This window comes from Gobio gobio, assembly GCF_949357685.1.
Source record: "Gobio gobio genome assembly, chromosome: 7".
NCBI lineage: Eukaryota > Metazoa > Chordata > Actinopteri > Cypriniformes > Gobionidae > Gobio > Gobio gobio.
Window position 1 is genome coordinate 47,659,833 of NC_137103.1, and position 106,683 is coordinate 47,766,515.

The 106,683-nt window shown below is 37.0% G+C and overlaps 3 protein-coding genes across 10 annotated transcripts; 2 read left to right on the forward strand and 1 right to left on the reverse strand.

The window, feature by feature from the left end:
- Window positions 1–11,152: 11,152 nt before the first annotated feature.
- dusp19a (dual specificity phosphatase 19a) lies at window positions 11,153–15,994 on the reverse strand. The gene is made up of 4 exons (XM_079821357.1): window positions 15,584–15,994; window positions 15,205–15,251; window positions 14,963–15,115; window positions 11,153–14,224 (listed from the first exon to the last, which is right to left on the reverse strand). Exons 1-4 carry the CDS (start codon window positions 15,804–15,806, stop codon window positions 14,006–14,008), a joined length of 642 nt encoding a protein of 213 aa, XP_079677483.1. The 5' UTR covers window positions 15,807–15,994; the 3' UTR covers window positions 11,153–14,005.
- Window positions 15,995–17,368: 1,374 nt separating this feature from the next.
- Window positions 17,369–79,158, forward strand: nckap1 (NCK-associated protein 1). 8 transcript variants are annotated; one of them, XM_079822231.1, is made up of 30 exons: window positions 17,369–17,694; window positions 31,044–31,154; window positions 37,998–38,084; window positions 38,671–38,727; window positions 38,836–38,978; window positions 39,216–39,306; window positions 39,420–39,557; window positions 41,853–41,901; window positions 42,474–42,630; window positions 42,801–42,857; window positions 42,958–43,161; window positions 44,341–44,473; window positions 45,903–45,984; window positions 46,977–47,035; window positions 52,895–53,040; window positions 53,652–53,784; window positions 58,152–58,271; window positions 59,763–59,902; window positions 60,344–60,475; window positions 61,905–62,123; window positions 63,820–63,950; window positions 64,101–64,198; window positions 66,549–66,642; window positions 67,340–67,422; window positions 68,453–68,533; window positions 68,606–68,699; window positions 74,103–74,219; window positions 74,372–74,481; window positions 74,678–74,767; window positions 78,044–79,158. In XM_079822231.1, the coding sequence occupies exons 1-30, from the start codon at window positions 17,587–17,589 to the stop codon at window positions 78,158–78,160; spliced, it is 3,381 nt and encodes a 1,126-aa protein (XP_079678357.1). In that variant the 5' UTR covers window positions 17,369–17,586; the 3' UTR covers window positions 78,161–79,158. The 8 variants fall into 8 exon arrangements, with proteins under 8 accessions (XP_079678357.1, XP_079678354.1, XP_079678351.1 ...); XM_079822228.1 differs by having other exon boundaries at window positions 17,373–17,694; window positions 37,992–38,084; window positions 52,895–53,064; XM_079822225.1 differs by having other exon boundaries at window positions 17,373–17,694; window positions 52,895–53,064; window positions 53,652–53,856.
- A 1,060-nt stretch (window positions 79,159–80,218) lies between these two features.
- On the forward strand, window positions 80,219–86,758 carry frzb (frizzled related protein). Its single transcript, XM_079821794.1, has 7 exons — window positions 80,219–81,421; window positions 82,270–82,308; window positions 82,459–82,515; window positions 82,680–82,745; window positions 82,890–83,094; window positions 83,175–83,238; window positions 85,819–86,758. Exons 1-7 carry the CDS (start codon window positions 80,965–80,967, stop codon window positions 85,891–85,893), a joined length of 963 nt encoding a protein of 320 aa, XP_079677920.1. The 5' UTR covers window positions 80,219–80,964; the 3' UTR covers window positions 85,894–86,758.
- Window positions 86,759–106,683: the final 19,925 nt, after the last annotated feature.

Genomic DNA, 106,683 nt, shown 5'->3' on the forward strand with positions numbered 1-106,683 from the left:
GAAGCTGTTATAGCTGCAAAGGGTGGGCCAACTCCATATTAAACCCTACGGATTAAGAATGGGATGTCATTAAAGTTCATGTGCATGTAAAGGCAGGCGTTCCAAAACTTTTGGCAATATAGTGTATTTCAGTGACAGCTGTCAGGTTGTATGGATATTTTATGCATGCTTTAAAGTGTTCCATTTTGCTATTTTAAAGGTTCTTAATTCAGTTTTTTGGAGGTCTACTATGTAAGATTACAAATGTATACATTGTTATATCGAGGTTCCAATGTAATAGAATATAACTGAAAACATTATCTATATTTGTGTTTTACATTTTGAAGTAAACTTGAGGAAATTCTAAGGAGATTACGTCAGGCCGTGTAAGTGTTTGAGACATTAAGTATTTTGTCTTTATGCACTTCCTGACTGTTTACCATGACAAGTTTAGAGCAATACTGCCTGAGTGATTGTATTAGCATCTATGCATTTGAATGCAGTGATGCCAGTAACGCGTTACTTAGTAACAGTAACGAGTAATCTAACGCGTTACTATTTCCAAACCAGTAATCAGATTAAAGTAACTTATCCAAGTCACTGTGAGTTACTATTTTTGTCATTTTCCTTAGTAAAAATATATATATTTTTTGCTTTCTTGTTTAGTCTCAGCAGGGGTTTTCCGGCATAGAGAATTATGAGGCGGTCGCCTCCGTCTGTCGACAAAACTCAAGACAGACAGACACTTGCTCAGATTAGGCATGTCGTGATAATTAAATAATCATCAGAATTTCAGAAATATATATTGTCACATTATCCTTCAGCAATCATTATTAGTATATTATGATTTGCTAGTAGCCTACAAAGTAATCTAAAGCCATTCCATAGCTGAATGTCTTTCCTCCGCTGTAGCTGTCATTCTCCGTTCAGCATTCAAACTGCGCGTCGCTCTCGGTTCCAGTCAGCAGCACGGTAAAGCTCACTCCAATATGATATATTACCGTTATAATACTTGATATGTAGATAAAATAATTGATCTTCCTGGAGTTTATCTAGCGGTTTCTGAAAGATGTTGTGCTCGCTACCCAGGGGACAACACAAGGACTATTAATTAGCATCACACGCACAATAACCGGAATTTAAAACTGTGAAGAAACAAATAATCAGTGAATATTTGGACCGATATAGGCTACATAGTAGACTAGGATTTGTGGGCTCAACGCTCATCTTCTCTTTATGCCGTGAACTTTTCAATGTGCACTCGCGCTGCACTGCACACACTGATTCCATGTTGCTTTAAGCGCATCATTCTGCACCCGGGATGCGCATAAGCGCTTTGTTGCCGCTCTGTTTTGAAGCGTTTCATATATTTTCATAGTTTTGTGCACTTAAAGATTATTAAAAAATATATTGTTCTCACGTATCGATCATATATTTGTTGTCCCTTTACAGAGCTGCACATTACGTTTACAATAAAATATAAATCTTGTAATTTTATATTATTTGTGTAGGCCCATATAATTATTTACATTCATATATAAATATAAATTAAAAATTAAATATAAATTGTTTTTCATAAATGTATTTAATAAGAACACAAAGTAATTTGTACCTTTTCATTAACATGTTTAGATTTTATAAAATTAGTCAAAAGATTTTTTTTGGAGATACAGTTTCAGGAGATACATTGTTGACGTTACTGTTAAAAATGCACTTTCCAATAAAGTGTTGGCAAAAACGGTTGTCATTTTTATGTTGAGGCTGCAGAGGTGTTGTCGGCAACTGATGAATGTAACTAATAAAGTAACTTGTAATCTAACTTAGTTACTTTTAAAATCAAGTAATCTGTAAAGTAACTTAGTTACTTTTAAAAGCAAGTAATCTGTAAAGTAACTAAGTTACTTTTTCAAAGTAACTGTGGCAACACTGTTTGAATGACACTGTTATGCTGATTGAATTAGGACAGGTCACACCGTTATGTCTAAGGTGTGTCCTTTACCTACACAACATATGCATTCCTTTGTTTGAATGTCTCCTCCCCTGCTGTATAATCCCTCCCCATGAAATGTAGATAAATTGCATTATTTTGTACTGTTAAATCAGACTGTTTTCGGACGACATGCAGCACAGAGAGTTCTCATTAAAAGAATAACTTCTGTTTGATCCCGAAATCTCCTGGTCTTTCTGAGTTTCCTACACTTTAGAAGATAAAAGTTCACAAGAACTACGACAAGTTTACATCCATCCAAGCTAAAAAAAAAATATTTTCTCTCCTATATATTGCAGCCTCACCTCTTTTCTCAGAGGCTGAAACTGTTCGATAAAGGATTCGCTCCATCTAAACCCCTCTAAACCTACTCTTCTCTGATTGGTCAGATGGCCCTGTCTGTTGTGATTGGTCTACCGCCTACAGCGTACGTCAGAAACTAAACGCCCATTATCATATCTGAATTTCAGCTTCCACTAAATCAGCACTCCTATTCTTCCAGGAAGACAGTGCAGGCACATCACAGGAAGAGTTTCTTCGGCTGGTCCCACGACAGAGTAATAAATCTAGAACTGATATGCAACAGCAAGCCTGGGTCTCAAATGGACAGAAGGCATTTGGAAACCTTCTTCATTACACAGGATCACTCGTCTGCAGACACCTTTGTCAAGGCAAGGACGAGTCATTATTGCGGGAACTCAAAGACTTAATTATGGGCTTTAAAATATAGATCACTACACCAATTAACACAACCCGTGGCGTAACTCAACCTCAGTACTTCCTACGCAGTTGCGGAGGGAAAACTTGTTTTGGCTGGTGGCGCCATATGACCTGAGAAAAAATGCTCAGCAGTGCAGATCATAAATTAAAGATATAGGTTAAAGGGGCTATATGTAAGAATTTTCATGTATTAATTTGCTTTTAAGGAAACATGACCTTCCCTGACTTCCTAGGTTGTCTAAACCTAAAAAATGGTACAAAACTGTCACTAGGGCGGTACCTTTTCAAAAGGTACACCTTTGTACCTAAAGAGTGCATATTAGTCCCTCAAAGGAACATATTGATTCCAAAAGTGTACATATTAGTACCTAAATGGTACATATTAGAACCTTTTAATGGGTCTTCTTGTGGTTTTTTGACCTGCCGATACTATTTTTTGACTATTCTAGCTCTAGCGTAAGTGTTACGTCACTTATTACAATCAGACCTAACCAATCATGTCCTAATACTCGGAGTATAAAAGATTGTACTTACACATGTCTGAGTTCGCAGATGCTGATGCCAACATTTACCTCCATCCTCCCCACCACCACCAGGATGGTCCCTGCCTATACCTCCCAGGGGGTCGGCTGCGCCCCAGCCTTCATCTCCAGGCAGGAAATGCAGAGTCCGTTACCCCCGAGACGGGAGCAACGGATGGGGCCTATGCCAAAGAAACTCTAAATATAATACTTGCTGGTCTGTTAATAAATTTGTTACTTCATTGTACTTCATCTGGCCTCCGGAGTCTTTCTGATAGAACAATAATTGACAGAATACATAAACAAAAATCTTTTCTTCAATGCAAATTAGAGCTGCATGATATATCGTTTTAGCTTCAATATCGCAATGTGTACATCCGCGATAGTCACATTGATTGTAACTTAGTTGATCCGTGATCTGTACAGGCCAGCTGCACCCCAGTTCAGAACGCATGTGATTTGCGGATTAATTGCAAAGTTTAACCATCATAGAGTGAAAGTTTGTCATTTGCATGCGTGTTTAAATTGAGTCAGAAATAGGAACTTTTGGCCTGTTTTCTGCGCGCACACAGCACGTTAGTGTTGTCAAAAATATCGATATTTCGATATGTATCGAAACTGAAATATCTGAAATGATACGATATTCCTTTTCTACAGTATCGATGCCAGCCGCGCTCTCCTCTCCGACCGACAGCGAGTTGACACGCACCCACCTCCTCTCATTCACTCCGGTTAACCCTCTAAACACGGCGAACGCGTGTTCTGCTGGATTTTTCCTTATGACTGCGTGTTATTGTTGGTGTGACGGGTCTGAATTTCGTGAAGGATTGCACATAACGTTAATTCTACTCATTCCCGCAGATTTCGCGTTCGCATCTGAAGCGCACACACACATACTGTAATAAAGCCTCCTCTGACATACAAGGGCAAAAATGAGCTCCTTTTCCCAGCTTATTAATGGTCAAATACACTCAAAAAAATTCTCAATGTCCATCTTGGTGAGTTTTAACGTAAACACAGTCGTAAACAGTTCAGGAAGAATGTGTAACAGGAGTGTTTGGGATCCATGCGTGCGTCAGGTCTTAAAGGGACAGCAGTTATTTATTATTCAAACTACAAAAAGACAAACGATCAATTACTGCTCTTGACTGATTAACTTGTGAAACTCTAATGGATTCATCTGTATTTAATTTTTTATGATGAAGATTATCCAATGTTATTTTAAATTTGATTACTTAGTTTTTTTTATTCAGTTTCTTATCTGAATACTGAATAAAGCAAAAATAAAGCAGTCTATTTAATTTGTTTCTTTATTCTATTGTATTTATTTGTGCTATTGGTAGTCAGTTGTTTATTTGTTCTTATTTTATTACTGTTTACTCGTCTTTTTAAATTCAATTTGAAATCAAGCTTCCTTGTGCTGTAGCTATTGCAACACAATTAGTTAGCAAATATTTGTAAGATAATTGTATTGGTAATTGATCAACATTTATATATGAGAAAAACCTTAAAAGCTTTATCATATAAAGTGATCTCTTTAGAATACATTTTTAATCGCCTAGACTTTCAATAGACGGACAAAAAAATTAATTATATTAAAAATATCTATTTGACAGACAGTATATGCAGCATTTTTCCCCGTGGTAACGAAAATGGTATCGAATATCGATAGTTTTTTAGGAATCGTATCGAAGTTAGAAATTCCAGTATTGTGACAACACTACAGCACGTGAACACCGGATCCAGGATTTTTTCTCTTTCTTTTAAGCTTAAACAGACACGTGCATGCAAAATGAAGTCAAAATGCCCATCTCGTCAAAAATCCTCGTAAACAGTGTTGTATACAACTGAGAAAGAAAACGGAGGTGGTGTCAATTATATTAGGTCCGTGCATTCGTCTCAAAGGGACAGCAACCTAATGTACCTTTAGCTTTAACAAAGATAAATTGTATTCATTAATGAATTAGTTAGATTTCATTTATACAGTGAAGACTATTATTTTACATTTGATTATTTAATTTATGTACCTGAATACTGTAGATTTACCTGAAAAACATAACTGCTTATTTCAATTGTATTTCTTCTATTGTATTTATCTATGCTTGTAATTTGTTTATTATTTTCTAAGCAGATTCACTCCCCTACAAAATCAGCGCAAGAATGATTAATTATTTTCAAATAGAGCTATTTAAATAATCTGGTAAAATAGTTTTTAAGAAACAAAAAAACTGAAGAAAAACCGTTTTTTCCAATATCATGCAGCCCTAATGCAAATTTTTACTTTCATAAAAAACACAACAAGTCAGTAATAAAATAAGAAAACAAATAAACAAATTGCAAACAACAGCACAAATAAATGCAATATAATAAAGAGAGATATGAAATAAACACAGCTTTTTCAGGTGGGTCTAACAGTAGGTTAGTATTCAGAAAATAGAAATACTACAGAAATTATAGTAATCAAATGCAAAATAACACTGGATAGTCTTGTAAATCTGTGAAAATACAGATTCATTCTTACAATTAAAGTTACAAAAGTTTAGATTTTTCTTTTTTCCGTCTTTTGTTCTGTGATTAACATGACTGTTACACAACATGCGTTTTCTTTCTCAACTATTTACGTTCCAAAACTTACATAGTACAAACGTACATACAACTTACGAAAAAAGCCTGACTGACGAGACGCATGACGTCAGATGTAGCATAAGCGTTTTGAACTGCGAAACAAGCTGTTTGAGAGGCAGCTTGTGCGCGCCACTTATATAGATCAGTGGAATCGGAAAGATGTCTTGACCGGCCGGTCTATAATCAGAAGCGTTCTTAACTGCTGCACGCAGCACATATTTACATATTCATCTGGCTTTCAGCAGCGTGGATGGCGTCTAGATGTTCGTTAATAGTATATCGCTGCAAAGGTATTTCCAACAATTTTCTAACTTCATAACTTCATGAGTATATCACGGCATTGAATCACATTCAGTCTCTTGTGCGTTACGTGTGCGAGCACAAGCAATAAGTTGATGGCTGCAGTTCAGTTAACCAGCCACCGGTGTCACTAACCTCATACTCTTGACCGGAAGAGCGGAAATGGTGACTGTGGCATAATAAAAGTCCCGCCGGCGACTATGCCACAAAAAAGGTCCTGCTGCTTGCGAGGCTTGTGTTGCGCTCTTCTTATTAACAATGCTTCTGCTTCATACTACAACGTAACGTTAATAATCACATCCATGAACATGATTTCTGCCCGAGTCCTATCCCGATTATTTTCCACAGGCTATGAGGTGAAGAACACAGTCATGTCCCAAGATTCTGCGCTCAAACTTGCCATCATCCAACTACGCCTTTGTTTTGAATAGGCGACCTCTAGTGGACGGAAAAGTTACATAGTGCAGCTTTAAAGTCCTCATGAAATCAAAATGGACCCTATTTACTTTGTTAGCACACATTACAGGTCCTAGGGTGAACAATTAATCAGTGCAAGTTAATACACAGAAAACAATAGTTTGTCGCGGTAATCTTTAATCAAAATCTGAAAAGTTACTTCCGGTCTGGAATGGCATTCCTTCTCGGATGACATCAGTTTGACGGCTTGGGTTTGAATATCCTTAACCACCCTCCAACCGTTAGTCTGCTATGAACGAGAGATGGAGAGGAGGAGCGTTGAAGTAAAACCCGGCCCTCTATTCAATATTCCGTTTCCCTTGGAAATACAACACACAGCACTGAAGAAAACCCAGTTGCTACTTCCGGTTCACTGGGACTTGAACAAAATGTGCGATATTGAATTTGAAGATACTTTTTTGGAGCTGCGCTACTATAGCTAACAGTAGATTTGTGTGTAAGTTACTAGGGGTCAAAGGCTGGAAAAACACTGAGAAACAAAGAACGCTGCCAGCACTTATGCTAATCTAACCACCAACAGCTCTTCAGTGTGATTGTGAAATAAAGAGGCTGAATTCATTCCTCTTAATTGCTCTTCATTTGGCTATAAGACAAAATCTTTAATTGCTTTCCCCGCAGCCATCCAGCACGGTTGGCAACCAAAACAACAGGGAGCAAATTAGCCAGAATCTGCAGCATCCCAATCGACAACGCAGAGAGGCCTCGTAATGAATTCCACCGGCTTTGTTCTGCCCACTCAACCCCTTTACGTCCAAGGGGCTTGAAATAAAATAGTAAGATTCAAATCATTATAATGCATTCTCTAAAGAAACAAGACCTACGATGACACTCTATTTAATACTGTACACGGGTTGCCATGACAAAGACAGCAGCGAAATACTGGCCATGTCATGTCATTCTTGGAAGTGCATTAATATTCATATTGCTCACCTAGTGTTTTGCATGAGTGGCCCATGTGGCCACATGTACTGTAAGCCTATATGAAATCTGTTCAACATGAAGTTTGAGTACATTTATGGATGTAACCTATTACAAATAAAATGTACTGGTTGAACAAGACCAATAAGAACACTTCAGTTCAGAGTGAGAACACTTATATCACTTAGAAATCTTATATCAACCATTTTTACATTTCTAAGCTTTATGTCTCATTCAGTTTGATTTGACCAATTATTTTCCTGAAAAAAAGCCAATTAATTTTTTGGGTGTGACCACTAATAATTAATTAACCAAATGTACCTTTTGAAGGCTATTGGAAACTGAACTAATATTGGTTCCCAACCCAACAGTTCATTTTGAGGATGCATGTAAATCTAAGACAAATTTTGTCCATAAATTTCCACCTAAACAATTGTCTCTGTATTTTTTCAAATTTTACTATTTTGGTCTACAAATGTGCTTGGAATGGATCACATTGTAAGGTCACACTTAAGATTAGGGTCCTGTTTTTACTATTAACTATGACTTTTGCCTCAATAAACTCCTAATTACTGCTTATTAATAATTAGTAAGGTAGTTAAGTTTAGGTATTGGGTAGGATTAATGGATGTAGAACAAGGTCATTCAGAATAAGGCATTAATATGCTTTATAAGTACTAATAAGCAGCCAATATCCTAGTAGGCCTAATGTGCATGCTAATAAGCAACTAGTTAATAGTGAGAATTGGACCCTAAACTAAATGAACATTACCCATTATAAATATTGAGTTTAGCGTTTGCTGATTAAATCCCTGGTGAATAGATGAGGTCTAAAAAAAAGACCTCATATCTGGCAAAATCTTAAGTATGATGCTTATTCAATGCTTATTCAGGGTTTCAGAGGGGTCAACTTTTTAACGAATTCCAGAAAGTAATTTGCCTGTCATAAAAATAGTGCAGCCAAAGTTCTCTTTTGTGGAAACTAGTACGGTTAGCTAACCCAGATTGACGTTTTAAAGTCGGCATGAAACAGAAGTTGTGGTAGCGTTTTCTTCCCTGTTGTGATGTATATCTGAGTGAAACAACTTATCGAACAAGATAAAATAAAGGGCGGGACTTGACATCGTCCATAGGGAAATGATTGAATCGTTGGATGGTTGTGGTTTGCTATTGGTTGATTTCATGTAAGTGACAGGTTGTCCCGCCCTCACGCAAGTCATTAAAGAGCTGGGAAAGTATTTTAATAAAAGATTATGAGGGCACATGAATTAAAAAGTAATAATACTGTGCATGGATAAATAATTTATAATAAATACTGCAATATTCCAAACAAAAATAAGAATAGTCAAATTTGACTTCATGGTGACTTTAAGTATATGATCCTTATTCAATGAGTTTCAGAAGAGTCAACTAAAACGAATGATTTCTGGATAAAACTTTATTTTACAGTCCAGTTTCACGTGTAGGCCTACATACTAGCCTACTTACTGTAGTAATGACACTAACTGGGTAATAACTAGTAATAACCTTGAACCTACTCCTAAACCTAACCTTAAGGTACCACTACTTGTAAGTACACTACACGTACTGTAAAATAAAGTGCAACCGATTTCTATTATAGTTTTGTGTTGTGTACATCTATAATAAGAATATAAATTATGAGTATGACTAGACCTACTTGTAAAATTATGAATACTTATATTTTGTCGATGTTTTGTTGCCACTAATGTGCCTAATAGCCTAATATGGCACTAATGTTTCACAGCAATTAAATATGAATGAATTATTCTCTGATATAAAACAAAGCTTTGATAACTGTCACTAAAAGTTAAGCTGTAATGCCTGACATTATTTTATCCGCCTTGAAAGTTAACAAACAAAACCGTCATTGGACCATGCCAAACTTTTCCTCAGCACGGACAGTGTTGGAAACAGCAATGAAACTCTCATCACTTGCCTCCCTCAGTGATGACAGACTCCCTCTGAACTTCCCGGCTGACCTTCTGAACTGAATTTTTAATAACCCGAGTCTGGCTCTCGATCGGGTCCCGGTTCGCTCTGCCGTCATCGGACTCTTGGGGCTTCACGGTCACAATGTTTCTCCTGGAGAGCTTGGATGAGAAAGTGCCCATGTGGAAAAGCAAATCCCCGAGTTTATCAACAACATGGGAGATAGAGTTGAAGTGACGACAATTGCCCATAGAGTCTCCCAATGTTTTTGAGATAAGTCATCTCAGTTGACTCATTATATCCTCATGTAGGCAGAAGTCCAGTTAAAAGCGTATTCGGCTGACGTGCACGCCCTGCCAATGTGTATTATAAATCACTAACACAGAGGGCGCTACAACCCCGCCTATTCTGACCAGTGGAGACGTTTAATAAATAATACCAGGGCTCTCAAGTTTTGAACTGAGTTCAGAGTGAGATTTTGGCGACGGCAGCAGGGGTTTGGGTGGGGGTTCTGATCTGAAAAATGACACTAATTTGTATAAATAAATAAATAAATAATAATATTTGTATTTAATTTAATTTAACATTTCTGTGTGTGTGTGTGTGTGTGTGTGTGTGTGTGTGTGTGTGTGTGTGCGTGCGTATAGTATTAGTTCTTGCATTTCTCTATTTCAAAGAAAGATGTCAGGGAAGAGGTAAATTAATAATCCATAATAATTTGGAATATTTTTTTGCAGAATTTACTGTGTTGTAAATATAATTTATTCTGAAGCAATAGTCTCACCAGTGTTCAATCAGATTTGAGATATTTAAATCTGCATATCTTTTTGATATTTTTACCTTTTATGAAGGGCATTTTCCCATAATCTTATTAAATATAGGCTATGCTTCAGTTTTCATTTTATATACTTAAATTTGATCTATTAATAAGACACTGTAGGGCTGTTGTCAATCAAATTAAATAATTTACACTGAAAAATTCTATGAGATTGTTTTAAATATTTTTGAATATAAAATTAAGAATATTTTTGAATATACAATTAAGAAATGTTGGAAAGAAAACACTAAACTAAACCACCAGTAGGTGGCAGAATGTAAACTTTGTTGTTGCGGGAATATCTAAATCTTACCCGGATACAGCAATGCTATTTTCTGATTGGCTGTTCGGAAGCTGTATTTTTTATTTGATTGGCTGGTGCGTGGCAGGGCCTTCTGAGCTCTATATGTGGAAGTCACTTGATTCCTCTAATAGCAGCGCAATTTGGTGGACATTATCCTGGAAATTTCTCTGCGTGAGAAATACAAGGTGTGGCGTGTGAGCGTGTGAACGGGTTGAAATGCGTGTGTCTCACGCCCAATGCGTGAGACTTGAGAGCCCTGTAATACACTTCCATACAATATGCAAGTTAGTCTATTTTAAACATTTTAAATATATTTTTTTTTTCTGGTAAAATTGTATGCAATAATCTAAATAACACTTACCTTTGAAAGGTTAATAAGCAATTCCAAACATTTTTCCATTCAATGTGTTAACTAAAATTCTCTCGGTAAACTATATTTATGGGGCAAGTGTAGTTTAAAGACTGAATACATTTAATTAGACTGAAAGTTTAGTTAAAGGCACAGTCAAAAACACAGTTTATAAAATAAATATACAGACATGCAAAGTATCTTTATATATACACATTTTATTCAATATAATACATTCCACACATTCATGCTTTAACATCAAAAACAGGCTCGGTCTACACCACAAAATCCAAGTTAATAAAAAAAAAGTCACAATTTGATGACAAATTACTACCTTCAGAAAATCACAACAGTGACATTTAAAAAACACTGTATTACTATGGAATCTATGGACAAAAACATCAAAATATATAATGAAAGTTACAAAATTACTAAAGAAAATAAACTACGATTTGATGTGATGGGAATACTTCAACTAGTCCCTCTCTTTTGGTTGATATTTAAGTTACTTTATTGCACAAAGATAGCTTAACATCCCAGATGCTAACCAAGGAAGTTAAATTTGGGTAAAATGACCTAGGGCTACTATCAAAGACAGTGTTACTGAATATAATAAACTGGTTTAAGGACAGAATGAAAAAAAAAACTAAAAACGGACATGGATCAAATCCTTTTACCAAACAGATGAAAAGGCTAAATGTGAGCTGTGACCACAAGATGTCACTATCAGGAAAGAAGATTCTAAACGCCTGACGATAAGATATGAATTTATGATATGGATGATTACTCACTGCATTTTAAAGGATACATTCTGTTATGCTTATGTATTATGATAAGAAATGTATACCCCTTAGAATGGCCTTTGAATGTGAATTCTTGAAATTGAACTGTAAATGAATTTACGAAATTACAAATATTATGGTATATTGGGGATGGGAACTAATGCAATCTCTTCTGTGATTGTAGTGAATTTCTTTGTACTGCAATTCAGTGAATTCGTCTTTCTGTCATTATGTTTCAAATTCCAATTCAATTCCAAATCTGTGGAGCTAATTTTATTCAAATTCCAACTTACAAACTAAGCCAGTTTTGCCCAGTGCTGCACTCTAAAAATGTCCGTAAACATAGGACCAAATGTACTGTATTAATATGAAGGAATTTTCCGTATAGATTTTTTTATAGGTGTTTTAAAATTATAGGTGTTTAGAAAATTACCAGGACAAATTGTGCTGTGCTCACGTCACTTTTTTGTCATATTCCCAGCTAACAATAATTATGCTAATGTTCCATGAACAATGTATAGATAATGTTTTTGTGCTAACATTTTGAGAACAGATGACTTTGAACGCATGTTCTGTTAATGTTACTGGAAGAACGTTTGTTCATAGCTTTAAGAGAACTTTGCCAGAACATTAGGGAAGTTCTGAGAATGTTCCCTTTTAGCTTTATAGCACCTGTAAAACAATGCAAAAGTGTGAGATCAAAGCCACATATGAGACTGCAATGGAAGCACTGGTGGCTTTAAACCACCCTCATATCATATATTTATTTTTTGTGAACGAATGTTCAAGACCCAAAAGACAAAAAAAAAAAAAAACTCCATAAAAGTATATTCTATATTCTAAGCGTTGGGTGAGGAGCAGACTATATGAGACTGCAATGGAAGCACTGGTGGCTTTAAAAGAGCAGTACACCAACAAAAAAAAAAATATTCTGTCAACATTTACTCACCCTTATATCATATATTTATTTTTTTGTGAAAGAATATTCAAAACCAAAAAGACAACAACAAACAGTCTTCATAAAAGTAGTGCATATTCTATATTCTAAGCCTTGGGTGAGGAACAGACTGAAATGAAGGTTATTTACCAAAATGCCTTGAAAATCTTACTTAATAGCCATGGTCTCTATTCACTTTAAGGTAAAGAGCAGGTTAGACATTCTCTAAGTATCACCATTTGTGTTCAACAGAAGAAAGAAAGTTGTCACACTTAATATTAGGTGTTTTTAACTACCATGTACTTACATCACCAAATAAGTCCAATGTACTTATTGTGTTCATGTTGTATTGCCAAACACTTTTGCTGCTACTGAGATGGGATACGGGTAAGGTTAGGGACAGGTTTGGTGATGGGTAGGTTTAAGGGTGGGTTAAGAGGTTGCGAAAGGGTCAACAGCGTAATAATAGATGTAATTGCAGATGTAATGACATGCAGGTATTTTTAAAATACATGTAAAAACATTTATGTACTCAATAAGTGCATTGTATCAATTATTAATTTTAAAGTCAAATCAATTGTATTTATATAGCGCTTTTTACAATGCAGATTGTTTCAAAGCAGCTTCACAGTGTTAAACAGGAAAATAATGCAACAGAATTTAAAAGGCATGAATGCAATGCAATGATACATGCGATGTCCTACCTGCCTGTCAACGTATGTATTTTCATACCTCACATCACGTCATCAAATGTTTCATGATACGAGTTAGACAGACATCAGTCACCGAGCACCGCAACCGAAACAGCAGCCATAGTTCCTCCTGAACCAAAACAAAGAGCTTATGCTGCGTTCACGCCATGACTACTGTAATTTGGAAGAGATGGAAACCTGTGATGTTACACTCTGAGCAGTTTGTGAATCGAGGGTTTCAATGGCAACACTATCAACGCCTAAATGAATCTGCAGCAGTCAGGGGGTCCAGGTCAATTTGTTCATTATTATTGTAATGTTGTGTGCTTTGAGACATGAGGTAGTTTGACGCCGTCTCTCGTCTCGTGACGCTTTGCAAACTCTGCTGTGTGTGTTCATGTGTTTTGAAGAAGGCGTGGCTTTGGAGACGCTCTGAAGGGAGGGTGGGATCTCATGTAATTGCTTGCAGCGCCGAAAATGTCCTTTAAATGTTAGTACATAGTAGTTAAAAACACCTCATATAAAGTGGGACCAAGAAAGTCGTAAAGTTCTAAAAAGATGTGAGGATGAGAAAATGAAGACAGAATATTAATGACGTGGTGAATTATCCCCTTGAACATTGAGCGGACGCAGCCATAGAATAATGTTCAATCATAACCCAAACCGTTTGCTTGTGTAGCATCTTGTGGTCTGAAGTTTTTCAGCTGTTCCATGAAACCTGGATTTGGACAAGAGGCCGGTCGAGCGGATTTCACCAGTGCAAGCGTGTCACCAAACGCCTGATTTTCCTTTAACATCAGATATCCAATGACAACTGAGACAGAACGCGAAACTCCGGAATTGCAGTGGACAAGTACAACTCCTTTCTGAAGAGAAAAAAGCAATTGTTCAGTCAGACAGCAGGGAAATAAACTGTTTCCAGAAGCTACTAGAATCCCTCTATGGAGGCATTTAATTTCACATCATTACATACTCCATTAAAAAGCATGTAATTAATCCTATGCTAATTGCAAGGAATCACAAAATTGCAAGTTACGGGTGAGAGAACCACTTTCCGCCGAGTTGAATAGAACATTATTTGATTAACTGAGCTGTTGTTTCCCTTTGCATCAGACAACATAGTAAATTAGGTGACGGAAGGTGCTACGCTCGTTTTACAAAGGGATGGAAACTTATTTCCAGCAGCCATTGTAATCATAAACCTTAGAGAATTTGAATCATGAGGCAGTGTCAGGTTAAGGGTGACTGGCGACACTATTTAGTAAAGAGGTTGTATGACAAACAATGGCCCGTTAGTGATATGATCTTTCTACAACTTGCTGAATAATGCATTGTGAAAACTCAGCATCCATTATTCAGCACGCCGCACGGTTACCTAGAATAAGAGGGTTAGCCATTGGATGACCGTGCCGTATATCACATAGGCCAGGCGCTAAAGCCCAACACTCAGGAAATTATATACTGAGAAAATGAAATATCCCTCTTTAAATTCCTGCCGGACCTCCATACATTGGTGTTGCATCATGCAAAAACAAATGAATTTGTGCAAAATCACATGATATTAACAATGTAATTATGACTAAGAAACAAAAGGCAAATGTTACCTCATCTTTAGCCTGGTCTATAAACTGTGCACACTCCTTGATATATGAAATGATATCTGTGTCAGGTAGATCCAGTATGCTCAGAGTCTTATAGATGAACAAGTCAGGAAAGGCATTTTCCACACCATACGCAACATTTAATATATGTGTGACCTGAAATCAATGCAAACACATTATAAGTCATCGTCATATACATTATAACAAAATACTACAATAATAATAAATTCAAGAAAGCACATTACCTTGTATTTCCTCAAAGTACCAAAGTCATGAGCGGCATCTTGTGACCCTGAAATAAACATAATAAATTAAAAATCACTACTTATATAGAATATATAAAATTCTATACATAATATATTGCACTATTAGAATGAATATTTTATCATTTTACTTTAGATAGCTATAACCTGAAATTAAATGTTCATTTAATGCATTCATTATGTACACAATACTGTATATACAACATTAAAATTAGGCCTGTACAATAACATAATTCTATACATAACATTTTATACAGATTAAAATGCTTATTCCAAATAAGCAAACAGGCCACATTGAGAGGTTTTACATATTGTTGCTAGGCTACTTTACTAGTGTCAATTGAGAAGGTCAACTACTCACCAAGCAACAGATATGGTTTAACATATCCAACCTGAAGATCCCAGTTATTATCCTGAACATATCCACATGCAGTTTCAGGCTGTACTGTTTCCTCGACCATCTGTACAGTGGAACCTCTCCATGTCTCAATAATCCGCCTGCCGCTCAAAGTCGTTACTCTGGTGCATTGTTTCCGCAATTTAGTTTTGGAGAAGGATTTTATTTCTTGGGCAAGCGACTGCATCACATTTGCGGCGGGGATGTCCCAAGCAGAAATGTCAAGGCTCCGAATCTTAGTTTGTGCTGTGAGACTGTTCTTCACTCCCTCCCTAGTAATAAATGAATGCCCGTCTAAAATTCGGTGACCTTGATACCACCTGAAAACTGAGAAGATTCATTAGCGCGCCACAGCATAATTACCTGCGGAAGATCAAAACAACAGTGACACCCAAAGGAGAGAAATATAAGTGCGTTTGTTTACCTGCATCAGTGAACCTGTTTAAAAAGAGTATTTCCAACGTATAACATAACTTATGTCAGTGATTTTAATTTTGAAAACGCTGTTGATAGCTAGTTACAGGCTAAAGTAGGCTATAGCCGATATTGTTTAACACAAACCTGAATGAATGAATGAATGAATGAATTCACGAAGCTTCGAAACCTTTGTGAATACTTGTTTCCAATCAAATTGGCAAAGTCACGTGATTTCAGCAAACCAGGGCGCTTTGTTACGTCTTGCTATTTCGAAGAACCTTGGTTTCGAAACTTTTAATTTATTTGCTTGATTTTGCTTGTATTGTTTTTTTAAGCCTGTTGTTGTTGTTGTTTTTGTTGTTGTTGTTGCTATTTATTGATATTTGTCATCTATCTCTCAACTGTATCGTTTTTTTTAACTGTACTGCTTCATTGTTCTTAATAACAATAAAGAGTTCGTCGATACAGGGCAATGATCTGGTGAAGTCATTCAGTTTTACAATGTATGATTTTAATTCGTTTTAATAAACATGCGTATATAATGAAAATTGAGTGATAGTTAATTGTTTCTTCCTAATTGGCCTAAAAACCTAAACCTTCCCAAAACATAGCCTTACGAAAATGAACCATGGTTTTACTACAAACCCCCCCCCCCCCCCCCCAAAAAAAAAAACAAAACAAAACATGGTTATTATAGTTAAATCACGTTAACCACAAATTAACCATGTTTTTGCAACTCTAACCATTGTTATTTGTGGTAAAACTGTGGTTAGTAATCAATTAGCCAAAAAAAAACATGGTTACTAAATTTTTCTACAAAAAAAACATGGTTAATTTTCGTACGGTAAAACAGGCACTACAAAATTATAAAAGGACACAAATTATGCAGAGACTTCATTTTAAAGGGTATTCAATTATTTGTATATTACATTTAGTGCATTACGCTTTCATTAAAAAAAAAAAAAAAAAAAAAAAACATTTACAGCTGATTTGCACCAGCCTGTTTCGCCAACATAATCGCTTCGAATTTAAATATTTTGTGAAGCAAATGGTTCAATTTATTCAGAAACTCGCATCACTAATAGTAGCTATTTATCAATCTTAGTTTCTCTCGGTTAAACGTTTTATGATGCATAAAATCTGAAGAAGAAAAAATTCAGAAAATATTGGAAAACTGTTTATGTTTGCATTTATGTGACATGTACCAAATAAAGCATAAGCTTAAAACTATAAAATCCACAGAAAATAATTCAGACAACTACATCTTTGCAACAACTAGGGCTAGGCTAGTAACATCAGCATGATGGGGGCGGAGGTCCTGCGGAGCGCTCTGGTCACATGATGCAGTGACGTCGTTGCCGGAAGCAGCCTCGTTCTGGCCGTCAGGGCAACACCTAGAAAAAAAATACATCCCCGACGAGGCGCCTGAAGCCCGTACTATGGGCGAATTTTAACACTAAAAACCAGCTAGATTTGGCACCTTACCCTTTAACACTACAGGAGGAATCCGTTGGGTTGTGATTTAGCTCGTTTTAACGGTCGTTTGAGCCATGTCTCGGAGCGCGCTGCAGCCGAGCCAGCAGAAGCTGGCGGAGAAACTGACGATCCTCAACGACCGCGGCATCGGGATGCTCACGCGCATCTATAACATCAAGAAGGTGAGAATAAGCGCTTCATGCATGTGTGTATCAGAGGACCGCAGTAAACGCATACAAATACACACACATACACACACACACGGGGTTGATGAGGCCAGGCCCTGATTGAGTGAATGCGTGCGTGTGTGAGCGCGATCACAGCCATAAATCAATGTTTACGTTGTATAGTGCATTAATGTCTCATTTGATTGATATTTAGTACAGGTTAGTGACTTTCCAGGGGTCGATCTAACCTATAAAAATAACGGTGATTATAATGGTGTGATTAGGATGAGGATGGCTGTCCTAGTTTTACATCCCCTACGACCCTAGAGCAGATATCATGCTGTACATCTATATACTGGCTCTGTCTATTCAGGGTCAAGTGCACAAAGCTGTGATTGAGAAGGCCTGTGAACATTGTATGTCCAGACTAGAACATCACCGTGACCCAGCTTTTAAAGCACTGATAATGACCCATCTATAGAAGAGGATAATCCAATCCAGACATCTCAGCCCTGAAAGCTGCAGTTTCTACAAAGATCTAATTGTGGGTATTGGTAGCAGCTTGACAGTCCTGGTCAAATTCAATCTTTCAGTTTAATATCTAAGTGGGTGTGTTGAAATCATCACACCCGAGCCCTTTCACTCGTTCAGCTGTCATGCCTGAAGTCCAGAGCATGTTTGACAGATGTCAGATCTGTAGGATTCTGAAGTGGTGGTTTGACACTTGCGTCCCTGCAGTATTGTTCTTTTATAATTTCCCTTTTGTTATCGAAAGGCGAATTTAATTGTAAAAGCAGTTGTTTGATTTTTTATTTTTAGCTGTAATATAAAAAATCATTGATCTGTGATTTAATAGTCAGAGACACTTGGGATTAGAGCTGCACAATTCTGGATAACTTGAGAATCATGATTTTAACATTGTAATAGAAATCACAATTCTGAATAGACAACTAAACAAAATAACATAATTGACTAGAGGTTCTGACAAAATGTTAATTGCTTGACTCTATTTAAAAATATTTAATTCGAATTCATTGTTATTATTTTCAATCGGATTGAAAAAATTGAATAGATGACTCACTGATTTCACTTGTTTCATTATTGGATAATAGAGGTCGACCAATTGATCAGTTTTGGCAATTAATCGGCACCGATAACCCATTGCTGGAATAATCGGCAAAAATCCATTCCGATAGTTTTTCCGGGTTGCTTCAATTGCTGGAGCGGCTGAGAAGGGTCCGCTGTCAATATACAGTACGAGAGCGGCCTCTAGAGGCGAAATGAAAACTATCACTTGCGTCTCGTGGAGTTTGTTTTGACACGTGAGACTGCGCGCTGCACTCTGCATTTAAAACAGACAATGAAACGGTATGTTTACAGTACACAATTGTACGTGTTTTCATATCATTATAAAGTCATTAATTTGTTGACTAGATGCTGCGTTAGTGGAGAACAGCAGTGTGTTTGCCTTTGAGGCAGAGGATGCTTACATTACTAGTACCTCAAGCGGTTAAAACAATGTGATGATAACACACAAGCCCGACCCAAATGTTTAATGTCACGATTGTTACCATCTATTTGCATTAGTTATATCCAGCTGGTTGCTTTTTATGCATTCGCTGTGCAAACATAAATCAGAAACTCATTTGATTTCAGTTCTTTTTTTATCTTCACTGTAATACATATTTAGTTTTTTTGATTAGACACATAGTAGGGGTGTAACGGTACACAAAATTGACGGTTTTGAAGTCACGGTTCGTTACGGGCTCGGTACAGCATTTTTACAAGTTTTGCTTTTTATTTATTTTTTATTAAACAGTGGTTTACTGAAAAAAATTGTTTCTGTCCTTAAATGAATTCAATTATAAATAAAAGTATCTTAAACAAAATGCTGTAAACTATATAGAGAGCCCTTACTTGCACATTACTATAATATTAAAGGTTAACAACAGAGCCCAAACTATTAGCCTAAATTCAGTTGTTATTTATTTTTAGATATAATAATCAACATTCAAATAACAAATTGTATGCAAACATGTAAACTTCACAATAGGCAGTTTTTGCATTAACTTTTAAATCTAATTATAAAATAGTTTTTTCTCCAATTCGTTGTTGAAATATAATAATTTATACACAGTGGCTGTCATTTTCATGACACATATCATTAAATAATCAAGACATCACTAACAGGTTAACTAGAATATAATTAATACAGGCTAATATAGTGCATATATTTAGTGAAAGAGCTTATTTCTCTAGTGAACTAACAGCTGTGGACACTGAATGACGTCTGAGGTAAATGTGATGCTACGTGACATTGTTTACAAGCTGTTTTGTCTTTCCGCCATTGAAACACTGATTGAGCGATTACACAACATATGATACGTTTCAGTAAGTTGTAATGTATCCTCAAAATACCTTAATATATGAATTCATGTTTATTCTTTAGGAAGAGATGATCGCGTCGTGCTGCCACTTGAATTGACGCCTATACAGTCACATCACATTAAAGATTGTCAAAACTGCATTTATTGTTTGAATTTTGTGATAAATTGGACTGGATACTCAATATGTTCGTGTGGGAACTCGGATTGAAGTGTGTTCTGCACGTAAAACAAGCAGACTGTTAACTGTTAAAGATTGCATTCAGAACCGTTCGGCACCGTACCGAAACCCCTGTACCGAAACGGTTCGGTACAAATACGTGTACCATTACACCCCTATCACATAGACATGCATCTAAAATAATAAAGTGTGAGAGTATGCATACAATTTAGATGTCTAATAATTTCAGTATGGTCTTTGTGTAGGCTAGATATTTAAGGAGGCTATTTTTAAGCATGACTGTTTGGATTTATATGAAATAGTAACACTTTACAATAAGTTAAATGAACTAAGGTTAATAAAAGTATTGGTCATCATTGTTAATCTTCAACATTTACTAATACATTTTTACATTTTAAAGTTGTATCTCTTAACATTAGTTATGTTTATTTAGTTTTTGTGTTATGTTTTTTTATTCAGTATCCATTTGAAAAACTATCGGTTGAAATCAGTTATCGGCCAGGCGGTCCTACCTAGTCATCGTTATCAGTAAAATCCACTATCGATCGACCTCTACTGGATAAATCAGTGTTTTTGAACTTATCTCTTCAATATTGATTCAATGATTCAGTGAGACATTCATTTTTTAACCTACTGACATAACAATGTAATTTATACTATCTTTATTTGAAGCGTCAAGTTATTATCAAAAGGTGATCTGCTCTATTTTGATCGCTACCATCGACATCAGTGTTTATATCCGAACTATAACCTTTCATCCCAATACTGATAAATTGAATTATTATAACACAGAAATAACAATACTGTGTTGTTGAAAAGACGGTTGAAGCGGTTTCATAATCATACTTATACATGACAACTGCTCTCCGGGTCAGCGGGAGCACAAATGCTGGTTTGAATGTTCATTTGTCAAACGTTTAATAGACACGGGCGAATTGCTGTCATTTAGGAATAAGATCGTGTAGGTGTTTGAATCGAGATCACAATCTTTGAACAAATAATCGTGCAGCTCTAATTGGGATTATAGGAAATTAAAACAACATAAACATCACAGACCCACTCAAGAACATGTCTGGGTCATATTTCACCCCAAAATCAAAAGATATAAAAGTGTTTTGCATTAATTTGAGACATTATTTTCATGGCAATTAAGCAGATTTCCCCTGCAGTAAATGCGTATATATATATATATATATATATATATATATATATATATATATATATATATATATATATATATATATATATATATATATATATATATATATTATATACACACACATGTATGTATAATGGAATACAAATTTACCACTTTTGACCCACAATTAGACATAATTGTCCATGTTACCAACAAGCCGTGATCGTTATTGTGTTTTGACACATTTATACATTTATAACTATTTAAAGCATTTATACCAAATAGCATTGTTTCAATGATTTAATTCTGTTTTTATATATATATATATATATATATATATATATATATATATATATATATATATATATATATATATATATATATATATATATATATATATATATATATATATATATATATATATATATATATATATATATATATATATATATATGCATACATACATACAAACAGTATTTTTATTTGTAACATTGTTTCATAACTTAGGTTTTCAAGCAATTTGTGATTTTTTTTACATTTGTGGAAAAATTTGTGTCCGAAAAATTTGATTGTTGAATTAAATTTGAGTGCTTATGTAATATTCACTGCGGGGGAAATCTATGAGAAAAAAAAAATAAACATGTCAAATAAACAAACAAACTGATGCTGATAATCTGTATAATTGTGTAATTATGATTTTGTCTGGTTTGTATGTTGGAGTACCACAAAAAAAATATACAATATAACCCTACCATGAAGTAAAATGTCCAGACACATCACACTAATGTGAAGATTGCAGGGAAGTACTTAAATGTCATGAAATAATGGTCTTTATTTTCGTAAAGTTTTTTTTTTCTTCTCTTAATGTTGGGTTGAAATGTGAGCATCTTACACTTTCAGCACTCAGCAGTCAGAGGGCTTGAAATATCTTCAATCGTGCAGGCATCACACACAAAGTAAAGCCTGTCAGTTCTAGTCGGTATGTTCAATGAATTTTTTTTCTCTCTCTCCCTTTGCCAATGAAGCCTCTTCTAAGGTTTTTGATAAAGGCTTGGCATTGATGCTAGCCGTAATGGCAGCAGTCCAGATCACAACAGAAAGTGGGCTAGTGGAGGACCATCGCTGTTAGCGTTTTTCCTCCCTCTGGCCGTGAACTCACTCAGATATGTGATGTGAATTCATCAGTGTGTGTGATGCCCGTTTAGAGCGCAAGAAGGTCTCTGGAGTGCCGCCTGTCTCTCCATGCCCACTGATGTCACTCTTGTGTATGTCTGACCTCGCTCATTCAGACAAGTCACCAGGGGGTCAACCCAATATTAGTCATATTCTGTCATATTCTTTTGATACTCCCATGCACCATATCTATTCGGAATACAACACAGTGGAATGCACTGTGGGAAACTTGACCAAACCAGTTCAGTGTTATTGCCCATTATTTCATTTGGCATTTTTTTCTGTCAAATTTAGTTGAGGGATTGCTTTTCCACAGGACTAGAAATTGGAAGACATGCTTTTGGTAGTCCTGTTGCCTAGCAACTGGCAGGCATTGCATTGAGTGCTGTAAGATCTACGTTGTTTTCTGGTGGATACAGAGAGGGAGTTAAGATTTTAGATAACATTTTATGCTGGTTTGATTCTGAATTCCTGAAACGGACATTTTTATTGTTGTTCTTTCTGCTTTGTAATGTTTACTATCCAAGCCAATAGGATTTGATGTTTGTTTTTCATGTAGGTTTTAACCTTAAGCTGACGTAACAAAAATGACCCAATTTAATTGGCAATTTAATCATAGAATGATGACTGACACTGACTTTGTTTTAAACACAAGTTGTGCTAAAAGCAGTTTGGAATTTGTTGGATTTAGCTGCCAGTAGCATAGAGGTTGGTAGCAAAAGTGTGTCACAGGAAATGACAGCAGAATCCTTCCATGGAAACAACCTCAGGAAGTGCGCTCTTATCTCACAGTGTGTTTAGCTTGACATGAAATCTTCAGAGACCCCTTTTTCACCAACAGAATGCTGGTGCCAAAGCCAGTACCCAAACCAGGAGCCATGCTACGCACTTCCACCATAAGCCAGAAAAATGCAAGAAATTGAACCTACAAAATGTTAACCACTAGCTCAACCACACTCAAATCCAACAACTAGGGTTGGGTACCGAAACCCTATATAACCGGTGTGTACCGGACCGAATCTGAACGCAGATTTCGGTGCCTCATTTCGGTGGCACTTAAATTCAAACGTGTTTTCGCGCTTTGTCTGGCGCCGAGCCATAGACAGACGCACTCAACGCTCGTCACATATCACAACTATTCAGTGTTTTCAACCACATAATGTTTATTAGGTTTATTCATATCAGATACACATTATATAGTAACTATATAGTTTACTCTATTCATCTCCCAGTTCAGCGGTCACTTATTTTCATGTATTTTGTGATGTAAATCCGACAGATCCGATTCTCTGAGTCGCAAACTAACATGGCGCCGCCCATCGCGCAGTATAGATCAACTAACACACATTCACTCACACATATTTGAAAATCAGAATATCAGATAGTTCATGACATAGTTAACAAGTTTGTGAATATTTTGAATAAAAAAGAAAAAACTAAATAAACCCGATACAGCTGAGCTGTTATACAGCGCTATTGTGGCAGCTGTGTGTCATGTGAGAAGCACGACGCGTCGCCATGGAAACAATAAGGCGATGCCTTCTAAAATATTTAGCCAGAGAATATGGTCATATTTCTGCAAAATAAAGCTGAAGCTTGAACCTGGTTTGTAGCATACCAAGAATACACACTACTCCTGTTATCACTGTAACTGTTATTTAGAGTTAAATTAGGCCTGTTGTAGTTGGGTAAGGTGGCTTTAGTTTTATTGTGAATTTGTTTAGTAAATTGTGTTTTGTATTTATTTATATATTTAAGTATACTTTAAACTGTAATAAATTGTTCAATTGAAATAATAATTTTATTATATTATTCTTTAATCTCATCCACCTCGTTTTGTGGCTCTTTTTTATTTTTTAAGTATCAGTTTGGCACCGGTATTGAAAACAACCCAAACGATACCCAACCCTACCAACAACCAGCTAGTCGATTAGTGAGGTTAACTAAATATATACAATATTTTTTTTGCATCTATAGATATATCATACACCTATCCCAGCAAGCAAGAGTTTTATATGTTTGATATGGTATTATTATACATTGAAAATCTTAAGACCCCTGCTTTCTCTTTCTTTACATTAGGGCTGTGCATTGACACAAATTCAATTTTGATTCACAAACATGTGATTCGATTCAATTAAGTTTGTTTGGATATAAATCAGGTACAGTATGTCAACTTTCTCAAGGGAAATAAATCTTTGAACTAATGAGGTAAATATTCATTTACTATACTATAATATTGAAGGTTAAAATTAACAACTGATACAAACATTTAAATTACAGGTTTTTTATAATAATGTTATACTAATAACATTAAATAATTGTGTTCATAAACGATTTTTGTTTTTTTTTATGTATGCACCGATCATGATTTTTCATAGCAGATTCTGATTTTTTTTTCAAGAAAATTGGACGATACCGGTTGCCGAATTATTTTTCTTTTTTTTCTTTGAGTAAATGTATTTGTTGTATATTTGCTCTATTACAGGCCAGACTGGCCTTTAACAAAAAATAAATATCTGTTGCCATTTGAAATTATAGAGACAACCACTGCATTCATGATCCAAACAAAGATGCTACACACATGTAGCAGGAGCAGTTGTTTTTGGTTTAAATTAGATTGTATTATTTCAATTTCATTTGCTCTTTGCCTCCGTCTCCGGTGTGTCCCGTCTCTAAAAGCCAAAATAAAAAAAACTAAATAAAACTAAAACCTTGGGGTGTAACGATACCTTCATGCCATGATTTGATACATATCATGATACTGAACTCACAATACGATATTATTGCGATAGTCCAAATCATATGCAAAAAGGTTAACGAAAAATGTACTGTTGATAAAATTTTTACGTTTGGTATTACATGGGGGGTGGAAATGATTAGGCTTGGATTTGGTGCTGAAAACCCAATGCACAGGACAATGGTGACACCAGAAGAAATATATTCATGATTCTGTGAAAATGAAAACACATTTATTTTAGACGATTATGCTTGCACTCTGTCACCGACTAGATGTATTTAAAATAATGTAGGACACTTTAGACATTTGGAATTATCAGGACCCATATATTCCTCCATTGCATTATTATACATTATATTCAACATTATATAAAGTAGTTTAATGTAGTACTGACACTAAAACTCTGTAAACTTGAATGTTCTTCTCACACTAGTTGTATCGGCACCAACATCACTTTGGTGGAAAAGGGGTAAGAGATAATAGAAGCTGTTATATGCAGAAAATCCACATATGAAGTTATAAGGAAAAAAAGTATGACTTTTTTGATAACAGTTCAACTGAGTTCAAATGATCAAGCACATTTAGTGCACTACTCGATGAAGTGCTGTACCATCTAGTACTCTTACCTGCTATTACTTCTGATTGAAATGACACGGATTGTTCAGCAGAATGGATTCAGTCTGAGATCAGTGACGGTCAGCTGTTATTGGCCTCTTTTAATTCTGTGCATGAGATGATTTGATGCATTGGAGCAGATAATAATGACATTTTTGTTTGTTTGTTTGTCTGTTTTGTTTGTTTGCTCGCTCTATTTTTGCAGTGTGATTCTGTTCGTCATTCCTTAAGTTCAGATCTGTTTTCAGTCATTTTGTGAACATGTTGACCTTGGTTCCCTTTTACTTGCATGGATTATGTTTCTTTGACTAATCACAAACTTCCTAGTCTTTTCTTGAACATGGACGTGAATTCTGAACTCAGCCCACAGTGTTCCTGCTCCCGGAGGAGTGAATTCTGCATGGTGTCAATGTTAGCTCTGGGAACGACTGCCTGTGTGACCCAACTGACCCCTTGCGTCCCTCCTTAGGACCAGAACCAACACACTAACCGGAACGACTTACTATTAGTTCCCAAAGCTAATTTGTTTTGAAGTGAACATGCATGGTAGACTTTGGAACCTGTGTTTATGTGTAATTTTCTCTCTTTCTGTTACAATGCTTCCCCCAGCAAGGACAAGTTTGGAAGGTTTGCACAGCTTTTCACCTTCCTAAAATCTCAGTCCCCCCCTTCCCCCCCGCTCTCCTTCCAGTCTCATGTCCCATGATCTTTCTGTACGCAACTCACAAAAAAAAAGGCCCTTCCCAAACTGTAGCACCAGCAGGACTCTTCCGTTTAATCTTTCTTTAAACAGATTTATTTCTGTTTCGTTTTGATTGTTGTTTTGCGATCTGAAACGTCTGCCAGTCTTACAGATGTTGAGTGGTGAGAGCTGGGCGGTATAGCAAAAAAATTATATTTCTCAATTATGACGTCTATATTTACGGATGTGTTCTGAAATGGCTTAAGTATTTGTGAGCAGAGCAGCCATCATTTTGACAGCCATTAATTTTTTAGATTCAAAATATTTATTGCAATTAGTAAAATACTGATTTAAAAAAAAAAACTAGTTTGTTCTATACTACAAACAAAAATGAATAGTATTTGTTATGTTATGATCAGTGTTGGGTAAGTTACTCTAAAAAAAAGTACTAATTACTCTCTAAAAAGTATTGCAATACTTATTACTAATTACTTTCTAAATTACAATACAAGGATAGACATGAATTTTTAAAATAAAAAATGTGAATTGGCATTAATTATTCTTGATATGACCAAAGTATTTAAAAGTGAGGTTATGTTAAAAACATACATTTTGATTAGACATGAAATTTTGATGTTAAATCCACTAATGTTTTATATAGAATTGTTCTATAGTCTATACATTATTTAATGCAATTACATCAGAAATAACTGTAATACAAATTAATTACAGTTAATTTTAAGGAATCCCTTAGTTTACTTTCTCAAGGGAAAAGTTACACCCAACACGGCATTACTGCATTACACCCAACACTGGTTATTATGATGGATACATTTCTTTAGGCATCATAATATACAATAGGCCTGTAAAATATTAATAGGCCTGTAGATGATTAGTTTACGAAAATAGTTTGAATAGTCGAGATGGTCAACCTTCAAGAAATTGTTTTCTAGCACTATCCATTCAATTTAGCCACAAAATAATGTGCCAATTGTAATAAAATAAAATAATTCTAATATAGGCCGGTTCACGAATATCGCCCAGCCAGATATGTTACTACAAACCTTTGCTTACATTTGTTGGGGTAATAGATATTATTAGTGCATGCCGCTTATTTTTATTTTCCATTTTTTTCCCTTATTTGTTTGTTTTATTTTACCATCCTCTTTATTTTCAGCAAGTTTGCTTTTAACTGCAAAGCACCAGTTGGATGTCAGTAGTACGATAAACAAGGAAGAACAAAACCAGCCATTTTTGAGGCATAGTTTAGATTCTCTGTGGGTTTATTTATTTACTCCTCTGTGATTGGCTGTGTTAAATTATCAGTGGGCACAGGAGTAATTTAGCTAATGTAAATGTAATGTTAGTGGGTTTCGTTCTGCTACCCTGAGCTGATTGCCGGTTTGCATCATTTCCAGGGCCTGCGTGTAACTCCCGTCAGTTTGCTAGCCATGCGGTGTCTTTTTTTGGGAACGACCTAATGGGCTTTGTAAAAAACCACATGTTGTCTTACAGCACCCAGAGCCTCTGTGTGTTGCCGTGCACACTGGAATGGTCTTGAGGTTTGATGCTGCGTTAGCCATAGGTGCATGTAAAGCATCATGTAACGTGTCATGTGACCATACACACTGCCCTGCCTCAGCTGCACGTCCACTGACGCGTTCCAGCTCCTTCACTCTGTAAGACACTCACCTCTTACAGAACAGCCAGCCTATCAGACTCACTGTCCAGCAAACCCACCATCTCTCTGTTGCTCTCTCTCCAGGACTGTTTCTGATCATACACTGCTGTCCGTGTTCCACTAACTGCTCTCCAACTTCTCACGCAGCACCTTGTCCATTTGAAGAGCATTTTCAATTCTGTCCTCTCTCTTTTCCCTTTTTTGTCTGTCCTTCCATTAGGGTTGGGAATCCAGAACCGATATCATTTTTATAACAAAATAACAATTTAGCTAATTTTTTTCTTTTTTATTTCTTAATTGAATGTGAAGAGAACGACAATGCTGAATTAAATATGATACTAAAAAATAAATCAACACTCATCTTTTCTATTTCGCCTGGTTGTAGTTTGATTCTTGAACTCTTTTCTACTTGTTATTTTCCTGGACGGTTTAATCTAGGGCTGGAACTAACGATTAACTATTATTTTTCCCGGTTAATCTATTGTTTATTTTCGGAAAAGTCAATTAATCCTTTGGTAATAGTAAACGCAACTAATATATGTATGAATTTTTACCTAATGATACTATTTATGACAGTTTATTATTTATGACAGTCTATCTATTTATTAGGCCTAATTAGGAAAGCTGTTTACTATGACTGCATTCACAGTTCATTAAGGAGGTTAAAGCAGACGCTTGAATTAGAGCTTGGATCGGGCTCAAAAAATCAAGCCCAACCCTACCCGAGCCTGTGCACGTTGTGTCTGAGCCCGGCCCGACGCATTAACTGTAATTATGAGCCAGAGCCCGATTTAAACCCGACCATTTTTTAATACGCGTGCGTTCTGACGAGAACAAGCCTGTAATGAGCGAAGCGGACCAGTGTGACGCTCAGCTCAATTATCCGCTCTATGCCAGCGCTCCACTCATGAACCCTCACCGGTAAAAAGACGTTCGCTCAAATCCTGCTCAGACATGACATTTATCTGCACTGTAGCAGCCTACTATACTTGTTGTAGCCATTAAACAATGTATTTTGTTTCATATTTATATATAAATATTATAATGTTATTTTTAGATTTCATCTGATTATCTGAGTGGGTCAGAAATGATTTTGGTGGTTATTATATTTTGTTTAATATTAAGTTTTGTTTTGTTGAAAGCCTTTCTTTAAAGTGAATTTCGTTTTGTATAAATTGTATCTTAATTTTAATCAAGGTTTCGTGAGCCAATTGCCTGGATTTAATAAATAAGAGGCAAATAGACTATAGCAGACTATAATCGTGACATGAAGGCGCGGGAGCGATCACTTTCATTGAACATGAACTGGAACGCGTCTCATAAATAAACCGAATCTCAGAAGGCTACTTGCCTCATAGACATGAGAAATATGTGTATAGAAAGCTTGAAATGTCTACTTTTAAACTAAACAATTCGAAACCAAAAGCTAGTTAAGCAATGCGCACTGTTCACGCGAGCAGCTCATGACTGGCGTCTCAGAGCGGACCTGCGTGCTTCATCACTGCATGTGCTGTGAGTTTAACGCGCATTTTTAGATTAATCCTGACTTGTGCAACTTTGTACACATTTGTTTCTTAGTTGTAGTATTAGTTCTTACTTTGCTAAAAATATATATAATATTTCTGGTTAAGGCATAGCTTTCTGCCCACCCAATTAGGCTAATAAAGTAATGATTAAAAAAACACATGCTTGATCAAGGGCCTGGCCCGACCCGGCCCGGCCCGAGGATAGTGCCGGGAAATATTGACCCGCGGGTCGCAAATAAACTAATTTACGTTACCGGTTATGTCAATGCATCGTTCCAGCTCTAGTTAAATCACAGAAAATATTTTTATTCTAGCAATTTATATATAAATATAGTTATATTAAATATAATATAGGGTAACACTTTTTTTACAGTGTCCTTGTTATATATTTTAACCCTAACATGTACTTACCATAGTAACAACATTAAATAATGCATAATTATGCAACTCACTGTGGTCATTAAAAATCCCAGGATGTCCTTCGGAAAAAAGAGTAGGGGTGTAACCCCGGCATCCTGGTCAAATTTGCTCATTGGCCCCTCTCCATCATGGCCTCCTAATCATCCTTATATATATACTGATTGGCTTCATCGCTCTCCACCAATAAGCTGGTGTGTGGTGGGCGTTCTGGCACAATATGGCTGCCGTCGCATCATCCAGGCGAATGCTGCACATTGGTGGTGGTTGAGGAGATTCCCCCCTTCCATGTAAAGCGCTTGGCGTACCCAGAAAAGCGCTAGTATATAAATGTAACAAATCATTATTATTATTATTAACTAACCCTCAACTAATCCTAATCCTACCCTAACCCTATAGTAAGTACATGTTGTTAATTAACTCAGTATTTAAATATATAATTACACTATAACAATGACACCTTAAAATGAAGTGTAACCTAATATTGTTGAATCAATTATTTTGTGTTTCCTAAAAGGTTTTAAGAATCATTATAAAATGAAGTTCCTTACGATTCCCATTCCTACCTTACATTCTTTCTGTCCTTTATTCTCTTTCAGTCTCTTCACCATTCTGGCCTTTTCTTTTTTCATCCACTGCATTTTCTAACTGTGATCAAATCCCTGCACTTTACCTCACTGTTCTTCCTCTCTGATCTGTCTCATACGGTTTGAATCTTTGTTTCATGATCAGTGGATTATCTGTTAGTTCTCTGTTCACAGTGGTGCTGTTCAAGCGGCTGCACATTTAGCAGTGATGTTTTTTTGTTTTTTTCCTGTTCATTGTAGGCCTGTGGAGATCCCAAGGCAAAACCTTCCTACCTAATTGACAAAAACCTGGAGTCAGCCGTGAAATTCATCGTAAGAAAATTCCCAGCCGTTGAGACGCGTAACAACAACGTAAGTTTAATTATAAATCAAGTATTTTGTAATGATTGAGTGAATGTTATTATGTTGATACTCATATAATGTTTTACTCATGTAATACACTATAATTCCAATGTTTAATATATTTAAGGTGCTGCAAGTGGTTTTGTTGTTGTTTGGGTTTTTTTGCACTTAGCAAAATGGCTAAAAACATTTACAACACCTTTAATCAGGCAAGAAAATTGTCGAGAGGATGGTACAGTAGCGTTGTCAAAAGTACCGATTTCGGTACCAAGTCGGTACTGAAATTAAAAAAATGTGACGATACTAGTGACAAATGTGATAGATACACACGGGAGCATTTGAAAGCAGGTGTCTATCAGCAGATCCTGAATATATTCACTGATAGACGTCTGCTTTCAAAACCTCCCATGTGTATCTGCGTAAGCAATCGGTGAACATGTTTTTGAAGATCATTGTAGCCAATCACAGACATGAATGTTGAGCGTGTGAACACAACAGCCAATCAGTGGTGTTTAAGAATCCATTCAATAGTGCCCAAAATGCTAGAGGGAAATGCTGGTAGCATCACATTTTTAAAAATTCAGTATCGACTTTGACAACACTATACAGAATGTTTTCTCCTTCCAGTGGTGCATCAGAAAATGAGGTTTTGACAACCATGTTTACCAAAGAATGTCCCAGTGTTTCAGCTATCAGCAAAAAAATTAGATATATATATTTTTTTTTTGAGAATATACCCTATTTAAATCTAGTGCCATGGAAAGGGGCTCTTTAATGGCATTAAACTCTGATTTTGAACAGTTTAATTATAGACGTACTAATATTTATATATTAGTGGTTGCAAAGACTAAGTGGATTTTAATGCTCTACCATGATGACGCTTTAAGCTTGATGTCGATTAGTTGATGATCATGGCCTATAGAGGGCACAATAGATGAAATCTTTGAAGTACACTTTTACACTCCGTTTTCAACAGTTAAATTGACAAATAAATGTATACTCCGAGAGAGCTGCACAAGATATGTTTGATTATAACATCTGGATGCTCAATTTATCTGGCGAATGCACGTTTTACAGAGCTTATTGTACAGGCAAGCTGACACACACACACACACACACACACACAGTCAGTAGCTCGCAGATCACGCACACACAAAGTTATAGCATATAGGCTAATTCTTAGTAACTAAAACCCAATCGCTCTCTCACACATGCATTCATATAAATGTAATCTTTACTGTGCGACTTTATCTGTATATGATTTAGAACGAGCAGAAATCTCTGAGGAAATATAAAAACCCAAAGACAAAAGAACTGATAAAAAATAAGCTGTTATGTTGGAGCAATAGCCTTGTGGGCAGCGCTGTGTCATATGCCATAGCTGTGCATAAGGCAACCTGCGTTCAGTCTCAGCTCAAGGTTCAGGCTTATTTGTTCATTAATGACGTCATCAGCAACATGTCGACCGAAATCTGAAGTCGTTCAACCCCTAATATTCTAAATCATCAACCCCTAAACAACCCATAAATTTTTAAATCATCATGCTCTCCCCTTGGAAGTTTGTTGAGGCTGGCGGCCCGGCCCTCTGGTTGAGAACTTCTGCTCTATATGATTTCTATAGATCTTTTAGCAAATGTACAGCTTCGTATACATCATCTCCGCTGATGTAGATATGGTGCTGTAGTAGTGAAATATATGCTCGATATTTAGTTTTCTGTGTTTCAGCACTTTGGTAATCATACTTCCCGTATGATTACCATCATATCCCCTCCAACTCCACAGTCACCAAGCCCAGTCCTTTCTGTAATGCTTTGTTGCCATTGCCCCAACCCTGAACATCTCTGAAGCATGTTTACCATGCTTGGTTCATGGGTTCCCATGGTGCTCCTTCCTCAACCATCAGAGAGTGATTCAAACATCACTCCTTATGGTCATGGAATATGAAGGTTTAGTTTGAGCTCATTGTAAAAACATTGTTTTGTCATGCAGCCCAATTTTTTCAAATTTTACAAATGTTTGATGTAGTGTCATTGGAAATGAGGTGATGTCCTCATGAGAGGGGCTTTCCCAGATCTGTCTTTCTTTCCAGGAACCTTTGGCCACACTTAACTCAACCACAACACCACAAATAGGATTTATTCTTAATGTGGCATAATTTTTGTGTGGATCAATCCGTATAACCCAGAGTGGAGATGCAGTCATGACTCACCAGTTCTTCATTGGTGTTTATCAGATGAGGAAATGACATCCATTCAGCCCATGTTGCTTTAGGAATGTAGGCGTGTCGTAGTTTCACACCTCTACTGGTTTTGATCCTGCATTCCTTCTATGACAGTCTCTGATCTCTGTGCACAGCTCTAATGACTACAGTGGGGGAAAAAAGTACATTTTCCCCTTGGTTATTTGTCGCAGATACCCTTTTTCCACCGAATAGGTCCTGGTACCAGAGCCAGTGCCTATTCTGACACAATTCTGCACATTGGGAAATTTGCCCCTTTATACCTGATGATCTTGACCACTAATGTTAGAACATAGGGAGTGGAATAATAAGTATTATTTTAAAACACAAAACAAAACTAGACCACTCCTATTGTAATCCACAAAGTTGCCTACCTTGGAAGCAGACGACCTCCTGATGCACATTCATTTGAAACATTTTAACTTTGATTCAAAAATCGAAGAAATTTGTGTTATATTTACATAACTTCTGATGCTAAATCAAAGCATGCGATGGTATAAAGACCAGATCAGATGCATTATAGTTTGGCTCTCAAGTAAATGGGAATTCGTGCTTGTCCTAATCACGAGCACAGTTATGGAGGAAAAGAGGTAAAGATGACATTTAGCCTGGATTTTTGTTAATAAGCCACAAAGTAAAGATGTTTTGGGGAAAACAGGAAAATCATCATCATCATGACATCCATCATTTGCCTTTAATTTATTTAATGGGATTGTCTCTTAACAAATTAACCAAACACTTTCGTGTGTGCTATTAAATATTATTTTTAAGTTATACATGCATTCCATGTCTCAAGTGTGTTTTGTGTTCATTCTTTCATTTTGGTCCCACTGTAATAACCAACCACCATGTCCTTATGAAGTGTTGTATATTTCAGATGCTGCTTTGCCTTCTACTTTGTGTTAAAGATGTTTAACTGCTTCTCGCAATGATGTGGAGCTGTGTCATGTTTAACTGTGTTTGAGTTGCCTTTTAGTGTTGTTTTATATTTCCTTTTTTGTTTTTTGCATTTTTTGCATGCTTAACATGGCTATTTTCTGGATTATTCTTTTGGTAAGTTTGGACTCCATGTGGAGTCCTATTTGCTTTATTTAGTTCCTGCTCTTATGTATGTAGTTTAACATTTCAGTTGTACTCACACATATATATATGTCAGTATTTCAGTAACCTACATGGACAAAAGGAATCTCAGATGTGCCCTTCAAATAACTCTTAAAGTTAAAAGCGTGTGAATTGTGTTCATTTGGAGAAGCTGTGATGTAGCTAGTATTTGACTTCTGATTGGGATGTGCTCTGAGCTTCCTTTGAGTCTGTTACTGCATGGTTACATGCTTTCTTCAGTATATTTATCCACTCTATTCAAAAAAACAAAAATGTAATGAGGTTTAGCCCCCGTTGTGCACAGCATCACATAGTTTTGCCTTAACGCACTTTCATTTTGAAAAGAGCGGAGATGGTGATCAGGAAATGTTTTAAACATCAAACTATGCCATTAAAAAATAAGGGAAAAAGTATCTTTTATATACAGTTCACTTGGTTTTGTGGAAGAATCTCATGAAACCTGCCAAGAACATGTCCAGGTTGTATAGTACCCCAGAATCCAGTGGGAAAAAAAGAAAATAATATTTAGCTTAAAGGAAATAAAGCCTATTTTGTTTTGTAATATAATTTTTTTTATGACAATTAAAGGGCGTTTACATCCTCATGACTGTAATGTAATTATATTGTCGGTGGGAGGGATTGTTATTTAAATTATTTTTGTTCTACTTGATTTATTTAATTGATAGTTTTATCATTTTTGAATTATATTTAATAAAAATAATCTACTGAATAATGGAAATATAGAAGTTTAAATAAAAAACAAAAAAAAGTGAAAGAAAATACCCATTTCTGATAAAGTAAAAGTAGACAAAAATATTAATAGTCCTGAAAATAGGCTTCTTTTTCTTTATGCAGATTAAATGTATTTTATTTTATAGTTAAATGTGACCTAAACTTGTTTTTGTAAGATCCTACATTTATCACAGTTAAATCTCCCTCTCTGCTGTTTTTCACGATATCATCTCTACCTCATATACAGTCGACAGTACATAAATACCTATTGACCTAGTGGAATTATATACTTTAGTAGGATTTGATGTAAGGTGGGGATGGTGTGGTTTGATGGAATTTGTGTTTTCTGTCTATATGTAGTTTCTCTGATATTGGGCTTTATGGGTATCTTCGGTGCATAATTTAACTCTAACCCTGGTTTTCTGGAAATCCTGATAGATACTAAGGATTCTGTCACTAACTTAATTCTAGAGCACATTTGCACTACCCTCCACTCTAGAGAAAACTGCTGAAATGACTAAAGTCTTCTCAAATCATGCAGTTTTTCAATTAAGACGTATTTGAGTTGAACAAGAATGCAATATTATCCAAACATTACTAAAAGATAATAATATTAGCGGCACATCATGAATGAAATCTGATAGAGGTGTGCAATAATGTTATTTTGAGTACCTTCCAGGTGCAGCGGTAATGCATTTTTGCTCTAGAGTTGCAAATACTGTAAAGACAACCAAAGGGGAAAAGGCCTGTGCGTGTCAGGACTTGATGCAGGGTTCATTCACTAGTTTGACTGTCAAAAATAAAATCTGAGAAATGCTCTCTTTGACCGGGCTCAACAATAAGGATTCTTTTCTGCTGTTCTGGTTGGTTTTACTTGCCATGTCAACATTTCACTGGCTCTACATAAATGATAAATAGCTATTTAAAAAAACAAAAAACGATTTTGTATGTTTTGAATTGATTGCAGCAATGTTCATTGCATCATTGAATCCAAATGTAGTTTGCCAGGTTTAAAGTAGATGTACATGATCAGTGAATTTAAGAGACAGTGCAGAACTGCCCTGATAGAGCAAGAAAGTTCAGTCAAATGTTATGAAGCGCTCTCACGCCCTTATTGTTGAACCCTGCGCTGAGACATTTTATTTTGCATTTGATGGTTATTTTGACAAATTTTAGCCATTTTCTGAATTTTGCTTTGTTACAAGAGGTCTGCTCAAGATAGATTTTATTTTTTAGTCCCGCGACCGCTAAAAAGAAGTTATTTTTCTTCCCGTTATTTTGTCTAATATAATAGTTTTAGTTTTAATTAACTATAATAACTAATGATATTTGATTATAATATTTTTCCCAAGTAATTTTAGTACTTCAAATGTAAAATTATAAACTCATCTAATATTTATTTAATATTCTAATATTTATATTTTATTGAATTTCAGATTTATTTCAATTAATGCAAATCATTTTTAATAGTTTTAGTTTTAATTAACAATAATAACTAATGATATGCGATTATATAATGTTTTTTCAGTCCCACTACCGTTACTTTTCTGCTCGTTCCTGCCCAAAAAACGATGTGGATTTTTCAGTCCTGTTACTGTAAGATTATGTCTCGCTCTCGTGTTTAGGGCGCGTTAAGACAACACCGTTTTCAACTAAAAACAGAAAACGTTTTATTTTCACCATTCATTCACTGACATCAGTGTTTTGGGGGGCCTGAAAATGGGTTTCAAAGTGCACGTTTTTAAAAACGATACCTTTTTAAACCGTGTAAAAACGTGAATTTGTGAAAACTGTGACGTCATGCGCATGTGTATTACGTGTTTAGTTCATAGGTGAGGTTTCTTTACAAAGTGACATCGCCAACTTGGCTTGCAGCAGAATACAGCGTTTTTAGTCATTTTCGTGGAGCTATCATGTAAACATACCCCAAAGCAACCCTAGGTGAGGCTTCTACGGAGCCCCTGAAGAGAGGGAAAAATGTGAGATGAGAGGGAAAATAATTTGAAAATTATTGAATTTTTTTTTCCCTCCATCTCATGTTTTTGCCTTCACCATTTCCTTTAGGTGCACTGTAGGTATCAGACCTCACCTTATTTATTGCATTTGTCACAGCAGGCAAAAGGAAAGTTGCTTCCCTTGCTGTCAGAGACAACCGAAAAGCACTGAGAAATCCAACCCTATATGCCGTTAAACCGTTTATTTTTATTGCGCAATAGACAAATGGCATTCTGTACCTTAAAGGCCAATTCACACTGCACCAACAGACGGCAATAGACACTTTTTGTCGGATCAGTGTGTTACCCCTATCGGCATTGGCTCTCGACCTCTCATTTTCGCCGATTGAACATGTTGAATCTGTGTTTGTCGAGTTTTGGTAAAGTACTGTAGCTGGTGAGAGGTCGGTGTCTGTTAGTGCAGTGTGAATTTGCCTTAAAACATAAAATAAATGTGTAACTTTTAGATATTTAAATTCGAGTCATTTCTTCCGCTCCCACACTCGAAAATTCAAACGTTTTCCTGCGTTTCATTGGGTCAGACCTCTACCCTAAGATTCTGTTTAAGCTGAGCTTACAGAGTTTAGGGCACAAACTGAATTCATAACTCCTTTGTATGCCTGTTACTGAGATTAGTAGAATTAATATAATAGTACAGTTCTCAGCTGTAAATGATCTAATGTGAAACCTGCTGAGAAGTTTCCTGGTCAGATATCACAATTATGTGAGCTTGTTTCATGTGACCGTGTTTAATTTATGCACTTGTCTTTTACATTACAGCAACAGCTTGCACAACTACAAAAAGAAAAGTCAGAAATACTGAAGAATTTAGCTCTATATTACTTCACCTTTGTGGACGTTATGGAATTTAAGGTATGAGAGCAGTCCCTCTCGATGGGCCTCAGTCATGAGTAAATTGTTCATAAAATAATTAAGTAAATGTTATTTAGTATTTTAGGATTGTTTATATACTGCTATAGTGTAACTTTTTTATATTTTCTGCTTTCATTTTTATGTAAAAATTTGTAATAATTGTATTATGTAATTTTTATCAGTTTTGTTTTTTAAATATTTCTATTTAGCTTTAATTCATTTTGTAATTTTAGTACTTCAAGGTTAACTAAACTAACATTTAAGTTAGTTGCCAAGTTTATATATCTAATATTCTATTTCAGCTTTATCTCAATTAACATAAATTATTTGTAATAGTTTTTTAAATTAACAATACTAACTCTGATATGTGATTATATAATATTATTTAATATTGAGCATACTGTAAAATAATGCATAATGTAAATTATAATATTTATAATAATAACACATAATACAAGATGCATTCTAATATTATAATGCATAATATAAAATAATACATAATTATACATTTATTTATTTAAACATTTTTGTGTTCATTGAGGGTCTTTTCAAAAACCAATATGTTTGTGATTTTCTGTTCGTCCAGGACCACGTTTGTGAACTGCTGAACACTATTGACGTCTGTCAAGTTTTCTTTGACATTGTGAGTTGAATTAATGACAATCAGTAGAATATGTCTTTGAATTATTGATTTTTGTTCAATGACATGGCTGATGTATAACAAAGTAACTTTTTTTTCCCCACAATGCAGACTGTAAATTTTGACCTCACAAAGAACTACCTGGATTTGGTGGTGACGTACACTACCCTAATGATGCTGCTTTCTCGAATTGAGGAGCGCAAAGCGATAATCGGCCTCTACAACTATGCCCACGAAATGACACACGGTTCAAGGTAATGCATACCTAGAGCCACACACTGTAATGTGTTAATGCAAATATGCTGTCAATTTTAAATGAATGTCTTATGTGTGTGACTGTATAAATGTTATGTGTGTGGCACCTGTGCAAACTTAATTTCCTTACGGATGAAATAAAACTGATCTGTAAGGTTCATTCTGTTATAGTGTGGATGTTACCAATGAAAGGGATGTGTCTGGGGTCATGATTTGTGTGATGTTTTTGTGTTCAGTGATCGAGAATACCCCAGGCTTGGACAGATGATTGTGGACTATGAGAACCCGTTGAAAAAGATGATGGAGGAGTTTGTCCCTCATGGAAAAGTAAAATCTGCGTGCTGCAATGAGATCAGGAAATCCTATTACTCTGTTTCCCATCTCATAAGGAGAATGGTTTAATCTGTTTTTCTCTGCTCTTTCTCTGTCTGCTATGACAGTCGCTGTCAGATGCACTGGTCTCCCTGCAGATGGTCTACCCACGCCGGAATCTGTCTGCCGATCAGTGGAGGAACGCTCAGCTGCTCAGTTTGATTAGTGCTCCTAGTACCATGCTCAACCCAGCTCAATCCGACACGGTCAGGCTTCGCTATAGTCCTTAATAATTTTTTTCTAACTTTGTCTCTGTCGGCACATACAGCTGTCTTTTAAGGCAGCATACTAACCGTCAAGGCATCTTATAAGAGACGTTATAAGATATCTTATAATGATTTAAAACTCTCTTTTTAGCAGTAGCAACTTCGCTAACAGTCACTCATGCACAACACACAGATGGTGCTCCTCACATGAAGCACACAAGTCTAAATTAATGCTCTCTAGGGGTGCAACAACTAATCGATAATAATCGATAATGAAAATCATTGACAGCGATTCTCATTATCGATTAGTCAGGTCTGCTCTCTGTACGCAAAGCTTCCACCAGTCACGCCAAATTAAAGCACTGAATAAGGCATTTCTATGGACAAAATGCATCTTAAAATAGTGGAGTGGAAACAGAGTGAGCTGCTGCGGGAAAGGTGCAGGATCCAAGTGCCCAAAACATGAGAATTCTGTATTTTAAGCTTCAAGCGAATGCATTAGCGTTTAACACACCCTGTCATGCGCTATGACATATACGTGTGCGTCCTCAGCGCAAAATTTATCCTTTTTTGTAAGTGTTACTAATTCACGCGAGTATTTCCATTTTGCATGAAAGCGCGTCCTGACAGCTTTAAACTTCACTGAGTCGAGAGGGAGACATTGATAATATTGAGCGAAAAAACATTCATTTAACTGCAATATCTGCTGTTGGGTGCTAAATTTAAGTTTAAAAGTCAACATGTACAAGTATTTTATGAGAGTAGTAACTGTAAAGGGATAACAGCGTGTCATTGAATATAAGACGTTTCTTATAGCTTATTTAAAGGATTAAGAAATACTTTGTGTGTGTGTTCCTGCAGAACATTCATCTTATCTGCTAACACTGAGTTTGTGATTTTTTGTTTTTCTATAACATCATTTTAATGTAGCGATTTAAACTGTCCTTTTGCTTAGTAACTTTGAACATAGTGTATAGCACAAACATGCCCATACGAAAATTAACCATGGTTTTATTATAGTAAAACCATGTTTTTTTGGCGAATTGATTACCATTTGTATAACCACACAAATACCATACTATGGATTTGAAGCAAAATCATGGTTAATTTGTGGCTACCATGAAATGAGCTACTTATTATTTTTTTGTTGCTTGTTTTATTTGTTGTAAAACCATGGTTCATTTTTGTAAGGGTAGATTTATTCACTATGTATGTTTTAATAGCACTCAGCTGACACGTTTGTTTGAAGGACAGCATTGGGCAGGATGTGGAATAGTGCGTTTTATCAATAAAATAAAAAATTGGCTTTTTATCCGATTAATTAAAAAAATAATCGGCCGACTAATCGATTATCAAAATAATCGTTGCAGCCCTCTATTGACTCCAGTAGATTGTGATTGTGAAAAAACATTCAATAAATATTTTTTCATCAGGTTAGATACTGATTATTAATCAGTCAAATCCCTGTTTCAATACGGCTCTGCTTGAAGGGTTAGTTAGAATTATCCCTTTAACTGTCAGTTAACTGCCATGTTTGTAGTTTGTAATACTTTTATGGATATTTGTAGTTTCTAATCGAATCTTTGTCCAACGCGCAATGTGTTGTGGATAATATTAGCTGTTAGACTGTGCACGGATCTGCACTTAGGATTCTAACCGTAAATGTCTTTGGAATACTTATTTCAACATACTAACATTTGGGACACAATAGTTCTATTCTAATTTCAAATACTTAGAAAGGATAGCATGCGAATTGGGACGCAGCATAGGTATCCTCAAACTGTTTAAAAGAGATCTTATCATGCGTAAAAATGAGGGTCACAAGTTTTTAAACTTGTGGTAAAAAGGTAATTTTTTAACTATTCAAAAATATTTTCAGTAATTGAAATATAGTTTAAATAAAATCTAAATATTAGATACAAAACTTAATCTAACAGAAATACATAAGTTGAAGTACTAAAATTACTTAAAATAAAATAAAGCTAAATGTAAAAATAAAAGCTAATTAAAAATTGTATAATATATAAGATAAATAATACTAAAATAACACTGGCACAAACTCACTAGGTGTAAGAACATATTGTTGCTCATAGTAGATTATTGATTAACTGGATTGCCCAACAATAGGCATTAGCACAGGTTATTTAATTTAGCATTCCAGCAAATATAACCGTATTGATATAAAATGTCTCATACTGTGATATAGGATTTTTTTATTATGCTGTTCCTCATAGGCAGGTGCATATGAACATTGTGCATTTGATCAAATATAATTTGATGGCTGGTGTGTTTCAGATGCCCTGTGAATATCTATCCTTGGACGCCATGGAGAAATGGATCGTCTGTAAGTGTGTTGTTAAAGACAACATTTTTTTTTTCTTAATAAATGTACCTATTCGTACTGTGTATGATTCTTTATTGCACTTAATTCTAAAAAAAAAAAAAAAAAAACTTTCTTTTACTTAAAAACCTCTGAAATTACTTTCTTTTGTGAAAACACGCCATGTTACCAAAGTAATTTTTTGGTTATGCCTCAGATTGAGAGAAGCAATAATTGTTTAAACATTTGATTTATTGTTTTGTAGTCTTTTTGTATAGTAGTTTAGTTTCCCATTTACATAATAAGGTTTAATATTTATCAGGTCCAGATGGAGTCTGCTTTTTTTCACACACTTTCTGTGCTTATTTTGATGAATCTGCATAATGTATTTAAATTTTGTGAAAGGTGTTAAATCTGAGAGCACTACATTCTCTGTGGAAAAGCAACAAATAAACCAAAATATTTCATACTTTTTGTAAACGCCACTGTTTCCAGTCGAAATCGGTGAACAAAGATCATGTATGAGCCTGGTTTTTACAATTGTAACAGTAGTGTGTGTGGTTTGTAACAGTCTCTCTCTCTGTTCTGTGTCCTAGTCGGGTTCATCTTGTGTCATGCAGCTCTGAACAGTGACCCTGCGGCTCTCAGTTTGTGGAAGTTGGCTCTTCAGAGCAGTTCCTGTCTCTGTCTGTTCAGGGACGAGGTCTTCCACATACACAAAGCTGCTGAGGATCTCTTTGTAAACATTCGCGGGTCAGTAATTTCTACTGGCACACATTCTCACGTTTTCTATAATTCAGTTGCGTTACATGTGTAATATAAATGTAATGTTTACATTATCATAATGTGGTTCATGCAAATATAGCATGTGATTGTTTTGTGTACATATGATGTTGTTGATTTGTTTTCTCTATCTTCTACAGTTACAACAAACGTGTCAATGACATCCGTGAATGCAAAGAGTCTGCTCTGTCACATGCGTAAGTGGCCTCTTGGTATTTCTGAAGATACCATACTATAGCATTCGTCACACCTCTGTATTTGCAGTATCTATATATATTTTTTTATCATTTGGTCCAGGGGCTCCATGCACAGAGAACGGCGTAAGTTCTTGAGATCTGCCTTAAAAGAGCTCGCCACAGTTCTAGCGGATCAGCCAGGTTTACTGGGTCCCAAGGCTCTGTTTGTGTTCATGGCTCTCTCCTTCGCCCGTGATGAGATCATTTGGCTGCTCAGACATGCCGACAACATCCAGAAGAAAAGCACAGATGACTTCATTGACAAGTAAATCCAATTCTTACACCTCAACGCTTAATTTTGATATTTTTTTAAATGTATACTTTAATGAGGCCTTATGCTATGCTTTTGTATTTTTAAATTTGCTCCCATAGTGCATTGCAACCGTTAAATCAGTATTATTTATTTACAGTTATAGTATTTATAAATATTTTGAAATTGTTTTTTTCTTCTTTTGTTGTAATTTTGTTCTTGTCATTTGTATTATTTTTTCTATTTAGCTTTAATATATTTGTCATTTTTATTTTGTAATTTAATTTCAGTTTTAGTAATGTTAGTACTTAAAGGTTAACTAAACATTTCAGTTGCCAAGTTTTTCATCTAATATTTATATTTTTGTAATAGTTTAGTTAACAATAATAATAGTATCATCATGTATACTGTATTAATATTTAAAATTTGCATTTATATTTTCAGTTTTCATTTTATTTTAGGGTTTTGTAATTTTATGTGCTTTGTGTTAGTTTTTGTTTATCTTTAAATATTTCTCTCTTTTTTGTATCAGCTTTAATTTGTCATTTTAATACTTTAACTTAAACTATTTCAGTTAGTTGACAAGGCAACTGTTATACTTTTATGTTTTTTTTTAAGTTTATCTATTTTTTTCAGCCTTATTTCAAAATATTTTTACCAACAACATTTCAAGAAATTCATCACAATATTGTGGGGGTCATCATTTGTAATGTTTTCATTTTAAATTTAGTTGAATGTTTTGTAATTTTGTGTGCTTTTGTAATTTTTTATTAGTTTTTGTTTATCTTATTTTGTTTATCTAGTTGCCAAGGCAACTTTTTTTACTTTTATGTTTTATTTAAGTTTAAGCGTTTCATCTAATATTTATTTATTTTATTTTAGCCTTATTTTAAAAATATTATTACCAAAAAATTCCAAGAAATTCATCACAATATATATATATTTTTTTTTGTCATCATTTGTAATGTTACACCCTGAAACCCCTAAGCCATCTTGGGGTTGTAACAGCATCATGGGATATGAGTAATTGTGGTTCATCTTAGAGCAGGTTGATTTGGTTCATGGCTTAGAACTAATCCCAGTTTTTGTTTTTTGCTATGTTAAGTCCTTATTGAGAACATTAATGGAAAAAATGCATCTGCACAAGGCTGTTTTTTTATTTTTATTATTATTCATTCCTTCTTGTTTTCTCAGGCACATTGCAGAGCTGATCTTTTACATGGAGGAGTTGAGGGCACATGTACGGAAGTACGGCCCGGTGATGCAGAGATACTACGTGCAGTACCTGTCTGGCTTTGACGCTGTGGTGCTCAATGAGCTTGTGCAGGTGAGACTATCTGCACTGTGGATCCAGTTTTCCTCCCTACTGCACTAAAAGGAGATAGATCAGTTACACAGTCTTGGGAGAGCAGTTGCTATTTGTAGTGCTCTCATGAGATGAGGATCAGTCATGTGCAGTTGGGTGGTTCAGACATGAACATTAGTCACATTATGAATCATTCACAGGATCTCACATAGGGCGTCCAGAATAGAGGTGTCCAATCCGGCCCAAGGGATGATTTGAACAATAATAGAAAATGGAGAACATTCAATCTCTATTCCGAACTTGCACACAAACTGCTTTTCAATCATCTCCCAAAATGTCATTTGTGACAATATCATGAAGTCTGTTAACATGACATTAACACAGGCAGGGTGGGGAACCTTGAAGACGAACCCAAAGTGGAGAACACATACACGCCAGCAGAGCAAAAACTGTACCAGGCAGAATAAGCTTACTGTTAGCAAAATATAAATGATGAAATGGCGGTAGGGGTTTATATGAATATATCTATGAAAGGGAACTGTCTACAGAATAGTTTCGATGGCATTTTCTTGTCCTCTTACCTCCGTATAAAGTAGTGTTTATAAGAGCAGCGCTGCTTTGTGTACAGCTGTAAACAAGGAAACGCTATATCGCTGCTGTTCCATAAGCGCCACCTACTGACAGAGAGTGAATTTGCATTTTCATTCAGTCCGTCTGCTGTTTTTTTGTTTTGTGCAGGTGTCGTCTTGCATAATTATAGCACAATTTCACAAAACAAAAGTCAGACCATTCTGTTTTTGCTCTAAATCTTGCAATTATACAATCTAACTTAAATAAAATAACTGTTCATGCTACATGTGTGTAGCATCTTTGTTTCCATCATGATTAAAATGGAATTTCAAATGGCTGGCTACAGATATTTTTGTTTAAGGCCAGTTTTGGCCTGTAATAGAGGAAATAAACAACAAAGAAATGTGATTAAACAAGGAAACATGGGCCAATTTGCTTGTAAAAAATCGGAATCAGCCATGAAAAAATCATAACTGAGGCATCCCTAATAAAACATATTAAATAAAACCTTTAAAAATATGTATATTTTCACTGTTAAAAGGCAGTTTTCACAGAGCAGTGTGTTTTTCTAGTGTATCAGTTTGTAGTTTGTATGGTTAATATTAATGTAGGCTAATTGTCAGCACACTAAGGTTTAAAAAAGGTAAGTTGGCCTCTTCATGGTTAATTTTTTTCCCATCTGGCCCTCAACCTAAAGAGTTTGACACCCCTGGTCTAGAGGAGCATGAGGCAAAATACATGAACTTCACCACTAGATGGAGAACTAGTATTGGTCTTCAGTTTTGAGACTGCAATCAGCAGCGAGACTTGCTCATCATGGTGTTTTAATTTAAAAATGCTCACACAATTGGTAAAATCATCATGTCTTCTTCTTTTGTAGAACCTGTCCGTCTGCCCAGAGGACGAGTCCATTATTATGTCGTCTTTCGTGAACACCATGACCTCTCTCAGTGTTAAACAAGGTAGGGAGCCTCTCTTCTTATTTAAGCATTTATAATGTGCCAAAAAGACAACATGAAATCAAAATGGATGTCCCTGATCTTATTTATCAGATGAATTGGTTTGTTTTATAAACTAAATATGTGTAGCATGTAATTTTAGTAGTGCTGGGGGAAAAAATTGTGATTAATCGCATCCAAAATAAAAGTTTGTGTTTACATAATGTATATGTGTATAATTATTATGTATATATATATACACACACATGCATGTATATATTTAAGAAATATTTGCATGTTTATACTATATTAAATGGATCTTGTATATAAATAGAATTTTTTATAAAAATAGAAAAAAATTTCTTAAATGTGTGTGTGTGTGTGTGTGTGTGTGTGTGTGTGTGTGTGTGTGTGTGTGTGTGTGTGTGTGTGTGTGTGTGTGTGTGTGTGTGTGTGTGTGTGTGTGTGTGTGTGTGTGTGTGTGTGTGTGTGTGTGTGTGTGTGTGTGTGTGTGTGTGTGTGTGTGTGTGTGTGTGTGTGTGTGTGTGTGTGTGTGTGTGTGTGTGTGTGTGTGTTTATATATACATAATAATTATACACAGTACACAAACATGTAAACACAAACTTTTATTTTGGATGCGATTAATCACGATCAATTTCCCCCCAGCGCTAAATTTTAGGCATGGTAAAAGTATGGAAATTCAACAAAAAATTGTATATATTAAATTATCATTGTCAGTGGCCAAATTTTGCATAATCCAGCAAAACAAAATTCAGTACATCAGAAATGAGAAGTAATGCAGAAGTACTTCAACTTTATGCAAATTAAAAGATAAAATAATTAAAGTCTGACTGACATCATGCAGAAACACCTTCTCATCATATATATCATATCATATATATATAATAATATATATAATATTCAAAGTTCCCTGTAGTATGAAATTTGGCCTGTTGTCTCTTGTTGTTTGTGCTCTGTCACAAGTGAACTAACTTTGTATGTGTGTGTGTTGCAGTTGAAGATGGTGAAGTGTTTGATTTCAGAGGGATGAGGCTAGACTGGTTTAGACTGCAGGTAAGATGATCTCAGTCGTCTGAGCTGGGTCAATACGTGGTGTTTGTTTCCTCTGATCCTAATCAGGCATAATTTACAGCTCTTATCTTCACTTCCCCCTTACTAATTAGCAGATGCTGGTTAACATAAAGCAACTAATGCTCTCACAGTTTGAGATGCAGCGCAACAAAAAGTTCCATGCTGACAAATGTTTATTGCAGAAATGTGCTTATCCGTTGTCTTTTCGAATTAAAGCAACATTTTACATGATGTATGAAAAATGACTTAATTTTGAAATGCTTCGTAATGAACCACAATGCATGCTGTTCTTTTGAAGCTCTGATTATTCAAGAAGAGTCTGCGCCTTTCATCCAGGCTCAAATAAATCAGACTTCGTCCCTGTGGAGTACAGCACATTTTTTTCATCAAATAACAGTGCATGTGGGTGGGTGGATGGAAATGGAAGCAGAGATGGAGAGACAAGCTTGTTCATGTGTTTTTGAGGATCTGTGTGGGTGTGTGTGTGTGGACCTCAAAAGCCCATGGATCTGGACTGCAGTCTTTGGGATTGTCCAGTCTGCTCTCAAATGCGTTTCCTGTGTGTTGGCCAGCCCAGTCCCACAGCAGAGAAGCCATTTGACCTCTTCCCTAAAAGAATGTTCTGGGTTCAAAAACTTCATCAACAGAATGAGGCATCATTTGGATTACCACAGAACTTTTTCCCCCCTATTTCCCTTGTATGTACACTAGTAACGTACTTAGTAAAAGCACTTGCATTCAGGGTCATGATCATGGAAATATCAAAATTTCAAAATGATGATTTGCAGGTCTGGAATATTAATAAAAAATGAATATGCATAGTAACATACAATGCTATGTAGCATAATATATCAACTGCTTGATTGTTTGTATCGCAAAATGTAAACTATATTATCATCCCTCTAATCTGCCAAATGCGCCAAAGGCATGAAGATATTAAGATATTTTGAACATGATTTCCTTTAAAGCTGCTTTGAAACAATATGTTTTGGGAAAAGTGCTATATAAATAAATGTATGACATTTGTTAGAAATCTTGGCATGTTTATAGAAGTTAATATATATTTTTCTTTATTATTATACTCCGCTCTAAAATATTTAATTGGTTATAAATTGCTGTCTGTGAACAGTGCAGTCTCTATACTTAGGAATGGCTAAAGTATTGGAAATTAATTTTTCCAACATTGTGGGAACCTTTTACATATAAATATTTAGTTGGGATGAATTTGTTGTGCATTACTATGGAAGCTTGTTTCTGCCACAGAATAAAAGGGTAATTGTGACTTTTTATCTCACAATTCAGACTTTTTTTCCCTCACAATTGCGAGTTATAAAGTCAGAATTGTGAGATATAACGTCGCAATTGCTTGTTATGATGTCAGAATTGTGAGCAATGTTGGGTAAGTTACTCTAAAAAAGTAATGAATTACATCTTCATGTAATTAGATTACTGTACAAATTACTGTAAAAAGTATTTAATTACTTATTACTAATTACTTTCCAAATCCTATATCAACCTTGAGTTAAGCGATTCAAGGATAGACATGAAATGGCTCTTTTAATTAATTCAAATACATAATATAAAACTACATCAGTTATTCTTATTAACTGACCAAAGTATTACAAATGTGAGAAGGATAGATAATAACATGCATTTTAAAGTTAGACTTTACATTTTGATGTTAATTCTACTATTGTATTATATTTTTTTTTTCTACAGTCTATACACAGTTCAATTACTTGTGAAGTAACTAATTAAATTACATAGAATAAGAGTAATCCCTTACAGTAACTAACTACTTAGTAACTAGATACACCCAACACTGATTGTGAGATATAAAGTTGCAATTGTGGGTTATAAAGTCTGAATTGCGAGATATAAAGTCTAGGGCTGTAATCAACCAAAGAAAATCTTGGTCGACTGAAGTCCTGAAATTTTCGACTAAAAATCGACTAAAAATAACGTTAGGGAAAAAAAAGTTAAATTAATAAGCTGCGCACTGTGCGCAGTACTTGGTAGCCTTGTTGTCTGCATAAATGAATTATAAATAAACATAATAAACTAGTAGGCTATTTGCAGTATATTAAATCGTTTTTGAGCGGATTATTTTGGACTGAAATGAGTCTGACACACGAGTCTGTCGGCTCTGACAGCGTTGCATCACGTGCACCTGCGCAATATCATAGCCTATGATTTCCCAAAATATAGTACTATTGTCAACTAGATATCATCACAAGAACTTTTGAGGAATATGCAACATAATTTAGACAATTGTTTTTGTCATATGTATTATAATAACTGACAGACAGTATAATTTCAGCCGCTCTGTGCAGCTCAAACATATGAGCTCAGCTGATCTCAGCTTCGCGGCTGAGACACGAATAGACTATTAACTTAAAGCTTTTACTCTTAAACACAAAAGGCACGTCCACTTTAATAAAAAAGGAAAAATTATTAAACAAGCCAGATCAAGAGCAGAAAAAAACGCTCTCACAATTAAATAAATAATATAAGTTACAGAAAACTAGCCTTCTTCAATCTGTCTATTTTCTCCAGTGGGTTGGGCTAATCCAAAAGTGAAAACAATGGGGGTGTTCTGAAGACAGACTGTTCCCTGTGAAACAGGGGTGCTCTGAAAACACCCCCATTAGCAATTAGTGCTTTCCACCTGATGAAATGAACGCGGCGCGGCAAAACTGATGAAATGAACGCGGCAAAACGGACAGTACAAATCCACTTTTGCGGCACGACTGAAGCGTGGTGTTGTGACGCTTCCCCTCATGTGTATGTTGATGGACGTTCCTCAAGTTTACCGCTATGGGCGTGCGTTTGAGCCAGCGGGGAATGAAAAACAAAGGACCGGCGATAGATTTCTCTTCGCCAGTTGGTTGGGCTAATCCAAAATAAGTGAAAACAATGGGGGTGTTCTGAAGGCAGACTGATACCTGTGAAACAGGGGTGCTCTGAAAACACCCCCATTAGCAATAAGTGCTTTCCACCTGATTAAATGAATGCGGTGCAGCAAAACTGATGAAATGAACGCGGCAAAAACTAATTAAATGAACGCTGCAAAAAATCGACCAATCAAAATTTTGGTCGAGCCAGAACGTATCGACCAATAATCGACTAATCGACTGGGAGATTACAGCCCTAATAAAGTCACAGTTGTGAGTTATAAAGTCAGAATTGTGAGATATAAACTCAAAATAAAAGTCAGCACTGTGAGATAATCTCGCTGTTTAAAGAAAAAAGACAAAATTGCGAATTAAAAGTCAGAATTGTCTGTTTAAATCTTGCAATTCTGACTATAACTCGCAATTGCAAGTTTATATCAGAATTGTGAGATGTAAACGTGCATTTGTGGGGGGTGGGGGGACTATCTATCTCAGAATTGTGAGATAGATAGTCACAATTATCTTATACATTATCTTATACATTGTTTTATTCCATGGCGGAAACAAGCTTCCATACATTACAGATGTAATTCCTGTTGGTGGAATTTGTTTTATTGGAATAGTTCCTTTCTGGTCACCTTGCACATGTCGTGTTAAAGTTATCTGGTTAACCGACATTATGTGGTCAAGATGTTGAAACATTTAGAATAACTTTACACAGGCATGGTCATGATTTTGTCTCACTCCATCTCAAATGATTGAATCAGTGTTTACTGTACTTCCATTATACATTTACCACAATTTTTGCTTTATAAGACAGATTATTTCCTGTGGTAATGCCACAAAAAGAACTTATTTGCGTTGAACCTAGAGCATACCTTTAGGAGCAGGCCTCTACCTCTTCACACAGGAGGGTTTCAGTTCACCTCTTCAGCTGGAGAAGCTGCTATCAGTGGAATGTGAACATTTCTCACAGCTGAACAACTGTTTTCTGTGTTTGGATCTTTTCCCACTCTCCATCGCTCTTTTCGCAGCCAGAGTCCTCTTTCACATGGCCACATAAACAAATCAGACCCAATAACATCAGCGTTTATTCACTGCACAACCTTGAGCTCAGACTGCTCTCAGTTTGCCAGGACAAAGCAAATTCAAGGATTTAAACAGTCAGCTATAGAGCAACTGAGTGTGTGTGAGGCTGTTGACAGATGTGGGTGGATGTGTATGTTCAGCTATGTAGGTGAATCGCACGAAAACACGTCCAGGTCGCCGTTTACCCCAAAACCAGAAGAAAGAAAAATAATATGATGATAAATAATTATTTTAAAATAATGTATATATAATTTTAAAATGATAAAAAAAAAAAAATATATATATATATATATATATATATATATATATATATATATATATATATATATATATATATATATATATATATATATATATATATATTATTGTGGGTTTTTTTTTAATCTTGCTGTAATATATTTATATTTTTTTTTTTTTTTTTTTTACTGTATTACTGTAATACATTTTTGCAGAATGAGATTTTCCATCTGTCTTTCATTGTTTAACAGATGGTCCACCCCAAACTTTAATTTAAAAAAATATACTTTTATTCAGAAAGGACACATTACATTAATCCATGGTGCCAGTAAAGACATTTATAACAAAGAAAAGTTGCTGTTCTCATTTCTGATCACAGAATAATTGATTAGCATAGAAATGTTATTTTTAATTCTAATAATATTTCACAATAATATTGAATATTTTTATGTATATTTGATAAAGAAAAATGCAGCCTTGGTAAGCATGAGACTTTTTAAATAAATTTTTTCAAAGAGATTTAAAAAAAATCTTTTGAAACTTAGTGTCATAAATGTATTATAGCTCGGCATGAAAAACTTAATTATGACTGTTTTGGTGAATGAAACCTAGCAGACTCGAAATAAAATGCCACAGATGTGTAGAAAAAGTCTCTCTGTAGGCACTAGAATCAGTCACTACTCCATGTTTGACAGCAGCGAGTTACTCCAAAGAGCTGCCCTGACTCTGCTGTCTAAGCAGGGATGCCCTGTCCTCCCCTTAAATTTAGCATGCTTTCTTCTTGTTTAATGGACCTGTTGTTGAGCTAGCATTTGCCAGTATATAACAACTAACGGTTCACTCAGTTCATGTCTGCTCGTCTGCATTTGGCCTCTTCGTTTCCAAAGGTGCGGTCCTATTTATCGCTATGGCCGATTAAACTACCAGCAGCAGTCTGCAAATGTTCATCTAAAAATAAGCCCTGTTTTTCAATACTTTTTCTGCTCCACAGTGGACTTCAGTGCTGTACGATATGTTTATTGTCTTTCCCCGGACTCCATAACCACAAGCTTTGTGAGTTTAGCACCTGCTGAATGTCATGTGGCATCATCCTGGCATGCCGCGCTCTTTGAATTGGCCGATCTTTAGATGATGAAAGCCAGCGCAGGGCGTGTGCAATCCGTGTTTTGGTTGAGTTTTCTCACACTTCTTATATTCGGGTTGTCCAAGAGCGAAACGCACTGGCTGGCACAGCTGTTTCGCTGGGGGAAAAAAGAGGGTTTTTGACTTAAACACCAAAGAGAATCTGTTTTGCATACAGTCTTCATTTGATCATGTATGCTAGAGAGGAAATTGTGTTGGTTGGACATTGTCTGGTTCAACAGTATCAAGTTTACAAAAATATTTCCCAGAAAGCCTTCTTAGAAGTTAATGATATGGTAAAACATCAAACCACACTTTTCTTCAAACTCTGCCCTGGTCCAGTTTCCAATCGGATTCGTTGCTCTTCATTTACTTGAGGATTTGCACATGGAAATCAAGCCCACCAGGCTCAGCCTTTGAGAAAAGTTGTCAGAATAATTAATGCACTTCCATTTGATTCCAGATGAACGCTAATGATGACGTTTTTCTCTGTGTTTAGGCTTACACCAGCGTGTCCAAGGCCTCACTAGGACTGGCAGATCACCGGGAGTTGGGAAAGATGATGAACACCATCATCTTCCACACCAAGATGGTGGACTCTCTGGTGGAGATGCTTGTGGAGACTTCTGACCTTTCCATTTTCTGGTATGACCTCACATCAAAGAAAAGGTCATTCAAAGATATTACATCCATATGGTAGAGGGTAGAACACTGCATATACAAAAAGTGGCTTTCATCAGAAAATGAATACAAATGTTGACTTGCAGTTCTTTATGCGAGTCAGTTCATTCTGCAACTGCTCTGACAGGTTCATTGAATTATCTGTTATTTTCATTCAAACTTGAGTTTGAATTTTTTGACCAATATATTTAAATTTATTTGTGTATTTTATTCATTTAATTTTTATATTGTAGCCAGCAAAGACGATGCTAATTTGATTTATTTTGCAGTACTCAGCCTTTTTACTTACTACATTTGAATTCACTGCAAGCTCACAACTTAAAATATGAGTCCTTTTTGCCGTGATGCTGTTGATTCAGCAGTGGCACAGGAAACGCTGCTTAACGCCAGCTCCACAATTGGCAGAAGGCATATCTGTTCTCAGAACCCCATAGCAACTGTCTGTTGTGCCTCTTGTTTTTAGATATTTCTCTTTCATGCTGGGTGGAAAACGGACAGGGGCGTTTTAACTGATTAGATATGACTGTACCAGACGGTGAAGTGAACTGGCAACTCATTTTCTCTTTCTTTGATAGCTTTTACAGCCGCGCCTTTGAAAAGATGTTCCAGCAGTGTCTCGAACTGCCATCCCAGTCTCGATACTCCATCTCCTTCCCTCTGCTCTGCACCCACTTTATGAGCTGCACCCATGAGCTCTGCCCTGAAGAGGTGAGTCGCACTGACCTGGAATCAGTCCAACAGGCCCCAAGAGGAGCACAAATGTCAGATTCACTTCACAGGGTTCGTACAGAGTTTTGAAAGTTTGGAAAATGTTTGATTTTAACCGTTATGTTTTCAAGGTTTGAAATGTGCTTGAATTTTGAATATCATCCTTGAAAATGCTTGATTATTCTTTCTTGAAACATCTCGACAAACCCCCCCTCATCCCCCCTCTTTAAAGATCGAGCCGTGGATCATTTGCGCATCATTGCGTTTGTCACGCGAGCACATGGAAGCACACGAGATAGATTGGCTCATCCGCACATCCTGTCGTCATCAACCGAGTTGTTTGAGACCGTATCAATGACAACTTGCTGAAAGAGAAGTATGCAATGTCTACGTTGAGGAGCAAAAATATCATGACAAAAGTTTAAAAAGCGCTAATCAGTTCTCACCAGCCTCCCAAGGTAACCTGAAACATTCTTAAAATGATTCCTACAATATCTTATATTAATTTTAAAAAGCCGTGCATGTCCTTCAGAAGCAAAGCACTTGCGTCGGATGTTTCGGTTTTTATGAAAAGATCATGCATGTATGACTGAGGAACAAAAAATGTGGGATTTGCTTGATGTTAAAAAAAGTTATTAAAAACAATAAGCCCCGAATAAAATCTTGATGTGTTACACTGACACTTTGTTCTTTGTTCTTTCTCAGCATTTGTTCTTTGAATACAGTTCTCTTTAGCAGCATGTTGCGATTGAACGATTCAGGTCATAATAAACATGCTGCTATTAATGTTGATCAAGCAACAATAGAAAAGGAAGGAAATCGCTCACTGCTCTTGACTGAATAACGTTTGTAGCTTTAATAATAATCAGTTTATTTGTAATGAATGCACTAAAGACTACACAGTGATTATTTTATATTTGATTATTCAATTTCTGCATTATTTCTTATTTGATTGCTTCTGTACGATGTAAAATGAAAACAAATGTTAATTTAATTTGCTTCTTTCTTAAATTGTATTTGTTCTTGCATCGTTTTTCTCATTTTTAATAGCAAGATAAAATAGCAAAAGTAACTAAATTGTGATTATTGATGTAGTAATTATTATTAATGTATAGAAATCGAGGAACTAATGCGTCAAAATGCATAACGTTCTTTTCCTTTGTTCTTTTGTTTTGATATCCAGATTGGCAGCGCTGCTAAAAGTTACGTTCATATCTACTGTACGGCTCTGAATTTGCGCTTGACTCGTTCAGATTCAGAATTTGTTTCATGTTCGTTTTGCTACGGTGGCCGAGAGAGCTCCGTGCTGTAACTGAAGGAAACACATGCAAATAGAAAAAACACAAGCAAATTAAGAAAACATCTTCATCAGTTTGACAACACATGTGCTGCAAAAGATCACAACCAAATACAGAAACGTGCTGCAAAAAGAACTCACCTTTTCAGGTCATTGGCAGATATTGAACAATAAGCGGTCCCAGCCAGGTTCGTCACTTGTTGGGATTCCCGTTGTGGCCTGTGCTATTTGGTTGTGTTGTGAACTTTTGCAGCACATGCGTTGTCTGATGAAGATGTTTTCTTAATTTGCATGTGTTTTTTTCAGTTGCAGCGTGTTGAGCTCTCTCGGCCATCGTATTTTGCTCTTTGTGTAACAATGTTTTACAATTGATTATTGATGATCGTATTTTTGTATATTATATATTTTCTTCTTTTGGAAATGCCAATTCTTTTATATTTTTTTCCCTATTGCTCTTGGAGCAAATGGAAACCCAAACTTATATTTGCTATAGTCTTTATATAGCATTTATGTATTATCCTGCTGTAGTTTACTTCCCATCTGTTTTGCATATAATGTACATCAATTATTCATTGAACCCTTGATTATTCACCTGTACCCACCCTTGAAAAGTACCACTGCCACTGCTTAAAATTACTTGAAAAGTGCTTGAATTTCACTCTTAAAAATCTGTACGAACCCTGACTTCAGTAACCTGATCTAAAAAAAAATGACTTTTTTTTTTTTTATAGGTATCAATGAGAGGAGTATTGTGAATTTGTGAAACGATTATATGATTATATCTAAATGTTTTTTGGTGAAATTTGTAGATTCAAAAATTTTAATGCAAGTAAAATACAGTAAAAATGAAATGTCTACAGTTTAACTAAATTAACACAATAAGTAAATAATTCTGTATAATTACTTTTTTAAAATATGCACGAATATAAACTATAAGTATTATATAAGTATTTCAACTTGTCAAACATTTTTGCAGTGATCACTCAAGTGGATCGTTTCAAAATGTTCCGTTCATTAAATTTCATTCAAATCAATGAAACTTACCAGGTATAACAGTTTTTGATATTGAAGTTTAAATCAGACATTCTTTAAACTTCTGCCATTGTGATATTCATGATTAAACAATCGGTAATATCATCACACATAATGAAATTTCAGCATGTCATCCAGCCCTATTCTGTAATGAAATGAGTATTTTAGCTTCATGTACTTGCTTTCATTGACTGTTATAAATCAGTTGCACTAATTTATTTAATTAAGTCAGATTATATATTCAATTTGACTGGTTTAGTTTCAATGCAGACTCTGTGTTTTTTGGGAAAAAAAACTGTTTTATGTGTCTGTGAATGTCCCCTAGTGAATATGGCCAGTGTTACTTTTGAGAAAAGGAGTTTGGAAAAGATCTTTCTTTTCTCTGTCGGGTCTCGCCACAGCTTAGCCGCGACCCATGTGAGGGTTCAGGATGGAGTCGTACTGTGAATCCGGAAAGCTCCATGAGTTAACTAGAGCTGGAATGTCCCAACACGCTGCATTGAGCGCTGTGGTCCATGTATCAGGATGTGTACAGAAAACCAAATGCTGAAAAGCATGATTTATTAAATCTGTAATTGAACCATACACCAGTGCAGCTACCCAGGCTCCCCAGGGGCATATGGAAGCCCCTCCGCACACACGAGGAGCACAACAGATTCCTGTTCCCCCCCAGCGCGCCGGTATATGGCCGGCACATTCACCAAGTGTTTGTTCCTGCCAAACATCGTGCCCTCCAATATCCAATTTAATTTGGTAAATAAACCCACATTTTCACTCCTAATTGGTGGACAAACGGCACCCAAACAAACAGCACAATGAGAGTTCTCATGTCATTGCGGGGCCTGAACATTGAGCTGTCTGAGAGCACTTAGAGGAATAAAAGAGATTTATTGAGCCATAGAAGGCTTGGGTTTCCCTTATTTAAACATGAAACTCCCTCTCTCAGCATGTCTCTGAAATGGTCTTCCTCCTATGTCCACTCCACACAGCTTTGGACAGCTGCAAGCTTTATTTATGTTGGAAAAGCACTAAAAGTTTCCAAGAATATTTCCATCCTCGCACAGAAAACTTTTTACAGCGGTTTTAGAGAAACAACAAAAGATCACGGTGCTTCAGCAGAGGTTAGCCTCGGCATCACGTCGGATAGATGTGTTATTTCCAACCTGCACCGTCTCAGACTCTGCCCTCAGATGCCCATGAGGAGCGAGGCAGAATATTTGGGGCTTGTCAAATCAAAGTTGAGCCAACGAAGCTTTAAATGACGCTTTTTGTTTGTTGCGAAGAAGCACCAGCCTCCTCCATCTTGTATGGGTTTCTTTAAAGAAGCACAGGGGCAAAGGTTGTTTTGCATTAGTAATTTAGAGAGAGTGCGCTGTTTGCTCTAGCGAGGAAGTTGAGGCGTCAAGACCAGCTGTGCCATAACAAAGAGCCTCACTTACACACGGACAGGTCACAAACAGCACCTCACTGTGAGCCAAATCCACCTGAGCAGCTTATGTTGGAGTAGTTTCGGCCTCTGACAGGACCATTTTCAGATAGAACTGTTAATGACATGCTGAGAAATAAGGTGTTTTTCCACCCTGGTCCAATTAATGAATGCAATGAATTTATAAAGTTTGGATTTTCTTTTTAAGGGCTCTAATGCTCACCCGGGCTGCATTTATTTGATTAAAATGCCACTTAAAAACTGTGGCTGGTCCCTTTATCCATCCATTGGATGGCCCCGTCCTGTGTTATTGGGTGGATCTTGGCCAGTATAAGACCCTGTTCACAGATGGTTTTTACAGGTGGCCAGCTGAGCCAAATTATTTACTGCTGATAATAAAGGTTAAGGAGGTATTTCCTGTCTATAGCAGAACCAGATAGAATTGCAATTCCATTTGGTGCAAAAATGACACTTTACACCTGCATTAATCACTGTCAATACTAAATGTGCGCTATAGAGTGGACGTGCTGAAAATCAAAAGTCTCGCTTAACTTTGGGGTTGTGCTAAGAGGAAGTCTCCACTAATGTCTCCTTGCCTGTCCCTCCCTGCAGAGGCACCACATCGGAGACCGCAGCCTGTCCCTTTGCAACATGTTCCTGGACGAGATGGCCAAGCAAGCCCGCAACCTCATCACAGACATATGCACAGAGCAGTGCACCCTGAGCGACCAGGTCAGTGACGCACACATGCTTTGAGCACTGCCAAAACGCAGAGGGACTTTTGGGAGTTCTGGAATTTTCCATGTCATATCTGGGATTTTAACAAACTTAACTGGGTTTACAAAGAGTTCTGCAAATTCACCCGGAATGTTCCATTCCATTGCAATATGATCGCAATGAAATTAAACGGTGATTGATTCACTGGACACAGTTGGTAGCACTGATCAGAAGACATACAGTCAGATTTAATGAATAAACTTACTCACCCCCCTCTGGTGAATGTAACTGTCATGTTGTAAGCAAACAGGACAGCAGCTAATAAGTAACTTCCCGCATTGCTCATGTCTGGGCTGCGGAAGGCACATTTGTTTTAAGGAATTACAGTCTTACGGTCAACATAAGACTTCTCTAATTGCTTCTCTAATCTGACATATTTCCAAGTGAAACGAGATATTTATTTGGCCAAGACTTGGGGTAGGACTTGATTTTATTAATCAGGAATTGATTGGATGGTGAAAAGTGGATTTTACAGGTGGTTGAAAGGTTGGAGGAAAGGTGTTGAAAAGTAAGAGGGATTTGGATTTGTGCCAATTAAAAAGGAAAATTGTTTCACATGCAGAGCAGGTTATTGTTAAATTGTTCATTCTTTTAGTTATATATATGATTTGTAATTGAAGTACCATATATGTATATCAAACAAATATGTACATAGCACAGAAACAGTTCTCAGTTAATTTCAAGACAAGTGGTTCAGTTAGTCAGTTGAAGGATTAGTTCACTTCAAAATGGAAATTTCCTGATAATTTACTCACCCCCATCTCATCCAAGATGTCCATGTCTTTCTTTCTTCCTTCAATCGAAAAGAAATACATTTTTTTGAGGGAAAACATTCCAGGATTTTTCTTCACATAATGGTTTTCAATTGCAACCAACGGGTTGAAGGTCCAAATCAATGCAGTTTCAAAGGGCTTTGAAGGCTTCAGACGCTCTGTATAATCCCAGACGAGGAATAGGGTCTTATATACATTTATGTTCTTTTTAACCTCAAATGCGCAACTTCTGTGTTGTTATTCTTCCCTGCGTATGATGTCATCACATCGTAAATTTGAAAGAATCAACTCTTAAGAGTCATTTGTGAATGAGATGGACTATACTGCAACCAACAAGGATGATGCAAAAGAAATCTATTCATTGGCTACATTTCATTACACCTAATATTTCATTACGTCCAGTTCAGGCTGCAAGCTCACAATTCAAGCTCACAATTTCTTTTGCCTCTGAGCTGTATTTTAGTACATCATAAATCATTTGGTTCTAGTATTTTAAGAAAAATTTAACAATTCCCAAGTCTATAAACAGATATTTTTGTATTATTTGAAATAACTTGCACTGATGAATTGTGCACAATTTGACCAGGAACTTGTATTAAGAAAGTAAGTAGGGTCAATTTTGATTTCATGTTGACTTTAAAAAGGGGCTTTTTCCTGTTGATCTTCTGTGCAGCTACTGCCAAAACATTGTGCCAAAACCATCAGTCAGGCCGTGAACAAGAAGTCGAAAAAGCAGACGGGGAAGAAGGGTGAACCAGAGAGAGAGAAACCTGGTGTTGAGAGCATGAGGAAGAACAGACTCCTGGTCACCAAGTAAGGACGAAACTTACTCTTTTTTCTATATTTAGTCAGCACAAATTGTGTAAATCCTTGTTGCTCATACTGTATTTAATGTAGCCTGGGTCATATTGTATTTTACTGTGTTCTAGTTTCTGTAATTGATGGTTTTTCTCGATGAGGGCATGTCTGAGTCCCTATTAGAACTCACCAGTAGAGAATCACTGTGTTAAACAAAACCCAGGTGGAGGCCATTACCTATTATCCTCCCATACGGCAGACATTCAAACAGATCCTCCATATAATATAAAATGGATTTATCCTAAAGCCTGACATGGACACACATGAGCAGTTGTAACAGTATGGGAGGGGTGCGGCCCCATGGTGAGCAGCACTGTTGTGCTGGGTAAGCTTTGCCTGATTGGCTGTATAATCTGAAGGAAATTAGTTTTTAAGGCTGTCGTCTGGTTTTTACAGTCTGGACAAACTGCACACTGCTCTCTCAGAGCTCTGCTTCTCCATTAACTACGTCCCTAACATGATGGTCTGGGAGCACACCTTCACCCCACGCGAGTACCTGACCTCCCACCTGGAGATCCGCTTCACTAAGTAAGTCAGACTTCCATCTTGATTGTTCAGACACCACTTTGAATTAAACTACATCCTAATCTGAACTCGGGCTGGGCGGTATGACCATAATATCTTGGTATGAGTAAATTCATATCATATTGTTGCTGGAAATTCAATAGAAAGTTTATTGCATAACCATGAGGTAAGGCCTGTTTTTTTGGATTATCCAGTTCATTAAATAGTTCACAATTAAAGGGGGACACATCTGTACTGGTTGCCACATTTTTTTTAGAGTCACCATACTGTCATATATGTATATTTATACAAAAATAAATTAAAAAAGAATTTTAAATGTAACATTTAAATGTTTTTCTCTTTTTTTGAAAAGTCTTTTCTGCTCACCAATGCTGCGTTTATTTGCTAAAAAAATACAGTAAATACAATAATATTTAATAATAATAAAGAACCTCTTGGGTATATAAATTACATAAAGAGCCTCTTGGGTATATCAACACATCAGCATTTTTTGGAAATGGAAATCTTTAGTAAAATTAAAAATGTCTTAAAATGTCTTTTATTTTTCTTATATTTTCTTACATTTTGCAATATTAGCAAACTTTTTTCCAGAGTCAGGTGGGTGTAAACATCCCAGTAGCCTGAACTGAATTTGGCTGCTGCCTACATAAATACATCACTGCTTGTTTTATCTATTATGTTACCCACAGTCATCCCTTCCCGATGAGGTCTATCCACACTAGCATCAATCATATTGATTTGACTCAAAGGGGAGAGTTACTGTTGCGTTTTATGTGAGAGAAAATTGTCTTCCAACTCTCCCTTATTAATTAAGCTGAGAACTCAACGGCTTAAAGGGCCTCTTGGGTTTATTGTTCGATTTGTGTAATTTATTGGACTAGCGGTGAGAGTTTGGGTTCGCATGATTTTTGACACTGTTCCAAAATAGAGCTTGTCCAACTAAATAAACATTGGGCAGAGGAATAACAGGTATTTTCCACTGTTGGACTCAAAACTCTGACGCGGATGCATTGGCTGGCCCCTCTCTCCCGGGCTGTGAACCCCTCATGAGGCCCTGTTAGCAGATCTCACCTCCCAACCATGTGCTGTTATTACCCATTTCCATCTGATGGGGTAAATAGCCTTGATTCAGGTCAAAGCATAAAAAGAATATGTTGTTGTTATGGATCTGTTTATGGGGGCCACCATTGCTCTCCGAACAACACCACATAACCAAGTCCAAATGGACCCTTTTTACTTTCTTAACATATATTCCAGGTATATGATTGCACATGATTAATTGGTGCATTATTTCGTTAGATACATTTTGATAAAATATTGAAAAAACAAGCACTTTGTTCCTTTAGAATTACATCAACCGATTAATCATGACCAATAAAACCCGATTTTTGTCTTTCTTGTCTTTCGTTATGTGTCTGTAATTGTCGCTCAGGTCCATAGTTGGGATGACCATGTACAACCAGGCCACACAGGAGATCGCCAAACCATCAGAGCTGCTCACCAGCGTGCGGGCCTACATGACAGTGCTGCAGTCCATTGAGAATTATGTGCAGATTGACATCACCAGAGTGTTCAACAACGTGCTGCTGCAGCAAACCCAACACCTGGACAGTCATGGAGAACCAACCATCACCAGCCTCTACACCAACTGGTGAGACTTCATGTCAATGCCAGAATGCCCACAGAGTTATTTTCAGAGCTTAACTTTTGCTTTTACAATAGGATAAGGGCTTTGTTCCAAAACCAAGTATACTGCCTACATAGGCTGCTGCTTTGACAGCATCCTAACTGAAATAGAACCTCTTTAGTGACCGATAGAGCACTCTACATAGGCAGCAACAAATGGTACTCCTAACTCAAGCTTTTACTTAATTTGAATAGAATTTGGTATTAGCATGTTGCCAAGGTAACAACATGATACTCTTAAGGCCCCAATATATTTCAAGCGAAGAACTAACTGGTGTGATTTTCATTTAGAACTAAATCGAGCCAAAACATGAGTTCGAAAAGGATTGCCAAGTCAAACTTTCTGGAAAAGTCCACTCCCGCTGGTAAAGTCCACTCCCGCTGGTAAATACTTTCGAACTACCATTGGCCCGTGGCGATTAAGTAATATGTAGGTGTGCTCTAGGGTTCTTATCTTGTTCAGTCCTTCGAGGTCAGGTCCCGATATACTTCAAGAGAAATCAAAGAACGAACTGGTGTGACGTCATTTCGAACAAAATCAGCCCCAAATTAAGTTTGTTTTAGGAGTTCGAACGGGTTTGCCAAAGCAAACTTTCTGGAAAAGATTGTTCCGACTGGTAAACACCTTCGGACTACTAGTGGTCCGTGGCGATTACGTATCGGGAGATGCACTCTGGGGCCCCGCCCTCTTTGACGTGGAAATCTTCTCCGGTTCATGACTTTACTTGACCGGAGAGCTTGTGCAAACATCTATCAGATGCTTTCTTAAATGCAGTTTTCTCTCTGCTGTCATTTTTGTTGTGTGTTTATTTTGTTATTGTGAGGAAAGCATGCATAATTGCATATTCATCTAAATGCCGCTCTCAGCAGCGTGGGTGGCATTGGGATGATCACCAATAGTATATCGATGCAAAGGTATTTCGAACTTCTTTTTACCCTTAGGCCGCGTGTCCACCAAAGCGTTTTTAGCCAGCTGAAAACGCCTCACTGTAGGCGCTTGAGAGCGTTTTGGCTGTGCAGTTTTTCAGTTGAGAGACTCTTTGCTTGTTACGGAATATCCGTGGAAGTGTTACTTGTATCTCATTTCACAGATAGTTTGTTTCTGTATTGATTATATATAAAAATGCTGATACAATGTAAAGTGTTTGCTCTGGCTCTTGTTTTAAATGATTTTGTTCCTTATTATGCTTGTTGTCATCTGTTGACGCTGTACAAGCAGAATGTGGCACCAGTGGCGTTTGGTCGGTGTTGTATTTGCTCCACCCCTCCTCCACTGTGATTGGATGGCAGGGTGAAAAGTGACAGTGATGTGCGCTGCGTTTTACTCAAAGTTGAAAATTCCTCAGCTCGCGGCGACCGGTAAAAAACGCTGAACACTCAGCGCTTGAGCTTGAAATACTCGTTCAGCGCCTCGTTACGCTCATGGCGTTCTAAAAACGCCCATTGAAAACAATTGAATACACCAGCCAGCCCGCATGGTGGCCACACGGCCTTAAACGAAGACCGAAAAAGAACTTTGCTGTGAGTATATTGGGCCCTTTCAGCTCCAACTCACCTTCCTGGAATTTCTAGTAATCCTGGAGACCTTGATTAGCTGGATCAGGTGTGTTGAGACCACTGCCTTAAAGTGAAACATTGGTTTGGTGTTTATTTGTGTGCAGGTATCTGGAGACACTACTGCGGCAGGTTAGCAATGGTCACATCGCTTACTTTCCTGCCATGAAGGCCTTCGTCAACTTGCCCACAGAGAATGAGCTCACCTTCAATGCAGAGGAGTATTCCGACATATCTGGTGAGGGGAAAAAAGCACACCACAAAGACACATTGAATAAAAGATTTCCTTGTTTAGAAACATTTCACAATGTTTTCTTCAGCTGGACGTGATTATTTACACACTCAAACTGCCATAGCATGTCTAAACGTTCTTGACTTTGTCTCTCAGAAATGCGCTCGCTGTCTGAGCTGCTTGGTCCATACGGGATGAAGTTCCTAAGCGAGAGCCTCATGTGGCACATCTCTTCCCAGGTGGCAGAACTCAAGGTGAGTGATTAGGGGTGTCTGAGGTGAAAGGTCACATCATTAGGCTTGTTGCAGTTCCAAACTGGTTTGCCTTCCTCTGAAGGTGTATCGGAAGCACAGTTCACTGTTGAAGACTTACACACTGTTGTGTGTAATATATATATATGTATATTTATGTGTGTGTGTGTATATTTGTGTATATTTGTGTATATTAGGGGTGTAACGGTACACGTATTCTTACTGAAGCGTTTTGATGCAGGGCTTTTGGTTCGGTGTACATGTGTACCGAACAGTTCTGAATGCAATCTTTAACAGTTAACAGGCGGCTTGTTTTACGCGCGGAACATACTTTAAAATAAGAATTCCCACACAAACATATTAAGTATTCAGTCCATTTTATCACGAAATTGGACTGACGTGATCATCCCTTCTTAAAGAATAAACATGAATTAATATCTTAAGGTATGTTGAGGATACATAAACACTTACTGAAACGGATATCATATGTCGTGTCGCTCAATCAGTGTTTCAACTGCGGAAAGACGTCAATATTAAAACAGCTTGTTAATGTCACGTAGCATTACATTTACCTCAGAAGTCATTCAGTGTCCACAGCTGTTAGTTCACTAGAGAAATAAACTATTTTGCTAAATATATGCACTATATTAGCCTGTATTAATTCTACTTAACCTGTTAGTGATGTATTGTTTATTTAATGTATGTTTAAATTAATGTCATGAAAATGACAGCCTGTGTATAAATGATTATATTTCAACAACGAAAATCTAATTTTATTATTAGATTTAGAAGTTAATGCAAAAACTGCCTTATGTGAAGTTTACATGTTTGCATACAATGTGTTATTTGAGTGTTGATTATTATATCTAAAAATAAATAACAACTGAATTTAGGCTAATAGTTTGGGCTCTGTTGTTATCCTTTAATATTATAGTATGTGTAAGTAAGGGCTCCCTATTTACAGCATTATCTTTAAGAAACTTTTAGTTATAATTGAATTCATTTAAGGACAGACACACATTTTTTTTTCAGTAAACCACTGTTTAATAACATTTTTAAAAAGAAGCAATTTTGTAAAACTGCTATACCGAACCGTGACTTCAAAACCGAGATATGTACCGAACTGTCAGTTTTGTGTACCGTTACACCCCTATTGTGTGTTTGTGTGTGTCTGTATGTGTATATTATTATTATTTGTATTTTTATTTTTTTTGTGAAATACTGGATTTAAATATAGTCCAATGTGTTGAAGATGCAAAAATGATGTTTTATTGTTTGTACAAAGTAAAGATGGCAGCATCACATGACCTTAGGGCTGAGAGTAGTACACTTGGGGATGTTGTCACACAGGGTGTGTTGATCTTTGTGAATGATGGACGTTCCAATATTACAGAAATCTGAAGAGCTTTCTGTGGATTTCTGCAGCCACAGATTCCTTGTGGGCCTGCTTACCGGGAACAGAGTTTAAGTAGCATTTCCCCTCACTCTGAGTTATTGGATAACATTTAGACACCGACAGCTGAGAAATGTCAGCAATGATGGATTAACGGCAACTATGATCAAACCTGAACCAAATGCTGCTTTGATTATATTTGCGACAAAGCCTTCCTCGTGTAATATGAATGGTGTATTGTTTGCACTCTCTGACATGATGTAGGAATTAACAGTTTTTCTCTCTTAGGCAGAGCATCTACATGTAAAGCCCTGTTTATTTCTTTCAATATGTATTTTACTCAATAATGGCAGCAGGTTTGCAAATGCGTGATGTATGTAATTGAAACAGCCTTCTCCATTTATAAATGTTTCTTGAGCAATGAGAGCCAACCAAAGTGTGTGAACACAGGCTTGGCTCATGTCAGTGATGTTCTAACATGCAAGCCTCTCTCCCTCAGCTGAAAGTAATTTGGGGGGAAAAAGAACCAAGTTTCCTATCTGACCCACAATCAGCTGGGGAGTGAAATGGTTTATTTTGCATTGCTATTCTGCACCATGTTCACCAAAGCAATTTAACACAAAATATGTTTTCTCTTAGAGCTCAAATTACGCAAATCATTTGTTGACATGCAACCTCTTGCTCTTGCGTTTCATCAGTTTCCGTCTCAGGTGATTTCATGCGGCTTCTGTTCAAAATTGTTCTGCTTTGGTGATAAAAGTAATGTTCTGGGTTCAAAAAGCTGTCACATTAAAAATATTTTCTGGTAATCAGCATTATGCCATAAATGCCGTTGTTGCATTGTAATGCCTTTAATGATGCATGTAGGTTATTATGTCCTCCTGTGGATGCACAGACTTCAGACTTATTCGCATAATTTTTTCCTGCTTGTTCATCATACGTCTTTTGTTGCCATTACAGAAACTTGTCGTGGACAATGTGGAGGTTCTGACCCAGATGAGGACCAGTTTCGACAAGCCGGACCATATGGCAGCACTCTTTAAACGGCTCACATGTGAGTATCCATTGTGGGCCTTTTAATTATATACACTTTTTTTGAAGTTTTTTTAATAAATAAATTATTTTATTCAGCAAGGATGAAAATAAATGCATCCTGAAAAAAATGTATCAGTACATTTTTCTAATATAAATTATTTCAATACTAAATGCAATAGTAGATCAACTAAATAGCATTTTTTTTCTCCGCTGATCTAATTCTGATGAATCTGCCCATGAACAGCATGTAAAAACAAAGCAAACTGTGTATTGTCTCTTATTTTTAGTTTTTGGCCAGAACTAGCTTTAATGAGAGGAGACCTGCATTTTGAGACCGGTTTAGAGTCATAAAATTAAAACACCAAATTTTTAAATTTGGAATATTTAAAAAAAATTACTTTTCCAGTCATGTCCACTTACCACAGGCAGAGACGCACTGTATTAGACAATAACTTGAATTTCATGGTCTGAGCTGTAATAACACCCACTCCGCACCCCTCATGGCAGACAGGACCCTCTACAAAGAGCTATTTGTGGTATTTGTTATGGCTTGTCCTCATACAGTCATGTATTACTAAGCTCAAATGTGAGCAGGGATTTAATACTCCCGTCTGAGGAATGTGGCCCATATACACACCACCTGCAGACCTATTTCTAATGGTTCTAAAGGCCTATTTTTGGAAGTTATTAATAAGACTTGTCTTCTATTTCTGTAGCGGTTGACAGCGTACTGAAACGGATGACCATCATCGGTGTGATTTTGTCGTTCCGCTCTCTGGCTCAGGAAGCTCTCAGAGATGTGAGTTGTTATGCAGACGTCTCGTTTTTCACACACTCACATGGACAGCACTCAAACTCAACGGAAGGATGCTGTGCACCTCATAGCTGAAATCTTGCTCATTCCAACCCTGTATTACTTTTTTCAACCATGAAACACAGAAGGAGATGTTGGGTAAAATGTTCAAGCTGCTATTTTTCCATACAGCTGAGCAAAAGTGGGTGGTGATTTGTACAACCAAGCTCCAAAAAGGACAAGAAAGCAGCATATAAGTAGTCCATATGACTAAATTCAAAACCTTTTGATGTCATGCGATGTCTTTTGTGTGAGCTTCTGTAGTTCTCAAACCTCATAGATTCAAATCAGTGTTATTAACTAAAACGCTATAAAAAATATTTTTTGTTCATTCAAATAAAGCTAAAATAAAATGGAATTTATTATTAGTTGTAAAAATTTGAACTAAAATAAATGTTTGTTAGAGTACTAAAGTTAAACCAACTAAAACTGAAATAAAAACAAATTAAAGCTAAATATAAACATTTTAAAAACTAATAAAAAATGATTGAAGCCCATAATAAAAATTATTAAAAATTAAAATGAAAACTGAAAATATAAAAATGAAAGCTAATTAAAAATATTAATAAATACTATAATAGTGTATAATTTATACAAAATGTCATTGATTCAAATATGCCACCTGAAGATGCAGCAGGTTTGGTTGTCTCATGTCACATGACAAGTTTAAAGTGTGTGAGATGTTAGAGCTACAGCTATAGTTTTTTTCTTCATATATATCAAATGGCTTTAGATGACTTGTTGGAATATAGTAATATAGACTATAATTAATGTTTTTTGTTTGCTTTTTGAAGCTTGACTGCATAAATCACTGTCCACTTTTATTGTAAGGAAACAAGCAGCTCAACATTCTTCTGACGTACTGTGTTTGAAGGAAGAGAGAAAATAATATGGCATTGGAATGAGGTTGACCGTTCACTATTCCTTTGTTTGGAGCACAAATGAGCGCTAATCACAGATGTGTCCTTTTCTCCAGGTGTTGTCCTGCCACATTCCCTTCCTGGTGAGCTCCGTGGAAGACTTCAAAGACCACATTCCTCGTGAAACTGACATGAAGGTAGGTGACGTTCAGACTTGCTGTTGGCAGTAACAATGGCCCGCTGGACCTGAAAATCTCCCTTTTTCTCAGGTCGCCATGAACGTGTATGAGCTGTCTTCTGCCGCAGGCCTGCCCTGTGAGATTGACCCCGCTCTGGTAGTGGCTCTGTCCTCCCAGAAGTCTGGTAAGTTATTTAAGACCATTCAAAATGGCAATGCACATCAGGCCGTTTTGATGCCAGATGCAACTTTTAAATCCTTTGGCATTAAAATAAAAACTCAAGCTTTTAAAAGACTGAGGTCGGTACGAATTTTTGTGCTACAGCATAGAGTTTATTCGTTCACACTTTAGATTAGGGTCCAATTCTCACCATTAATTAACTATTAACTATGACTTTTGCCTCAATAAACTCTTAAAGGTGGGGTAAGTGCTTTCTGGTAACCGATGTGGATATTTCAAATCACCAAAACAAACAAGCCTCTATTTTGATAGCTCCGCCCCACACAAATGTAACCCAGGCAACGACTATGGCGGAATCTGCTGTGCCAGCCGGCCGAGGTTATGATGCCATCAATAAGTGAAAGCAAACATATATTTGGAGTTTATTGTCTTACTTTTCGGACACACTGCGAGCCGACGCTTGAAACAGACAGTGGTTTAACATTATAGGATGTGGAAGTGATTGGGTCTTTATCATCGCTGAAGTGAACTACAATACGATCGCAAATGGACAAACAAGCGAACATGACACAAGCATATTCTGCGAAACAACACATAATTATCCTATCGAGAAGAAATAAAGCAACCTCAGCGTCTGATTGCAGGCCTTAGCGCTCCTTGAGTTCTCTCCAGCGCTTCTTGCCTGTTCCTTAGACATTTTCCACGTGTTTTTTATCTGCCATCTCTCTCTGTCATCGCTTGGCTAATGTCCGTCCTGTGTGGTGTATTTTGAATAATGACATGCACTGAGTGCTCTCTTCGCACCATCATTAGTAGACACGCCCTTACTGCTGATTGGCAACAAGTTTGTTTTGCTCCACGGCCCGAGACACTTTTATAAAGCATTTTTGAAATAACACTTACCCCACCTTTAATTACTGCTTATTAATAGTTAGTAAGGTAGTTGTTAAGTTTTCGCTGCTAGAGGTCCCTTATTCAAAACAAAGGCGGAGCTTGATGGCGCCTTGATTTTGTGCAACAGACGACGACGTCTGCTTTTTCCGGTCATGCGTACGTGGGGTAATGCAGAGCTGTTTTATCATATTAGATGCATTTGAGTGTGATGAGAGTTATGTTATAACGTTATTCTTTGCGTTCGCTCGGCGGCTACTATGAGACACTTGTTGCACACTGCAGTGAGCTAGATCTATATTAGGCATGGTACTCACAGTAAATCAAGAAAACAAGACTAACTGTGTTGAGCTATTTAACAATGATTAGTTTTCTGTCGATGAATGCATCCAAACAGTTGCTCACCTGTCTAATAAAAAACACAATATATTAAAACGTCTTTTGTGTTTTCATGGTTTATACAAAATAAAACCGGAAAACGAGGGTAACTCGTGAATGACGCAATTGATAGGCGACTCATGGACACGGTTAGCCTGACAAGCCAGACCCACATCAAGATGTTGGGTCTGGGAACTCACCATTGGCAGGGCTCAATCTGAGGGGCGGGATAAACGGTTGTGTTTCAAATTCCCTCTGCACGTAATAGGATGGCGCTACAACCAACCAGAGCAACGAAGAAGGTGAAACGGAGCTAGTTGATAGATTAAACTTTCGCCATATCCGGTCAGCAAATCTCCGAGCACATCTTTCTTTCTTAAGGATGACTTCAGTGCCGTTCTTTCCTCAAAGAAAAGCTTAACTCCAAGTCTTCCAGAGTCGCAGCCAAAGCCGATTCGAAAGACCGCCGTTCGCCAGCTTCTTTGTTTATGAGTAGCACACGGAACCGCAGCAACTCTGCCGTCAATGTTAAGCCCGCCCACCGACTCTATACACGATGTGATTGGCCTGACCAGAGTTTGTTTTTTCCAGCTCGCAAGCCAACGGAGAGTTGCTAGACTACCCTGGCTGCAAATTAGATTTGCTGCCGCTAGGATGCGTCTAGATTTCTAGGCTAGGACATGGTCCGTGTCCTGGCTATAATTGCTTATTTCTCTGGATTTAAACATTCTTGGAAACATTTGGGATAATGCAAGTACACAAGTCAACAAAATATATAACTTTTCTAGTGGTTTTTGGATATTTTACTCCAAAAATCTAACATAGTTTTCCTTTAAGGGATATAGAATAAGGTCATTCAAAATAAGGCATTAATATGTGCTTTATAAGTACTAATAAACAGCCAATATCCTAGTAATATGCATGCTAATAAGCAACTAATAGTGAGAATTGGACCCTAAACTAAACCGTTTATTCTCAGCGAATGATAATTGAAATTTCAGCCCATGTACTCACTCAATCATATGTTCATATATAAAATATGGCTTTAGAAGGCTTGGAATTTAATGCTCAGTTTGATCTCAGATGCATCTGTTAAATCCTTTTTTGCATCAATATATAAACTGGCAAACAATTTTCACTGAGGAAAATAAAATGCAGTAACTGGAAGTTCTTTGGTTTTGGCCTCCTAAGAAAGTGCAGATATGCATCAGGTGTTTTTGCTCTAGATTTCTTAGAGCGGTTTTTTTTGGATTTCTCCTTTCATCAGCATTTGCCACAAAATATGTAGTTACCAAAATGTGATGTCAGTGTGAGCACACTTGAAAGAAAAGTTGAACAGGAATTATTTTTCCAAAGTGCACTTTGGTGCTCAAATCTAAAGACCATGCCATGCCAAATGATTTACCAGAAATCCCTGTATTAAGACCTTGGATGCAAACTAGCTGGCTGTAAGAAAAAAAAAAAAGGTTTGGTTTGTGCTGAAACATTAAGTGGTATCACATGCTTTATATCAATCTAGTCAAAAACTGCAGCGTTAGGAGCCGTTCACACAGAATGCATTTTTCCATTCCACTGCGCTACTTTTCCATTGTTTCTCAATGTAAACACGCACTAGACGGACGTATTTGACAGTTGCGTGCTAAAAACGCGATGCTCAAGTTAAATGAAGTTTTAAAAAACGTGCGATTTTAACAGCAAAAAGGCGTTCTGTGTGAACCGGCCCTTAGGATGCTCGCTTGCACTGTGATTACGGTGTAACCTCACACTCAAAAACATGCATTACATCCACACCCATGTTCACGTTGGTCACAGTATCAGTTTACCATGTCTTATTATTTCTGTGGTGAATGATTTCACAAGAAAGTTTAAAACCTCACATGGCCAGGCCTATCTTAACCACAACCTCAAGAGTTAAAAATAATAAAAATATCTGTGCATAGCAGATCTGCACTTTAGTGTCTCATGAGTGCTGTTTTCAGTGTTGAGGAGCAGCTAACTAAAAGTGACATGTGACAGTACTCGGCTCAATTCGAAACAGCATCGCTTTGCCAGTAATGCTACTTTTACTTTTGGCACGTCACTTAAGTTTTTGATTTACTAATGAAGCTTTACAGACAAGCAATCTGAGGCGATTAAACACTTTCTTTGTTAATCAGTTCATTCGGTGAATTGATTAAAAAATATATTAATTTTTTAATGGAAATATTTAGGCAAATGCTGCCGTTTGTCGCTGTTTTTTTGAGTCAGTTATATAAATTGGGCTGTTTTAATTTTGGTAGTTATGTGCAGTTGGTTTTCCATGTTTGTTCTTAATACGTTAACTATTATTATTTTTTACAAAAATGTATTTGTGTACACAACCGTTCAGAAGTTTGTGATCAGTAACATTTTTTATTTTAATTAAGTAGTACTTTTATTAATGGTGCACTATGTAACATTTTTGCGGTAAAATATCCAAAAACCTCTAGGCCAGTGTATTATATTTTGTTCAGTTGAGTACTTACAATATCCCAAATGTTTCCAACTATTTTTAAATCGTGAGAAAATACTATTTTAACCAAGGAACCGGGACGTGTGAGGGAATCGCCTGTCGATGGCGTCATATCTGCGTTACCCTCGGTTTCCGGTTTTATTTTGCAAAAACGCTTTACTTTTACTGCAGTGTGCAACAAGTGTCATAGCAGCCGCCAAGCGAACGCAGAGTAACGTCATAACATCATTTTCAACACACTCAGATGTATCTAATATGATAAACAGAGCTGTGTTACCTCATACTCATGACCGGAAAAGCGGAAGTGGCGCTGGCGACTGTGTCATAATAAAAGTCTCGCCGCTTGCGAGGCATGTGTTGCGTTCATCTTATTAACAATCGCTCCAGCAGCCTTGCTCAGCTCCACAACACACAGTCCTGCTCTGCTTCATACTACAGTAACGTTACTAATCGCATCCATTAACATGATTTCTGCCCGAGTCCTATCCCGATTCTTTTCCACCGGCTGTGAGGTGAAGACCACATGTCCCAAGATTCTGCGCTCAAACGTGGCGTCATCACGTTCTGAACAGGAGACCTCTAGTGGATGGAAAAGTTACATAGTGCACCTTTTAAAACAAAAAATTTTATTTAGCTAGGGTACATTAAATTGAACGAAAGTGACACAAAATTTTACAAAAATATTTGTATATTTAAAATAAATTTGTTCTTTTTAACTTTCTATTCATCATAGAAACCTGGAACAAAACACTGTTTTACGGTTTCCACAAAAATATTAAGCAACACAAGCCATCATCGATAATAATAAGAAATCATCATATTGGAATGATTTCTGAAGGATCATGTGACACTGAAGTGATTGTCTTGCAGGAATAAATTGCAATTTTAAATATATTAAAATAGAAAAATTATGTTTTAAATTATAATAATAATTCACAATATTGCAATTTTTACTGTATTTTTGATCAAATAAATGTAATTGGTATGTAATGGTAAATGTGCCATGTAATGGTAGCATATGTAGAATTAAATATTGCACTGTTATCATTAAACGTATATATTATGTTATACTTTAAATGATCTTGTCATTTGCAAAGCTAGTTTCAAAGTAGCTTCCGTCACAGTGCTGTTTTCAGATGCATTTGTCCAGCGTTGCTTATCAAACCTTCATCAGGCATTAGAGCCCAATCGAGGGATCAGCCTCCTGAGAAGAGCCTTGTGCGCTTAAACCCCTCATACCGCACAGCAGTTCTCTTGAATTGAGCGAAGCTCTCCGGTGAACAGCTTTCATTTTCTCAGAGCAGCCCAGACCCTCCAGGGCCTCTTGGCCGGCACCGATGTTTTTGTTCTATTCCCCTGATGGTTAAATCCAAACCTCTTCTGTTTACTATCTAAATAGCGAGTCAACTCAAACTAGACTTAATTGAATCACTCCCAAATGCTGTTGTGCTAATAACATAAATAATAGTTAATTTTTGGACATTAGTGCCGTTTTTCTTGGCTCTTCACGCAGATTTTCGGACACTGTCCAGAGAGAGAAATGCAATCACTGCAATTTCCCTGCCGTCTCACAATGGCAACACATCAGTACTTCTCCGAGTTACCTAAAGGAACATTCATGAACTCAATTCTCCATGTTTTTAACAGAAAATATTAGCCCAGAGGAAGAGTACAAGATCGCCTGCCTGTTGATGGTCTTCGTGGCCGTTTCCATGCCGACCCTGGCCAGCAACGTGATGTCACAGTACAGTCCCGCAATAGAAGGTACCAATTTTTACATTTCAGACTCGCGCTGAACCGCTGCGAATGAAATCAGATTATATCTGTGCTGTTTGAACTGCGGTCCGCTGGAACGACGCGTTTTAATGTGCATGACATTTATCGTGTGTGTGTTAACTCTCTATAAATCTTTTAAGGTCACTGTAACAACATTCACTGTCTGGCTAAAGCGATAAACCAGATTGCCGCTGCTCTGTTCACTATCCACAAGGGCAGCATAGAGGATCGCCTGAAAGAGTTCCTTGCCGTAAGTAACAGTATTAGCTGTAATTGTCCTGAATCCTGGGCTTTTCTTTTCCAATTTGTACTTTTCCTTTGTACTCTACGACATGCAATTTACATTATTAACACATCAACAATAAATACTCTGTTTATGCAACTCTCACTGTGGGACTTTGCAGCTTAATAAAATCCAGTAATTCTCTCTCACGTGTCTTCCCCAGCTCGCCTCCTCCAGCCTGCTGAAGATTGGACAGGAGACGGATAAAACCACTACACGGAACAGGGAGTCTGTTTACCTGCTTCTGGACATGGTGAGTTAATCCACACCTCCGTTACAGGACTAAAGAGAGAGCGGTCCATGATGGTGTGCAGCGGTGAAAATCATTTTCTCCATAGGCATAGACATACATTTTTAATGATAATGTATTAATATTTCAAGACAGACTTTCTGAGGTTTTCTATGATGTATACTTCTGTATATGTCAGTGTAATTTAAAAAAAAAATGATTTGCCAAATACATGGTTTAGATTAATTACACCAGCCATAATCCTGAAGAGAACTTATCAGGAGTGCTTTTCCCGTCCAGCGAGGTAACTCGCTGATTAACTACCATAGAAAATAACTAGTCATGACTGTTTCCCGATACTTGGTTAAACGGTCGCACCTCTGTCGTTTGAACATTGATTCAATAATACAGGACTGTCATTATTGACGTCACGCTCAGGTGGAGGAGTAATAACTTCCACTAATAAATCTATTCGAGATCTCTGCGATGCTGCTGTAATGAACGTGGCACCTAATGACTACTTCTCCGTTTTGGTTCCATGTCATTTTGCTTTATTTGATGATTGATTCATTGCAGGTTCTCTCAAACGTCATACTCTGGAGTTCCTTAGCGCATTTTGTGCACATGCGCACATGCGCACTCTATAAAAACCGAGCTGATTGTTGCCACACTAAAATATGTAGATTAAATATAATTTAACTATATATAACTATTCACTCATGTCACGATTCGATACAAATCGCAATACTTAACTCATGGTACGATACGATACTATTGTGGTCTTTTAAGCCAAAATAAAGACTTTTTTTATTATTACTTTTTTATTATTATTAAAATATTGTTATTATTATCAGGACCCACAAATATCCCCCAATTGCATCATTATACATTATATTCAACATTATATATAGTCGTTTAATGTAGCAATGTCACTAAAACTCCGTAAACATGATTTTTTCTTCTCACGCAGTACTCGCGCTTTCAATGCAGGCACTTGTTGGATCTCTTACACAGTCAAGCCACGCACACAGACTCTCCCGCTATTATATACATATACGAATAAATCATCTAAAACGAAATGTGATATGGTGATTTAAATGATGTTTGCGCTTTCACTTTGAGGAAAGCCACTCCAGCGTGTATGCGCTTCAGATGATCAATGACAGTTTTAATCGCAAGAAAGCGTGTCATAATGACTATTCCCAAACTGTAAATGGTTAGTTCATCCAAAAAATGTACATTCTACATTTACTCACTCTCATGTTGTTTTCACGTGTTACGCAAGCATTGAACGTCATATAAAGCCATCGTGTCAGTTCAGAAGACTTGGATTTGGACCACTCAATTATTTTTACAATGGCTAAGAACTACGGATTTTTCAATCCGTCCTTCGGATGAGACGTTAAACTGAGGTCCCGACTCTCTGTGGTCATTAAAAATCCCAGGATGTCCTTCGGAAAAAGAGTAGGGGTGTAACCCCGGCATCCTGGCCAAATTTGCCCATTGGCCTCTGTCCATCATGGCCTCCTAATCATCCCCCTATCCTGATTCTTCTCTCCACCAATCAGCTGGTGTGTGGTGGGCGTTCTGGCGCAATATGGCTGCCGTCGCATAATCCAGGTGGATGCTGCACATTGGTGATGGTTGAGGAGATTTCTCCATATGTAAAGTGCTTTGAGTGCCTAGAAAATCGCTATATAAATGTAACAAATTATTATTATTATATTATTATTACAATGCCTTAATGGCATTTTTTTTATCTTTTAAGTTTTGGACTTTAAATGGAGGTACTAAAATATCTTTAAAAATATATTTATTTGTGTTTGGAAGTTGAACGAAACTCTTATGGATTTGAAATGACATGAGGGTGAGTACATGATGACAGTTTACATTTTTGGGTGAACTATACCTTATAAATACAGTAAGCTGAGCCTGGGATAAAACTGACTCTGTATCGTTGATGTAAACGATATGATTGGTGATACGAAGTCACATTATCTCGTAATAACAATGTATCGTTACACCCCTAAAAAAATGATATATATTAAATTGAATGAGACGTAGAATGTACTGATTGTATGCTTGCTTATTGTGCCCAAGAGCATGATCTATTTAAGTCCACGTCATTTTAACAAGAAACTAGCCATGGCTCAAGAGCTGTAGTTCCAACCACTCAAGTTTGTGATGGTGTTTGGGAATGTTCGTTGGAATGATTTTGAGAAATGCCAAATCGCTGAACTATAACGAGTGTAACAACAGAACTTGCGACCATAGTTGGCTAACGATTCTTTTGGGAAACGCACCCATTTATGATACCATGGAAACAGAAATCCCGACCTGGCAAATTATGTAATTCATTTTTTTTTTCTATTCATCAAAGGATCCTGGAAAAATTTATCACAGTTTCCTGGAAAATATTAAGTAGCAGAACTGTTTCCAACATAAATGTTTCTTTAGCACCAAATCAGCATATTAGAATGATTTCTGAAGGATCCTGTGACACTAAAGTCGATGCAAATTCAGCTTTGCATCACAGGAATAAATTGAATTTTAAATGTAATTATACAAATGAAATATACAATTTTAATAATATTACACAAAATTGCTTTTACCGTATTTTTGATCAAATAAATGCAGCCTTGGTGAGCATAATAAACTTTTTCAAAACAAAGTATATATATTTGGGGCGGGGGTTTCAAATGGAAAAATATTGCAGTAAATTTAAATAGTTTTTATACTTATCATTGACTGAAGTCTGAAGTTTTATATCAGTGTTTATGGGATGAGTCGTTCATTCCCTCATAAATGATATGGAGTACAGTCTTGTTTTCATGTACTTTGTTGTTTTGAACCAAATGCTTTAATATTATGATTGATCTCCGAGCGGATCAGTTTGGTTCAAGGCTTAGAACTTAAGAATGTTTTGAAATCCCTATGGAAAAAATGGATGGGGAAAAATACTTCAGAGAACCAAGCCAAGTGAAAAAGTGGGCAGCCACTTTGGTGTGCTCTATTTCTCCATATTTCCATCTTTCTTAGTATCTGCATCTGATGACTGGGAAAATGTGCTACGGACTGTTTCTGTTGTTTGTATATGAGAGTCGCACAGCTCTTTTGATCTGCAAGGCTTGTGGGGGATTTGTCCGTGGGATTTTTCACTCTTTGAAGCATAATCTGCAGGATGCACTGAATTAGGCTGTAATGGAAAGCTAGGAGTTTTTGAGCCCACGCGTGTCAGTTCCAGCAGAACATCCCAATCACCCCGAGATCTGTTCTGAAAGTGATTTTGTTTTTGTCCAGATCGTTCAAGAATCACCATTCCTCACCATGGACCTCTTGGAATCCTGCTTCCCGTACGTCCTGCTCCGGAACGCCTACCACGCCGTATACAAGCAGTCTGTGTCTTCTTCCGCATAAAAGTTCCTCGTGTGCGAAGAGCACCCGTTCCATATTCCTCTGTAGGATTCTCCAATGTTGTAGTCTTACCAGTTCAAGACTTTTAATGGGATCAAATCTTTTATAACACTGAATAAAGAGGGAAAAAAGAATAAAATGATTTGTTTATTGTACACTTACAATAATCGAGTTTGATCCCAGGGACTAGTGACACTAATTACTTTTTTTATTTTGGTTTGTGTTTTAATTTGCAATGGTTAAACATGGAAACAAACACATTAAATAGTTAATTGTGTGTGGTGGGATGTGGGGGGAGGGCAAGGGTGAATTGTTAAAAACTCATACATCATGCTAAATGCTTGTTATGATAACAGATGCCTCTATGAAACAGTGATTCTTTTTTTGATGTTGTTCTAGATCTAATCTGTGTGGGTTACTGCGTGCTTTCTCTCTCTCTCTCCCTCCCTGTGAATTTGCATTTATTTTCATTACACTTTGTGTTCCTTTGACATACTTGCCAAATTAATAGATATAACAACATCGCATTTGGATTGAAAAGGCAGAATTGTGCATAACTACATGTTATAAAAGCAACCTAGTGTTGTTTGTACAAAGCATAGTATAATTTTTTAACTAACTTTCATGATGCCTTGTGGCATTGACACTCCATTGTACCCGTCTGTGAGCTATAATAAACATTCGTACATATTTATTGAATGTTTATCAGTTGTTTCCCCCCTCCTCTCCCTTAACTGGTTTTATATGTTTTGGATTTTTTGGAAATGACAATGTATCTTCCATAACATGAATAAACATCAGGTCATATGCAGATTGACTGGTCCACTTTAATGCTGTTTGGTGATATAAACTGTTTTTTTAGATCATGATTACAGCCAGTAGGGTTCTGATGAAATATCAGGAAAATTGTTCTTTTGAGTCGATTTTATTGTTTTTATTATTGTCAAACCAATTCACATTTTTCCCACTATTTGTTTGTATTAATAAATTATTCTTGATTGTATTTTTAGTATTATTATTATTATTTATTGTTTAAAAGTTATTTATTTCACAGGCAACTTTTAAGGTCATTAAACTATATTAATCAAAAAGTGTGATAACCCTGTGTAACAGGTTGCATCTGTGATCTTGACATTGTAGGTGTGTGAAAAATGGCTTCTAAAAACAGCATTTTACTATTCTGTTTTTGTCCAAGAGCATTGCTGACATTCTTTGATCAGAGGCTGCTCATCTAAATCTTCTCACATAAAAAGAGCCAAAGGAGGCACACAGTTTGTGTGCAGATGTTTATAGGCTTTTAAGGACTTGTTTTTACCTTTTCTTTACGATTTTTAGCTTCACATTTAACTTGTGTGTGACCCTATTTGGCATAGAGATAAATAAATAAAAAAATAATGATTTTTTTTGCTGCTGTGGAGGGGGAAAAAAATAATGTTTCCTGTAATAACAGCAAATGCCATGCATACAATTTATTATAGCTTTTCTAGATTCATGTCTCCCTATAGCATATTGATATGTGTTGCATAGCGACATTATGCCATGGGTTATATCTTCTGGTGGACAGATATCACTTCATGATTTTGCTTAAAATTGAGCTCTTCATAATCCAGAAGAGAGTTAGCACTTTCGCACCATGAGCCATGAATTCCCTCAGGAGTTTCTAATGGGATTTTGGCATACATTTGTCTAATTATGAGTAAATTAGTGTAACATTTCTTGAAGATTCTTTCACATTTTGTTGTGCAACATCAATCACATACAGAAACATTGCTACTTTCTACATAAAGACTACAAACGGCTGTCTGATAAGTTAAGAACATATTACATCCTTATGGTAGTTGTGTTTTTTCTGTAGTAGCTTATACAGAAATAGAATTTTTCAAAAATCATGTCTGAGGTATGACTGTGTATTGTGTACGTCGTTGTAAAACGTGAAATGAATGTTAAACACTTATTAGCAACACGCTCATTTTACTCACAAATCAAACACTGCTATGCTAAAAACATTCCTAGGCAAAATTACCCTTCCATGTTTAGCCAACGAGTTGTTTAACAGATGTATAAGGTTTTAAAGAAAATGTGTGCCCTTAATATCTTTATCATGATGCAATTGTATTAGCAATAATGTGCGAAAACATCAGCTCCACAAAACAGGCCTACTCAGCACGTGCTTTTGTAAAAACGTGTAAAGTGCGACTTCTAATTGTTTTGACCTTATTGTAGTCCCCTAATCAACACAGGCCGATGTTTATTAGAGGTCTGCCTTTAAATTAACAACACCTTATGTCCACAACTCTATTTATGTACTATTTTACTTATTCAAAAAGTGCTTTTATCTTGGCTAAAGTAATTTACGGCAGCGGTAAGTCAACAGTCGTGTGTTTGGTGGCGCAACAGGAGACTGAAGTAAGTGATGGAGAAGGAGGTGGGCTGCTTCTTGTCCCCAGCCCACCTCCTCTTATTCCTCCTCCTCCAGCTGCTTCCAGTCGCTTTCTGTCCGCAGGAGCTGGAGGAGAGACCAGTTCACCAGCGCGCGCTCCTGAAGCGAGGACTTGTCCCGCGCGTCACCATTTCCACGAGAGAATTTCTTTTTGTCCACCTCCGTTTCAGCGAGAGTTTAAAAAGATGAGCTTTTGTTATCTGATGCAATACTTCAGTATGGTGAAGATAGTTTGAGAAACTTTGTTTTGGGGAGCTTTTACGCGCAAGAGTCTCCAGCTCTCCAGAAGACCTCCGCATGTCCTTGGTGAATTATAACTAGCTTCTTCTCTCAATTTTGTTTTTATCTCACACATACACACGCAAAGATGTTTTCCTACGAGATGTTCATCTGCGTCCTGGCCATCGCCTGTCTTCTGGAGATCCCCCGAGGCACCGCGGCCGCGTCCTGCGAGCCCATCCGCATCCCCATGTGCAGGTCCATGCCGTGGAACATGACCAAGATGCCCAACCACCTCCATCACAGCACGCAGGCCAACGCCGTGCTCGCCATCGAGCAGTTCGAGGGGCTCCTGGGCACCCAGTGCAGCCCGGACCTGCTGTTCTTCCTGTGCGCCATGTACGCGCCCATATGCACCATCGACTTCCAGCACGACCCCATCAAGCCCTGCAAGTCCGTGTGCGAGCGGGCCAAGTGCGGCTGCGAGCCGGTCATGAAGAAGTACAACCATACGTGGCCGGAGAGTCTGGCCTGCGAGGAGCTGCCCGTGTACGACCGGGGAGTCTGCATCTCACCTGAGGCCATCGTCAAGGCAGAGGGGCCAGGTTGTTCATGCATTTATGTTATGTATTTATTTTCTGTATTATTATTATATAGATACGTAAAATTCAGGTAAATTGGGATTCGTTTGACAGTCATCTCAGTGTACAAAAAGTCGCCCAATTTACACAAATGTACCCTATATAAATATACTCATAATGTAGATTTACTGTATGCATAGTATGTAAATATTAAGATAATGATGATTATTTTTAATTTTACTATTATTATTATTATATAGGATTAGATCAGGTAAATTGGAGCACATATGTTTGTAGTTTCAATGTCAAAAAGTGGACCAAAAAGCAGCTGTATTATATTATATTATATTATATTATATTATATTATATTATATTATATTATATTATATTATATTATATTATATTATATTATATTATATATATTGAAAGGTGAATTCAGCACCTTTGACAGTCATCTCAGTATCCGGCTCAATTTACATGGATTCACCATATATATATATATATATATATATATATATATATATATATATATATATATATATATATATATATATATATATATATATATATATATATATATATATATATATATATGGTGAATCCATGTAAATATATATATATATATATAATATAATATATATAATAACTAAAGTATTTGAATATATATATATATATATATATATATATATATATATATATATATATATATATATATATATATATATATATATATATATATATATATATATATATATTCAAATACTTTAGTTATTATTAATTGTATTGTTTATAATGTTTACTGTATTATTGTTTCTAATATCTGTAATCATTATCATCAGTGAAAATAATCCTTGAATATTTCTTCCCTAAAGATAATCCTTACTATCAAGACCCTTCAAAATGTAATCCAGGTAAGAATTTGTTTGATATTTTGATTTTGAAAATATGTTTAATATTGCAGATTTGAAGAGGTTTATTTCTGTGTCCAGATTAGATAGTTTAGATCAAGAAAAGAATGAAATGCAAGTTGAACATTAAACTCAGTTCTGGTTCTTGTACAGAGGGAAACCCAGACTTCCCGATGGATTCACACAATGCTAACTGCAAAGGAGCTAATGGTATACTGTTCAATCATTTGATTTAATGCATAATTCAGAATTAATATTAGCTCACATGCAAATATGTTTAACGTTGCATATCAGTGCTTTATAGTCTATTTTGCTGTTTTGATATAAAATAAATATAGACAATTTCTGAACATATAATACCTTTACTTTTACAGATCGGTGCAAATGCAAATCTGTGAGACTTGGTCAAAAGACATATTCAAAGAACAATTACAATTATGGTAAGGCCTGGATGGTATTTAGCAATTTACCTTCTATCTGTTTGCTTTGTATTTCTTACACATTCTCTATCTTTCCTAAACAGCAAGTTCAAACTCAAAGTACTATATGCTAACTGGACACGTTTTCATTGTTTCTCTTTGCAGTCATCCGGGCAAGAGTGAAAGAGATAAAGACTCGAAATCATGACCTGAGTGCCATTGTGGAGGTCAAAGACGTCCTGAAGTCTTCTCTGGTCAACATCCCTCGAGACACCGTCACTCTTTATTATAACTCTGGGTGTCTGTGTCCTCCACTAGCAGCCAATGAGGAATACATCATCATGGGTTATGAAAACGAGGAAAGGTCCAGGTAGAGCTTGTGCTGAAGATATGTGCTGAGGATATTGTGGATTATATTCCTGTTCTCATAATCAATCGTTTCTCCAACAGACTGCTGCTCATTGATGAATCCATCGCACAGAAGTGGAAAGACAAAATGGGACGGAAAGTCAAGGTATGAAACCATGGAAATAACATATGACACATTACAGTGCGGCCCAAAAAGTATTTACACACTTATGGTCATTGCACTACATGCTAAATATCAAATCAAGTAGCGTCTACAAACAAATAATGCTTGATGATACTTTTAGGAGTAAATTTTGCTCAATAATTTTAACCAACGGGGCTAAAGGTGATTGGATGAATGAAGTCAGTTCACCTCAAGTTCACTCAAGTGTCCTAAGACAGTAACCCCAGGTGTTGAGAATCACACTAACATTTCACAACCAGAAAATATCCAAATAATATACTTTTATCATTTCAAATCTAACAAACTTACTTTTTATATAATATAATTTTAGCTATATATATTTTTTTCTTTTTGTATTATTTTTGTTGCTATAAAATCTAGCAAGGATTTTTTTTTCCTGCAAACCTCATTTTGAAAAGAGTTTTCTCTGTTCAAACCCTACAAACTTCAAATCTAAATATCTAAAATAATCGAATTAATATAATTTTACCAAATATAATTATATTAATATATTTGTATGTGTCCAAATACTTATATAAATACTATATATATATATATATATATATATATATATATATATATATATATATATATATATATATATATATATATATATATATATATATATATATATATACATATACAGAATTGTACTTGACTCCATATAAATAATATATACATACATACATGCATAAAAAATACATACAGACAAATAAATATATATTACATAGACATAATATCTATTAATAAATAAATATATTTATGTGTGTGTGTGTGTGTGTGTGTGTGTGTGTGTGTGTGTGTGTGTGTGTGTGTGTGTGTGTGTGTGTGTGTGTGTGTGTGTGTGTGTGTGTGTAAGTGTGTGTGTGTGTGTGTGTGTGTGTGTGTGTGTGTGTGTGTGTGTGTGTGTGTGTGTGTGTGTGTGTGTGTGTGTGTGTGTGTGTGTGTGTGTGTGTGTGTGTGTGTGTGTGTGTGTGTGTGTGTGTGTGTGTGTGTGTGTGTGTGTGGACATAATATCTAGCATGTAAATGTAACTTCTAGCTTCTGCAAACTTTGATTTTTTTTTAAAAGTATAAAAAAAATATTTTTCAATTCAGACATAACAAACTTCTTTATATGAATCTAATATAACGACATTCATATATTTTTAAGTGTCAAAATTTTAAAGAAAAATTTATATATATGTGTCATTGACAATTAAAGCTTCAAAAAAGGTGTTATTAAAAATCAAAACTAATGTAATGCATATGTTTGAGTCATGAATGGTGTATTTAAACACTTTTCAGTTGTTAAATAACATTTCAACATGTTTAAATTAATTTTGTAACTGTTTTTATTTCAGGCAGTACAACCATACACAAAAACCGTAAAAATAGGGCACAATGTACTGTATAAATATGAAGGAATTTTCCGTATTGGTTTTATACAGGTGTTTTACCTGTATTTTGAATTACATATTGCATTAGTTTGTGTTTTAAAGGTTAATGGAAATTTCCGGAAAATTACTGGATAATGTCCCTAATTTTTTACAGTCTACTATATACTGTAGTTGTACCACCTGACATGGAAAGTGTACCAACCCATACTTGAAATTAGCAGTTTTTTACCAGTATAAGATTGTAGAGAGATCTACAAACCCCTTCACTCTGCCACAAGGATCTCTGGATGATGCATTATTATATTTACTGTTATTACCTTCATAGTCAATTATTAATAAAACAGCCATGTTTGTGGTTGTGCCACCCTGACATTTGAGAACATACGTTTTTCAATGATCTCAACAGCTTTAAAAACTGCGGATATTTATAAAACATGTTTATAGGAAAGGTTTCAAACCTAAAATGATGCCATAGTATTTCCTAGTAGTTTTCTTAGTCTGTTCATTTGTTCGGACAGTTGCACCACCTGACATTTTGGGGTTTTAAGAAAACAAAACATCAGATAATAGGTAGTATTTAAAGGGGCTATATGCGTTTTTCTGAAATTTAAACTCGCGACTGACACCTGTGGCCAAAAAACAGAACTGCTCGTATTTTCTGCTCGCTCTCGCAGCGGTGGTGACGTCACATCCGCTGACAGCGCGGGAAAAAACGACCCGCCAGTAAATAAGGAAAAATAGGATACAGGCTTATACGTGCACCCACTGTGAGCGGACAAGGTGTCAGTATGCTCATCAGGAGATGTTTGAGTCATAAATGGTAAAATAAAAAGGCTGTTGTTACATTTATTTTGGGGAAAAAGTTGCATATAGCCCCTTTAAATGTACCAATTCACACTAAATAGGTTTAATGAATAAAGTGATATATGTAAGGCATTTATCAAATTATTTGAAAAGGAAATAATGCACTTGGACACATGTTTTGACCACTTTTTTGTGTGGCCGTAATATCTAGGAAAGAAATATGTTTTTTATTCTGCAAACTCTGGCATGGAATAAAGTATTGTTAATTTGACCTGCTGACACGAAATATAACACTGTAGACCTCCTGAATGAGCATATGGAAAGAGGCCCCAGATGCACAGGGCAATGGGAAGTGACTAATGTTTTTATGTGTTTGCCAGCGCTGGGACCAGCTTTTGCGTGAGCAGAGCCGACCAAACCCAGGCAGGAGCAACACGAGACGGAGCCGCCACTAACTGTCCTTGAAAAAAAACCACACGGACAAGACCAAGGAGGAGAAGAGGTTCATAAAACTGAAAAATTGCACTATTGTACTTTTTTTTGTTTGTTTTTTGTTGTTTTTTTAGTTGTCGCTTTATGTTTTATTGTTATATTCTCATAAACAAAATGTTGCCTTTGCACAAACAAAATGTTGGTTTGACATTGCTGTGTATGCTTGTTGGGAGAGGGTTGGGGAGTGTCGGGCAGCGTTTGCCCATCAAAGTGGGAAGGGATGAACGGGAGGGAGGAATATTATTCTAGCGCCGTTGAGGTGGAGAGCCACGGAGATGCCAGTGCGCTTTGACACGACGCAGCGCTCCATTGAGCTCTCCGCGTACAAAGGCAACGAATCACGAACTGCAGCTCCGCTGAATTTCCCCCTCAGGAGGTTTAAACGTTCTTCGGAAGAACAATGAACAGTGGGGTGAGAGAGAATCCTTTTGGCAGAAGCACAAAGACGTCAAGATGATCCAAGACTAGGAGTGTAACATTATCGCGGACGACGAAAACAAGCTGTTGGGCTTTCTGAATGATGTTCATTTAAAAAAGAAGAAGCATTTTACATGATAAATCCCGTAGTTCTGTTCCCTCGTAGATATGCTTGATCTCAAATGTCATTCTTAGGAAGACGTTGCATTTAAAGTGTCATGCAGTTGGACAAACTGTACATAATGCTTCAGAGTCCATTATTCAGTCTTTAACTCTAGCTGATGACATGACCGTGCTGTATTTGTATGCATTGTTAATGTCATTCGTTTTGCAAACAGACATTCTGTCTTCCAAGACAAACGAGAACAATTCTTCACTGTATTTCGTTTCCAGTAAAGATGTTTAATCTTATTCCACTCTGTGTGACATGTATTTATCTTTTATTTACACATAAGTGTCGTATATATTTCAGCATGCTTATTAAGAGGTTGCGTATTTACTTATGTTGGGTTAAAACGTGTCATTTCTACACCATTTGCATGACTACATTTGGGAATTACAAAAAGATAATGATTGTTTTCAAGCGGGTTTCCTGACCTGAAAACTCCCCTCGTCTTCCTCCGGCAATTGGTCACTGGATTGAGAGCAAACCTGGAGCCAGTCCAAACTAGTTTTTTTAAGCATTCCTGCTGTCAGGGAGAGAGAGAGAGAGTCTCTGTTTCTGCTTCTCAATGCTGCGGGTCAGTATTGGGCCCATAATCTACAGTAACAGAGTCTCACAGACTTACTTTTGTAAACAACCTGCTCCTGAGAGCTGTCGCAGTGACAGCTGCTGACCCCACGTCCACCAGCACAGGTACAGACTGCAACAGAGAGCAGGTTTAGTGCCCACAAATACCATTGAAACACATACTGTAAGAGTTTTAAAGGAGCATGAAATGTATTTGACACTATCATGAAATGTATGTATGAAACGACACATTTTTAATGCATGTTCCTGGTCTGTGCACGATTCATCAATTCCATATAAAACGTATCTTTTGTAGTCTTTTCTTTAGTTTAAAGTTGGCATCAGGGTCAATATCATTAACTAAAACCATAACAAAACGTTAACAGAATACACACACACACACACCCATACATACACACACATGGAGTAGTGATGAAAAATTCAGCTTTGAACACAGGAATAAATGACATTTTCAAATAGAAAACCATCCACATGATGGTTATTTTACATTTTAATAATATTTCAAAGTATTACATCTTTTTGTATTTTTAATAACATAAATGCAGCCTTGGTGAGCAGAAGAGACTTCTTTAAAAACATAAAAAAAATATATATACCAAATTTTTGTAAGATGCAATTATATATATATACACAAAATTTTATGTTAGGTGCGATTAATCGATTTGACAGCATTTTAGTATTAAAACTGTCAAATCGATTAATCGCACCTAACTTAACATTTTGCATATATATATATATATATATATATATATATATATATATATATATATATATATATATATATAATTTTTTTTTTTAAATGTTTTTAAAGAAGTCTCTTCTGCTCACCAATGCAGCATTTATGTTATTAAAAATACAAAAAAGCTGTAATATTGTGAAATAGTATTAAAATGTAAAATAACTGTTTTCTATTTGAATATATTTGAAAATATCATTTATTCCTGTGATCAAAGCGGAATTTTGCATCACTACTCAAGTCTTCAGTGTCACATGATCCTTCACAAATCATTCTATAATATGATGATTTGCAGCTCAAGAAACATTTATAATTATTATCAATGTTAAAAGCTGTTGTAAAACAGTTTTTTAGGATTCTTTGATGAATAGAAAGTTCAAACGAACAGTATTTATCTGAAATAGAAAACTTTTGTAACATTGTACTACCGTTCAAAGGTTTTGGGTCGGTAATAATTATTTTTTTGGGGGAAAGAACTTTGTACACAACTGTTTTCAACATTGATAATAATAATAAATGTTTTCTGAGCACTAAATCATCAGATTAGAATGATTTCTGAAGGATCATGTGACTCTAAAGACTGGAGTAATGATGCTGAAAATTCAGCTTTGAATCACAGAAATAAATTGAATTTTAAAATATATTCAAATAGAAAAAAGTTATTTTAAATTGTAAAAATATTTCACAATAATACTGTTTTTGCTGTATTTTTTTTTTATCAAATAAATGCAGCCTTGGTGAGCAGAAGAGCCTTCTTTCAAAACCATAAAAAAATCTTAACGATTCCAAACTTTTGACTGGTACTGTATACAAACAAAATGTTATGTTAGACGCAATTAATCATGATTAATCGATTTGACAGCACTATTAAAACTAAGTAAACTAAAACTGATTAATAAACACTGTCTAGACATTTAAAAAAACAGTAAAAATTAGTAAAAAAAATTGTAAAGCATTAACTAAAATTCAAATGAAAATATAAAAATAAAATATAATTTAACATATTAACAAAAACAACAATAGTATATCAATGATATATGACAATTAAATATATCAATGAAATAACACTATTCTATTTTTATATTTTCTAAATGCATGTTATTGATTTTACAATGAACGAATCACCCATGCAAATGTTTTTTTTACCTTGTAATGTTTAATCAAAATATAAACTCAATCTTCCGGTGAAACGACAGAGTTCTCTTTGGTGACATATGCAGGATAAACCCCGCCTCTGCAAGCTCATGCTCATCTTCCCCCACATCTCAACATCCAATCAATAACTGACCCATAAAACCAAGTCCTCGCCCTACTTTTTTTTTTCCAATAATCTGTTACAGTCGGTGTACAAAATAATATGGAAGAAAAGATCTGTCGCTACTTCCGTTTCATCGTGACTTTTATAACTTTCTCTGCCTGTTATAATAATATTTATTAATATAAAATACCTTTGTTAATGCTGTTTGAGGTTGAGGGCATGTCACACCTGTCCTTGTTAGCTTTGATTCAATCCTATGCGTGACATCAATCAACATAAATCCTATGTATGATTATGTGGTTAGTTCTATTTTATTATTTACAAATAGAATTGTTTTTCTTTCCCCTGCTGTCCTTGACTTGAATCAGAACAGACCTGCAACCCATCGTTTGAGAGCCAGGGTCGGCGTAATCACAGGCCGGGGGTTTATGGGAGAATTAACATTAAATGGATTATTTATCGTGACACAAATTGCCCAGCCTGTCTTGGCCTGTGGATCTTATGGTAAGAGCCACTGTAACCGGGGCTAATGAAATGCTCCCACAATCAGTCTGTCCTGCTGCCCTCATATTTTAACTTGTTGAAATTATGCGACATGTGGGAGCCATCAAACAACATAGCGGCAATGTAAATCTCCTGTTTCCGTTTCTCTAGAGCTGCCGGGAGGAGGAGAGGAGGGGGAGGGGGGCATGTCTCTGCTCATTCAGCATCTGGCCGTGCGTCAAACCGATGGCCAGCTTCCCCAAAACATATCACTGACTTCACAAAACAGGCCTGTAATGACTACCAGAGGAGCACTTCAGTGAGGCCTAACTACAGTTTCTCCATTTAAAATCAGCTTATGCACCATCACTGAGCAGGTTTGACATCCATTATTCATGAGAAGGGAAAGAATGGCTGATATATACATTTTATGATGATGAGCAAAAGAGTTCCCTCTAAGTTGATGTTCTGATGTTGCTTCCATATATAGACCCGAAGACAATCTGCAGAGCAAGAGACAAAAATTGAGTTCTAAGTGGATAGACAGAATTGAAATTCACTGTATACGCCGATCAGGCATATCATTATGACCTGTGGTGAAGTGACAGGTGAAAGTGAATAACACTGATTATCTCTTCTTCACGGCACCTGTTAGTGGGTGGGATATATTAGGCAGGAAGTGAACCTTTTGTCCTCAAAGTTGATGTGTTAGGAGCAGGAAAACTGGGCAAGTGCAAGGATTTGAGTGAGTTTGACAAGGGCCAAATTGTGATGGCTAGACGACTGGGTCAGAGCATCTCCAAAACTGATGTTCTTGTGGGGTGTTCCCGGTCTGCAGTGGTCAGTATCTATCAAAAGTGGTCCAAGGAAGGAACAGGCTCATTGATGCACGTGGGAGCGAAGGCTGGCCCGTGTGGTCCGATCAAACAGACGAGCTACTGTAGCTCAAATTGCTCAAGAAGTTAATGCTGGTTCTGATTCACAGGGCATTGCATTTTGTTCAGTATGGACCACTCAGAGTGCCTATGCTGACCCCTGTCCAACGCCAAAATCACCAACAGTGGGCACGTGAGAATCAGAACTGGACCACAGAGCAATGGAAGAAGGTGGCCTAGTCACATTTTCTTTTACATCACGTGGATGGCCAGGTGGGTGTGTGTCGCTTACCAGGGGGAACACATGGCACCAGGATGCACTATGGGAAGAAGGCAAACCGGCGGAGGCAGTGTGATGCTTTGGGCAATGTTCTGCTGGGAAACCTTGGATCCTGCCATCCATGTGGATGTTACTTTGACACGTACCACCCACCTAAGCATTGTTGCAGACCATGTACACCCTTTCATGGAAACGGTATTCCTTGGTGGCTGTGGCCTCTTCCAGCAGGATAATGAGCCCTGGCACAAAGAAAAAATGGTCCTGGAATGGTTTGAGGAGCACGAGTTTGAGGTGTTGACTTGGCCTCCAAATCCCCAAGATCTCAATCCAATCGAGCATCTGTGGGATGTGCTGAACAAACAAGTCTGATCCATGGAGACCCCACCTAGCAACTTACAAGACTTAAAGGATCTGCTGCTAACATCTTGGTGCCAGATACCACAGCACACCTTCAGGGGTCTAGTGGAGTCCATGCCTCGATGGGTCAGGGGTGTTTTGGCAGCAAAAGAGGGACCAACACAATATTAGGAAGGAGGTCATAATGTTACGCCTGATCTGTGTATATAAATTTGAGATCTTGTTACAAAAGTTATCGCTACAAAACTCTCCAAAAGTCTTTAGTTGGCACAGCACACACTGCTTGGGTCTGGTACTTAGAAGAGTACCAATAAAAATATGATTTGCTCAGCAAGAAAAAAAAAATTAGGGAACATTGCTGAGCAGAACAACTCTTAAAATTGATCTAGGCCTATTTGATGTGGGCAGTCTATCCAGAACCGCTGACAATGAGAACTGTCCCCGGACCCTTCGACGGGACCTCCCTGCACTTCTGAATGGTGAGAAAGTATCAAAGACTTACTGACCTCCATATATCACACCATAAAGAACTGCTGACAAGAGAAACTGGCCTTTTGGGTCTCTTTTTCCCTTTTTAGACATTTCCTGTCACACCGTAGGGTCTGCGTTCATGAATATGAACTATGATCAGAAACACGTGTGTGAAAAATCTGGGAAATGTTTCAAATTTGAGGTGTGCAGTGCAGTCCAAGTCGCAATTACATGCTGATAATATTTCAAGGTCACAGTCATTCATATTTAATGATAATGATTTTCTCCATTTAGGCTAATCTATGTTTTTTCTCTATGTGGAAATGAGTTACTGCCATACTAACTTCTACATTTAGCCAAATTAACTGATTAATAAACATACATTTTCATTCATTTTATCATTATATATATGCTCCATGTACAATAAAACAGCTTTTCAAGGCCTCTGATACGTCTGCATCATTCATATCTTATGGGTGAACTTCATTATAATTGTATTAATCAAAAGTATTATTAATACAATGTGTAAAACATTTTTAATGAGGAAAAAAAGTACTGAGTGCATATTTAAACTGCTCCTGGTTTCTGTTTCCTCAGTATGTGTTAACAGGGAAAAAGATATTCCAATGCTAATTAAGTTTTGCACGCAAAGGGGATGAAATGGGCACAGGAAAGCCAAGAGTCACTTAGCAATAACCTTTCTCAAACAAGGCAACAGTTATGCTTATACATAATTTGGGCTTTTACAGCGGAGGAAACCCTTATTTTACATTTAACACATTTTGCATTGTGGGACTCAGGCTATCCCCTCTACATAATATATTTTTAGACATTGGCTGCACAAAGTAGCTTTGAGAGTTTGAGATGATCCCTAGAATGTGATCTGTCTTCAGACCACACTCAGTATATAGATTACTTTCATACCCTGACAGAAGGAAGATGTTAAAAGTATACATTTTAAATAGGTTTCACACACGTTCCTACTTTTGGTCAACACTGCCAGATATTTCTGAAAACATTTAAAAAATCAGGCAAACGATAAAGTCAGCTGTCATCATGAAGGTCCTTTTTGCTTAGTTATTTCACCTGCTGTGAGTTCAACAACACAACACGGACTTTGGTAAGTTACGTTTTGTAAAGTTGTTAATGTTAATTTGTTTTCATTTTCTTCATGAAATTGAAATTTCAACTTCATCACATAATATTACGTTTTTTTTTTAATTTTTTTTTTTAGATAGCCTAAGTTACTCATTTGAACGTTAGGATGTAGCTAGGATGCTAAAAAGCTGATGTGTTGATGCTAGACATTTTTATCTATCTATCTATCTATCTATCTATCTATCTATCTATCTATCTATCTATCTATCTATCTATCTATCTATCTATCTATCTATCTATCTATCTATCTATCTATCTATCTATCTATCTATCTATCTATCTATCTATCTATCTATCTATCTATCTATGTGTCAGTCATCTATTTATACTTGAAATCAACTCAAAACTAGTGGCAAATAAATAGCTATTTTTAAACGATGATATCTTTTTCAAACTTCTTTTTTTCCCCAATAGGAAATCAATATATCAACACTGCTCTCTGGTTAGCATGGCTCTATTGCTGGTCGAGGCTTGAACTTCACCGTTTAGAGGTAAAAATAAAAACATATTTTATAATATTTATAATTATTATATAATTGCAAATATTTTATTATATTATAGTAGATTTAGCAGATGGCCGCCTGCAGATGAAAGAATACTGCGTGTCAAGCCATTTCATGAGATGTATTTAAATAGCCTATGGTAAATGTTATATACAGAGCTGAGAGTACTCTTTTTGGTATAGCTAAAAGCATGATAAAATTAGCCAAAATCTTTAATAAACAAGCACACAGATATGGATATGTGTAGAACCAGGAATTCCAAATCTTTGGAAATAACTTAGTACATTTCTGCGGAGTTCTGATTCCATGTAGTCTCGCGTAGCCAGACCCTCAGAATGATGGCAGAAGGTCTGGGGCACGTTCAAGCTCAAGCCGCCGGTGCACAACGTTTTGATACGGTTTCTGCCAGTGTTGCCAACTCTCGCGAGACAAATAAGCAAATAATCTTCAAAAACAAGCCCAAAACAAGCCCAATATTATTATATTATTTATTATCATCAATATTATTTATAATTAAAAAAAAATTATCAATAAATGAGCCTGCAACATATTAAACTGACACCTCTCGGAGTTTGAAAAGCAAAAACAGATGTGATTTTACAAAAATCATCAAATTGCAATAAAGGACACGCAATATCCTCCGATCAGCTGTTTCTCCAAACAGAAGAGGTTTGGAGAAAAGAAAAAGTGACATGAAGGCCAATTATGGGAACCCATAGTCGGAGTTAGTGGACACATATTAGGGGCAGTGAGTAGTGAACACACACACTGCAAACCTTGAAAAAGATAAGCCCTACATCTCAATGTGCACATACTATCTGCCCTATAGTATTGAAAATGACTGTCACATACTATTTAGGATGGATAGTATGCACATTGGGACACAGGCAAGCACCAAGGGAGCGCTGCAGTATAGCCACATAGGCCTATTTATAATAAAATACATTTGAACCATACCTACTGTTATTATTAGTATACTTGTTTTTTTTATATAATAGCCTGTAATTTTAAATACATTATTAAATTAGGTGCCTCTCTTCCCTGTTCCCTCTCCATCTCTGTACATCTCTGCTGGTGGCATTGTTTGTAAAAATGTATACATAAATTTAAGTGTACTAACTATCATTACGTGCATTTATAACGTCACATATACCTGCACGTGGAACACGATTTTTCTTCAGTGAGGGGGAGAAGGAGGCGGGATATATGAGGACGGATTACTACAGCACTTGTATCGTTGCACTGAATGGCTATTAGCTGAGAGTGACAGTGTCAGTCGATGAATTGGACAAAACAGCGACCATAAATGTAAAGAAACGAAGTTGCTTATTATATTTTCCTAACAAGCAACCACTCTTTTTAAAATAAGCCCAAAAAACCGCAACCCGCGACTCGTGATTTTTTAATGCGACTTGCCAAAAAAAGAAGCCCAAAGTCGCGTGTTATACGCGGACTTGGCAACTATGGGTTGAACGACTTGTTTGGTGGGTGTGTCAAATATGCCAGCCCAATCAGCACCAACATGTATTTAAACCGTGCGATGTTAAAGAGACAGCTCGCACAATGGGTCCATAAAAATACTATACATATTTATATATTTTGCTTTTGTATTGTGGAGTGACACTTTCATAAACTGTTCTATACTCCTCTGATTATATAATGGTAAATATTACAATATCATAGCACAACAGTGATCAGCAATAATGATACGCCTAATACTCGCAATAAAAATAATATGGTCATATAGATCATTACACAGTCTCGGAGGTAAGAAGTGGATTATCTTTCACCTGAAGAGGCAAATTTTGGATCACAATAATTAGGAACCACAGTTTTCTCAAATCCCTTCACTCGATTGGGATGTTCTCTTTTATTCTGGACGGCAAGGGCAGTGACTGTAACATCGGGCATATTTTGAAGTATTAAATATTTATTTATACCGATTTCATCAAGCTCTGGAAATTCTTCAAAAAGAACACAAAGAATGGCCTTCTCAGCTGCCATAGTTGCAACTCTTGCGTCATCAGAACCATAGATATACATAATAAAGGCTAGATGTCTTACGGCGGAGTATCTAACGTCATCACTGGCGGCCATCTTGTCACAGGCAGGCTTTCTGGCGGGCTCTGTGGTACCTGATGTAAGGTGAGTGATCTGCACGAACACACACACTCTTATCTCGCTGAAATCTTGATGGATTTACAAATGGTTTGGTTTCTTACAAACGTTATTAACGTGGCTTTAATTCTGGATGCTTATTCATAAGTATGCAGTGTCATAACTACATCTCTGACGTTTATAACAAACCAAACAGTTTGAAAATCGGTAGAAAATTGAGCAAGTTATGGTTATTTCAAAAGTACATGCACCATTTAAAACACAATGTTACAAGTGAGCGAGCTTGACTTGATGACAAGATGGCCGGCAGGTGCGGACGTCGACCTCCATTGGCCAGCAGCGCGGACAAGACATCTAGCCTTTATTATGTCTATCTATGATCAGAGCAGCGTGTTCAACGCACCACCGTTTCCGTTTAAAAAACGTTTTGCAACGATTTGTCGGGGCTGAACGCAGCCCTGGACGCCATTGCAGCTTCCATTGGCCACTGACATGTTTAACAACCAATTAGAGTTCGTTTTGTTCTGTGTCATGTTTAGAGGTGTGAAAATTTAAGGTTGATGTCCCTACAATAACAGACCGGTGTGTAAAACTCTAGGACGTATTTTGAAGTGTCTATGCCGCAAACTTTGCTTGCACATTCTTTTGAAAATCCAGCGTTTAGTTGACCCTGATAAGCGTTCATTGTTACAGTGGTAAAGCACGACGACATTCTTTTTTTAATGAGGGGGTTTGGGCATCTTTGTTTCCAGACGGACAGTTAAAGAACGTGACACACACGTCGCCCGGACATCCTGTAGAACCCAACCAATTAGATGACGACTTCGAAAATCCTGAAGTGTTTCCAGTTAAGTGTGCCATATGCATCAGCCGTTCAGCCAGCGGTCCGTGGGCGTGACGTCTGAGGCTGAGGCTAGATTCCATGTGGCTGTGCAGATAACTGACTCAAAGCACTTTCATATGTGCTCTGCCGTGTGATCTGTCTCGTTCTGATCACCCTTGTTTCGGGAACATGAACAGGCCTATTGCACAATGAAGCACAGAGCAGCGCTGGGCTATTCCGTTGAAATCAAGCCTGTTGTTTCCAATTAAGCATCAAAAGAAATCTGTGACACAGAATCAGCAACACTTACTGTATGTTCCCATTTATATTATGCATCCACACAAGGCCGTGCATACATGTCTCCTCCGCAGGTGCAAAGTGGTGGATGATGAAGGGTTGTCTGAAGGCTAGAGATCCAGCTCAAATGCATTGCAGATGTCTGATTTAGTCTGCCTCACTGTTGCTGTTGCAGAACGTTAAAACATCTGTACAGCTCGCATTTACGGCTTCTTTTCTTTGCCCTCTGCCACAGAAAAACAACTCTGCCCTTTAATGAGGCCAAAGACAAGTGGAGGTTTCCTGAGCCCCATGTGGGCACTTACAGGAGAACGTCAAAACGTGAACAGCAGCTATCAGGTGTGCGAACAGACTTCTAGTTAGTCTTAAACGGTTAGTTCAGTTAGTAGCACAGATTTTTTAACAGATTTTGGTATCATTTACTCACCATTGTGTTGTTCCAAACATCTATGACTTTATTTCTTCTGTTTCATACGAATGCAATGAACAGAGACTTTCAAGCTGTAGAATGGACACAAAAACGCCAAAACTACTACTCATAATGTATTCTTTTGTGCTTCATAGAAGAAAAAAGTAATCAGGTTTGGATCAGCATAAAGATAAGTAAACTATATATATAATATACACACACCGATCAGGCATAAGATTATGACCACTGCCAGGTGAAGTGAATAACACTGATTATCTCTTCTTCACAGCACCTGTTAGTGGGTGGGATATATTAGGCAGCAAGTGAACATTTTGTCCTCAAAGTTGTTGTGTTAGAAGCAGCAAAAATGGGCAAACGTAAGGATTTGAGTGAGTTTGACAAGGGCCAAATTGTGATGGTTAGACGACTGGGTCAGAGCATCTCCAAAACTTTTGGGGTCTTCCCAGTCTGCAGTGGTCAGTATCTATCAAAAGTGGTCCAAGGAAGAAACAGTGGTGAACCGGCGACAGGGTCATGGGCGGCCAAGGCTCATTAATGCACGTGGGGAGCGAAGGCTGGCCCGTGTGGTCCGATCAAACAGATGAGCTACTGTAGCTCAAATTGCTCAAGAAGTTAATACTGGTTCTGATAGAAAGGTGTCAGAATACACAGGGCATCGCAGTGTGTTACATATGGGGCTGCATAGCCGGAGACCAGTCAGGGTGACTATTCACCGCCAAAAGTGGGCAAGTGAATATCAGAACTGGACCACGGAGCAATGGAAGAAGAAGGTATCCTGGTCTGATGAATCACGCTTTCTTTTACATCACGTGGATGGCCGGGTGCATGTTCATCGCTTACCTGGGGAACACATGGCACCAGGATGCACTATGGGAAGAAGGCAGTGCGATGCTTTGGGCAATGTTCTGCTGGGAAACCTTGGGTCTTGCCATCCATCTACCACCTACCTAAGCATTGTTGCAGACCATGTATACGCTTTCATGGAAATGGTATTCCCTGGTGGCTGTGGCCTCTTCCAGCAGGATAATGCTCCCTGCCACAAAGCAAAAATGGTTCAGGAATGGTTTGAGGACCACAACAACGAGTTTGAGGTGTTGACTTGGCCTCCAAATTCCCCAGATCTCAATCCAATCGAGCATCTGTGGGATGTGCTGAACAAACAAGTCCGATCCATGGAGGCGCCACCTCGCAACTTACAGGACTTAAAGGATCTGCTGCTAACATGCTGGTGCCAGATACCACAGCAGTGGAGTCCATGCCTCGATGGGCCAGGGGTGTTTTGACAGCAAAAGGGCCAACACAATATTAGGAATATTATATATATGGTCATAATGTTATGCCTGATTGGGTCTAACGCCTATTTTGAAGGGATTTTTCATGTTTCCTGCAGCAGTGATTCTCTTCACACTAGACTCCCTCTGAGCACCACATTCTCCAAGACTCCCACAATTCCATTCTTCAGAACTGTTAGGCTTTGTCTTGCATTTTTCTTGTGAACTTTGTGTACTAATTGATCCATTACCTGAAAAGAAGCTTTTTCCTCTCAAGGGAAAAGTCAACGCTAATTGTTCAAATACAACCTGCCGTGAGGTTGAGGACTGCATATGCTTACAGACGAATCCATTATGATAAGATCTCTGCAATGATAAGCAGCCGCAAGCTGTTTTTGGATGTTCTGTAAAGCCAATCAGACGTACTCTAGAGCTGTTCACAGAGCCCCTATTATCACGTTTGCATTGTCTGGACAAATAGATGCTTTACCTAATCATTAACATCAAAGACTTCTATACATCAAACATAAGATTTACACACACACCGACACACACACACAAAAGTTGATTAGACTTAATGGATATATTCCCGGTTTCACAGACAAAGCTTAAAGGGATAGTTCACCCAAAAATGAAAATTCTGTCATCATTTACTCACCCTCAAGTTGTTCCAAACCTCTTTGAGTTTCTTTGTTCTGCTGAAAACAAATATATTTTTTTTCTCCCTACTATGGTAGTCAATGGTTGCTCTGTCTGCTAGGTTACAAACATTCTTCCAAATATCTTATTTTGTTTTCAGCAGAACAAAGAAACTCATACAGGTTTGGAACAACTTGAGGGTGAGTAAATGATGACAGAATTTTCATTTTTGGGTGAACTATCCCTTTAAGCCTAGTCCCAGACTAAAATGCATGTTTAAGCTCTCTTATATTTAAGGAACTTGCACTGGCATACCTTAAAACATGCATAATTTATATAAAAATATATATATATATACACATACATACATACAATAACAATATTACAATATTATATTATGTAACAACATTAATATATACACACATAGTGTAACATCCATACAATTTTCAACAAAGATTTATTTAATGACTCTAAAAATGTAGTTGAACAGTCAAGTAATATATTTAATATTAATAATAATAATTCAATTCAATATAGTATTTTTTTCCCCTACTATGGTAGTCAATGGTTGCTCTGTCTGCTAGGTTACAAAAATTCTTCCAAATATCTTATTTTGTTTTCAGCAGAACAAAGAAACTCATACAGGTTTGGAACAACTTGAGGGTGAGTAAATGATGACAGAATTTTCATTTTTGGGTGAACTATCCCTTTAAGCCTAGTCCCAGACTAAAATGCATGTTTAAGCTCTCTTATATTTAAGGAACTTGCACTGGCATACCTTAAAACATGCATCATTTATATAAAAATATATATATATATACACATACATACATACAATAACAATATTACAATATTATATTATGTAACAACATTAATATATACACACATAGTGTAACATCCATACAATTTTCAACAAAGATTTATTTAATGACTCTAAAAATGTAGTTGAACAGTCAAGTAATATATTTAATATTAATAATAATAATTCAATTCAATAATTTACACATTGAATACATATTCACATCTTAACTACAAAGCATTTTAAGGTAAAAAATATTTTCATAAACATCTTGAATTATGAATATCATTAAGGTTTCGTGTGGTTATTTCATGTAATATTTGAAAACCTGAACTATTTTTTTTAAATAATAATAATACATTTTTAAAAATATTTAATGAAATTGTTTTAAGAAATACTGTTTTTATGACAATTTTTTTTAATCAGTGAAGTTACACCACCTAGACATTTTAACTTTAAACCCCACTAAAATATCAAAATGATTTTTAATTTAAAAATATTTACCATAAAATAGGTGCATTCATGTCATTGTCTGCGTTTTTTTAAATAACTTTAAAAAAATAAATAAATATATAAATATGTCATCAACGTAAATCAAGTCATCAACAGATCTACAAGACTTTCCCCTTGGCAGTATCTGCATCTGAATGTATAGTCATCAGGGAGCTTTATAGTCCTTTTAGTTGAGTTGTGCACCTGATGGAGAAAAATCATCACACTTGCCACTTGGGCTTCATAAAGACTTTACCTCGACTCCCTAATGTGTGCCAACGTCAACTGCAGCAAAATAAGACTACGTGAACTGAAAGTCAATAAAAAAAAAGAAAAAGTATTATTTTGGTGTGATATTTTAATTAAAAAAAGTATAACATTTTAATCAGGTTATAAATTTCAAGACACATTTTTATGATTGTCCAAAATGACGTTGGTTTTTAAAAGCATATAGTGTGTGTTTTCTGTGAACTCTAGTGTTCCTCTCGTAAAAACCACATTGTGGTTACAAGGTGCTACAATGCGCTGACGCCAGAACTGGGAAAAGCGCTGCCAGCCGAGAGAGCCTGTCCAGCTGCCCCAGGTGGGATTTTTCCACCTCAGAATGAAAGAAAATAAACACGTAGCGATCCCGTAGGGTCGCCCAGTTCCCTGGGAATCACCAGGGCAACCGCAGCTCTGGGAACACTGCCTCACCTGGGCAGGACGTTCACACGCTTCCCATGATTCCTTTCCAATGTTCTCTAATGGTCAAAATGACCTTGAACAATTACTACTGAACCTTGCTTTAATTTGGGGTGTGCTGCTTTTTTATGGGCTTCTCCCCACCCTGCGCGTTACCCATGATTTCATAAGCGCTGGATGGGACCCGGCGGTTAGGGGGGTACGGTGGGGTCACACCGCTGAGGGATTTTCTTCCAGCGCCCGCATTCGAGAGGCCCGTGCGAGCTTTCATCCAAGGTAAGCAGCGTGTCCTTGGTGTCCGCGCGGGGGTGAGCCCTGTTCCAGCGCCCATGCCAGGACACACACTGCGCACTATGATGGGAGCTCCTGACGGACAAGGAGAAGAAAAGAGTTTGATGTGTTGCCACAGCCCCTGGACATTTCATCCTCCGAACATCTGCCGCGGAGCTCTTTGAACACCTCCTTGCTCTTCTCCCTTGCTAAAATGGAGGAAGATCGGATGAACTTGGACTGGAGGCGGCGACACGGACGCACAAGCCCCTGTAGAGAGGGAAGAACAAATATATTATTTGCAACTTGTGTTTCTTTAATCAGATTACACAGGTGCTTTTGAATGGCTCCCAATGTCCACTTCAATAGTCCACTTTAAACATTCTACTACTAACTATAAGTAACTTCCAGTCTAACTACCAGTCAGTATTAGAGATTTTCTCCTTGAAGGGTCATGAAACTAGCCTGGCTCCGCCCTCCTACGCACTTCCGCTCAATTTTCATTTTCCTTCCTTTTAACCGGTCCAATCAGCGAACAGAGACTTTGAGAACGATGACATTGATGTTGTGCGCTAGTTTGAGATGACATGCGTCACGATCAAACGTTAGCGATTGGTTATGGCAGATCCAGAGTGGCTCTGGGCAGATCCAATAGTTTTAAACTTCAGTACCCGCCTTCAAGGAAGTTAACGCTTGTCAATGGAGAGTGGCCAGACTCTCTGTACAAATGGTAGGACCAGGCTATTATGAAATCCCACAACACATTTTTTTGAGATGTGAACAAAGATGTTAACCTAGAAATCTAGACGCACCCTAGTGGCAGAAAATTGATTTTGCCTCAAGTGTAGTCTAGCAACTCTCGGTAGACCTGAGAGCTGGAAAAACCAAACTCTGGTCTGGCCAATCACAGCGTGTGTAGAGTCGGTGGGCGGGCTTAACATAATGACGCCACGTCACGGCAGAGTTACGGAGGTTCTGCGTGCTACTCGTAAACAAAGAAGCTGATGAACAGCGGCCTTTTGAATCGGCTTTGGCCGCGACTCTGGAAGACTTGGAGTTGAGCTTTTCTTTGAGAAAAGAACAAAGAACGGCACTGAAGTCATTCTTAAGAAAAGAAGATATGTTCGAAGTTTTGCCTACCGGATACGGCTAAAGTCTATCAACTAACGTTAGCTCGGCTTCACCTTCTTCGTTGCTGTGGTTGGTTGTAGCGCTATCCAATTGCATGCAGAGGGAATTTGAAAGACAACCGTTTATCCCTCCCCTCGGATTGAGCCCAGCCAATGGTGAGTTTCCAGACCCAACATCTTGATGTGGGTCTGGCTTGTCAGGCTACAAAGATGTACTAACTGCACAAAATAGTTTTTCTAAGCAATTTTGTTCTTCTGGGTTGAAAAGCAAAGTCAGGGAATGTGAGGTAGAAGCGTGCCTTCGGAGTGTGTGACTGGCTGCGGGCACGATTCTACGTCAGCTGTTTGTAAACACTTCTCTGCATTATTCATGAGTATAAACTCCTTAAACCTAATCACTGCGCTGTATTGCGCATGAGAGCGGAGAATTCAAACAACATGCTGAGCGTTTTTTTCAACGGGATGATGATTTTAACTAGGGGTGCTCCGATTGATCGGCAACCGATCTCGATCGGTCGATAATCGCTTTGGGATGATTGATCGGCGGTCTCCAAAAAGGCCGATCTCATGAACCGATCGCATGCTGACGACACATAAAACCCGCGCCTGCCGTGAGAGCTAGGGCATGATATGCAGCGATATCGCATGTGCACTAAAATCGAGCTGCACAGTTGACACAGGATTTGCCACTTTGCACAATCGAGGCAGTGTCGCATCGTCACTAAAGACGACACACACACAGGCCATCTCACAAAAAGCTTGCGAGTACAAATTGCGCTGAAATGGTCAGATACACACAAATGTATGTACTAAATTACCGTCTTGACGAGTATGCACGTAAACCCCGTCATGACTCGCGAGTGAACGTTTGTGCAACTGCATGTAACCGTATCCGTGTTCGCTCTTAAAGTGACAGCTGTCGAATAAACTGCTGCTGTCTCTGAGTTTCTCTTTGTCTTGTGTTGTTTGATGAACCTTTATGACACTCACTGCTCTTGAATGACTAACTTTTGCAACCTTAAGTGTAAGGATTAATCTAATTTAATTTATTCAGGGAAGACCAATATTAAAGGGTAACTAAACCCCTGTTCAGAGCTTAACTCCACCCACTGGCAATTTTCAAAAAATGCTGGAAAAGTGGGCAGAGCCCGGCGGACACAGAGGGGACAAACCGAGGGCGGGGCTGAGCGGAGGGCGTGCACCTGAGACCCGCAGGGACGGGTTGATTGACAGCTGTCAGACTCGCGAGTCGCAAAGATGGAGAATGACTGGAGTGACTCCAGCTTTGCAACAGAGCGGTCATTTCTCCTAGTCCTACCTTCAACTGAAGTGGAGGAGGGTGGATTGTCTGTAGACATAAACCCGGAGCCTTATCAATGCAAGCCGCTGCTCAAACTGCGTTAACTCCCGATGCCGACGATGCTAGTGAAGCAGCCGCGCAAGAGAACTGACCTAATCTATCTGCGTCCGTGGCAACCACTTGCGTGTCAGGGTTTGAAAGCGCGTCTCATGTATGAAAATTATCTGTACACATGACGGGCGGCAATAAAATCGCAAGAAAAGCCTAACGTGTACTGACAACTTCATTATTTAACCGTATTTTCTTCAATACAATGTTAAAGCATGTGTCAAGTGAGTTTCATTCATAATGTTTCCACTTCATGTAATATGACAGTTCATACTGGAGTGAAGCCGTTCTCATCATGTGATTGGGGGAATCATTTCTGAGGGCGTGGTGAGCTCGTGCCAGGGGCGCGGATAGTGAGCCGTTGGAGGTACCATCCTACGTCACGATGTACCACAACATCCAATAGGAAAATTCAACTGCAGTAGCCACCGTTCAACCTTAGGAGGGCAGCACTTTGGCGGTTTTACACCATATTTTATAGAATTAAAACACTTTATACTCAAATGTCAAAACATTTACTCGAATCAATGAACAGCATTAATAAAGCCCCAGTATTACAGATCATTAACTAAAAAAAGTTGGTTTAGGGTTTAGTTACCCTTTAAAGGGTTAGTTCACCCAAAAATGAAAATTCTGTCATTAATTACTTACCCTCATGTCGTTCGACACCCGTAAGACCTCCGTTCATCTTCGGAACACAAATGAAGATATTTTAGTTGAAATCTGATGGCTCTGAAAGGCCTCCATTGGCACAATGCACGGTTCACTCTCAAGACCCTTAAAAGGTACTAAAGAAGTCGTTACAAAGTCCATCTCACTACAGTGGTTCTAAAATAACTTTATGAATCGGCGAGAATAGTTTTTGTGCGCAAAAAAACCCTAAATAACGACTTGTATGTCAAACCGCCAAACTGCTGAAATTTGGCGATCCAAACTGCTGATTCGACTCGCTTATTCATAACGCTTCGAAGCTTCATGATGCCGAGTTTTGAAATCGTCATCACTACATAAGTTGTTAATTAGGGTTTTTTTGCTCACAAAAACTATTCTCGCCGATTCATAAAGTTATTTTAGAACCACTGTAGTGAGATGGACTTTGTAACGACTTCTTTAGTACCTTTTAAGGGTCTTGAGAGTGAACCGTGCATTGTGCCAATGGAGGCCTTTCAGAGCCATCAGATTTCAACTAAAATATCTTCATTTGTGTTCCGAAGATGAACGGAGGTCTTACGGGTGTCGAACGACATGAGGGTAGGTAATTAATGACAGAATTTTCATTTTTGGGTGAACTAACCCTTTAATTTATATTTGATTTCTTATTAAATGTCTTTAGTATTTCTTACCTCAATACTACTGTTAGACCTACCCGGAATTATTTTTTTTAAAACAAAAATGCACTGCATGATCAAATATTTAGGTGAGATAATTATATACATTTATTATATACATTTATTTGGGAAAGATGGCCTACAGTAGCCTTATCTCATTTTCTAAAATAAACACTTGGTGGTTCTTCAAGATCTTGACTCAGTTAATTTAGAGTTAGTTTCATTTCTACAATCGGTGCAAACTCTGCAAGATTATAGATAAAAGATTGCCATTCCCCTGCCATTCTGTGATCGGCAGTGATCGGCAATCGGCAGATCATGATCTTGGTGATCGGCCCCAAAAATGCTGATCGGAGCATTTCTAATTTTAACAACGCTGACCACGTGGATCTTATAGATCAGATACAGATCGGAGCGACTGTGTTTCAAGTTTTTATGGACATATTTCATATTCTCTAGTGCAGTGGTTCCCCACCACATTCCTGGAGGCCCACCAACAGTGCACATTTTGTATGTCTCCTCAATCAAACACACCTGATTCAGGCCATCAGCTCATTAGTAGTGACTCCAAAACCTGATGTGGGTGTGTCAGACAAAGGAGACATGCAAAATGTGCACTGTTGGTGGGCCTCCAGGAACGTGGTTGGGAACCACTGCTCTAGTACTCTAAACATTTACCAGCACCATGTATGCGCACATTCAATCAAATTTTATATACAGTTCGTTTTTTAAAATGCATCAAGGTGTCCTCCACTGTTTTTTTCCCCCTCTCCGGGGTCATGTGTCTGTATAATGAGTGTGTTGCAGGTCTGTTTTATTGGTTGTCTCCCCTATAGAGATTGCTAATGTGTCGTCATCATGACGTATTCCCAGTGGTAAACGCAAAGCATTTTGGGAATTCGCGGCACAATCGGGCGCCAGTCGCCAGACTTCTCTGCATGGAGGGAAGAACGCAGTGTTCAAGATGCCGTCTACCTGCTGTGTTATAAACTGCAATAGTCGTTCTCACGATAGAAGTGGCATAAAGCTTAAGAACGGGATATACAAATATAAGTAAACACTTTGCAGTTTGAATGATGTCCTGTATGAACAAAATGACGGAGTATATTTTCATGTGTCCACTGTTCGATTGCGCCCGCGCCCCCCTCTCTCTCACTCACTCACTCACTCACTCACTCACTCACACACACACACACGCACGCAGGTTTGTTGAATTCTTACTGCATGCAGATAGATGAGAGAGAGCGAGGAGTGTGGTGCTTAAAACATTAGCATAACTTTGAACGGACGACAGTTTTCTGCCCCACTTTTACAATCTCCAGGTCCTGGACCCATCCATCTGTAAAAAAGACTGCAGCGACTTGAATTCTGAAAACGTTGTGTGTGTACGCACTAACAACACTTAATATCATGTAGTTGTATATATATAGGTGCTGTAAGTTGGGCAACAGTTTGACGTCCCTTGACCAGTCGCTCAGCTCGTAAGGATCCAGTCCTTTGATTCCCTTTATTTTCTCATCATATCTCGTCTTTGCATTAGGATTTAGTTTTAGGCGATATGGTCCGACAATGTTTTCTTTAGCCCGCTGCATTTTGTAGGATTATATTCTGTTTTTCTCTCTAATTTGTAATTATTTCCATGCCAGAACACTAGCCTGCTATGCCAGGCCATGTAAACGGGCCAAACATACCCATAATTCTTTGCATTCTGATGACGTTGCCGCCCAATTGGTCACATGTCTTCGCGATCTCTATACACTCCCACTTTTCCACAG

Excerpts from the sequence above, each read along its gene's own strand:
- dusp19a (XM_079821357.1), bottom strand. The coding sequence starts at position 15,806 with ATGCAGTCGCTTGCCCAAGAAATAAAATCCTTCTCCAAAACTAAATTG. Across the intron at positions 15,252-15,583 it reads TAAACCATATCTGTTGCTTG|GGTCACAAGATGCCGCTCAT; the intron begins GTGAGTAGTTGA and ends TGTTTATTTCAG. Across the intron at positions 14,225-14,962 it reads TAGACCAGGCTAAAGATGAG|AAAGGAGTTGTACTTGTCCA; the intron begins GTAACATTTGCC and ends TTTTCTCTTCAG.
- frzb (XM_079821794.1), top strand. The coding sequence starts at position 80,965 with ATGTTTTCCTACGAGATGTTCATCTGCGTCCTGGCCATCGCCTGTCTT. Across the intron at positions 82,516-82,679 it reads TAACTGCAAAGGAGCTAATG|ATCGGTGCAAATGCAAATCT; the intron begins GTATACTGTTCA and ends TTACTTTTACAG. Across the intron at positions 83,095-83,174 it reads GAAAACGAGGAAAGGTCCAG|ACTGCTGCTCATTGATGAAT; the intron begins GTAGAGCTTGTG and ends TTTCTCCAACAG.
- nckap1 (XM_079822224.1), top strand. The coding sequence starts at position 17,587 with ATGTCTCGGAGCGCGCTGCAGCCGAGCCAGCAGAAGCTGGCGGAGAAA. Across the intron at positions 31,155-37,991 it reads TTGAGACGCGTAACAACAAC|CAACAGCTTGCACAACTACA; the intron begins GTAAGTTTAATT and ends TTTACATTACAG. Across the intron at positions 74,768-78,043 it reads TTTACCTGCTTCTGGACATG|ATCGTTCAAGAATCACCATT; the intron begins GTGAGTTAATCC and ends GTTTTTGTCCAG.